We start from the raw sequence: 144,179 nt of genomic DNA on the forward strand, positions 1-144,179 counted from the left end.
AAGGCTCCCTTTTATTAGCATTTGACTTTGTTTTTAATGTAATGTATGATGATGGACTCCTTTACTTTAACTAATTTAATCAAACAACAGTTTACATGTTGGGAAAACTAGAGATTGAGAGCTGAGAGCAAACTTTTTTTAACTAGCTGTAACTAGTATCTCATTTACGGTTTCAGCATGCATTTTATCCTTGCCCAAATTTCTAATTAATGTGCTGAAGAAAATTGTGATTACTTTTGTGATGTATTGTTTTACAGAATGTTTAGTGAAAGATTTGCTGTGATTTGCCCTAGATGTGTGTCAGACATGGATTTTAAAACACTTTTCCAGTTTTGTTTAAACTCCTTGGCAAAATTGAAAGGACTGTATACATAACCACTCTCTGAAAATTTTGAAAAAGTTCACAAGTGAAACTTTATTTTTTTATAAATATTTAATAATGTCAAATAAATTTGTTAAATAAATTTGTGGTCAATAACTTTGCTTAATTTAATTCTTGTTGTCATTAATAATCAAAGATGTATGATGAAGTACTATTTTCAGTGTTCAAGTAACTCTCTATCAGTGTTTTAATATTGACTCTACTTAAGTGTAATTAACTCTAATGGGTGTTTTAAAGGCAGTGTTTGGAGTTAATTCTTTAACACTATCAGAGTAAAATGATCAACACCAAGGTGGAGTAAAATCTTTAACACTAGTTGGAGTGTTATTTTAACTCTGGGCAGTGAGAATTATATAAACACTGGTATAGTGTTGAAATCAACTCTCATAGAGTTAAATTAACACTGGTGGTTTTGCTGTGTATTCAGTATGGCATCCGGGGATTTCTTGCTTATGAATACTGAGGATTCGGACATAGCCTTCTATTCGTTTGAGCTGCTTATTCGCTCCTTCGGTAAGCTGGGACCGAAGTGTTAAGTAAGGTAAGTGAACCTTTATATTAAAAACCTTTATAATAATAGTATACAGAGACACATTTATATAAATGTTAAGAAATATGTTTTTATTTCAATTAGTAAATTAAAAGAGATAAAATATGTATAATACATTTATAAATGAATAATGTTTAAATTAATGTTAAATGTAAAAAAATAAATGTGATTTGGTAGTTGTATATTCTTATGTAAACCATGAATTTTCAACCATTTCATTGTAATGGACAAAACCCACTGCCTGCTATTTAGCAAAATGGTTAGGCTGCATTGTTTGAACTTTTTAGCAATTAAAATCCACCTAAAATATGTACTGTTTTTGAATGGAAAAAAAGCTGTAAATCTTTTTGTTTACATTTGATTCTAAATTTACACAATTGTTAAACTTGTTTTTTTAGCCTGCAGATTTATTTTGCGCTTAATTCGATTTTCCAGAAATCAAGTGCGCAACCAATAGGGTTGGGCACTAGCTAGGCTAACTACACCCGGTCGATTTAAGAATATTTTCTACAAGCGACTTCTTGGGCCCAATTGTAACTTTGTGAGGGGGACCTGTCAACATGTTTATAAAAACCCATTAATTGTTTCTGCTTAAACGTAGCCATCAACAAAGTGTTAACTAAAACAGTGTATTATCTTATAGTTGTATATTTTTGCCATATGGCCATTACTTTGACACTCATCAGAAGAAAACTTCCTAATTGAAGCTTGTTTTGTGAAAAGCCCTTCATACTGTATATTCTGTATTAGTATATTTTTATATTTTTTAGTAAGCAGTAAGTATTTCTAATAGTGTCAACTTTCCTCAAACTCTTTTTTTCCCAGTGTTGAGGACTGGTGAGAAGAGGACACACCAGTGCTTGCAAACTTGAGGTACAACAGAAGAGCAGTAAAATCGATTTTACTACACACTGACTGCCATACTTAACCAATTATGTGTTGTGTTATGCCTTTTGTTTGCATGTTAGCTTTAATCTCAAATGTACAAATTAAGATCGAGGCTTTCACTGAGCATAAAACTTGTGAGTTGTAGTGATAGTGAAAAGTCTCATTGCTTCTTGTCTGCAGGTGTATGTCTATGATTCACTTTGTCTCTGCTAACAGTTTAAGAGCCCTGTTTTAACGATCTAAGCGCATGGTCTAAAGCGCACTGCGCAAAGGCACTTAAGAGGTTTCCGATTCCCAGGGCTCTCAAGTCTCAAGCATTCACCGCAGAGTCGGCGCCAGAATAGCATAACTGGGGGGGGGCACACTATACCCTATTGTGACTGATTTCCTGGTCCTTTACATTTTTTTATTTACATATATTCTATTGCCTGTATTAGGCCTATACACATTCAACTTTCACTATTAAATCGCATAACAATATTCATAAGCCTGATAATCATGAAATAACTCTCTTACCTAATCTCAGGCGAATTATTTTAGTGCGCAAATGAAATACGGCGCAGGGGAATTCAGCGACATAGGTGGCGTATCTTTGATTAATGTTTCAGCCTGCGAGGTTTTAAACATTCATTCCCTAAAGGTGACATAGAATGATTGAACGGAGTATTTATCCTTGTTTTGTGATGTGCATGTACACAAAAATTTTTTTGTTTGGGTCTGTAATGCCTTAGAAGCTTCCTAAAAACATCTCTCAGATAGCTCTATTAGGGTGGGGGGTTTTGCACCTATTTGGCTCCCTCTACTGGCTTAACTTGCAATCTCATTACTGATTGGCTGACTTTGCTGCCACTCAAAAAATGTAGCCAATTATTTTAAAGTGAAGGGGCAGTTAGATGCCTGTGATGTCATATGCATCAGTTTTTCAGATTGGGCTGTTTTTTGGCTGAGATTTCTAAAAGAGGAATTTCTATGAGACGTTTAGCATGTCTAGCACTTTTTGTATGTTTGTGAATGTGGGTAGACTACCATTATTCAACAAAGACAAGGTAAAAATGGTTTTTCATTCTCTGTCCCCTTTAAATTCAAATCTCACGAGCTAATAATTTCGCTGTCATATCATCATCATCATCATCATCATCATAGGAAAAGACGACACAAAAGCGAACTTCAAAGATAGATCCGACTTTATTAATAAAGCTGAACACCATGACTGACATCCGTCTGGCTAAAAACCCCAGTCTTCTGTGAAAACGATGTTTAACTCTTTCACCGCCAGCGTTTTTTAAAAAAGTTGCCAGCCAGCGCCAGCGTTTTTCATGATTTTCACAAAAGTTTAATGCCTTCCAGAAAATGTTTTTCTTCAAATATATAAACATACAATATACCAAATGAAAGAACAGACCCTCTGCTTTCAAACAAAAAAAAACGTTTCATCCTAATTTGAGTAGTTCTTTTGTAATCAGCTTTTGAATATGGGTAGGTTTCTGCAAAAACACCACATTTTGAGCAAAAAGCAGAGATAATTCCATTTTTGCGACGGACTTTTCATAGAGATCCCATTAAGAGCGATCTTTAAAACAGACACAGACATGCAGCAGCTTGCCATAGGGCAATACTTCCGGGTTTAAAAAGTTGCGGATCCACCTAGTGGATAATAGCGGTATTGCGGAAAGACGGAAATACTCGTCATTGGTGGGGAAGCGTTTTCTCTTGATTGATGAGATATCTCGTCAATGGCGGGGAAAGAGTTAAGTTGAAGCACTGAATTAACTGGAAAAAAATCAAAGCTTAAACTTAATTAAAAACTGAAACATAATTAATATAAATAATATTAAATAAACGCAAGTATTTTAGGCCCAGTAAAAAGTAATAAAATGACAAAAACATAACTAAATTGCTACAAAACTATAAATAAATTAAATAAACAAAAGCACAGCGTCTCAACTATTTTAATGATATTAAATGTTTGTGGCCCTGCTTTTTTATTATGGGAGTATGATAAACTATAATTCAGATTATTATAATGCTACGCCGCTATGGAGCGAGATATGCGTCTTTATTACATGCGATAAATTAAATGATCTGAGAGAAATAAAACTATTTGAAAGAAAAAGTTATCACACTGATAGCAAAGAAGCATTTCATGAGAAAAAAAAGAATATTTGAGAGAAAAAGTTTTCATACCAATTGCAAAAAATAATAATATTTGAGACTAAAAAAAAGTTTTGAGAGAAAGTATTTTCTCATGATAGAACATAAAAAGTATACATTTGAAATTTTTAAAATTATTTTTGAGAAAAAAAATCTCTCAAGTATATGTTTTTTGCTATTAGTGTGAAAACATTTTCTCTAAAAAAAAAAAGTGTTTCTATCAAAACGCTTTTCTTTGCTCTCGATGCAATTTCTTGCTCTCGTGTCAGGATTTTGCTTTCTCTGTGAAAATTGTGTCATGGGCGTGGCCACGTTCCTATTGGCCAGTCGGGAAAGCATCGTCTCTCCAGTCTTGGGAATCGAACTCTATCATTACACCGTTGTTCGGTTCACCTAGATAGATGCTGTCTCTGCTTTTAGTTGAGCACGGACTCTAATGTTTGAGTAAGATGATGACACACAACTCGATGGATAGCTGGCTGAGCAAGTTCACAGCACTGAAGATTAAACATTAAAAAAATGAAATGGTACTCTTATTCATGAATGAATGAGTATTATATTATTAGCTTGCTAATCGCTAATTAGCCATCATGCTAGGTAAACTTGCAAATGCCAAATGGATGTTTTGAGTCACTCCTTATTTAGTGAGTAGTGATCTAGTTTCTACATTTGCACTTGCTAGCCTCAAAGCACCTGAAGAGTAACTGCTTGTTCATCATATACAACCTCCTGTATAACTTTTAACCAACGTTAGTGTGCATGGAAGGTGGCAATGCCACCCGTCCCGTGAAACACGAAATCGTCCCGTATTTACAGGCAAAATGACGCGTATCAAATCAATACGGGACGCGATTTGTTTTACATACACTCTTAAAACGAATGTGTTAAATTGAGACATCGGACAACACATCTAGTGTTTTATTTACATGAACTCAAAATCAATACGAAATAACACATAATGTGTTGTTGAATAGTTTAACATAAAACAATGTGTTACAATTAACACACCCAGTGTTGTTACAAACATAACACATTATTGATATTGATATTTGATGATCCGATAGGTGAACACAGCTGTCAAATACCTTGTGCCACTACATGTCAATCACCTTGTACCACTACATATGGATCTGTTAATTTAATAAGTTAATAAAAATATGGTTCAAATCTCACAAGTTCCTCCAAAGCTTTTTTGTGGTGGTGGTTGAGGAGATTCCCCCTTTTATATGTAAAGCGCTTTGAGTGTTGCAGAAAAGCGCTAAATAAGTGTAACAAATTATTATTATTATTATTATTACTTTGTTGCCCTATTTATTATTGTCATAGCTGTGTATTGATATTGAGAGACTGAGTGCATCTGTTCACACTGATTTCAATAGCAGCTATCTTATTATAATGGTATCAATGTTAATATTTTTATGAAAACAAAAAACACATTTAAGTTATGATATACCACCAATGGCACGTACATCGGGACTGTGGTCACCGGCGTAGCCCCGACGCGTGTGGCCCCCCGCGCTGCGGCAGCTAGGCGTCCCTTATTTTTCTGTACTTCCTCCATGCACACTAACGTTGGTTAAAAGTTATACAGGAGGTTCTATATGATGAACAAGCAGCTACTCTTCAGGTGCTTTGAGGCTAGCAAGTGCAAATGTAGAAACTAGATCACTACTCACTAAATAAGGAGTGACTCAAAACATCCATTTGGCATTTGCAAGTTTACCTAGCATGATGCCTAATTAGCGATTAGCAAGCTAATAATATAATACACATTCATTCATGAATAAGAGTACCATTTCATTTTTTAATGTTTAATCTTCAGTGCTGTGAACGTGCTCAGCCAGCTATCCATCGAGTTGTGTGTCATCATCTTACTCAAACATTATAGTGTCCGTGCTCAACTAAAAGCAGAGACGCCATCTATCTAGGTGAACCGAACAACGGTGTAATGATTCAGTTCGATTCCCAAGACAAGACGATGCTTTCCCGACTGGCCAATAGGAACGTGGCCCCGCCCATGACACAATTTTCACAGAGAAAGCAAAATCCTGACACGAGAGCAAGAAATTGCATCGAGAGCAAAGAAAAGCGTTTTGATAGAAACACTTTTTTTTTAGAGAAAATGTTTTCACACTAATGGCAAAAAATATATACTTGAGAGATTTTTTTTCTCAAAAATGATTTTAAAAATTTCAAATTTATACTTTTTATGTTCTATCATGAGAAAATACTTTCTCTCAAAACTTTTTTTTAGTCTCAAATATTATTATTTTTTGCTATTGGTATGAAAACTTTTTCTCTCAAATATTCTTTTTTTTCTCATGAAATGCTTCTTTGCTATCAGTGTGATAACTTTTTCTTTCAAATAGTTTTATTTCTCTCAGATCATTTAATTTATCGCATGTAATAAAGACGCATATCTCGCTCCATACGCCGCAGTCTCACAGTAATGAGCAATACTTTTAAGAACAATGAAACAAATGCTTGCAAAATTTAACTGCGGAGATCAGCCGCTTTCGTTTTATCAATGAAAGGCTAAAAATAGCACTGTACACTAAATTCGCTGCAGAAGTCAGAAAAGACGTAAAACAATAGGTGTGTTCGAGATCATCTGGCGCTGCGAAGACCGATCCGGCAAGATTTGCCGCTTGCTACTTGCCGTAATGACATGTGCGCCGTCATGTTTCCTTGTTTTTAATCGCGAATGAAGTGAATTAGAACAAACAAATAAAAACAAACCTTTTAATAAAAAGTTGCAATCAGAAACATTTGAAAGCCTATCGAATATTTTAATTGCTGCTTATACTGCAGGCTATGCCCGAAAATAACGGGAAACAAGCCTATATTATTAAAATACCAATAGAATTTGTTATTTTAATTTTTATTTTATTACACGACACAATATAATATATGTATGCATATTAACGTGTTTTACCTGTAAGAAAAACATGAATTTATAATGTTTATTAGTGGAACTGAAGGTTGGATTAAACTTGAAACGCACGTAATCGTTGTCATCAGTGAGGCGACCAATCACGAAGACTTGTGTCCTCATCACAACTCCGTGCAGCTGCTCTGGGGTGCGTTTCCCGAAAGCATCATTAGCGAACTACTGTCGTAAGTTTCGACGTTACTGACAAAGTTCAACGATTTGGTGTTTCCCGAAACCATAGTTCAAACAAGCATTCGCAAGCTGCATCGCAAACTTGTGTGGTTTGAACGACAGCTCTTCACCTGTCGTTAGAAGTGCTGTTCCTTGTTATTATAATATGTAGACTTACGTTGATCATGCTTTTGATTAAAATAAGCAAAAAACATGCAGTGTATTCTACAGTCCCGGCGCCATGGGCGGGCTTTAGGGGGCCGGGCCCGCCCTGTGAGTCACTAGTGCCCGCCCTGGACGAACCTGCGGTCTCCCTTCACCTGTTCACCAGCTCCATGTTTTTATCAATAGGCCACTGTTATTAATTAAAAGTTATTGTTTTGTACATATATAACTCATGAATAAAAATAAAAATGTGTTTGGTCTGATTTAAAAATATATATATATTAAACGAATTTGATTGGTTTGTCAGTAGTGAGCGCGGAAATGTTTGGTTGTTTGCTAAGCGCGCCACCGCTAATGTTAAGACATGATTGAGTGCTGCCTGCAGTGAGACTGACACGTTATGGTTCTGCTGTTATCTTTCACTATTTTCGCTGCTGAAACAACAAAAACAGTCAACATTGCGTCTAAAATGTAAGTGGCTTAATATTAATTATTTGTAGTGAACTGTCATTAAATCTGTCACATTTTCAACCGTGATGTGATGCTGCTTAACTGTATCATGTTATTAAAAAATCCACATTTTTTCCGCAGTATGTTTAACCCACTTTGTTAACACACTTTGTGTTTACTGTGCTTATTTGTTTAACTTTGCGTTTTTACATTTTACACTTTCGGTCGCCATTGATTAAAGGATGCAGAATCATTATCCTGTTTTGGTGATTGTTATTGGCGTTTTTAATCAGACTAGGCTACTTCGGTCGAGTAAGTAAAATTCTCTTTCACTTGGCCTTTTAAAAAATCCACTTGTCTCTGATATTAACCGGACAAGCGTTGATGTCGAGCCCTGCGACGCGTTTTATTTGCGTTTAGATTGCTTCAGTAAGCTAGGTCCAATCTTTACGACTTCTCCGTTGTATTGCATTAATGGAGAGGTATGTTAGTTGTTCCTCGCTTTTTTGTCCACTTAATGCATAATTAATGATATTATGCATTGCAGTGACGTTGCTCTCATTTGTGCCCCCCCTGAAAAATGAAATGCCCGTCCGTGAATTTGTGTCTGGCGCCGGGTCTGGTATTCTATATCCATCATTCTAAATATATTACAATTTTATATTACATCTTTAAGTTTGTAAACAGAATGAAACCGCTGCATTTGAAAACTGCGGATGGGCACAATCATATGAGCATTAAGACCCTGGGGAATCCCTGGGAGGAGTGACGTAAAAAGAAAACTTGCACATTAATTAAATATCTTGAAAATAAACAACATATAACTAAATCACGATAACAAAATCAGTCTTCCGATGCAATATATGTTATTTACAGCAATAATCTGACATTAAATCGATTTGCACAGATTAATTAGTACTCCACCCCCCACGTGGACACACCAGTGCTTGCAACAGTCGTGACAAGGTAGTTTGTTTCTCCAACTATGCATCATACTATATTGGTTCAGCAGCGAGTTACATCGTTGTTCGGGAAACGCACCCCTGGGGAAGCCATTAAAAACTGGAATCATGATAAAATCAATGATGTTCTAAACCAGAAGAGTATCAAATGGATATTTAATCCTCCTGCAGGATCTCATCATGGAGGCATCTGGGAGAGAATGATTTGATCAGTGAGCAAGATTATGAATTCTATCCTAAGAGGGCAGAGTATAGATGATGATTTTGGACTTTTTTTGATAGCATAATTCCTAAGTTGTGTCAAAGAAGCAATACAGGGCTGGAAAGTAAGTGCTTTAATTCTTTGTTTTTTCTTATTGGTTATGCACGTGGTCTTATTGGTTAGGCACGTGGTCTTCTTATTGGTTACATAGGCACAGGTAATCTCTTCCGTTTTTCTTTATTATCTCTTTTGTCGAGTTGAGAGGTAAAGTAGCGGGAACCAACTTTCTGTTGACCGTATTATGTGGCTTATTGGATGCCATTTTATGAGCAAATAAAGCAAATTTTGGTAGCGATAACCTAGCTGCCGACCCCCCAAAGTTCTCGACAGTTTTTCAGAGGAAGACGTGATGACAGACAGTGTGTAGGTACGTGACAATCTCGGCTGTCATGGCTGACAAAACTTCGGATTACCTCAAGCGATGTGCGGAGTAAAAACATTCTTGAAATTGTAACTTTGATATAGTTTAATTGCTAACATACAAGTCAATGAAATTTCAATGAATTTAAATGATGTGCAAGGGTTGTTTTATCAGCGCAAAATGGAAAACAATGGGACAAAATAAGGTGATGATTTTCAAATGGCTAGCATTTTGTTATTCTTGAACCCATAGACATGGTCTTGATATCATTGTAAAGTTTAAAGTTTTCTATCTGAACAACTAGTTTGAGCATTTAACCATGTTTAAAAAAAATTCACATACTTGTGTGGATGATAATGATGCCGAAGGTAATTGTTAACAATGGCCTTTACTTTAAATAAGTGATGATATTGACGTTAAATAGCTACCCTGTCAGACTGATCGTCAGCTGACTTGAAGCAGTGCATGCCGGTTAGTAATTTTGTCTGACTTGAGCTGGCGCTGCAGGCATGTGACTGTGTCATATGGTTTTAAAGTACCGCAAGGGTCATAAGAAATGAACTGGAACGCAGGGCCAGTCGGCTACTGTCGAAACGTCTTCCCTCGCTATCTTCCCTCAGTCTCGTTCACTCAGATGTACATCATTGCTTACATTGTAAGAGTGCTCACTACTGCTGGAACACTTGAAGTGGGTTCAAATGAATCGCCCTAAGCTCTTGATCACATGGAAAGTGGAGACCGCCCCCTCCATCATTTGAACTGTGCAAAGTGCGAGCTGCTGAAGTGACATCACAATCGTGTTGCATTGTGGTATATGGAGCTGCCTGAAGTGTACATATGAAGTAGACTCGCTCCCTCTGTCAAAATCGAGGAAGCGAGGGTCTGTCCATATAAACTTCCCTCGTCCACTTGACAAAGTGGAACGCACTTCAAAATGGCGACAGGGATTCCCCCGAGGGGAAGTGTTTAGGGAAGCTCGCAAGTGCGTGGCTAAAACTGGAGTGGAACGCAGCCTGGCTCAGCCCGTGCAGCCTCTCCAGGGGTGCGTTTCCCGTAAGCATCGTAAGCCAATTAGTCGTGACAAGGTAGTTCATTTCTCCAACTATGCATCATTCTATGTTGGTTCAGCAGCGAGTTGCATCATTGTTCGGGAAACGCACCCCAGGGGTGCCTCATCCTTTGCAAAAATCCTCATCCCTTGCGAAAAACGGACAATCTCCATCTCACTTTTGTCTAGCTCTTCTACTTATAAATAGCCTTCACACATACTGGATCGTAGTTTACACATGTTTTCATCGATGTTACCCTTTAGTTGATTAGATTCAGTACAATCAAGAGTTTCCCTCAGTTGTTTTCTCTTTTTACTATGAGCTAGAAGTATTCTCCTCAACCTAAGAATCCAGGCCACACCTTCCTTCAAACATGACCATGATGAATAGTGATTGATTAGCCGTGTAAGAGCATCATCTTTCTCCTCAGTTTGAAACAGTAGTGTGTTAACCATGCCTTCTTATTTGATTTCTGGATCTTGTACCAAACTCCTTTCCAAATCAATTGGGTTGTTTGGCCACTCTTCCTATGATCTAATAAGAAACGGAGGAACGAATGTCCATGTCTGCTCCTTATATTAACCTTTAGCCCCCTTGAGGCAAGGTCAGCTGGATTGTTGATAGAATCTATGTATCTCCACTGAGCTGCACTGGATGCTCTCAAAATCTCTGGCACTCTGTTGTCAACAAAACACTTATATCTGGAAGATTCATTTTGAATATACTTTAACACAGCAGTGCTGTCAGAACAAAACACTGAATCCTGTAGCTTCATCTTTAGATCCCTTTTCCATAGTCTATCCATTCAGCTGGCTAGAGTGGCAGCTGTAAGTTCCATGCGGGCAATGGTGGTAGATTTCACTGGTGCTACTCGAGCCTTACCCATCAGAAAGCAGAATGTACAGTGCTCCAACTATTATGTAGAAGCAGGTAGGACACAACTGTCACGGCCGGGGGCGGACCCGAATAAACTAAAGGTCACGCCCCTCTCAACTCTTCCACCTCGAGGAGTTTCCCCAAGACCACCCCCAATGACCAGACAGACGAGTAAACTTTGTTTAAAATAAACTTTATTTAAATATTTAAAAAAAGGGAAAAAGGGGAAAGGGGAAAAGGCAATTTAAAACTGATGGGACTTCTTCTCGCCTCCAGGGCCACTTATGACCAGGACGGGGGACAGGGGCTTCTTTGGGGCTCCGATCCTAAAACCCGTGGCGCGCTCCGCTTCTTCCTGGAGGCAGAATCAAACAAGAATGGGGGAACAGTACTGGGGGCTTCGTACACCACAGAGCACTCGCTGGCACCAGGTAGGTGATTACCACAACCACGGGTAGATGTCATCACACCAAGGTAAGTTACTCGCGGCACTGGGGGTCTTCGTTCCCACCAAGCGTGCACTGGAATACAGACAGGGGTTGCTGCGAACCCAGGTAAGTGTCACTACACAAAGGTCAGTTACTCACGGCGCTGGGGGTCTTGGTTCTCACAGGGCTTTCCAGTACCAGGGATCTTGGTTTACACGGAGCATCTACTGGAACACAGGTAAGTGATATCTTCAGACACAGGTCAATTTCACTTCACAGGATACGTTACTCACAGCACTGGGGATCTTCGTTCACACCAAGCCTTCGCTGGGACACAGGTAAGTAATTGCTATAAGCACAGATTAATTTCACTTCACAGGATACGTTACTCACAGCACTGGGGATCTTCGTTCACACACAGAGCCTTCGCTGGGACACAGGTAAGTAATTGCTATAAGCACAGATTAATTTCACTTCACAGGATACGTTACTCACAGCACTGGAGATCTTCGTTCACACACAGAGCCTTCGCTGGGACACAGGTAAGTAATTGCTATAAGCACAGATTGATTTCACTTCACAGGATACGTTACTCCCGACACTGGGGATCTTCATTCACACAAAGCCTTCGCTGGGACACAGGTAGTTAATTGCTATAAGCAGAGATTAATTTCACTTCACAGGATACGTTACTCACAGCACTGGGGATCTTCATTCGCACAAAGCCTTCGCTGGGACACAGGTAGTTAATTGCTATATGCACAGATTAATTTCACTTCACAGGATACGTTACTCACAGCACTGGGGATCTTCATCCACACAAAGCCTTCGCTGGGACACAGGTAGTTAATTGCTATAAGCACAGGTTAATTTCACTTCACAGAATAAATTACTCACTGCACTGGGGATCTTTGCGCTCACTCACAGACAGTGGACTTTCGCTACAGCGTTGGTGCACCGTATTCCTTCACCCATCCACTCAAGCTGTCCGGGCGTCGTAGGGACTGGTGGGTCCAGTGGCGCGGAGCCGAACGCTTTCCAAACTCCCCCTCCTACTTCCACGACCGGGGTCTCGAGTTGGGGCGAACTCTCGTCGGGGCTCCGCACACCACGAGCTTCTGTTAGAAAGGTCAATACACACACAGCTATGACCCTCAACCCGCACGGTGCACTTTCTACAATACTCACTGGGTTTCACCACTGTCTGCTTTTTGGAGGAGTGAAGCTCTCGTTGACACACCCGGGGGACAAGGCTTGGTTTTCTCCCTCTCCGTATGACTCAGGCCACAACAGATGTCGTCACCTCGCGACTCGTTCGAGGCTAGGCAGTTTGGTCGCTACAAGCACAGCATACACACAGCAAGCATAGCGTAAACACCATCAATAAGTGAAACTCACCCACAGCATTCTTGTACACACTTCACGTGATTTTTAATCGACCTAGCCACCTGGCTTCGACTTCCTCGAGAAGGTAGTTGGGCGATAGTTAGGCTAACGATGAGAGCAAGATGTATGTTATTCACAGCCCCGGCGTGATGTTTATGACTCCTCTGGCTCACCCGCGCTTCCTTTTCCCGCAGGGCCACTGCTTTATTGGTAAACGGCGCTTCTTACCAACTGTCTCGTCCGTGTTTCCGGTCAACCCGCGGCTCGCCCACGCTTCCCTCTCCAGTGGGGCCAGGGACCTCAAACACAAAAGACACACACCAAGCAACTCCTCTTCCAAGTATTTCACAAGAAAGTACTACAGCTGTTACTCACTCTTCGTTGTCAATAGTCTCCTGTATTTGCAAACTCAATGGCTCTGTATCCGCTCTCTCACGAGTGAAATCACCCAGTATTCCTTTGCCCAGCTGACTTTCCTTTTCTCTCTTCCCCAGGGGAACGATCAGACCAGCGTAGTCCGTCTGCAAAGCAGCAACACAGCGTACACAAAGCACACAACAAGCACCCAGTGTGGTGTCCCTTTAATCTTCACAGCCCCGTCCCTTTCGCCTCTTCTGGCAGCCGCACTCTTTCCTTACACCATAAGTGATTCGTGGATCAACGGCGCCCTTTCGGCTCCTCCAGGGACGGAGCGTGTGGTTACTTTTGCCCAAGGCATAAAGGGACTCACACCCGAAAACAACTTCCCCTCCTTTGTGCTTCTTGGACCTTTTTATGTGCTTGTCTTCACTCCCTCCTCCAATCGTGGACGGCCAGCCTAATTCACCCCACCTGTTGCTCATTTTCTCCTGCTCTGCGTTGCTAGGGAGATCAGGAAGCAAAGTGGTGTAGTTCAAAATCAGGCCCGGGCGGAAACCGTCTTCAGGCGGAACCTTTCTCCGCCACTTTTGGTTCCGCCCTATCATAGTCACCCGGTGACACAACCCCATAGCCTTCTTCACAGGCATCAGAGAAGTGGTGTAACTGACCTAACGTGACTTCTCCAAACTCTACAGGGTTTCAAACATCTTTTGGTCTCAAATTTCTCCAAGCCATGAAGATCCTCAAGCCAGTCTCTCCATCTCTGTACATATTTAAGGGGACTAACACTATTCCATCTAATCTTTTCCCTGCAAAGATCCTGAAAAATTTTCTTTGCAAAAAGAACTACTGGAGACAAAAATCCAAGGGGATCATATACTGCACTGATCACAGAAAGTATTCCTCTTCTAGTAAAAGGACTTTCTTTAATTACTACTTTAAATTTGAAGGTATCAGATTCTGCACACCACTGTGCACCCAGTACTCTTTCCATCGGAAGCACATCATGGTTCAAATCAAGATACTTCACTTCATTCACCCGTTCTTCTTCTGGTATGGCATTCAACACTCCACGACTGTTGCCCATCCATTTGGTCAGATGAAATCCACCTTTAGCACAAATTGCATGAAGTTCCTTATATAATTGGATTGCGTCAGATTCTGTAGGAACTAAAAGTAAGGCAATTATCCATGTGATTACTGATGACTTCTGCTGTTCTGAAATTAAATACATTTCCATGGTCCTCTGTACATCTCTTGAGTGCATAGTTAGAACAACTTGGGGAAGAGGAAGCTCCGAACAGGTGTATAACCATTCTGAATTCCTCCAAGTTCTTACTCAAGTCACCTTTTGACCACCACAGAAACCTTAAAAGGTCAGAATCTTCTGAAGGAACCCTCACCTGATAGAACATGGATTCAACATCAGCCATTAAGGTGACAAGCTCCATTCTGAATGCTGTAAGGACACTTATTAAAGTGCTTGTTAGGTCTGGTCCCTGAAGTAGTTGTCCATTCAATGATACTCTCTCAAAGGAGCCACTAGTTTCAAATGGTAGACCCCATAATGAGGTATATTCCAAACACAGCTGTCATGCCTTTCAAGTTTTCCACAGGTACCTTCTCTGCGTATCCTTTGGAAATTACATCATCCATGAAGGCAGTATAATCTGCCTGAAATATGGGATCCTTCCTGCATTTCCATTGCAGGTTCAAAGCCCGTTGTTCTAACAATTCAGCTATTTGGAAAGACCAGATCTTTATTCTTGAGCGGCAAACCAATGCTGTAATGACCATCTAATAATTTTATAGACTGAGACACAAGATCCATGAACTGTTTATCCTCTTTAGACATACCTACCATTTTATCAAGGGCATCTTCAGGGAAATCAATCTTAAATTGTTTCCAAAGATCATCCAATTTTGAAACTGAGATCCTGTTTACAGTCATTACAGAAAGCTCCATTCTTTTCCATTCCTTTAAGCTGGCTATGAGTAAACCACTTCTACCCTAAATAACCTTGAATTTGATTACCTGCCATTTTTGCCAAAATAACTAGAAAATGTATGATAATCCAACATGTAAGAACATTTCTTTTACATGTTCTAAAAGTATATGCATTGTCTATTTTTGGGCTATGTTAGACGTCTTTTAGACTTTCACTGGCATGTTCACATTTCTACTTTTGTTTGTTTTCTTTGTGCTATGCAGTGCTGTCTTTTCCTTTCCATATGCCAATGACATGGTCTGTCAACGAATTACAGGACAAACAGTTACACCGTAAATGTACATTTTGTCCTGTCTCTTGCAATCAAACTCCCACACAACTTACACTAAGGTGTAACCTACAATTTACTGTAACTGTCATAGTTTACATCAGAACATCACTTTAGAGTAAACTGTTATATTGACAACACGACTAAACAATTTGACTGTCTTATCCGTACACAATGATACAAGTACTTGACAAAGATATTTACTTTTGAGAGATGAACTAAGAATTTGGGTAAGAGAGTGGCTTTTGTAGATTATCCATGGTGTTTTGCTATTTGTATGAGAAATGAGAAATGTACCAAAGCGACTGAAAAAAAACTGTAATAAAGTCTGATTTATCTTTGAAGTTTGCTTTGAGGATGATTGTGACAGCAACATTAATAGCTCGTGTGAGTTGCATTTAAGAAACGAATGTTTAAAACATTGCAGGCTGAAATGGGTTGGAGGATATGTTGGATGCTTCAGAGCAAGTTCTGCAATACTTTATGTGTACAGTATGCCCAAGTGAAAAACTACACTTTTATACTTTATTTAAAGTGATCTACTTTTATGCTCTAACGCTAATTCTACTAAAATTCTTCTTTAGTACTTAAATATGAACTAAAATATGCTAAAATGTATTTAAAAATGTATTTAGGTACCATTTGTAGTAATCTGATTCTGAACCCATCTTTGTATGAAAGATGGGAAACTTTACAAGTTTACTACAAGTGGTATACATTTATGTAATACTACAGAGATAGTATTTTAAAAGCACATTTCATATTCATAGCATCTCAAAATAGCAAATATAAGATTATCTTAAGTAATAAAGAAGAAGTTTTGGTATATTAAGTACAAAACTAGAGGCTGGCTCCAAATAGGAGTTAATTCCCATAGACCTCCATGTTAAAATGCCCAACTTTACATTAAAAAAATATGTTTACAGCCTGATACAAAAAGTGTTCTTGGTCTATATGTCTAATTTTGTCCTTCTGTGAGGGGGTTGAGGGGGGAAAGTCATTGTTTCAACGTCTTTTCGACAAGGTTTTGCTGGGTAACAAAAAATATTGCTATTTAGCTTATTATTCACGTCTAGAAAGACTACAGATATGATTTTTAAATGGCACATGTTATCATTAAAATCCCATTCAACATTAATGGTGATCTGAGGGGGCGGGATAGTGCTGCCCTGCTAAAAGTGTCTGCAATATTCTGCCATGCAGTCAAGGTTTTTATTAGAGATCTTTCAGCACCTGAGCTAAAACTGTAGATAGCACTCATCTGTCTACCTGCTGCCATGGGTTGGGCAAAGATGCATCAAAATATATTTTAAAATAAAATACTATACCTTAGTTTTAAGTGTATCAAAATAAACTACAAAATACAGCAGCCACGTGATGTATTACAGTTTTTTTCAATTGCTAAACGACAGTGGGCACAACTGGAGTCACATGTGCAAAACTCTAACTACAGTCTGCACAACAGAAGTTCATGTGGACCAAACTCTAGTTCGTTTTTCATTGCTTGAACACAGTTTTCAAAACTCTACACACTTATCCCATGACTTTAAACACAACCTGCACAACACTGTGGATTTACAGCACTTTGTTCAAATGCTAACACACTGCTGTCAAAACTGTGAACCACACATTCAAAACAGAATTGATTTCAGTCTTGTGCCTTTCAAACACTGCTGACTGCAATTTCATATAAATATAAATTCCAATTTCATATATATATATATATATGTGTGTGTGTGTGTGTGTGTGTGTGTGTGTGTGTAGAGCTCAGAAAAACTAATTTTGGAAATGGAACAAGGAAGACGGGTTTGTGGAGGGAGAAGGGTGGCATGTAGTGGCCTGATGCTAGAGAGAGGAAGGATTAGCTACTCAATTATAAAAAAAAAATCATATATGAATTACAGTATGTACTTTTAGATTCTACCTTTTTTTTTCATTACTGTAATTCCATAAATGACTACAGACTATTGAAGCAAACTGCTAATTTTCATTTACCTTAAAGAATTGTTCTGTCCTAAAAATTTCAATAAATCATGTGATCAATCAATCAATAATTATTTGAAGAAAACATTACTTTGTATGAAGTCACTGAAATTGTTTAAACTGTAAAGATGAAAAGTTAGTATTTTTGTGTATTGGTGTTTGATGTTAGTGTTTTTCCTCTCAGTGTGTTGTGAGTGACAGTGTGTGTTATCTCAGTGAGGGTTGTGTTTAGTGTTTGTCTGCACTGAGCTGTTTTGAGTCATGTGTTAAGAGTTGTGTTTCTTGAAGTGAGTTTTGCAGGTGATATGTACAGTTTAGCTCAGGTGACTTTTGGTATTGCAGACTGTAGTTAGAGTTTTGCACATGTAGCTCCAGTTGTGCCCACTGTCGTTTAGCAATCGAAAAAAACTTTAAAATAAACTACTGTATTTTTGTATTTTGAAAAAAAAAAACTTTTACAAGGGAGCATGAAATTGCTTTGCAAACCTTCCATCAGTTGTACTATTTAATCATTGCTTCACCATTACATTGACTCTGAGTCATGTAAAAATCTGACATATGCAACCGGTAACTATAAGGGCCTACTTCACATTAGCATGCTGCCCGCTGCCATAGTTACAGACATACAGAGGGTTTTCCTGGATGGGTTTGTGCAGTAGTGGCCAAAAGTGATGTCCGACTTTGTATAATATTTACTCAAATATTTTAATAAATATACATGAAAATATTTGTTTGCATGTTGTATTGGTGTGTTTGGAGTAAAAATTGAAGCTCAGCTGTAATTAAGAATTTATAGCTTGGCAAAAATTACATATAGCACATGCAAAATGTATATTCTTAAAGGCATTTGTCCAGTCTTCGGTAAACAATCTTTGTTTTTCCTAATCTTTCATGATCCTTCAGTTCTGAAAAAGTGACAACATGGGGGGGGGTGTAGCGAGCAAAACCTGCACGATACAGATCACCAACATGAGCAACGTCTACAACCTCATCAAGCCACAGTAAGGAGAAAATGATTACCGTGCATTTAGGAATACATTGTCATTTGTTTTGTCTTTCAGATTACTTGTTCCACTGAGAATAAACCAAGCTATTCTGAAACACTTAAAATGAGAAAATGTGTTATTCCAGAAAAATCCTGTTACTTTGTAAGTGTTTACAGACTAACTCTTAACTTTTCTCAGGGCCTTCATATCCGGTGGGAACTGCTGTGATCCTCCTCAGCCCACAATCGGCTCCAACAGGACCGAGGTCTGCAAATTCACTCCAACTCGAGGCATCGTCTTTACCTATGACCTCTATCACATGCAGAACCAGGTGTGCACTGAACGCATGGCTATTCTGTTCTCTGTTCCCGACCACTACAACCTCATAATGGGAGTGGGGGTGTTGGAGATAACCCGTAAGTGTGATGAATTCCTGTACCACTGCATGTCTAAAGAGAGAGACTCCTCGTGGGAAAGAGACACCCGTGGGAATGCAGAGGTGTTTGGAATCATCTACAGGGCACAGATGGTTGAATTAAGAGCAACTATGGCAAATGCGGGCGAAGCTATTATTAAACTAGAGATCCATGACATAGTTGTTTAGCCTAAAACTTTTCATTTATAGCCCACCTTAATTCATGTGTAAATGGTATAAAATAGCATGACATTGTGACTTCACTAACATTTATGATGTTAATTTATGACTGTAAAACCTAATAAAGAGGCAAAATAGTTGAAGCAGAGGCGTCTGGAATATAGGCACTGAAGGTTGAATTAACTTTGTAAAAGGTGGGCAAAGCTATTATTAAACTAGAGATCTATGACAAAGTGAATCATGAATTCATATCTAAACAAATCTAAATGGTATAATAAAGCATGCAATTGTGACTTCCCCAATATTTTTTGATGCTATGACTATAAAATCTAATAAAGAGACAAAATAGTTGAAATTGACTGAATCTTGTATTGTATCCTGCATCTTTTACGTGATTAGTTTCATAGTGTGAAGTGTTTTAAGCAGGACATATCTATGAGATTAATCCAATGCTTTTGGAAAGCATACATACATACAAGATTGTTTCACAATAAACCCCTTTCTTTTCCCACAAATTAAATCATTAAAACCTCAAGTCCGGTCCAATATCATTAAACCTGATTTCAGTTGAACTGAAAAACTCACAAACACAATCTCACAATTTAACAAATGCATTTATTAAAGTAACTCTGTAAACATGTATACAAGCTACAGTAAGTCATTTGGGACATTTATTCTGAAATAGGTCACACAAAATATAAACAAATGATCTATTAAAAACAGACTGTGTATTATAGGGGAAAGTGTTAAAATCTATATATCTAACAAAGTAAAAACAAAAACACATCACAGGTTTTGGAGTGTTCATGGAGAGCACAGACCAGAAGAAGAGATACAGCATCGACATGACGGTGAGAGTTAAGATTGGCAGAAAATCTGTCCTTGGTACAATAAGGTAGTGTTGTGTTAACTTGATGCACCATCTTAAAAAGAAAGATGCGGCACACAAATAAGTGGTAAACACATTTCTCAAAAGAAGTCACACAAATTTTGTGTCAGTGAAAAACTTGCATTGACATTGTGTTCATTAACTTGTATAGCTTAACAGATGAATCTCAGGCTTATGGATTTAAACACACGCTGAAGTTCCTGCAATGCTTTGTTTGACCTGATGGCATTGGCAAAAACTTGTAACTCCCAGTTGTTGCCTAATGGTTAGTTACCCAAGTCTCACAGCTGGCAGGTTGCAACAAAGGTGCGCCTGAGCAAGGCATCTTTCCCTAAATGTTCCCCAGGTGCAGTGATATCTCTGGGTGCGTGTGTGAACTACTCACTGGTATGCGTTTAATGCAGAGGTCACTTGTCGGGTATAAGCTGCCGTACCTGACAGTCACGTCACTTTCAGTACTATGAGAGTGCTTGAGGATGCATCCTAACTTTAAGATCATGTGAGATTCATGTGAAGCTAACAAGGTTAGGGTTGGTGTAAAAAATACGTGCAATGCATTTAACGTGACAACATTTTTTCACAAACAGTTTAAACAACTGAGTAACGTCACATGTGAATCAGCCCACCGGATCTACGACAGATGCGAACGGCACGTGTCGACTTGAGATTGTCGATACTGGAAGCGTCAAAGCCCCACGTAATCTCTCAATGTTTACTGGCCACAGAAGCTGCACATAACAGCTAAACAAAGATATGTCAAAAAATGTAAATTGTAAAATTTTATTCGTTTTGAAGGAAAAATAACTCGCATAAAAACAATACAGGCAATTAAAAACTAAAAGACCAAATCATCAATGGATGTGATGTCATCGTCAAAAGTTCAAAAATTTTACAAATTAAATGTAAAAAATTAAGACTTTAAGATAGACAGCTAAAATATATATTTTTTTAAATTAGAAATGCAACAATTAAAACTTAAAATGTGGTAACAACTCGATGCTTCCAGCACAGGCAGGCACACTGATTATAATATAATTTCGACACGTCACCTCGCAGCGATCGCATCTGGTGTAGACCAACAGAAGTGGATTTATTCTAGCGGCCAACCTTCTAACTGAAAAACCTGCTCCACTGCTTCCTGAACGTCTTGGACGATGAAGGCCGGCTGGGTCAGGCTGGGATCAAATCGGAAGTCCCGGTGACCGTGAAAAATATGCTGCTCCGTAACAGTTGCGTCAGGGTCAGACGGCACATCCTGCTGTTCGTGGCTGTAGACGCCCGTGCAGACCAGGATAGAGGTGCAGCCCTCTGGCAGACGTTGCTCGAACGAACCTCCGACGGACACCTCTCCAGACTGTTTGACATCGTCAATCACTTCATACTGGAGGCCGGATGGGCTGCTGTGGGCTTGCGCCTGGGCACGGGTGCGACTCATGGCTTTGAGGTAACGGTTGTAGAGGTTTGCACCGTATATGTCTGTCATGGGGTTGTCACTATGGGAGAAGCAATTTATAAGCATATTTTTTAACAACCTGAGGTTGAACAAAGTGCCGAACAATGTGAAAAGACAAAAAAGTTTAAACGTTAAAATAAAAGAAAGGAAAAGTTTCATACAATTAACAGTTTTATAAAATACTTTTATTATACTTTATGGTGCTCGGTTTGTTCTTTTTAACGCTGACTTGACTTAAAATAATCTGTTTGTAATGGTATTGATGGCTCAATCGGATTGAAAAGCTTTCACGTTAACACTTTAAATAAATAATACGATTGAGGTCGATCGGATGCAAATTTTGATTGCAGTGAAAAGGGGTGGTGTATGAATTTTCTCACTCGGATGCAAAATTAACTTGTTAACATGCGCAGGAAAATTGTGCTTATGTCTTATATTTACCTCTTATTTACACATTACATCACTCTCATCACATAAACATGCAATAGCAAGGCAATGGAAACACACATTAATTGGGTCACACGCTGTACAATATGCCGTTTTCACGTGTTTCATAACATTGTATAAAGCAAAAAAAATTGCATTGCGACTTTCATAAACTGTTTTCTTTGCCTATAACTGAAAATTACTTAAGAACAACTTTCTCCAACTCAACTCTGAACATTTATCCTGACCGTGGGTTCACACCAGACGCGTTTGAGGCGTCAAATTCGCGTTTACTGCGTCTAGTTTGCTGCTTGAACATTTTGAGTTTACTCGCTTAATTTCACACATGAAATTCTAGTCATCAACACATTCACGCGGAAATTCGCGTCATGGGAGGGGCTTCTGCAACTCCGCTCGCTTCCTGTTATCATGTCACTACTAGAGCAAGCTCCTGATTGGTTAACGCGGCGCCTTTTTCCGCCAAAGTAAAAAAAATTTAGCCCGCGCGTTTCCAGCGGCAATGCTCTAGACGTGTGAATGTGGCAGAATCCCGTCTACCGCGCCACCAGATCTCCAGACGGGCATCAACGCGTCTTTACATTTACTTATCACTCGTGCTTGATACCTCTATCGCGGCTGGTCTGAACGCAGCAAAAGACAAAGCGTGAACTTAAAGAGAGATGCTATGCGCTGCGTTGCCAAGTCCTCTGCTTTTTGTTCGGATTTGGGCAAGTTGATTTTTTCCTGCAGGTTAAAGATGACAGGATTTCATTTACAAGTTATTCAGTACCTCCAGAAAACGTGATTATGCGATCGTATGATTCAATGCATAATCAGCCAAAGTCCACATATTTAAGCGGGGGGCGCATTTTTTCAAATACGCCGCACTTTCACCGCATAAATTGCAGATTTCCCCCTGCAAAATATGCAGGGCTTGCATGATTTCAATCCTCGCATATATCTAAGCGGGGGAAAAAGTTGAAAATTGTTGCATTTACTTCACACAAGCGCTGCCATGTCCCCTGTTGCCATGGGAATGTTAGGAAGTGACGTAATTACGCAACGTGAACATCTTTGAAAATCTGAAAAAACTGCAAACAATTTTTGCAAATTCAGAAAATTTTATCACATAAAATTGCATAAATATCGTGCATATTCCATTGAATTTTTTTTTAGAAAACTTGCCGCAAGATCAAGGATTTTTGCACGTAACAATTAAATTTTTTTTTTTGATATGCAAATCTGGCAACCCTAGCTGTGCACTTGCACAGACGTTTGGTTGGGATTATATAGAATGTACATGTAAACAAACATTACAATCAGATTTTAAACACTTTTGCTGCGTTCACACCACATGCGGTAGAGGCGGCAAAAAATGCACTGTTCGCGCGTAGTTGGACGATTGAAACATTTGAGTTTACTTGCTTCATTAGCGCGTGAAATTCTAGTCATTTGAGACATTCACGTGGAAACTCGAGTCATGGAAGGGGCTTCTCCGACTCCGCTGAGACTTCCTGTAATCACGTCACTATTATAGCGAGGTCCTGAAGGACCTAATCTGCCGAAGTTCAATTTTTCAACTTGCGCTTTTCCCGCGGCAATGCTCAATTTGCGCGCCACACGTCTTCAGCGCAATGCCTAATCGCGTCTTTGCATTGACTTAACATGTCAACCACCTCTACCACGTCTGGTGTGAACCCTACATTACACACCCGTCAAATGACCCAAAGCAATGAAATACAGTCAACGGTCAATAAGTCGACATACAGTATAAAAACTCACCCAATGGCATAAAGTCTTTCAATAGGTCCGGTCCAGCCCAACTTTTTTGCCTGTTCTCTGATGAGCACCTCTGCGTAGTTGTAAGTCACCAAACTGGGTTTTCCAATAAGAGCTTCATATTTTAGCTCACAGCCGGTTATTTTCTTATAGATATTCTCCAGACAGACGAGAAACATGCCGTGACCAAATCTAATGACAGAAACATCAGTGGTCATCAGTCCTCATCTTCTAAATGCATATATATATAGGATTGAAATAACCGAGCGTTACCACTACTAACCGTGGGTTCTTTGCCTCGGCCATCCACAGCAGATCCATATTACAGGCCAGTACGGGGATGTGAGGGTAATTCAGTGATGTCACAGGGTTTCCTGGCCTCCCATTGGTCAAGAGCACATCAGTAATCAGTTGTAAGTTGGTCTCCCACCTGACAGGCTCACCAAACAGGATTACGGCTGAAATTACAGGCAAATTACAGATCAGACAGACAAAACAAAGCGTTAGTAAAGAAAGTGAAGCAGTTGGTTGACTTACCTTCAATTGGTGGTAAATACTTAGATGGGGGATTCTGTGACAAAATGTGTACATCATAAAGTCAGTGAGGGTCAGAGATTTGGGCAGAAACTTCAAAGTAAAGATAAAAACTACCAGTGATGTATATTATTAGAAATATTTCTCCTCACCAATTCTTTGGGTCTGCGATTGTGATCCACCGTGTCCAAGAGAGGATGAGCCTCCCGTAGCATATCAATGGTCACAACGTTCTTAAAACCTAAACTGGAGTTCATTTTGTCAAGGATTAACTAGATATAAAAGAGAACGTAAAAACACATATTCTATGATATGACATGTTTAGATCATATGATGTGTAAGGTTGCAAAATGAGTCAGATGTCAAGGAAGTGATACTGTCTGTTTGTATAACTTACCCACATTTTTTCAAATAATTTCCTTTAATCCCTTATGTTTCCAACTTGGAATATTTCCTCATCTTAACAACCCTAATGATGTGTGATGGTTATCAACATCTTCAACAACATGCCACTACAAGATTTTTACGTTTTCAGAAGGAATGCATGATGCTAATATGATGCAGGTGGTTACCAAGCTGTTGCTAGGGTGTTTTTTGGGTAGTTCCTTATTTGGGTACTTTTTTTATACGCCTTTCCAGCATCCATGGCTATATTCATGGCGAGAACCGGTCAATCGATACAATCAAGTCAATCCAGTTTTATCCAGACAAGTTAATCCAGACACAGGTTGGGGAGGGACAATTTGGTATCTCCAATTTGCCTAACCTGCATGTTTTTGGCTTGTGGGAGGAAACCGGATTATCCGGAGAAAACCCACGCTGACACAGGGAGAACATGCAAACTCCACACAGAAAAGCCACCTGACCTAGCCGGATATTTTTGTCTCTATGGGGCGGTTTCCCGGACAGGGATTAGCTTAATCCAGGACTAGGCCTTAGTTTAATTAGGAAATATAACTAGCTTTAACAAACATGCCTTCCTAAAAACATTACCTGTGTGCATTTTGAGGTAAAACAAAGGGCCCTGATGTATTTAAAAATATGTCAGTGAAAGTTGTTGTCAGTTTGGACAGCTCTTAAAAAGGTTTTAGTCTAGGACAAGTCTAATCCCTGTCCGGGAAACCGCCCCTATATGTTGTGCAGATCCCTCCTATAATAACTAGGAGGAATATCCAGGTTTTTTAACTGTTTAGGCCCATCCATGCAACAGCATGCATGATGTGTTTTTATGGTTGCAAAATTCTCAAAAATTTTCAAGGCTGGAAATGTTCCATGGGAATTATCAGGAATATATGGGAATAAACGAGAATTAATGTGAATAAACTGGGAATTTGAAAAGAAAATGCAGAGTTACCTATAACAGGAAATTTAAATATAGTTTAGAAAAACTGGATTTAATGCAGATTTAGTTAAATTTCTACCCTACACATTCCTCAGTCACATGCACACTGCTTTTACTGAACGCCCATTAAGGCCACACCCCATGTGTACTTGCATTCTCCCATAAAATGCACAGATCATTTCTTGAATCCTGCACACAAAATAATGTCAAAATGTCCATCTTTGTACTTATTAAATTACATACATTAAAATGTTTATTTAAGTTTGTATATGATATAGTCAGTGTTGGGAAAAGTTACTTTTAAAAGTAATGCATTACAATATTAAGTTACTCCCAAAAAAGGTTTGGTAATGCTTACGTTACTTTTTAGTTACTTTTCATGGAAAGTAATTCTTACGTTACGTTTTAGTTACTTTTCATGGAAAGTAATGCTTACGTTACGTTTTAGTTACTTTTCATGGAAAGTAATGCTTACGTTACTTTTTAGTTACTTTTCATGGAAAGTAATGCTTACGTTACTTTTTAGTTACTTTTCATGGAAAGTAATGCTTACGTTACGTTTTAGTTACTTTTCATGGAAAGTAATGCTTACGTTACGTTTTAGTTACTTTTCATGGAAAGTAATGCTTACGTTACGTTTTAGTTACTTTTCATGGAAAGTAATGCTTACGTTACGTTTTAGTTACTTTTCATGGAAAGTAATGCTTACGTTACGTTTTAGTTACTTTTCATGGAAAGTAATGCTTACGTTACGTTTTAGTTACTTTTCATGGAAAGTAATGCTTACGTTACGTTTTAGTTACTTTTCATGGAAAGTAATGCTTACGTTACTTTTTAGTTACTTTTCATGGAAAGTAATGCTTACGTTACTTTTTAGTTACTTTTCATGGAAAGTAATGCTTACGTTACCTTTTTAGTTACTTTTCATGGAAAGTAATGCTTACGTTACTTTTTAGTTACTTTTCATGGAAAGTAATGCTTACGTTACTTTTCATGGAAAGTAATGCTTACGTTACTTTTTAGTTACTTTTCATGGAAAGTAATGCTTACGTTACTTTTTAGTTACTTTTCATGGAAAGTAATGCTTACGTTACTTTTTAGTTACTTTCATGGAAAGTAATTCTTACGTTACGTTTTAGTTACTTTTCATGGAAAGTAATGCTTACGTTACGTTTTAGTTACTTTTCATGGAAAGTAATGCTTACGTTACTTTTTAGTTACTATTCATGGAAAGTAATGCTTACGTTACGCTTTAGTTACTTTCATGGAAAGTAATGCTTACGTTACTTTTTAGTTACTTTTCATGGAAAGTAATGCTTACGTTACTTTTTAGTTACTATTCATGGAAAGTAATGCTTACGTTACTTTTTAGTTACTATTCATGGAAAGTAATGCTTACGTTACGCTTTAGTTACTTTCATGGAAAGTAATGCTTACGTTACTTTTTTGTTACTTTTCATGGAAAGTAATGATTAAGTTACTTTTAAGTCCCCACACAAGCGCGTACGCATAGAGTGCATAATGTGACTATGTTTAGTTTAATTCAGTACATCATTTTTTTATCAAATTAATTAAACTAAAAAAAGTAACTTGCATTAATTTTTTGAAAAAAAATTACTCAAATATTAATGTGTACATTTATAAAGTAATGCGTTACGTTACTCGATCAACTTGAATGGAAACTGAGGAGATAAGGATACTTGTGTGCGACATCTACAATGGGTCCCTGTCCAGACACCAGGACGCACATGTCGTGAAACTGAGTGAAAATCCGCAGAGGACTGTGAGACAACATGACCTGGTCTGGTGACACCTGTTTAAAGAGATCAAAAACACACATCCTAAATATTGTTATGCATAAAATAGTATGCATAAAATGTTAAAATAAGCAAAGGCAATCTGATAGGTGTAAATACGCGCCATCAGATGAGACTCACATCCACCTCCAGAAGATGAGAAAGATGTTTTGCTTTGGTTTGTCGCATACTGTTCCCCGCATTTGTCACAAACACCACAGGAACCTTGTAGTCTCCGTTCCCATCCACCAGGTTTCTAAAACACTGTTTAGCAGCAGGGATGGGCGTCCGCCCGCGTACCAATACTCCATCGATGTCAAAGAGAAACCCAAATAAACCGTGCTCCTGTTAACACACATGATACGAATAATTTCATTGTCCTCAAAGCAAAAATAACGGCAAGTTTTAGTAGGTAGTGATCATTAAAAACACTTGAATACAAGTCTTTTTGGAGAAACTTGATGTCAACCTTAATCAAAGACACAATGAGGATGATGATGATGGACTGAACCTACAACGTTACCAACCCAGAACTTTAGAAGGGACATTTCACAACAAGACTTTTTTAAAGGGGACAGAGAATGAAAAAACATTTTACCTTGTCTTTGTTGAATAATGGTAGTCAACCCACATTCACAAAAAGTGCTAAACATGCTAAACATCTCAGTCTCGTAGATATTCCTCTTTTAGAAATGTCAGCCAGAAAACAGCCATATCTGAAAAACTGATGCTTATGACATCACAGGCATCTAACTGCACCTCCACTTTAAAATAAATGGCTACATTTTTTGAGTGGCAGCAAAGTCAGCCAATCAGTAATGAGATTGCAAATTAAGCCAGTAGGGGGAGCCAAATAGGTGCAAAACCACTTGTTTAAATTCCTCCTTCTAATAGAGCTTTTTGAGATAGGTTTTTAGGAAGCTTCTAAGGCATTATAGACCCAAACAATTTTTTTTGTCTACATGTCACATCACAGAACAAGGATAAATACTTAGTTCAATCATTCTATGTCACCTTTAAGATGTAAAACAAATATTTGCTATCAATACATAGAGTACATGTGTAGTTTGAGCTAAAAAAAATACCCCACAGATCATTTATTATAGAATGTTAGGTGTAAGCAAAAATGTGCCGTTTTGGGGTGTGTCCTTTTAAAGTTTCAGTAAACCAAACCAAACATGCTCCGAACCAATGATTCGAAATAAAAGATTCATAAATGTTTCAAAGTCGCATGACATCAGAACAAGTCAGACGTAATTCGGACACTTTTTTTAACCGGCTTTCATCATCTCGCACGATCACCAGTGATCGATTCTGTGAAGAATTTGCTCATCTCATACAAGCATATTTTTTCACACGCTTGAAGAGAATGGTTTACCAAAACTAAGTGACTAGGTTGATATGACCCCTTTAACAACACCAGCCCAAAGTGATGTATGATTGTTTTGAAACAACACACCCTTTTACCCTTTGCCCTTTCATTTCGTGCAAAAGAAAGGTGAAACTTTGACTACAACCCCTTGTGTTATTTAGGGGAACATGACATGGCAAATAATTATAGGTTAAAGTTCACGTGTATTCAATGATTTAATGATCCCAAGCTCTTTCTATATTGTTTGCCTGTTTCACTAACTGATAAGCTGCCTAGCTAGATCACAAATGCTCGCATGTTTGTCATTTCATGCGCGTGCAACCAAAAAATGCTATCTAGGCAGCTTAACGTTACTAAATGTTTACACGGAAAATCAGACAAACACATGACCCCCAAACTCATGGAAACATAAGCCCTGTTGTGTCTGCTCTTTCTGCTAGATCGTTTATTACTGGCTTATGTTTCCTTTATGACGGTTTCTTAGTAAATATTAATAAAACGTGTGAACTCACTGTGCTGTAGCGGCGTATCATCTGCGCAGAATTAGCAGCACGATTCGTCATTTTCCTGCTCGCTTTCATGCCGCTCCATGCAAGCTTAAACACGCTCAAACGAGAAAACATCTCGGCCATCCTCGTACAGCACAGAGATAGGGAAACGAAACAGTGATTTCTACACTGACCCAAGCATAACCACTTTAGTACTGCTAACCATTAGCTCGCATGCCGTCAATAACCACCAACCATGTTTTTCTAGTGCTACAAGCCAACGCTGTTGATCCGTGTGCTGCTCTTCCAAATCAATCCTCATATGAGGTGTTTATGTCAGCAGTAGTGTGAAACAACGGCAGAAGTGACGTCATGCCACTTCATGCGGCGCCACAAGAACTGACAGGCGGGTGACGTCAAATACCGCGAGAGCGACTCGATTTAGACTTCTCTGTATGATTTCTCGAATTGCTCTCGCGGTATCTTGACGTCATATCATCCACCTGTCTGCTTTCCGGCCCCGCATGAAGTCGAATACGTCTAATATTTGCGCATATTCTACGCAGCAAGGAGTTGCACAAGACTCCCCCCGGAGTCGGAGCAGCTCAAGATTTCCGGGTTGTGACACCGGTGTGTTTTGAAACCGAAAACACCTGTCGGCTGTCCACTTAGGTTTCAAAACACGCCGATGTCACAACCCGGAAATGTCGAGCTGCTGAGGGGACAGAATTGCTCATGAAAATTGAAATAATGGTTAAAGCATAAATTATTTTAATGTATGAATGAGTAATGTATTGTCATTGAAATAAACAAAAATTAACAACCTTTTTATCAGAGGTGGATAGTAGACACTAAGTCTAAGTTACATTTTCCAAGCATGTGTACTTTATCAGAGTGTTTGTCTTGGGAATTTTTTTAATTTAAGTTAAATACTTAGATTAAATACTAAGTACTGTCCACACCTGCTTTTAATTATACTTTTATTAAACAATGCAATATACATTTTGATTAATAAGTGAATGAAAGCCACTTTAAGGCAAGTCTGATGTATAAACTGCTAAAATAAAAATTATTTTTCTGTAGCTTCCAGATAAAAAAAACAGTTAGGTTACAATACATTTTTGTGTTAATAATATCAATGCTATGTTCAAATCTAATTTTAGATTGTGGCAGTTCAACGTAAAGAAATATGTGTTTGACATTATGTAGCGCTGCGCAGGCCTACATGTCTATGACATCAAGTATCGCGAGATCTAGTCGAGAAACCATACGGTGCAGTCTGCTCTCGAAGCTCTCTCACGGTACTTTGATGTCATAGGCACCTAAAGTCTACACACCCTGACGTTATTGTTATTGTTTTTATTGATTGGTAGAGGTTACTCATGTGATCCAAGTTGACCCTTTAATTTAATGCCAGCAGAGTTTGATATCGTGTACACTGACATTTGTACACTTGACAAATAAAACTTGAAACGCTAAGCTGCTGTCTTTACGAGCAGATAAACCACAACAGACGAGCAGTGACATCTGGTCTTCATCTGAAGAAAAGACTGTGTCACTTCAAAACATCCAAGAGTGTCTTAAATGTGCTTTTATTTATGCATTTTTATTGACAGCAGATAACAGGATAATCATTTCTATAATATTCACATTATGAAAATACAAAGGTCATATGAAGAATAAACAAACACATAACAAAACAACTAGCCTGCTTCCTTTGCCCCTGATGTGCAGAAATATTTTAAATGATAATGTGATGTTTAAAGAACCGTATTGTAGTCCAAACATTTACATTGTTTTACAACAAGACCACAGCGATCATGTAGATAAAGAACTTAAGAAAATAACAGTTTTATTTCTAAAATCATACGGTATGGTTAGTAGACTAGTCGATTGATCTTAGCACCTAAAGTCCCAATGAAACAAAAAATGACTATTCTTTTTTTTATGTAATATTGCATATTATATGTTTATTATAAACAATTCATCCATCTGAGTCTTTTTTTATTCATGTGCTCTAATAAACTTTAATCAAATTTAAAAAATGTTGTGCCAATCATTCTTTAACCCCACCCAATCGTACTGTGAGTCTGTTGCCTGGTCCATTTCTGAATAAAACGCCTACTTTTCTATATTTTCAATCAAAGCATGGTGAAAAACACAAGCCACGCCCACTTTTTTATATTTCTTTTTACTTGGAAATACATCACAGCTTGAAAGTAAAGTCGATCGTGAATTTCGGTTCACAGGGCATGTTCTAATGCTGTGTTCACACCAGCCACGGTAAAGGCATCAAGCGCGAGTGATTTCCATGTTAAGTCTCGCGGCACAAATGAGGCATTTAGTGCGGCACGCTAGACGTGATTGCGCCTCATTTGCACGTCTAGTTTGCGTGAATGGCGCAAATTGAGCGTTGCCGTGGCAAACACGCGAGTTGAAAAATGTTGACTTTGGCAGAAAAAATGCGCCACGTTAACCAATCAGGAGCTTGCTCTAGTAGTGACGTGATTACAGAAAGAAAGCGAAGTCGCAGAAGCCCCTCCCATGAGGCAAATTTCCGCGTGAATGTCTCGATGGTTAGAATTTCATGAGCGAATGAAGTGTCTTAACTCAAACTGTTCAAGTGGCAAACTAGGCGCGGTAGACGCGATTTTGAGTCCTCAAACGCGGCTGGTGTGAACCCACGGTTAGAACGACTTTACAAACATTCAATATTTTCATGTGCGTTTTACAACAACAAAATCTCACGCAGCAGTGCTTTATGGGCTAGCCTTCTTACGAGTCCCTATCTGCTTTTTAAGTGCGGAAATGTGATCTTATAAAACGACTCGTAATTGTAGCACGCACATCCTTGTTTTTTATATTTAGTTTAATAATCTTTACCTGCTTTGCAAATAATAATATTGGTAATGATAATATTGTTTAATGACTTGAATGAATATGTTACGAATGCTCTGCGGCTCGCATCTACAGTCATCGCATCTAACGGTCGCAAAAATATTTTTATTTACTTAGTTTCATGAGTAAATAGTAAAACTAGAACTTTTAAGAGGCCATTCACAAGTTGCATCTGAAAACGTGTGTCAAGCTGCTTCTTACTTTCCAAAGCATAGGAGGTTGCGCTCCTGTTCTGTCGTCCGTTGCTAGGTGACCATGAGCCAAGCTTTTCCTGATGGCGTAGAAAATAACGGAGTTTGAGCTCCCTCCAAAGATTCTCTATTGGGTTTAGGTCTGGAGACTTGCTAGGCCACGCCAGAACCTTGATATGCTTCTTACAGAGCCACTAATTGGTTATCCTGGCTGTGTGCTTCGGGTCATTGTCGTGTTGGAAGACCCAGCCTCAACCCATCTTCAATGCTCTAACTGAGGGAAGGAGGTTGTTCCCCAAAATCTTGCAATACATGGCCCCGGTCATCCTCTCCTTAATACAGTGCAGTCGCCCTGTCCCATGTGCAGTAAAATACCCCCAAAGCATAATGCTACCACCCCCATGCTTCACAGTAGGGATGGTGTTCTTGGGATGGTACTCATCATTCTTCTTCCAAACACGTTTAGTGGAATTATGACCAAAAAGTTCTATTTTGGTCTCATCTGACCACATGACTTTCTCCCATGACTCCTCTAGATGGTCACTGGCAAACTTAAGACGGGCCTGGACATGTGCTGGTTTAAGCAGGGGAACCTTCCGTGCCATGCATAATTTCAAACCATGACGTCTTAGTAACCCTGGAAACGGTGGTCCCAGCTCTTTTCAGGTCATTGACCAGCTCCTCTCGTGTAGTTCTGGGCTGATTTCTCACCTTTCTTAGGATCATTGAGACCCCACGAGGTGAGATTTTGCATGGAGCCCCAGTCCGAGGGAGATTGACAGTCATGTTTAGCTTCTTCCTTTTTCTAATGATTGCTCCAACAGTGGACCTTTTTTCACCAAGCTGCTTGGCAATTTCCCCGTAGCCCTTTCCAGCCTTGTGCAGGTGTACAATTTTGTCTCTAGTGTCTTTGGACAGCTCTTTAGTCTTGGCCATGTTAGTAGTTGGATTTTTACTGATTGTATGGGGTGGACAGGTGTCTTTATGCAACATAGACATCAAACAGGTGCATCTAATTTAGGATAATAAATGGAGACATTTTAAAGGCAGACTAACAGGTCTGTGAGGGTCAGAATTTTAGCTGATAGACAGATGTTTAAATACTTATTTGCAGTTGTATCATACAAATAAATAGTTTAAAAAAAATCATATAATGTAATTTCTGGATTTTTTTTAGATTATGTCTCTCACAGTGGATATGCACCTACAATGACAATTTCAGACACCTCCATGATTTCTAAGTGGGAGAATTAGATATGTTAAGATGTTCATGATAAATGATTTTATCCTCACTGATGTGCTCTTATATTGTCAGTGTTCAGTATGGAGTCAGTAGGAGTGAATGTAATAGAAGTTGCCGCTTTAGGGAGACCCTTTCAGCTGGGGATGCTCTACGACTGCAGGAAAGATGCTCTCGTGCCAGGTACCACACTAAAATGATCTTTAACTTTGCACAGATGAGTAAAATATACATATACTGTTATTTATTTTTTGTATTATTCAAATTTATTTTTGTTACTTTTAACACATTTCTGTTATTTTGTTTTGGCTGAAAAAAACGTTTCTCTCTACAGGAATCACGTTGTGGAATGAAGAAAAGCTCAAGCTGAGTATTCAAACTTATTGAACATTGAAGCCTCTATGAAATTTAGTCTGTTGGGTGGATTGATCAACGTAACCGGTGCAGCCAAATATCTCAATGACACCAAGAAGTCTTAATCAGTTAATCAGTTTGTCCAATAATAGCAGACAGGAAACAAAGAGCTGGCTGAAGTTCAGGAAGTAGTGCAGCTGGGCATAAAGCCTATTCAATATTCTCATTCCACTATATGATCCTGTTTCTTTAAATTTGTTTAATAATTCTCAGTCAAAAATTACATTTCACAATCTAAAGCAAGTAAAACCAAATATATTTCACATATTCATGAAATGCAATAGAAATTGATAATATCCCATACACAAATTCAAGGTCAAACATATCAAGTACAATTTTAAACACAATGAGCAATTACAAAATCACAGAAATCACTGGCAAGGTCATAACTCATCAGTTTGTTCAAAACTAGTTGAATGTCTATTGAACGGGAGTAGTCTGATTTTGTTTATTAAGTCATTATTATTTTAGGAGGACCCGTTTAAAATGAAAGGAAAAAACACAACCCACCAATAAACACAAACAAATGAAATGCATTTAGTACAAACTTTCGAATTTACACGATAAATGAACACAGCAAACAAGTTGCACTTGCTTTTTAACTAGTATAACTGATGTATCCTCCTCAGTCTCCGTTTAACTCAGGCTTAGTGATGTTATGTTCGTGTACGAATCATTCTTTTTGAATGAATCTTTTAGGTGATGAATTGTTCTTTTCGAACAAATCTTTTAGGTTCTCGTTAACTGAAACAAGCTTCACTGACCGAGTCGCTGTTTTGAGTCTGAATGAGAGCGAGATCACGTTCGTAAACAAACTGAATGACTTGTACAACCTAATTAGTGGAGTCACATACAGAAAGCAAATGCAATGCAAACAATCTTTTAAGTAAAGTTATAGTAACCATGTTTAGGCAGACTACTTACCTTAATACAAATGATTTCACTACAGCGATATAACCCAGCAGGCATTTTAACGTTGATTCACCGTTGAATCAACGCCAAGGACAAGGTTGAATCAACGTTGAATTACCTTTTGATTTTGCAAATTTATTCAACATTGAAAAACAACTGACATTATTTCAATCAAATTTCAACGTTGATTTTTAAACATTTTATTAACCTTTTGCAACCATTAACCATTCACCGTTGTTTCAGCGTTGAACAAACAACTGACCTGATTTCAATCAAATTTCAACATTGAAGGTCGGTCAAAGTTTTTCAAATGCCTTTTTCTTGGTGTGGCAGTTAAAGGGTTAAATGCAAGAAAAAATTCCCTAAATGATCATTCCATGTATGTACGAATCTACGTTTGAGGAGATTTAAGAAGGAATGTGTGGATTCTTACAAGAAAAATCATCTGGAAATGATAATTCATCCTTTTTTGAAAGTAATACATTTTGTGTGTACCTTATCATGTTGTGATCATGTTATCCCCACAAAACATGGAAACGTGTGTGTGTGTGTGTGTGTGTGTGTGTGTGTGTGTGTGTGTGTGTGTGTGTGTGTGTGTGTGTGTGTGTGTGTGTGTGTGTGTGTGTGTGTGTGTGTGTGTGTGTGTGTGTGTGTGTGCGTGTGCGTGAAAACTGGGTTTCATGATTAAATAATTTTATTTTTAATTGAAAGACTAACAGTAAATTTGATGAAGTAGGCTAACATGAACACAAATCATCTTTGTGAATGTAGATCACAAGTTTCTTTGACATTTTTAAACCTTATACAGATTTATGAAACATATAATCAAGCTTTACATTGCATGCCTTCAAATATTATTTAGCTTTACATCGTTTTTACAAATAAATAAACTTATAAATATAATATCTGTGTGTTACATTAAAACATTCTTGAGTGTATAAATATACATTTTTGCTATTGATAACAGATGTAGCTTATAGAAGTGCAAACACTTTTCATAACAGAAACATTATGATCAATATTATAGATCAAAAATAAAATCTTAAATGTTGAGTTTTCTCTTGATGACAATTTTGATGGACTTGAGCCTGATATAGAACCAGAACAGCCACCAATGTTCTTACCTAATGAAGGACACATTGGACATGCAATTAGAGATCCAATTCTGAGAAATTAACTAGGCTAACTGAATGACTGAGTATATGTGGTGTTGTCATTGCTGTTAATATACTGTGGAATTATAGAGCTGTGAGCAACAGTGACATGTATTTGACAGCTTTGAGAATTTGTTTACCATATCTCATTAAATGTGACATGCTTCATATGTACTTCAAATATGAAGAAATGTATATATCATCAGTAAACATTTAATTTGTGATCATTAACTTAAAAAACTCTGGTTTTATTTGGTTCAAAAAATCACAACTGAATCCACCCTTCTGATGGGATCAGAACAATCCTGTTTTTTTTGGATCCCAAGTGAGTTCAAAGTTTTGAAAAATTCAAAGGGCAGGTTTTATCCAGGTCACATGTAAGCAGGGGCAATTCTAGGGTTTTCATTTTAGGGGGGCTGAGAGTATAATAGAACAATGTGCAAAAAGCATGAATGAGACTGCTGATTACTTCATATTACCCTACATTAGATAAATATTCCTATAGGCTAGTGCACTGACTGCATGGGTTACTGGCATGTAAACATAATGTAAGGCTAAATTTTAAACTTTTCTATTTCTCCCATCTGATTTACTGTCTGTTAATGAAACAAAATATCTCTTTATATTTAACTGCAGTAACTTTTGTCAAATCTTACTACACTTTTGAGCCTATTTAAGATAAATTTGGATTCATCTTTGTTACAAAGTTATAGTTAGACAGTTTTTCTCTTCTTGTTTTCTCATTTAGTTAACTTTAATGACAGAGACTTCAACAGGCGTACTGTATAAGATCGAATGCATTAAAATGTTTAAGATAATCAGTTGTTTACTATGATACTCACTAAGACATCTACTTTGAGACATGTTTATGTGTACTTGTTCGTTAACCTAAAAGACGTGAACATTAACTCATTTTGCTCTGTGCACGCGCACTATTGTTGGGTAGAAAGCACCATGCTGCACACAAAGGCTGCGTCCGAAACCGCATACTGTATAGTAGTTACTGAATAAGATGAAGTACCTACTTACTTGCCGTTAAAACAGTAGGTACTGTATAGTATGAATTCTGATAGTATGAATGAGATTCGGACGTACTACATCCGCCATGTTGCTACATCACGTGACATACGTCGTCATCACGTCATGTCATTTCAGTGCGAAAACAGCCGCATGCCTCTTCTTCTTCGTTGGATAACTCCTCTCCCGGGGCATCATGGGATAGTGAAGTGTCCATCGTATGCACACTGCAAAATCTAACCGGAAGTAGTAGGTCATCCGGGTACTTTTCGCATACTGTTTTTTGAATACTATGTATTCGGACATACTACTCGCCTCGCCTACTGCTTTTCGTGTACTATATAGTATGAAGTAGACGGTTTCGGACGCAGCAAATGTGTTTTCAAGTTCAAGGCAGCAGTCCAGTCCAAGCACAGTTAATCTCATCATCACAGTAAAAAAAACACAAGAATAAAAACATGGCATTTTCAGCATTTTGGCAGGCATTGTCAGCTGTTGTCCTGGCACAAGTTTCATTGCCTCTGCATATATAACAACACAACAGGCCTGGTTCTCTTTAGAGTACCTTTTGCCATGTACAGTAATTTTTTAATTATGTATATTGTGTTTGAAGAACTGTATTATAGTCCCACCAACATTTAAGAGTGTTTTACAACAAGACTGCAAATATCATGTATATATACTTTACAAAATAACAATATCATGTATATATACTTTACAAAATAACAGTTCAACATATTTATTATCAGATATCATGTTGAATCTGCACACCTCATGAAACTGTCACGGTTAATCCGTGTCATGTCTTGTCTCTGTTCCGATTGTTATCACCTGGACATTCATTGATTAATTACCTGCCTCATCACACCTGTTTGTCATTTAGTCTGTGTGTATATATACCTCTGTCTTCTGTTTGCTCACTGCTGGATCATTGTCATTGCTACCCCGTCTGTTCCCTGTCTTGGATGTTCCTGTGTTCACCGTATTCACCATTTTATCCCTCGTGTTTTATTATTAAATGTTATTTATTTTTGAACTTTGCGTTTGCGTCCTGTCTCTCCTTCCGTGTCATGACAGAAACTACATAAAGTGACATCACAAGGGGAGCCAAATTTCAATAAGTTATTTTTTACATGCTTGCAGAGAATGGTTTACCAAAACTAAGTTACTGGGTTGATCTTTTACACATTTTCTAGGTTGATAGAAGCACTGGAGACCCAATTGTAGCACTTAAACATGGAAAAAGTCACATTTACGAGATATGTCCCCTCTAAATTTGAAAATGAAAGTGACAACTTCATGCTGCACAACACTGACAGGATGTTCTCACTTGTTCAGTTCTTCTGCGACAGTTGATGAAGGTGAGTGAATTGACTAAAATGACTAAATGTAAATGTGTGAAGTGTTAGATGAGTGATTATTTGCTACATTGCGACTGGGAGGAAAGATATCTGTTGTGATGTGGATGAGAATCTGCCTGGGACATCAGGAGGTCATCAGGAGGAAATTTTGAGATGAGATTAGATTTTTTTTACATTAAACCATTCTAGTTTTATTATTTTGTATTCGTACCGTAAAATACGATTTATTCAATACCACAATGTGTGTAACATTTTGTACAGAAAAAAAGTAAAGGTGTAAATGTGAGTTCTGTCCAATCCTTTGCAATCAATATTTCACATACAAGAATGAGTAACTTGTTGAAATTGAAAAGGTGCAGCCATGTTTATTTACAATCATCATTAAAACTGTAGCTATAAAGTTGACATCATCAGAAAATAATTACACCTATAATTGTGTGCTCTTGTTACAACATTGCTAAACATTTCGACTTCATAACCATTAAGACAAGGACTTTCCATTGTGATGGGACTGAAATAAACATATTTTGAGAGATGAACAAAAGGATTTTGAACAAGATAAATGCTTTTGCAGGAAATCTGATGTTGTGCATTTTGTACAAATTGTTCTGATAAATGCACGCATTATTTTGCAAAATTTAGAATGATTTGAGAAATATTAGAAAAACTGTAATGTAGCTACAGTAGGAGAGTGTGAAAAACATGGGTGCAGGTGCTTTGTGACTTACAGCAAAACAGAAAATGAATTAGCTGCCATCTACTGAAGAACTCTCTCTGCAGTCAACACAGGATATGTGGTTAACTAAAGGAAGATTTCACAGAACCCCAGATGTTCAGAAAAAAAATGCAGTGCAGTGAGAGCCCACAGAATGCCACAGAAGATGTTGTATCTCAAACATGCAATGTCCAGTCTGCCCCAGACATTACATGGACTGAACACATCTATAGCAGATGCTTTTATCCACAGTGATTAGGAAACAATAAAACGATTTTTCATAGTGAGGCAATAATACAAGAAGTTCTTCTACCAAGTTACAAGTTTTCACTATTCCGAAACAATACCTGAAAGAGAGAATAGAGAGAGGTAGAGTTATGATTTAAAAAAGATAGAGATAGAGATCTCTCTGTAAAGTATTTTTAAAAAAGTTTTTTTTTAAATGTTGCAAGAGATGTGGCTGACCTGCCTCCTGCAATAGGACTATTACCTTAGGCTGGATTTACACTGCAAATCTTGATGACCAAGTCCGATTTGTGGTCTGTATCCATTTTTTTGAAGACCTACTTACATTATCTTTTGAAAGCAACTCTAAACACTTGGCAAAACATTAACAATTCAAGGTAGACATACTGACCCAAAACAGCTTAAACCTACTGATCTATATAAATGACTGGATTGCGCATGACGTCACACTTGTGAAGCCACCGCGCCGCCATGTTGGTATACCCAAAACATCACTTTTCTAGTCTTCGTTTTTATATCTGAAGTTACCCTGTACATTATTACAACACAAACGTCCTAAGCATATACATAGTTATTTACTAAATTACTTTTTAATCAGTTATTATACATTCATCTTCATTACAGTATCAGATCAGCAGACAGACCGCAGCATATTTAGTATTAATGACAAACGTGCTCATTCTGAAATCCAAATAAATAATAATGTTTTGTACCGTATGTGCATGCAGTAATTTGTTGGTTTTGTAATTATGTTATCTAAACTTACAAGTTACCTAAACTTGTTCAGAGAAATAACGCTGACCGTGTAGCTGAATGTCAAAAAAAAACTTTATTTATACCCATGTCATTAACAGAATGCAGCAGACACACTCACCTTAACGTTTTTTTATAAATCCATTACCCTGCCCGATTAAAACATAAACATTGCAAATAACACCAGAATTAAAAAATAATTTACGTACACATATCATAAAATTAATCTTGTGTGACTGATAGAGGGTTTTCACGACGCGTCATCAGAGCGGAGGTCGCCATATTGGAGGCACTCGGCATCGTATTACAACCTATTATCACAACAGAGCACATGTATATCCTGAAAGTCGTCAAGGAAAATGGTTAATTATTGCCGTGTTTGAGGTTGTACCCAGAGCCGGCGCCAGACCATAACTAACCAAGGGGTCGGCGGCGCCCTTAGCATTTGCCTATTCCGCCTATGCCCAGGGCCGGCCCTGGGGCACGCAATAGCAACAATAACTTGCAAAAACAAGGCATTAAAACAACAAATACAGTGCAAGCACACACTCATACAACTGGTACTGACTGTCAGCTCATTTCTCGTATAAAGTGCAAAAGATCACAAACTATGCGCAAAACTATTTTGAACTCGACCGCGCTTTGCTCGACAAAACAGCAAACCGCCCTTGCGTGGCGCAAGCCATTTAAATGAATGGGTTTCATAGCGCAGCGCACACCGCGTCCTAAAAGCCGCTTTACCATAATCACGTCGCAATGGTGTTAACGGTCTATAGCCACACTTCACATTTAAGCTTACGTAAATTAAACAACGCTAACTTACCTTTAAAATAGCTGAAGGCGGCGTGTAAAATGACGCGAAAAAACACGTTGCTAGTATCAAGTCACAAATATGCTAAAGACGTAAAGACGCATGAGACCCCGCAATACAACCAATCAGAGAAACTGGTCTATTTTAATTAAAGAAAACATGTATCCACTATATTTTCCTCATTTGATTACATTAAAAGTCATAAAACATTCAATGTTTAATTTATTTTAATTATTCTTGATATATATTAAATTAATAAAAAAAAATTGTAGGGGGGCACAAAAACCTGTTTGGGGGGCACGGCCCGCGAATGCCCCCCTCTTCACACCGGCCCTGGTTGTACCAATAGGACAGATTGAGAAAAACATTTGGAATATTATCGTATTTCAAAAGTTATTACAAACCAGGGAAAGGAATGCAAGAAATTATCAGAGGAGGCGCTTGTGGTTGGCAAAGCTCAGGAAAAATAGTACTGTATTAGAAATATGATTGAAGTCCATAAAGTATAAAACAATTATGCTTCTACTTGTTGTGCTTTATTTAAAGTGCACGCACAAAATGTACTTAAACACAACTAAAATTTGCGCTGCCATGGCTTAATACCAGTGTGTTTAATTGCTTATAACAAGTTTCTAATGTAATAATATTTTTAATAGTAAATGGTAAAAACAATTATTGCTTTTATTGTGTGCCTTTTTTATTATAAAGCACTTTGGTAGGACACTGGCTATTTTAAATTTGCTATATAAATAAAGCTGACACTGACATAATGGGCTCGGCTTGATGCAACTGAAGGAAGAATCGCCGGGTCGTCACAAATCTAAGAAGAGGGAGCTAACTTTACTAAACTTTTGCATTTGGAATCCACTTCATGTCACGCTTGTTACACATGCATCAGAAAAATTGGGAATGTTGGACAATAAATATACAGCTGCAGGTCATATTATTAGAATATCATCAAAAAATTGATTTATTTTAATAATTCCATTCAAAAAGTGAAACTTTTGTATTCATGAATGATTCATTACACACAGACTGATATATTTCAAATGTTTATTTCTTTTCATAAAGATTATAACTGACAACTAAGGAAAATCCTAAATTCAGTATCTCAGAAAATTTGAATATTACTTAAGATATATACAAAGAAAGGATTTTTAGAAATCTGAGCCAACTGAAAAGTGTACTTATTTGGGCTCCCTTAGTCTGAATTACTGCAGAAATGGAGTCGATCAGTCTGTGGCACTGCTCAGGTGTTATGAAAGCCCAGGTTGCTCTGATAGTGGCCTTCAGCTCTTCTGCATTGTTGGGTCTGGCATATCGCATCTTCCTTTTCACAATACCATTAAGGTTAAGGTCAGGCGAGTTTGCTGGCCAAGGGATACCATGGTCCTTAAACCAGGTATTGGTAGCTTTGGCACTGTGTGCAGGTGCCAAGTCTTGTTGAAAAATGAAATCTGCATCTCCATAAAGTTGGTGAGCAGCAGGAAGCATGAAATGCTCTAAAACTTACTGGTATACGGCTGCGTTGACCTTGGACCTCAGAAAACACAGTGGACCAACACCAGCAGATGACATGGCACCCCAAACCGTCACTGAATGTGGAAACATTACACTGGACATCAAGCAACGTGGATTGTGTGCCTCTCCTCTCTTCCTCCAGACTCTGTGATCCTGATTTCCAATGGAAATGCAAAATTTATTTTCATCTGAGAACATAACTTTGGACCACTCAGCAGCAGTCCAGTCCTTTTGGTCTTCTGACGCTGTCTGTTGTTCAAGTGTGGCTTGACACAAGGACCAACTTTATGGAGATGCAGATTGCGCTTGGTTAGTTTGGTCATAAATTTGCTGTTATAGGTGAATCCGCTACTTTTTCTTCATCATAAATTTGCGTATGTTCTGTAAATGATGCAAATCAGTGCTACACTAATGGTCCGGTAGAAAGTTATTGTTCTGTGTATATGGGTCCTTACACGTAATTGTGCCCCGCATTCCTTCAGTGGGTCTAATCTCACATTGCACTTTATGAGTTATAGACTTTTTTAAAATAATATCAGAGGTTCATGATTTTCCATGATTTTATCCTCACTGATGTGTCTTATATTCTCAGTGTTCAATATGGAGTCCGAAGGAGTGATAGAAGTTGCCGCTTTAGGGAGACCCTTTCAGCTGGGGATGCTCTACGACTGCAGGAAAGATGCTCTTGTGCCAGGTACCACACTAAAATTATCTTTGACTTTACCCAGATGAGTAAACAAGGTAACAGATGATTCAGAGAATGATTTGTAGGACAATCATGTGCATCCGTTGTATAACTTTTTTTAAAGTACAAAATCAAACAATCTTCTTCAGAGAAAAACACTAAGGTGTGATACTCTATAGATATAAAATTATAATTTTTGTGTCTGATAGCAGCACAATCATAATGCATTGATTACATGTCTTACTGTGCCTGCAATGATAATATCTACAATATCCAGGTCACATTCTTGAGTATTGTGCTTTAGACACACAATGGGAAACGTCTCGGTTACGGATGTAACCCTCGTTCCCTGAAGGAGGGAACGGAGACGTCACGTCGTGACCGACGAATTGGGAGCTCGCTTAGAGAGACCAATCTGCTTCGAATACTACTAAAACGCCAATGAACTTGGCATTGAGATATTTGCATAATGCTGGCGCCGCCCCGCCAGGTGCGTATATAAGGCGCACGTGCAAATAGGGAAATCAGCTTCTGTTCGCTGAGAAAGCCGGAAGGTGACCGGCCTAAACAGCAGGTGGCAGCACCTGTGGCGACGGGACGTGACGTCTCCGTTCCCTCCTTCAGGGAACGAGGGTTACATCCGTAACCGAGACGTTCCCTTTCAGTCGGTCACTACGACGTCACGTCGTGACCGACGAATTGGGAAACCCTACTAAAACGCCACTAGGGGCTGACCTCTTCCAGTGTCTGCTTAAAGCCCTCCGGTTCCACTTAAGGATAGGAGAATTAGGTTTCAAGGCAGAAGGCCGGGCACTAGATGTTCCTTTAACCCCACAGTAGTGCCAGCGACTGGGAAGCGCCCTAACTGAGCGGTATAGGGACGCTGCGGAAGCTACCGCCCCGTTAAGGGCTAATGGTGGACGAAAGTCAACCGTAGTTGAGGTATAAATGACAGCCGTGGCTGTGTAAGCAAAGCAGTGCTCTGCTAAGGGAAACGTGGGCTGGTAGGATTAACCCCACGGAATAATACTCACAAAGGAACCCGTTGGGACACAATGTGGGGCCCTGGCCAAACACGTAGGTTCGTAAGAATACAACTAGTGAAAGGCTGACAGCCAATGCTCCGCAACAAAGGCTGTCAAGGCAGTGGAGAGAGCAAATCAAACCATTACGCATTTTTGCTCTGTTAGCCTTCCATACTGAAAACTCAATTTGGAGCCTCAGTCGGAGGCTGCAAGCCGACTTGCGAGTCTGCTCTCCGTGTCCTCCCTGGTGAGGACAGAACACGAGAGGATACAGGCTCGATACGAACATTGTAGAATCTAATGAACGTATTAGGTGTCGCCCAACCAGCAGCTCTACAGATGTCTGTTAGCGAGGAACCACGAGCTAATGCCCAAGATGAGGCAACACTCCGAGTGGAGTGCGCTCTCAAATTAAAGGGGCAAGGAATGCCCTGCAAATTGTAAGCCAGGGCGATAGTATCAACTATCCAATGAGACATCCTCTGCTTAGTGACAGCTTTCCCTTTCTGCTGGCCACCATAACAAACAAAGAGCTGGTCTGAGGTCCTGAAGCTTTGCGTGCGGTCCACGTAGAATCGCAGTGCGCGTACGGGGCACAAAAAAGCCTCGGTTGGGTTTGCCTGCTCCAAAGGCAATGCTTGCAAGCTCACCACTTGATCTCTGAAGGGAGTAGTGGGAACTTTGGGCACGTAGCCTGGTCTGGGTCTCAAGGTCACGCTCGAGACAGAAGGACCAAACTGAAGGCACGAATCGTCAACAGAGAATGCATGTAAATCCCCTATTCTCTTCACTGAGGCCAATGCTAGTAGGGTCAGAGCCTTCATGGATAGAAGCTTCAGACTCGCAGACTGCAAAGGCTCGAACGGAGGACTCTGTAGCGCTTTCAGCACCATGGACAGGTCCCAGGGAGGAATAGAAGGAGGGCGCGAGGGGTTTAGCCTGCGAGCGCCTCTCAGGAATCTAACAACCAAATCATGCTGGCCCACTGATCTGCCGTTAATAAGTGAGTGATGCGCAGATATAGCGGCGATATCAACTTTAATAGTGGACGGTGACAGCCTACCATCTAACCTATGTTGAAGATATAAAAGCACAATGTTAATAGGGCATTCTCTGGGGTCCTCGCGTTGCGAAGAGCACCAGGTGACGAAAAGGTTCCATTTTAACGCGTAAGCCCGTCTCGTAGACGGAGCTCGTGCCGCGTCAATAGTGTTAGATACCGCTTGGGGTAAATCACTTAAACCTTGCGCGCGCTCAACGACCAAACGTGGAGATTCCACAGGTCGGGGCGCGGGTGCCATAATGTGCCCCCTCCCTGAGAAAGAAGGTCCTTCCTCAGGGGAATCCGCCAGGGAGGGGCTGTCGCGAGGAGCATTAGTTCCGGAAACCAATTCCTGGTCGTCCAATATGGGGCGATCATTAAAAGGCTCTCCTCGTCCTGCCTGACTTTGCACAGTATCTGTGCTATTAAACTCACTGGGGGGAACGCATATTTGCGCAGGCCCCGCGGCCAGCTGTGTGCCAACGCATCCACGCCGAGGCTGCCCTCGGTTAGTGAATAAAACAGGCGACAATGGGTATTGTTCGGTGACGCAAATAGGTCTATTTGCGCTCGACCGAATTTCCTCCAAATCAGCTGGACCGTCTGGGGGTGGAGTCGCCATTCGCCGGGGCGCGCCGCTCGGGAAAGCGCGTCTGCCGCTGTATTGAGCGAGCCCGGTATGTAAATGGCACGAAGGGACCTCAGATGCTTCTGACTCCAAAGGAGGAGATGACGAGCGAGATGCGACAGGTGACGAGAGCGCAAACCACCTTGACGGTTGATATACGCTACGGTCGCAGTGTTGTCTGAGCGTACTAGTACATCCTTCCCTCGCAGCTCCTGAGCGAAGCGTACGAGTCCCAGATATACTGCCCATAACTCGCGGCAATTGATATGCCAATGCAACTGGGGTGCTGTCCACACCCCCGAAGCCGTGAGCTCGTCGTACGTGGCTCCCCAGCCCGTGTCGGAGGCATCTGTATGCACAACAGCATGCCGGGAGACCTGTCTCATGGACACGCCGGCCCTGAGAAACGCGGGGTCTGACCACGGGGGGAATGTTAGGCGACACGCAGGTGTAATGGTTACACGATGGATGCCAGCGCGCCACGCTCTCCTCGGGACTCGATCGTGAAGCCAACGCTGAAGCGGTCTCATATGGAGCAGCCCGAGCGGTGTCACGGCCGCTGCTGCTGCCATACGCCCCAGGAGTCTCTGAAATTGTTTCAGAGGGACCGCATTCTTCCCTCGGAATGAACCGAGGCAAGTCAGAATTGATTGGACGCGCTCTTCTGTTAAACGCGCCGATAAATCGATCGAGTCCAGTTCCATACCGAGAAAAGAGATCCTCTGCGTGGGGCAGAGTTTGCTCTTTTCCCAGTTGACCCGAAGACCCAAACGGGCGAGATGTTGAAGTGTTAGATCTCTGTGTTCGCACAGCGTCCGCCGAGAATGCGCTATTATAAGCCAATCGTCGAGGTAAGCCAGAATGCGAACACCGCTCTCTCTGAGGGGCTTTAACGCCGCCTCTACCACTTTCGTGAACACACGGGGAGAGAGAGACAGCCCGAACGGTAGTACTTTGTATTGATATGCCCGCCCCTCGAACGCAAACCGGAGAAACGGTCGGTGACGAGGGAGAATGGACACATGAAAGTACGCGTCTTTCAGGTCTATCGCTGCAAACCAATCTTGGGGGCGTATTGCACTGAAAATTTGTTTCGGTGTAATCATCCTGAAAGACCTCTTCTGAAGAGATTTGTTCAGGACACGCAAATCCAAATCGGTCGTAACCCGCCGCCTTTCTTGGGTACTATGAAATACGGGCTGTAAAAACCCGATCTCATCTCGGTAAGAGGGATCGGCTCGATCGCGTCCTTCGCCAGCAGGACTTCGACCTCTGCACGCAGTACATGTGCAACGGACGCTTTCACCGTGGTGAAACGTATGCCCGCAAATTTGGGAGTGTGCCGATTGAATTGAATTTCGTAACCGAGGCGGATCGTGCGTAAAACCCAACGAGACGGACTGGGAAGCTGAAGCCAAGCCCCCAGGGACCGTACGAGAGGAATTAGCGGCACTACCGGTGTACCCGCAGCGGGGCAGCGAGGCGGGACAGGCGGGACTGCCGGTGCGTCTGCCGTGACAGCATAAGCATCTACAGTATGTGTGTGTGACACTGACCTGAGCCCGCTGAGGTAAACGGTCGTCCGGTCTCCTCAGCTGAGGACGCAGACTCCGAAGGGGTTGCTGGTGGTCCGGTCTCCGAAGGGGAGAGCTCGAACTCCTCAGAACACCCACTGGCGACAGAGGAGAGGGAGGAAGAGCATCTGACTGCCCGCTCACATCTCTCTCGATCCTCTGGAGACCTGGAGAAGGAATAGGAATGCACTCTTTTTGTGGTTTTGTGGGTGCCGGCTGAGAAGCCGGCGGAACAGAAACAAAACGAAACAAAAGATTTTCCACCCGGCCCTCTACCGGTGGAAGGAGCGGTGCCGTCACCGTCTCCCGTAGAGTGATCCCATCCAACTCCAGGTCGCCCGTCTCAGGGCCGCTTCGATTTCCGTTTGCCACGGGAAGCGGGTGGTGCGGGCGGGGCGGGCTGCCGACGGCTGTTCCCTCTCCGTGGTCTAGAAGACGTTCTAGCGGGGGGGGGCGGAGGCAGCCGCCGGAGGGCGCCCTCGGCGAGGAGCAGACGGGGCCGCCGGCGCTGGGGGGCGAGATGCAGGTCGCTTGCGCCGGGGCATGATCTGAGCGATCGCTTCCGTCTGCTTCTGGGCGGCGGAGAACTGCTGGGCAAACGACTCCACCGACTCGCCGAACAGGCCTGCCTGGGACACGGGCGCATCCAAGAACTTGTTCTTCTCTGCATCCGTCATGTCGGCCAGACAGAGCCACAGATGGCGTTCCTGGACCACCATCGTGGACATCGCACGACCGATCGCCTGTGCCGTGACCTTCGTAGCACGGAGGGCCAGATCCGTAGCGGCCCGGAGCTCCGAAAGCACAGGCGAGTCGTGTCCTCCCTCGTGCAGATCTCTCAAGGCCTTGGCCTGGTGGACCTGCAGCAACGCCATAGCGTGCAGGGCTGAAGCCGCCTCTCCACATGCATGATAGGCAGCCCCCGTTAAACCGGAAGACTGTCTGCAAGCACGGGAGGGGAGGGCTGGGCGATCCTTCCAGGTGGAAGCGGTGGCCGGACACAATTGCATCACAACCGCACGCTCCACGGGGGGGATTCCCGTATAGCCCTTAGCGGCTCCATCGGTGAGGGAGGTGAGGGGGGAGGGCTGAAACGGCCGTAAACGGGTAGAATACGGCGACCTCCAGGTCCTGGTCAGCTCCTCGTGCACCTCGGGGAAGAAAGGTACCGGCGGAGAGGGTTGTGAAACCCGGGCAGCTCCAAAGAACCAATCATCCAGGCGGGACGGTTCGGGCTGTGGGGGGTGAACCCACTCCAACCCGACGGTCTCCGCCGCTCGAGAGAGCACGGCCACCATCTCTGGATCGAAATCCGGCGTCACGACCCGTCCGGAAGGGGGGAGGACATCCAGATCCTCAGAGGTAGAGGGCCCACCCTCGGATGCTGCGGTCTCCGTGGACCCGGAGGGAGGCACGACAGATCCAACAGACATCGTAGAACACGACTCTGAAGTTTCCATCGGCGCATCAACCGGCTGTGGATGAGGAGGCTGAGAGGCAGAGGACGAATCCCCTGCCCGGTTCAGCACAGTGATGCGGAGATCATCCTTCGAGAGCTTCACAGCCGCACCGTGGCGGCGATCAGAGCTCGTCGGACGTGGGTTGCGTTTTTCCCGGAGGAAAGACAACCGTCTCCGCAAATCCACAAGGGACATGTTCTCGCAGTGAGAACACTTACCCCCAGCGAACGCTGCCTCAGCGTGCTCGATGCCCAAGCACGAAAGACAACACTCGTGACCGTCCTTCGGACCCATATACTTCCCGCATCCAAGATCGCACGGACGAAAAGCCATCCTGAAAAGGACGCTAATGTCCGGATATACGAGAGAGTGGCTGCCTTTAACAAGGCACAAAGCTCTCTCGTATCACTCTTTTAGGGAAATTCACTCAGATGCTCAGTTGATGATGCGCACAGGGAAGGCAACGCACACACTAAACTCAAACAAACAAAAAAGATGCAGAGCCTGTGGAATACTGCGAGGCGTCCGCTGTGGTACTGCCAGTCCAACCAACTTCCGCAATCGATCCCAACAGAGTGAAGTAGCTTCTCAGTAGCAGATACTGCCGGCTTTCGAAGCGATAAAAAGCTGATTTCCCTATTTGCACGTGCGCCTTATATACGCACCTGGCGGGGCGGCGCCAGCATTATGCAAATATCTCAATGCCAAGTTCATTGGCGTTTTAGTAGTATTCGAAGCAGATTGGTCTCTCTAAGCGAGCTCCCAATTCGTCGGTCACGACGTGACGTCGTAGTGACCGACTGAAAGGGAACTTAGTATTATTTTAATTTCTCTCCAATTTAAAAAAAAATAAGTGTGATTTTTTTAAGTGTTTTGTAGTGTAACTCAGATTCATTAAATTATATAATGTGGGGCAGTAGCCTAGTGGTTAAAGAGTCAGGCTTGTAACCCAAGAATTGCTGGTTTGAGTCTCGGCCGGCATGTTGTGCAAAAAAACATGTATTGCTCTTACAGGAATCACATTGTGGAATGAAGAAAAGCTCAAGCTGAGTATTCGATCTCATGATCAAATTAATACAGATTTCAAAGTTACAGCTTCAGACTCTATTGAAGAAAAATCTAACTTATTGAACATTGAAGCCTCTATGAAATTGAGTCTGTTGGGTGGATTGATCAGCGTAACCGGTGCAGCAAAATATCTCAATGACACCAAGAAGTCTTTCATTCAGCAGAGACTGACTCTACATTATCATTCAACTACCAGGTTTGATGCACTGAGCATGAACCATTTAGCATCTGAAAATATAGCTCACCATGAGGTGTTTGATCACGATACAGCAACACATGTGGTGACGGCAGTGCTGTACGGAGCTGACGCCTGCTTTGTGTTCGACAGAGAGGTTTCTTCAGATGAGGACAAAACTACAGTGGAAGGAGAAGTAAAGGCAGCGTATGAAAAACTCAAAATCATTACAGTAGATGTAGACGCAAACCTAAACATGAATGACGTTCAGAAGAATGCGGTGCAAAAATTCAGTGTCACTTTCTATGGTGATTTTCAGTTGCCGTCTAATCCGACTTCATTTGAAGATGCTTTGAAGGTTTACGCTGAACTTCCCAAACTGCTGGGAGGAAACAGAGATCTTGTGGTTCCACAGAGAGTGTGGCTGTATCCTCTGAGCAAACTTAACTCGAGAGCTTCAAAACTTCTGAAGGAAATCAGCATTGATTTAATCAATGACATAGAATCAGCATTAGAGAGTTTAAATACAACTGAGATGAAATGCTGTGATCTTCTGAAAGACTCTCCTGCTTCAGCTTTAACTTCATTTCATGATAAAATACTGCAGATGAAGCAGAACTGTAACAAATACAAGTTGAGTCTCATGAAGAAACTCGGCTCTCTGTTGCCTCAGATCCGTGGAGATAAGATTGAAGACTCAGCACTGATAGATCTACTGAAAGATCATCATGAATCTCCATTCAGAGAAAGTGAGCTTGCAGAATGGCTGAAGGCGAGAGAGGAAGAGTCTGAGATCATCAAAACACTGCTCAGACAACTAATTGATTCTGGTGCAAAAGTAGAAAACAACCTACGTGCAATCTTGATGGATCTAGATGTTAAAAATGTTGTCAGCTACACATTCACATCATTGGACTGGTCAGATGTGCTCCTTCCTAAACAATTGACGTATCTAAGATCTTCAACAATGAGAAATAAAAATGACACTGACTCCAAGAAGGAAACATCATGGCTCACCCCTGCCATCCACAAGACTATGAGGAGCAACTTGGAGATGTTTAAGAGCTTGATTGATTCAAAAGACCGCAAACCAGCCAAGTTTATTGTGTCATCATTACAAATGAAGGATCATCCAGGTTCCTGCATTCTCCTGTATGAAGGTGGATGTGTTGAAGCTGTTTGCTTTAGTCCTCCATCACGGCCAGCTCGTCCAATCACAGCAGAGGTTAAAGGTGACAGTGTGGTTATAAATGTGAAGCCCTCAACATGTCCTGCTACAGAGGAACTCAAGTTACTCTACAAAATAAAGCAAGAGAAGATCTGGACATCTCAACTTGTTCTGAAGGACCAAAATACTGTAACTCTGACTGATCTGAGACCAGGTACTGAATATGAAATTAAATGTGCAGCGGTGGGGAAACTAAACTACACCACTGAATCTGATGTGATCAGAGTTAAAACCGAGGTATGATCACACATTTAATATCAGTACATGTCAACAGATATTTATTTTAGTTGTTAATGAATATTACATGTTTTTTAGGGGAGGATCCGTCCCTCTATGGGTGAGTCTGGTGTTTATCATTTATTTACCACAGTAAAGTCAGTCAGAGTACTCTTTATTACATGTATGTTATTTTATGGCACATATGGGACTCTGGGTGTCAGGATCCGTCTGAAATCATGTGTTTTATTACATCTAGTCTTTGTGTTCGGGGTCCTGGCAGTACCATGTTTTATGTGGGAAATGTGTGGTTTTAGTATTGGTTTATTCTGACCACGCATTTCCCGGGTCTCGTCACTTTTTCCCCGATCCCTTACTTGTAATGATTTCCATGTGTATGTAATTAACTTTCTCCCTATTTAAGAGTCCTTGTGTTTGTTGTCCAGTGCGCGTTCGTCTTGTTACATTCCCTGTTGTGTTCCTGAGTCTTGCTTTTGTGAGTATTAAGTGTATTTAGTCTAGTTTGTTATTTGTAGTTTATTGTTGGTTTATGTTTAGTTTAGTTTAGTCTTAGTTTAGTGTTGCTTTATCCTGTCTTGTTTTACCCCCTCGTGGGTTTTTGTTTTCCCCTGTTTGTCAATAAATTATTCATTTTAGTTATGTCTGCATTTGGGTTCGTTCTTTGTCTAAAATCCTTACATTACGAACACGCCAATCTAAGAACCCAGCAGACATGTACAGCCGTCTTGCACGGAGAGGTCGGTGCTTTCCCCTGGAGCGTGAACCAGGTCCTTTCTGGACCGATCCAATCGTGTTTGGATCCGGGACTAACTCCAGGCGACCCAGAACTCTCTTCTCCGGTTCCAGAGAGCCACTCCCCGCTGGTGTCCCTTCGAGGGAAGCGTGAGAGGAGGATCTCCTGGGAGTCTTCGTCTGGGGGGGTCCTCCTCCGACTTAAGAGCACCTCCTGATCCTTTATCTGCACCACGGCCACGAAGGAAGAACAGAAGGAAGGGAGCTCTTGCTCAGCCACCAGAGCGCGCAGCTGTACCGTGTGCGCAGCCGCCAGCGCAACCCCAGCCGTGTGCGCAGCCGCCAGCGCAACCCCAGCCGTGTGCGCAGCCGCCAGCGCAACCCCAGCCGTGTGCGCAGCCGCCAGCGCAACCCCAGCCGTGTGCGCAGCCGCCAGCGCAACCCCAGCCGTGTGCGCAGCCGCCAGCGCAACCCCAGCCGTGTGCGCAGCCGCCAGCGCAACCCCAGCCGTGTGCGCAGCCGCCAGCGCAACCCCAGCCGTGTGCGCAGCCGCCAGCGCAACCCCAGCCGTGTGCGCAGCCGCCAGCGCAACCCCAGCCGTGTGCGCAGCCGCCAGCGCAACCCCAGCCGTGTGCGCAGCCAGCGCAACCCTGGCCTGGTTTTACATTGTCTTGCCATGAACCTTCTGGAACTCTCCCCAAATTTACCCAGACTCCTTATGGACTACCCCCTTTGAACTCTTGTGTTCCCTCACCCCCCTCCCTTGTTTGTTATTTTTATTGTCCCACCCTAATCCTGTTATAGTTATTTCTTGTTTGCCACTGTTACTCTTTGTTATGTTTTCTTGGATCATGTCTTGTATGCAGTCTGTTTTGTCCCGTGTTTAGTGTTCCCCTTGAGGAGCGTCTGGTAGCCGCTCTTTAAGGGGGGGCTACTGTCAGGATCCGTCTGAAATCATGTGTTTTATTACATCTAGTCTTCGGGGTCCTGGCAGTACCATGTTTTATGTGGGAAATGTGTGGTTTTAGTATTGGTTTATTCTGACCACGCATTTCCCGGGTCTCGTCACTTTTCCCCCGATCCCTTACTTGTAATGATTTCCAGGTGTATGTAATTTACTTTCTCCCTATTTAAGAGTCCTTGTGTTTGTTGTCCAGTGCGCGTTCGTCTTGTTACATTCCCTGTTGTGTTCCTGAGTCTTGCTTTTGTGAGTAAGTATATTTAGTCTAGTTTGTTATTTGTAGTTTATTGTTGGTTTATGTTTAGTGTTGCTTTATCCTGTCTTGTTTTACCCCCTCGTGGGTTTTTGTTTTCCCCTGTTTGTCAATAAATTATTCATTTTAGTTACGTCTGCATTTGGGTTCGTTCTTTGTCTAAAATCCTTACACTGGGTCGCTTTAAATTGATGGATTTAAATGATCGGAGCAAACACAGGATCAGAATATTTTTAGTTTTTGTTTTATTAATATTTTAGTATCATTTTTAATACTTTTGCTATGAGTTGTTTCTCTTATTTTTTTTACTTATTTCATTAGTTACAGTAGCAGAATACACATCTACTGACTTTAATAAATTAATAATTAAATTAATTGACTTAAAAGGGGTTTTATAGCTTTGATACATTGTTATCAACATCAAACATCTATTTCTTATTTAAGGATATTGCGTTTTGAACCGTGATGAAGAGAGCAGCTTTTTGAATGCACTTCTGCAAACCCTCTATATGACTAAAGAATACAGAGATCATGTTATGAGGTAAATTAATAACTTCATTCCTTTCATTTTGTTGTGATTCATCAGAGTTTATTACAGTAAATATATCATGTGTTGTTTAGACTGAACACAGGTGGTGGGTCTACTGAGGATAAGTTCATTAAAGAGTTAAAGGTGTTGTTCGAAACGTTGGGCAAAGGGCAGGGGCCGGTCTCAACACAATCAACTCAAGACACAGTTCACAAGACCTTTGCATATGGTAAAAAAAATTAATCCATATAAATAATATACATGAACGTAACATTCTTCATGTTTCATTTCTGTGTATTTGTTAAAAGTCTGGTTTCAGATACTTAGAGATGAAGATGATTACCCAGCAGAATGCCTCTGGAAGATACTTCAGGTGACTCGCTCATCTGAGGTGACTCAAGATTCTTTCTGTTAGTTTTCACTGTCATTTAACTTACTGTCTGTGTCTAAAATCAATTTTGATTGGTAGTTGGTAGGATGTTCAAACTGAGTTTTGACTTTGACAAACCTCTTTCTTTTTATTGTACACTATTATTTCAGATATAATACTGACTATTATTTCATTGTTGTTATTCGTTAGCATGCAAAATAGTTAAATACAAATGAACAGCTATTGTGAGTAACAGTAACATATAAAGAAAAAACATCTTTTTAGTTGTGGTTATATGACTTTGTAAATAAAGCATCAATATTCATAGATTATTCATGAATTTGCTTTCCGACTTTAGATTTTTATGTGCGATGGGAACCTTGATACATCATGTTATTCATGCAGAACTCTTTCAATAACTGGAATCATCTCAGTCACTTTTGAAGAATTTCAAGATGTGGTATGCCGTTCTGAATTTATCTATTAAAATGATTAAATACTCATTCAGTCTAACTTGATGTTGATAAACTTTATAAAATGTTGAGACTAAATTTATTCCTTTACAACTGCAGCCGTAAATCTGATAGAAAGAGCTGTGCCATAATTAAATACACCTCATCATCATTACAAGGGAGTGCAGAATTATTAGGCAAATGAGTATTTTGACCACATCATCCTCTTTATGCATGTTGTCTTACTCCAAGCTGTATAGGCTGGAAAGCCTACTACCAATTAAGCATATTAGGTGATGTGCATCTCTGTAATGTGGTCTAATGACATAAACACCCTATATCAGGTGTGCATAATTATTAGGCAACTTCCTTTCATTTGGCAAAATGGGTCAAAAGAAGTACTTGATAGGCTCAGAAAAGTCAAAAATAGTGAGATATCTTGCAGAGGGATGCAGCAGTCTTAAAATTGCAAAGCTTCTCAAGTGTGATCATCGAACAATCAAGCGTTTCATTCAAAGTAGTCAACAGGGTCGCAAGAAGCGCGTGGAGAAACCAAGGCGCAAAATAACTGCCTGTGAACTGAGAAAGTCAAGCATGCAGCTGCCAAGATGCCACTGCCACCAGTTTGACCATATTTCAGAGCTGCAACATCACTGGAGTGCCCAAAAGCACAAGGTGTGCAATACACAAAGACATGGCCAAGGTAAGAAAAGCAGAAAGTGGACCACCACTGAACAAGACACACAAGCTAAAACGTCAAGACTGGGCCAAGAAATATCTCAAGACTGATTTTTCTAAGGTTTTATGGACTGATGAAATGAGAGTGGGCCAGATGGATGGGCCCGTGGCTGGATTGGTAAAGGGCAGAGAGCTCCAGTCCGACTCAGACGCCAGCAAGGTGGAGGTGGAGTACTGGTTTGGGCTGGTATCATCAAAGATGAGCTTGTGGGGCCTTTTCGGGTTGAGGATGGAGTCAAGCTCAACTCCCAGTCCTACTGCCAGTTTCTGGAAGACACCTTCTTCAAGCAGTGGTACAGGAAGAAGTCTGCATCCTTCAAGAAGAACATGCTTTTCATGCAGGACAATGCTCCATCACACGCGTCCAAGTACTCCACAGCGTGGCTGGCAAGAAAGGGTATAAAAGAAGATAATCTAATGATATGGCCTCCTTGTTCACCTGATCTGAACCCCATTAAGAACCTGTGGTCCATCATCAAATGTGAGATTTACAAGGAGGGAAAACGGTACACCTCTCTGAACAGTGTCTGGGAGGCTGTGGTTGCTGCTGCACGCAATGTTGATGGTGAACAGATCAAAACACTGACAGAATCCATGGATGGCAGGCTTTTGAGTGTCCTTGCAAAGAAAGGTGGCTATATTGGTCACTGATTTGTTTTTGTTTGGTTTTTGAATGTCAGAAATGTATATTTGTGAATGTTGAGATGTTATATTGGTTTCACTGCTAAAAATAAATAATTTAAATGGGTATATTTGTTTTTTAAGTTGCCTAATAATTACACACAGTAATAGTCACCTGCACACACAGATATCCCCCTAAAATAGCTAAAACTAAAAACTACTTCCAAAAATATTCAGCTTTGATATTAATGAGTTTTTTGGGTTCATTGAGAACATGGTTGTTGTTCAATAATAAAATTAATCCTCAAAAATACAACTTGCCTAATAATTCTGCACTCCCTGTATGAAACTTTATTTCTCAGATGTTATATTTGATATTATTTAATGTGTTTGTTATGTAGGAAGATGCTCTACAGATAAGAAAAGGATTCATCCAGCAGTTCTGTTCTGACTGTAATAAACCTCTGAGAACGGCAAGTAACTTTTCAATCATGTAGTAAATATTTACACCTGTTCTGATGGTTTGAAGTTCTGAAATGTTAAATTATGAAACATAAGCCTTAGATATCTGCAGAGAGGTTTATGTCAAACTGTGGCCTCATTCACAATGCAAAGTTTAAGGAATGACAACCACATTTAAATGCAAGAGTAAATCCCTAAATGATCTCATCCTTGATTTTACGGATCAAGACTCACTCCTGAAATGCGATGATTGACACATACTGTATGTAACCATAGTAACGTTCTGACGTGTTGCGTGGTTATCATTCACTGCTTTGACCAAAAATAAAGCGTTAATGTTTTGTGATAAACTCTTGGCATTGTGTTGGGCATTTGTGAGACTGCTTGAGTTTTGCAGTGTTACCAGGTCCACATCTATTATTGGGGGTCTTACATACCGCTGTGGCACTTACTGTAACTGTTTATCTTTGCTCATAAAGCGATCACGTTTTTGGTGTCTGAGCTTTGAAATTTATTTCAGTTTATCAAGGAATTTTTCTTGTTTGCTGTTTTCTGTGCAATACCTGACAACAGCACTAGTAAGCTGTAATGTTTTCATCTGAGATACAGCGGAGCACCACAATTTAATGAATATGATTTAGTCTTCATTATGTGTCCTAAAACTGAGTTATTATCTCATCAGAAACATAAGATCCACTCACAAAAAATACTGATTGTACGTTTGAGGAGATTCAAAGAAGGAACAGTGGAGAAAAATGAACTGGAAGTGATAATTCGTCCTCATTTGAAGGTAATAAAATATTGTTTGTGTGTATTTGTGTGTTTTCCAGTTTATGTCATAAAACAGAGAATAATCAACTATCATAAAGTTTGTCTTTAATTTCAGATTTCCTCTCATGAGTTTGAGCTCTATGCCATAATAAACTACTATGGCTCAAAACAAAGTGGACACTATAATGTAGACATCAAATGTGAAAATGAACAATGGTATCGCTTTGATGAAATCCAAGTGTGTGAGGTATTTACAAATATTTATATTTATATTAAAGTGTGTTCGTGAACAAGAATTTAACATTTTTGCTGACAATATTTCATCATATTTTTGGATAATTTTTCTTTAGAGTTTTTTGAACAATCTTTCACAAAGAAACGAGAACTTCGTGTACAGGTACAGTATCTGCTATCTTTCATTAACTGTGATATTATTGTTATGAAGATTATTAAATGAATGTCTTTACAGGTCTTCAAGTGCTTATATGCTCTTCTACAGACCCAATAACAGTGAGTACACATTATATACTGATGTTATGTGTTGTTAATCTTTGATTTATAATGCAGCGTATGAAAGTCCTGTGATGTGACGCGCTGTACTTCATATAAAACGATTATAAACATAATTTTAAGTTTTTTACTATCCATTAATCTTTAACTGTAAAGCAGAAATACTGAGTAAAGTTTGATTTCTCTTACTCATTTATCTACTGGAGGTTACATCTCTCTCATAATGTCTCTGGTTAAGTGTGTTAGTAAAGTTACTGAGACTTTCACAGAAGAATCTGTAGTTTGTTGTTGAATATAAACCAGTAAGGGTTAATAATAATAATCAGTGTGACTCTGTTTTAAATGTTTATCATTTCATCTTTAACACGAGAGTAAAATATCATTCACGCTTTTATGTTTATATTAAAGATTAATGAATGCCATCGTGTGAATCGCTCATGAAAGAAGATGAAGGTACTGTATGAGAATCTGTTGTTTTCTAACATCTGTTATTAGGTCTGAAATTGAGTTTCATGATTAGGGGTTCAAGCCCGAAGGGCTGAAACCCTATTGTATTTGTATGGATTTTTATTTTTTTTCCTCTGCCGTAAAACGGAACGTGCAGACCAAACCGTAAGGCCTAGAGACTTGAAACTTGGCCAAATGGTAGGACCCAATGTATCCACCCGATTGGTCAATAGGTGGCGCTATAGCGATAACAAACGCGTTGATGCTCATAACTCCCACAAATCTTGTCCAAATCTCAAGTGTCTTATATCTCTGGAATCCTTGCGTCAGGACGAACAAAACGTATATCTCCGATTTCATTTCCGCCATTAATTTTTTTTCGCTATTTTCGATTTTGTCGAAAAAAATAAAAACGAACTCATCCTAGGATTTTCGTCCGATCGGAACCGTTCCAGTGCTGTAATATTCCTAACGGTCGAAATGCTACGCCCAAACGTCTGAAGTGTGCGCAGTCACTTGGACTTTATTGGCTATAACTGGGGATAGAAATGAAGTATCAACACAAAACTTGATATTTGTGATGAGAGTCATGGCCTAAGGTTGCGTGCCTCGTTTCGTTACAGCGCCACCTAGTGGTCAGACGAATCATTAAAATGCGTATAACTTAAGCTGAGTTTGACGTATTTTCATGGGACTTTTTTCCTTGGAGTCCTGAATTGTTGCCAAGTCCAACGATACCAAACATGCCAGTTTTCGCCTTACGGTTAGCCCTGCGCAGCAAAATGGCGCTTTAAAAACATGCGCGAATAACTCCGCGAGGGTTATTCCGATCAACTCGAAACGACCATAGGAAGAAATTTACTTTACCTTCTGAACAAAAAACTCTATTGGTGTTATGTTAAAATTTCCATCAGAAGTGGCCGAAAATGGCAAAAATTTTGTGTTTTTTACACATAAATGGTTATAACTCTGCAACGAAATTAAATTTTTCCACCAGATTTGATACACTGATGTCTGAGCATAGTCTGAGGCAATACAAAAAAAAAATTGTATGCCTGCACCACTAGTTGGCCTCATAATTGAACAAAACCTTTGACATTGAGCTAGCCCAATGGTCATACAACTGTTTTTTCACTAAACTAAAGTATATAGCCATGATACTAGCTAGATGTAAAACTGTCATGACTTATGGTTGCATGCACAAGTTTGTCATAGCGCCACCTAGTGGTTTTTTCATTTTCACATAAAAATACTGCAACATTACATCTAAAATCATGAGTCATCATGGATTATGCCTTTCATGGCTTTGAGTGCAATCCTTGGTGGATTGCAATTTACTCCCTAGCAACCAATGAGAATACCCTAGCAACCATTTAGCAAGAGCTGTATCAGAACATCGTAGAGACGTGGGGTTCGGCTCTTTTGACTCATTAACACTATTTTAACATTTTGTGACCCGAGTTTTGCCACTGCAAGCATCACAAACATTTCCTTCAGTGTTCTATTTGTCAATGTTCCGTGAGAAGAGAGGGAGACATTTCACTGAATGATAGCACCTTTTTTGCTGATAACTTTGAACACGTGTGTCAGGTCGCTTATATTTCATTATTTACTTTGTACAATTCAGCGAATCTACACAAGCATGCCCTTAAAGGTCTTAATGTCCCAAATCGCTTGAACCCCGTTAATCGCCGCTTGCAGCTATATTTAATATTTTTATTTTTAATTAAATGACTAACAGTAAATTTAAAATTTGATAAAGTAACATAAACATAAATCATCTTTGTGATTGTAGGTCTGGACTGCATGGACATCAGATGAAATCTAGAAGATTTAAAACATTCACAAAATGCATCTCAACATATAATCACAGATGCTTTACATTGCATGCCTTTAAATATTATTGAGTTGACATTATTTTTACAAATTACCTTAAAAACATAATATCTGTGTGTTAAATCAAAACATTCATACATTGTGTTTAATGTTTAACAAATGTAGGTTATAGCAGTGCATTATAGACTAATCACTTTTTATAAAATACACATTATAATCAACATTATAGATCAAATATACTGAATATCATTGAGTTTTCAAATGATTAGTTGGTTGTTTAGTAATAATAATAAAATAAATAGTAATAATTTAGTAAATGAACACATACATGTTATCAGCTGGTGGTATTTCTCTTTAAATTGAGACTTTAAAACTTTGTGTCTGATGAACAAAATTTAAAATTAAATAAAAATGTGCTCTTGAGATACTTTGATATCTTAAGCCGCTCATTCTGCTGCAGTGAAGTCAAACAAATATGTTTTTATACCAGCAAAAGCAGAAACTGAGTATAACCTGAACATGACACCATTGACAAGCAACCCGAGGTGAAGATCCTCAAGTAAATAATGTTTTTATTATTGTGTTTTTGTTTATTCCTAATCATTTATTTACATTATCCTTTTATAATCATTAATTATCCAAATAATTGTTAATTTGATTATTCAATATTATTTTTATTATTATCAATTTTATCATTATCTTTTTTATCATTATATTATTGTTTTTTCAATCATTATTATATTTCTATATTCTATTCATTTATATTGCGTTTACATTCATTCATTAATTTTATTTCTAAATTGTATTCATTTATATTGTCTTTTCATTTATTCATTATATTTCTATATTTTATATGTCTTATTGATTTCATTGTTGTTCAGTCTTTTAGTTGTCTCACATTTGTGAAGTTTCATGAGCTGTCCTGTCTGTGTAAACAGAGATAAAGAGAATGTTTATGGAAGCTCAAGGTTTGTGGGATGTTCCTGTGAAGCAATTTTGCTATAACAGTGTTGAATTCATGCGGGGTTAGACGAGGTTTGTACATTAGCCGCTTTTGCACTATCGGGCCTGTGCGAGCCAGGGCTTCAAACGGGCCTCACGGAGCCAATAGCCTCAGACCTCCAGCTGTGTAGCCAAAATCACGACGCGTTTGCATTGTCAAGCCAATAGCGCCGCAGCGCTTCAGAAAACCCCGCCCTTAATACGCCTACCTGGATGTAACGTCACACAACTCCGCCTGTTTTACCGTGAGGATGTCACTTCAATCTGACAGGAGACGGGAGTGAGATCGCATCATCATACAACAAACAAAGAACATAACTGAGGCGGCTGTTTGCACGGTGAAAGCCAAGATAAGAAGATAGATGTTTGCTCCATCCGCGGTGTTACTCTTGAAGTTTATGTTGGCTGCACACGAGCGATCTCAGGACGGGACAATATCAGATCAATAAGCTTTATGAAGTAGGATAATTACAAATAAAGCATTCATCTACCTAATGTGCCATTATACTATATACACAATATTTTAAAGAATATAACGAGTCCTAGTTTTACATTTATGTAAAATAATCTTATTTTAAAATATGCACGTGTGTCTAAATATGTAACGTTAAGTTTGTAATTATAGTTCTATGGCGATGTAAACATACTTACACATTATAAGATATCTTTGATATCTTTAATCATGAAAACGTTAGTTGAGCATCACATGAAACACAAGGTAACTGTCTAATAGCTATTTAAATAATGTGTCAATCAATAACTACTTTTGTCTATAAAGAACTGCCTCGAATAGCTGAATAGGACTGAAAATCACTTTACTTGCATCTCAAAAATCAAAACGTTTGAGAAATCATTAGAAAATGTACTCGTTAAGAATCAACTCTGGATATACACAAGTATTTAAAAAGATGTTACAGTGGTTAAGTTAATGATGGTTATATTTACCATTTTGTGGCATCTTAACATTTCTGTGTTTCAGATGTGATCCTTATTAAGCAATCATTTTCAATAAACTGACAAGCAGTCGTAGTAATAATAACGCGGTACTTTATTTACATATGAAGTTTATATCAGTGCACAGACAGGTGTATTTAAAGACATCTTCTCCGGACGAATTTCAACATCCATGGCTCCTGTCGTCTCATCATCATCATCATCATCTTCGTTTCATCTCCTGCTCTTTCATCTGTTGCTGTATCATCTCTCATTACAAAATAAAAACTCCTGGATGACAAACTGAAAGCTTTACGTTGGCATTTTTCTGTAAAACGGACACAAAAGAAAGCAGCACATGTGACGTTTTGTATAAAGGGTTTGTAAATACACATACAGTATACCGACATATAAAGTTTGATACATTCATATAAGAGTTTAATTAATCTCCAAAATACCAGAAAGCATGGCTATGACTATAATAAAACCATGGTTACTTTTTCTAAGGGCTGACTAAAAAATTCAACAGAGATGACACTATAACACAAAAAACACAAAAAACACCCATGTAAGACACTTCTGCAATCGTTATTTGTATTTTAAGTGTTTTGTATGCAAACGTAATGTAGCCTTTGTATTTGTATTTTAAGTGTTTTGTATGCAAACGTTATGTAGCATGTTAACTCACCGACTGTAGATACCATCGTGACTCGATCGCTTTAATACATGGAGTGATGGACGATGAAATGATGATTCAACACACATCTTTAATTTCTCAGCACTGTTGCACTTTAAACACTTTGTTCTGTGCCCGAAACTTTATAAACTTTTCCCGAACCGGTAGCGGTGTGCGCCGGATCCTTAGCATGGCGAGTTCGGCGTTGTAACGCGTGTTTTTTTTTTACATATGCAGATCATTTTCTACAGTCCGAAGTACAAACATAGCAGGCATCTTCCGTGAAACAGTCAATTACTGGTGATCCCGGTTATTTTTAAAGTTTTAAATCTGCAGACAGATGGATGCGCATCTTGCCAGAGACTCAGATAAACTCCGCCTTTGACCTTTACCACTCCCCTAGCCCCGAGAAGCCCGCTCTGGCCCAACGATTTCGGCGGGCCAGAAAAGCCGGGCCTTAAGCACCAACGAAGCACCAGTGAAGCACGATCATGCCCCGGAAGTGACAATGCAAACGCCACAAGCCTCGGCAGGCACTGGCACGCCCGCTTGAAGCCCGATAGTGCAAACACGGCTATTGAGACCTATGCAACTGAAACTATCCATCATTCAAACTCTGTACTATTTTATCATTAAAACCTTTGTCTCATGTCCTGCTTGTGTTCTTCTCTAGCAATGATCGATCAAACTCTTAACTGACAGAAGCCTGTTAAACAAGTACATTTATATTTTCTGATGTGATCTGGCGTCTGGGGCTGGATCATTTTTTAATTTTGTTTGGTGTGGAGACCTGGGGCCTATTGCACAAAACTATGATACGTGACAAAGCGGGGATATCTTGGTGATCCTGGCTCAATTGATTTGTAATCCAGTTGCACTTAAGATGGATAGGGGGCAGGAGGATATGTTATGGTATGAATTAGCTCCAGACCAGGCTAAATTCCAGGATGTATTTAATTTCATCCCTTGTCAGGCAGCAGTCACCACAAACAGAAACCTATAGCTAGCTAAACCTCCCTGCAAGCTTGTATTACACATAGTATACAGCACACACATCAAGAGAGGCCAAATCAATAAAAAAATGAACCCAAAAAAATTTCCTCTGCCCCCGCAGGACATATTTAACCAAAATTGAAAGCACACATACTAACTAAAATAATTCAACAGATATTGATCCCTCAGCAGCCAACCACTGACGTCATCAGGGAAGATTGCTGGATTGTCCCAATCCATGGCTGGCGGCACTCTGGAGGCCCTTTCCTTCCTCAGGCAGGCCACATTGTGGAGGACAGCACAAACCACAGTAATGTCACATCATGCCCTCACAGGGCTGACCCTTAATTTGTGAAGGCAGTGAAAGCGTGCCTTCAGGAGGTCAAAGGTCTTTCAACTCTGGCCCTGGTCCTGGCATGGGCATAGTTGTAGGCTTGTTGTGCTTCCTGGGGGTCTGTGAAAGGTGTCAGGAGACTGGTGTCTTCCATCAACACACCAGAGAATTCACCTGTCAACACAAAATCTCATCATTACTACCTCATAAACACAGCCATGATGTAAAAAGTGGTTATTAATAAGGGTTGTGTGGCTCACCTCTGATAGATTTCAGAAGTCTGAAAGATTCTGGAGTCATGGACCGAGCCAGGCCATTTTGCCACAACATTGCTGATCACAGAGTCAGCATTGCAGACCATCTGAAATCATAAGATGAGGGATATTAAATCAATCAATGCACATCACTGCCAATGCACAGTGTTTAATGGACAAGATCAAAAAGTTATGTTCACCTGAACATTAATGCTGTGAAAGGATTTCCTATTGTACCAGCTCAGGTTAGCTGATAAAGTAGCATAAGTATATAAAACATTTGTGCTCACCTTTGAGTTGCAGGATGACCCTCCTGCTATCGCGCTTCACGTTTGTTTTGATTGTAGCATCACAAGTTTAACAAAGGGTCCCTTGACAGAATCAAATGTGATATGCATCCATATATCTGCTCTTTATCGCTTCTCTCAGAACAGACGCTAATTTGTCTGTACAGTTTATGACATACGCAGCAAGCTCCATGCATAGCGCCACATGAAGTCCCTCAGTTGTGTATGTGTGTAGCAAATGGCTCGGAGTCAGATTGAGGCCATTTGGCGTCTGGATCGTAAACAGCCCTAAAATTGTGACTTTAGATAACCCTGTGTCCTGATAACACAATCACCCAGATATCTACCCCCTATCAGGGGTGTAAAATGGGCAACAATTAAAACAAATGCAGTCTTCAAAGGAGGTTCAAAGGAATTCCACCATTCTGACCATTGCCAGAGACACTGCAGGGGGCACAGACGATATGTCTGTGATGAAACCACATTTAAAGATCACAATGAGCTGTTTAAATGTATATATATGTTATATCCCTTTACTGCATGATCATATATGTGTGATGTAACTGTGTGTTAACACTTTAGTTAGATTTTGTTCACTGTAGCATGGTTCATATCTTAGGTATGAAATTATTATTCAACGTGATCTTAAACCCATGTCTTGTCTAGTATCAAATTAATCTACTCTTTATTTCCCAATCATTTCTATGTATCATATTACCATAAGCCGCATCAATGTCATTTAATATCGATTTGAAGAGTTATGGAAACAAACTTTTATCATTATGCAATTATGCAAATGTGATGTCTGAAAGAACAAAGGCTTGTTTCCCCGCGTGATCGAACACTTCGCACATTGGTCATTCACCTAAAATGGGCTGGGCGCGTGAAAGGTCAAAACGGCCTATCGCCCAAGCCATCATAGCTCAATAGCTCAGTTCGCTCAATAGTTCAATTCGTCTCAGTATCTCAGTCAGTGGCTTAGTTCACTCATGAGCGCCCAGTCGCCCGGTTACTCAGGTAACCCGCCAGCGCAGTTTGGAAACTCGCTGAGAGTCACCCAGAGTCCCTCGGATTCATCATCTTTTCTCTGAGCCCTGTCTCTTCAGGACAGTCTTTCCTGGCTTTGCGCTAGAGTTCGGAAAACCCCGCGGACCAATCCGCCCTACGAAACAACTTAACGGACTTCCATCTTAAACGAACACACCTGGATTCTCTCTCTCTCTCCTTGCTCGCATCGCGAGCATAAGAAACTTCGCACCGCATCACAAAGAGCCAAACGCAAGTATAAACTCGTTTTACTCGCTGATGTTCAAGCTTTACCCCTTATGAAAATTAAGGCGATCCTTAGAGATTATCCGATGGTTTGTGCAGATGTTAAGCAATAGTGCTTTGCCAATCTTTTACTCTCTCTCTCTAGCTTTTTCAATCTTTTCTTTCTCATCTATGTTTTATGTTATTGTATGTGTGTATGTTTAGTTAGTCGTTATGTGTACTTCATTTTATAGTTAATAAACCGGTTTGCATTTTCACAATTGAATTGTTTCTGTGTTCAATGCTCATGAAAGTAAAGTCACTATTTCTGCCTTTTGATCCAGCTACACGCTGCGAGTAGCACTGTATATCAGTGAGAAGGTTAATTTTAAAGTCCATGAAATTAACATTTCTTAGACGTTAATATACGATTATGGATGTCTTCGGTGGACGAACATATTAATTAATTGTTATTATTAATTCTGCTACGTCAGGTAAAACCTGATAAACTTGTATAATTAATTACAGTTAATTATACATAATATTCCCTTTTGAGCTAAAATCTAAGATTCCCTTGGGAATCCCCGTAGTGTTTCGGTCGGAGGTTCATAGTGTTTCAAATAACGTTATTTCCCTCCTCCCGCTGAAATTCGCTACATGTGCGTCTAACCTCGCCCCTTGCGAAAATTAACTATGGTTTTACTACAGTTAAAACCAAAAAGATAAGATAAGATAAGATAAGATAAGATAAGATAAGATAAGATAAGATAAGATAAGATAAGATAAACCATGGTTACTGTAGTAAAACCATGGTAACCATAAAATATTTATGGTTTTGACATCAATGGTTTTCAAAAACCATAGTTAAACCATGGTTAGTGTAGTAAAATGATGGTTTTGCTGATAGTAATCAATGCACCAAAAAACATGGTTACTACACTATTACCACAATAAAACCATGGTTAATTTTCACAAGGGCACGACCACACAAAGGGTTGCGTTCCACTCCACTTTTAGACACGCACTGGCGAACTTCCCTAAACACTTCTCCTCAGGGTAATCCCTGTCGGCATTTTGAAGTGCGTTCCACTTCGTAAAGTGGACGAGGGAAGTTTATATGCACAGACTAGTGATCGACCGATATATCGGCCGGCCGATACATCGGGCCGATTTTACTAGGTTTTAGGTGTATCGGCATCGGCCGATTCGCGGCTTGCGTTCGCCGATAGTTTTTCCCCGGCATTAATTACAGACAGGCGCCCACAGGCAGCTCTGTGTTGCTGGAGGCTGCCTGCAGCACGTGCAGTCCCCCTCCCCCCACTAGCAGAGCGGAGCGCTCCAAGCCTGCGCTGGTAAGTTTTAAACTTCAAAGCATCTTTTAACTGTTTGACTGAAATATTGCCATATACCTTGAAAGTGTAAACACGTTGCTCTATATGTGCGTGCAACCATAGCTAAGAAAGTTTGGTGGTCATAATGGAAAACGCGAATGCTTATAAAACTGCTTGCCATTGTATTTAGGGAGCTTCAAATAGCTTTTAGGCTAACCGTATACATACGGCAGCTGTTGCGAAAACTGGTCATAGGATTAAATAATGCTGACGTTGTTCCGTGATTCCGTGGTTTTTGTAGGAGTTTTATTCAGCGACCACCAGTCTGACATTTGGACGCGACGCGTGCCCATAATGCCGCAAGCAAACGCAGGTCATGTGATCAACTGAACAGCTGATCATAGCTGGACATGCTGGGTTTTTAATTCTCATCTCCATAAATATATGTAGTAGTAAAAGGCTAAAAATCAATATCCATTGCTGATAGTTTCTCGTCATTGTGGATAGCGCAGTTCATGGTTGCATACGTTTATGGTTGTTAACGCGGAGTTTCGCGGAATGTTCGTCAGCGAAAAAAAAATAAGGAATTCGACCCAAAGCACTTAGTTCCGAGCAGTTCCCACATGACTTTTATGTGACCTGAGAAGTGTTATTTTGTAAGTTTTGTCAACATTTCCGTTCACTGGGAGCGCAAAGATACATGCACTCTCTCATCCATGTCTCTCTCACTGCACCTCTCCCACGTGCACGCGCTCTACTATCTGACCGAAGTCCGTACACAAATCCTCATGTGTTTGTTCAGTTTTATGCATTTCAAGCGAGCTGAGGCAAACTAACTATCCCTCGCATTTATTATAGGGCACTAGGGTGTGTGAGATACAGAAGTGGGGCAATCCGCGTGTTATTCAGAATTCTTTTTAAGTTGTTTTTTGATCAGTATTGCTGTTTACATTTTCCTTGTCTTCTTATGAAAGACATTTGCTCTACAAAAGATTAAGTTAAGTGCACTAAAACTTAAGACCTAAGCATTAAATAGGTTGTAAATAGTTGGTTACTTTCATGGATAAATTAAAGTGTTCCCCTTGTTATGCTGCTTGGTTGCTGCTACTGTGTGCAATGGTGTAATTATTTTATTTATATATTTTAAGCAGCCCTGAATTTTCTTACTTGTTCTACCTCACCTGTTTTTACTATTTGTTAAATATAGTTCAATAAATGTTCCTTTTTTAAATGTAAAATCATTGTGTCATTTTTATGATAAAAACTGAATGAGCAAAAGCAGTATCGGCTCCAAATATCGGCTAAAGAAAATCGGCAGACTGTATCGGTCATCGGCTAAGGCTGATGGGAAAAAAATCGGTATCGGCATCGGCACAAAAAAATCCATATCGGTCGATCCCTAGCACAGACCCCCGCTCCCTTGATTTTGACCAACGGAGCAAGTCTACTTCATATGTACACTTCAGGTAGCTCCATATACCACAATGCAACACGACTGTGGCGTCACTTCAGCAGTTCGCGCTTTGCACAGTTCATATGATGGTATGGAGAGGGCGGTCTCCATTTTCCATGTGATCAAGGGCTTATGGTGTTTCATTTGAACGCACTTTGTGGCTGTTTCTTAATGTCAAGGAAGGCAGAATTCTAACATGTGAACACACTTCTAACATGTGCGCAAATTTTCATGAGTTTCCGAGCATGTTTAGGCCCTCAAAAATGCGATTCATTTTGGAGAAAAAGAAGTGGAAGAAACTGAGCGAAAACAATAGGGCTTTCTGTCAGTCTCAGAAATGTCCCCATGCCAATTTGAGAACCTTGACCTATATAAAAAGTGCCAGTTGGTTTTATCTTATCACGTTATAGTGTTCCATATTCCTTCAGTAATCTCACATTGCACTTTACGCATGTTAGACTTTGACTTTATTAAGTGATGTAAGATGTTCATGATAAATGATTTTATCCCCATTGATCTGCTCTTATATGTCAGTGTTCAGTATGGAGTCAGTAGGAGTGAATGTGATAGAAGTTGCTGCTTTAGGGAGACCCTTTCAGCTGGGGATGCTCTACGACTGCAGGAAAGATGCTCTCGTGCCAGGTACCACACTAAAATTATCTTTAACTTTGCCCAGATAAGTAAAAATATTCTTGTATTTATTTTTTTGTATTATTTCAATTTCTCTCCAATTTATTTGTGTTACTTTTAACGTGTTTCTGTTATGTTCTGTTTTGACTGATTTTTTTCCGTCTACAGGAATCACGTTGTGGAATGAAGAAAAGCTCAAGCAGAGTATTCGATCTCGTCCCCAAATTAATACAGATTTCAAAGTTACAGCTTCAGACTCTATTGAAGAAAAATCTAACTTATTGAACATTGAAGCCTCTATGAAATTGAGTCTGTTGGGTGGATTGATCAGCGTAACCGGTGCAGCCAAATATCTCAATGATACCAAGAAGTCTTTTATTCAGCAGAGACTGACTTTACATTATCATTCAACTACCAGGTTTGAAGAACTGAGCATGAACCATTTAGCATCTGAAAATATAGCTCACCATGAGGTGATTGATCACGATACAGCGACACACGTGGTGACGGCAGTGCTGTATGGAGCTGACGCATGCTTTCTGTTCGACAGAGAGGTTTCTTCAGATGAGGACAAAACTACAGTGGAAGGAGAAGTGAAGGCAGCGTTTGAAAAACTAAAAGTCATTACAGTAGACGTAAATGCAAATCTAAATATGAATGAGGTTCAGAAGAATGCGGTGCAAAAATTCAGTGTCACTTTCTATGGTGATTTTCAGTTGCCGTCTAATCCGACTTCATTTGAAGATGCTTTGAAGGTTTACGCTAAACTTCCGAAACTGCTGGGGGAAAACAGAGATCTTGTGGTTCCACTGAGAGTGTGGCTGTATCCTCTGAGCAAACTTAACTCGAGAGCTTCAAAACTTCTGAAGGAAATCAGAATTGATTTAATCAGTGACATAGAATCAGCATTAGAGAGTTTAAATACAACTGAGATGAAATGCACTGATCTTCTGAAAGACTCTTCTGCTTCAGCTTTACCTCCATTTCAAAATAAAGTACTGCAGATGAAGCAGAACTGTAACAAATACAAGTTGAGTCTCATGAAGAAACTCGGCTCTCTGTTGCCTCAGATCCGTGGAGAAAAGATTACAGACTCAGCACTGATAGATCTACTGAAAGATCATCATGAATCTCCATTCAGAGAAAGTGAGCTTGAAGAATGGTTGAAAGTGAAAGAGAAAGAGTCTGAGATCATTAAAACACTGCTCAGACAGTTGATTGATTCTGGTGCAAAGGTAGAAGACAACCTAGAGGCAATCTTGATGGATCTAGATGTTAAAAATCTGGTCAGCTACACATTCACATCATTGGACTGGTCAGATGTGCTCCTTCCTAAACAAATTACCTATCTAAGATCTTCAACAATGAGAAATGACACTGACTCCAAGAAGGAAACATCATGGCTCACCCCTGCTATCCACAAGACTATGAGGAGCAACTTGGAGATGTTTAAGAGCTTGATTGATTCAAAAGATCGTAAACCAGCCAAGTTTATTGTGTCATCAAAACAAATGGTGGATCATCCAGGTTCCTGCATTCTCCTGTATGAAGGTGGATGTGTTGAAGCTGTTTGCTTCACTCCTCCATCACAGCCGGCTCGTCCAATCACAGCAAAGGTTAAAGGTGACAGTGTGGTGATAAATGTGAAGCCCTCAACATGTCCTGCTACAGAGGAACTCAAGTTACTCTACAAAATAAAGCAAGAGAAGATCTGGACATCTCAACCTGTGCTGAAAGACCAAAATACTGTAACTCTGACTGATCTGAGACCAGGCACTGAATATGAGATTAAATGTGCGGCGGTGGGGAAACTCAACTACACCACTGAATCTGATGTGATCAGAGATAAAACTGAGGTATGGTCACACATTTAATATTATTACATGTCAGCAGATATTTATTTTAGTTGTTAATGAATATTAAATGTTTTTTTCAGGGGAGGAACCATCCTGTGGGTGAGTTTGTGTAAGAAGGACGCAGACAAGGCGGGATCCATTTGTGGATGTTTATTAAACACAAGCCAATCTAGCAGAAAAATCTAAATCTTGAGGCAAAAGGGGTAAACAAAGGCAGTCAGGCAGTTCAGTATTAAGAAGCAGTCCAATCCATTCAAACAAGTTACAGGGGTAATCCAAAGACAATAAACAGGTAAACAGGCAATGGTCATAAACAGGCAATGTACTTATCAAGTAAACGCTCGGTAAACAGGGTAAGCTGGCAATACTTCGCTTTTAAGCTATGGCAGGGTAAGATTAAATAAAGAGCAAACAGGAAATGATGAGAGAAGCAGAGGGCATCGCCATGTCAGAACTCCGGTGAGGGCTCCCTCTGGTGGTGTGGCAGTATGGACGTTACAGATCCCCCCCAGGAGCACCCCCTGGCACTCGGTGGGGTCATCCTCGTGGTCGTGGTGCAGTTTGTTCAGGTCTGGCTCAATGGAAATCTTCAATGAGATTGGGATCCAAAATGTCGTCCAAGGCTACCCAGGACCTTTTTTTCTGGGCCATAGCCCTCCCAATCTACCATGTATCGGAGTTGACCCCAGCCTCTAGCAACTCCCTTTGACAAGGTTGATAGGGAGGATGGGGACGTCGGCGACGGTTGGCTTGGAGTTCTTGATTTCCAATGGCTCTCTGAAGCCCAACATGGGTGCTTTCCCAAACTTCTTCACTTTTCCTCATCCACTCGTTGACAGAAGGGACACCAGAGGGATCTCCTGACCATGGAAACATTGGTGGTTGGAAGCCGAGTACACACTGGAAGGGGGTGAGATTAGAGGAATGTCTAAGTAAGTTTTGAGCATATTCTGCCCAGGGGATAAATTCTGACCATCTGTGTTGTTCTCAGCTGCAATATGATCTCAGATAATGGCCGATTTCTTGATTCAGATGCTCCACCTGTCCATTAGACTGAGGGTAATAACCAGAAGTTAGACTGACATTAATTTCAAGTTGTTTGCAAAAAGCTTTCCAAACCTGGGAGGTGAATTGAGTTCCACGATCAGAGACAATATCTTCCAGGATACTAAAGTTCCTGAATACGTGATGAAACATGGCCTCAGCGGTTTCCATTGCTGTATGTAGTCATTTGAGGGGAATAAGATGACAAGCCTTCGAGAAACGTCAATGATGGCACGGATGGTAGTGTAATTGTTGGAGGGTTGAAGAGCTGTAATGAAATCTATACTCAGGTGTGACCAGGGGCGTTGAGGTATGGGCAGAGGTTTCAGTAGTCTGCAGGGCAGTTCCTTGGTGGTCTTGGACTGGGCACAGATATGACAAGACTTAACAAAGTAAGTGACCTCATTATTCATTGTGGGCCACCAAAATGACGTAGTTACGGACGAATTATCTGTAGAAGTTGGCGAACCCTAGGAATCTTTCAAGATCTTTGATAGTACGAGGTGATGGCCATTCTGTGCCTGCCATGACTTTGCTGTTGTCCATTTCGACACCCTGTGAACTTATATTGTATCCCAGAAAGTTAGTTTTGGTTATATGGAACTCACATTTCCCCTGGTTTTGGAGGAGAAGAGACAGAAATTCTTTGACATGATTGACATGGTCCTCCACACTGTTGGAATAAATCAAGATATCATCAATGTAAGCAATGACACATTTATGAAGAAGGTCCCTGAACACCTCATTAATGAAAGATTGGAATATGGCCGGTGAGTTGGGTAGGCCATATGGCATGACAAGGTATTCATAGTGCCCCCGAGTGGTGTGAAATGCAGTTTTCCATTCTTCACCCTCTCGAATGCGAACCAGATTGTATGCACTGCGTAAATCGAGCTTGGTGTAGATTTTGGCCTCTCGTAGTTGTTCCAAGGCTGCAGTTGGCAGTTTTCAAGACTGTAGTTGTTACAGTTTGGTGTTTTTCATTTATTTACCAGAGTAAAGTGAGTCAGATTACACCTTAAAGCAGTTGGACATGTTATTTTATGGCACATATGGGATTCTGGATCACTTTAATTTGCTGGATTTAAATGAGCAGAGCAAACACACGATCAGAATCATTTTATTTTTTGTTTTATTTTTGTCTATTTCATTAGTTTTGTATTTAAGTTTCATTAATTTTTATTTTTGTTTTAATTAAAAAATAATAACCCTGATCAGAATACACATGTACTGACTTATTAGATCATACTTAATAACTAAAAACAATAAATACATGTGTCAAATATGACTTAAAAAACAGTGGTTTAATGGTTTTGATGGATAGTTTGATGTTGATAACAATGTGTGTCTCATTTAAGGATATTGTGGTTTGATAAATCCTGGATGGGGTAGCTGGTTCAATGCACTTCTCCAAACTCTCTACATGACTAAAGAATACAGAGATCATGTTATGAGGTAAATTAATAACTTCATTCATTTAATTCTGTAGTGATTCATCAGAGTTTATTACAGTAAATATATCATGCGTTGTTTAGACTGAACACAGGTGATGGGTCTTCTATGGACGAGTTCATTAAAGAGTTAAAGGTGTTGTTCGAAAAGTTGGACACCGAGCAGGGGCCGGTCTCAACAAAATCAACTCAAGACACAGTTCACAAGATCTTTGCATATGGTAAATTAAAGTAAAAAAAATGAATCCATATAAATAAATAATATACATTATCGTTAAATTGTTCACATGTTTCATTTTTGTGTTTTTGTTAAAAGGCTTTTTTTGGACAATGCTTAGACAAGAAGATAAATACCTAAAATGCCTCTGGAAGATACTTATGGCGACTCACTCATCTAAGGTGACTCAAGTTTCTTCCTGTTAGTTTTCACTCTTATCTTATAACTTACTGTCTGTGTCTAAAATCATTTTGATTGGTAGTTGGTAGGATGTTCAAATTTAGTTTTGACTTTGATTGTAGAAACCTCTTGCTTTTTACTGTAAACAATTATTTCATCATATAATACTGACTACTCTTTCATTGTAACAATTTGATAGCATGCGTAACATATACAGTAACATATAAAGAAAAAACATATTTTTAGTTGTGGTAATATGACTTCGTGATTAAAGCATCAATATTCATAGATTATTAATAAATCTGCTTTCTGACTTTAGATTTTCATGTTTGATGAGGACTATTGTGAAAGATGTAAATCACGGAATTCTCTTTCAATAACCGGAATCATCTCAGTCTCTGTTGAAGAATTCCAAGATGTGGTATGCAGTTCTGAATTTATCTATTTAAATGATTAAATACTCGTTCAGTCTAACTTGATGTTGATAAACTTTATAAAATGTTGACACTAAATTTAAAGGAATAGTCTACTCATTTTCAATATTAAAATGTGTTATTACCTTAACTAAGAACTGTTGAATCATCCCTCTATCATCTGTGTGTGTGCACGTAAGCGCTGGAGTGTGCTGCGACGCTTCGATAGCATTTAGCTTTGCCCCATTCATTCAATGGTACCATTTAGAGATAAAGTTAGAAGTGACCAAACACATCAACGTTTTTCCTATTTAAGACGAGTAGTTATACGAGCAAGTTTGGTGGTACAAAATAAAACATAGCGTTTTTCTAAGCGGATTTAAAAGAGTAACTATATTTTATGGCGTAATAGCACTTTTGGGAGTACTTCGACTCGCCTAAAAAGTCCGCTCCCCTACTCACTCTCATAATGGGAGAGGGAGGGTGTTACTGCGCCGAGTCGAAGTACTCCCAAAAGTGCTATTACGCCATAAAATATAGTAACTCTTTTAAATCCGCTTAGAAAAGCACTATGTTTTATTTTGTACCACCAAACTTGCTCGTATAACTACTCGTCTTAAATAGAAAAAACGTTGATGTGTTTGGTCACTTCTAACTTTATCTCTAAATGGCAGCATTGAATGAATGGGGCTAAGCTAAATGCTATCGTAGCGTCGCAGCGCGCTCCAGCGCTTACGTGCACACACACAGATGATAGAGGGATGTATGAACAATTCTTAGTTAAGGTACTAACATAGTTTAATATTGTAAATGAGTAGACTATTCCTTTAATCCTTTACAACTGCAGCAGTAAATCTGATAGAAAGAGCTGTGTCATAATTAAATACACTTCATCATCATTATATATGAAACTTTACTTCTTAGATGTTATATTTGATATTATTTGATGTGTTTGTTATGTAGGAAGATGCTCTACAGATAAGAAAAGGAATCATAAAGCAGTTCTGTCATCACTGCAATAAACCTCTGGAGACTGCAAGTAACTTTTCTATCATGTAGAGTGAGGAAAACATCTATTTGAACACCCGGCTATTTTGCAAGTTTTCCAACTTAGAAATCATGGAGGGGTCTGAAATTGTCATCGTAGGTGCATGTCCACTGTGAGAGACATAATCTAAAAAAAAATCCAGAAATTACAATATATGATTTTTTAAAACTATTTATTTGTATGATACAGCGCAAATAAGTATTTAAACACCTGTCTATCAGCTAGAATTCTGACCCTCACAGACCTGTTAGTCTGCCTTTAAAATGTCCACCTCCACTCCATTTATTATCCTAAATTAGATGCACCTGTTTGAGGTCATTAGCTGCATAAAGACACCTGTCCACTCCATACAATCAGTAAGAATCTAACTACTAACACGGCCAAGACCAAAGAGCTGTCCAAAGACACTAGATACAAAATTATACATCTCCACAAGGCTGGAAAGGGCTACAGGGAAATTGCCAAGCAGCTTGGTGAAAAAAGGTCCACTGTTGGAGCAATCATTAGAAAATGGAAGAAGCTAAACATGACTGTCAATCTCCCTCGGACTGGGGCTCCATGCCAGATCTCATCTCGTGGGGTCTCAATGATCCTAAGAAAGGTGAGAAATCAGCCCAGACTACACGGGAGGAGCTGGTCAATGACCTGAAAAGAGCTGGGACCACCGTTTCCAAGGTTAATGTTGGTAATACACTAAGATGTCATGGTTTGAAATGGCACAGAAGGTTCCCCTGCTTAAACCAGCACATCTCCAGGCCCGTCTTAAGTTTGCCAATGACCATTTGGATGATCCAGAGGAGTCATGGGAGAAAGTCATGTGGTCAGATGAGACCAAAATAGAAGTTTTTGGTCATAATTTCAATAAGCGTGTTTGGAGGAAGAAGAATGATGAGTACCATCCCAAGAACACCATCCCTACTGTGAAGCATGGGGGTGGTAGCATTATGCTTTAGGGGTGTTTTTCTGCACATGGGACAGGGTGACTTCACTGTATTAAGGAGAGGATGACCGGGGCCATGTATTGCGAGATTTTGGGGAACAACCTCCTTCCCTCAGTTAGAGCATTGAAGATGGGTCGAGGGTGGGTCTTCCAAAATGACAATGACCCGAAGCACACAGCCAGGATAACCAAAGAGTGGCTCTGTAAGAAGCATATCAAGGTTCTGCCATCTCCAGACCTAAACCCAATAGAGAATCTTTGGAGGGAGCTCAAACTCTGTGTTTCTCAGCTACTGGCCGGAAACCTGACTGATCTAGAGAAGATCTGTGTGGAGGAGTGTGTACAAACCTGGTGAAAAACTACAGGAAAAACTACAGGAAATGTTTGACCTCAAACAAAGGCTACTGTACCAAATATTAACATTGATTTTCTCAGGTGTTCAAATACTTATTTGCAGCTGTATCATACAAATAAATTGTTAAAACAAATCATACATTGTGATTTCTGGATTTTTTTTAGATTATGTCACTCACAGTGGACATGCACCTACGATGACAATTTCACCCCCTCCATGATTTCTAAGTGGGAGAACTTGCAAAATAGCAGGGTGTTCAAATACTTATTTTCCTCACTGTAGTTAGTAAATATTTACACCTGTTCTGATGGTGTGAAGTTGTGAAATGTTACATTATGAAAAATAAGCCTTAGATATCGGCAGAGAGGTTTATGTCAGACTGTGGCCTTATTCACAATGCAAACTTTAGGGAATGACAACCACATTTCAATGTGAGAGTAAATCCCTAAATGATCGTTCCATGTCTGTACGGATCGAGACTCACTCCTAAAAATGCGATGATTGACACATACTGTATGTAACCATAGTAACATTCTGACGTCTCGTGGTTATCATTTACTGACCAAAAATAATATTAAAGCGTTAATGTTTTGCGATAAACTCTGTCTTGGCATTGACATTGAAGTTTCGGTCATTTGTGAGACTGCTTCTCTCAGCGCTGTCTTGCAGTGTTACCAGCTCCACTTAATTTTTTGGGCTAACAAATCGCTGTGGCACTTAAACATTTATATCTTTGCTCATGAAGCGATCAGGTTTTTCATGTTTGAGTGTTTGGTATTTATTTCAGTTTATCATGAGATTTTTCTTGTTTGCTGTTTTTTCCTGACAACACTAGTAAGCAAATGCTTTCTTCACAAGATTTTATCCCCTTCTATGCATTTATTTTTTTAGAAGAGAGACATGTGTCGTGTCCATGATGCGCAAACGTTCATCAATAACTAGTTATTCAGTTTAGTTCTGTATGACCTACACAGTCAATGCATTTTGTGAGAGTTAATTAAGTAGTAAAATGTGGTTGTCAGTCACTCCCATTAATGACTTAAGTTTGTGTGTACAGAACAGGATTAAACATTAAAAGGTGAAGTGACAACTGAATTTATATGCAGTGTGTAATGTTTTAATCTCAGTTACAGCAGAGCACCACAATTTACTGAATATAATTTAAGCTTCATTCGGAGTTATTATCTCTTCAGAAACAAAAGATCCAGTCACAAAAAATACAGATTTTACATTTGAGGAGATTCAAAGGAAAAAGAATAGAGAAAAGTGAACTGGAAGTGATCATTCATCCTCATTTAAAGGTAATAAAATATTGTTTGTGTGTTTTCCAGTTTTTTTTATGAAATATAGAATAATCAGCTATCATAAAGTTTGTCTTTAATTTCAGGTTTCCTCTCATGAGTTTGAGCTCTATGCCATAATAAACCACTACGGCTTATATGATAATGGACACTTTAATGTAGACATCAAATGTGAAAATCAACAATGGAATCGCTTTGATGGAACCCACGTGTGTGAGGTATTTACATATATTTATATTAATGTGTTACCGTATTTTCCAGGGTATAAGTCACACTTTTTTCATAGTTTGGCTTGTCCTGTAACTTATTGTCAGGTGCGATTGATATGAAATTAATTCATAATGACGAACATGAACCAAGAGACAAACATTATGTCTACGGCCACGAGAGTCCGCTATATGCTGCTCTTGTATTTATGTAATTCAATGGATTCAGTGATGTGGAATGAGTTCGGGAGCTCGGTGAACTTGATTCTTGTTGGCTTTTTATGTTAATTTTGCCTATTCAGCCTCCCAGGTATGTTCTGTATGCTATTGTGTTAGCTGAGTAACTGTTAATGTTACATTAACATGTACGGACACCTATTTAGTCTGCTGTTCTGTGCTATTGTTTGGTTGAATAACTTGCCTTTCCAGAAATGTCTGATCTTGGGCTTCTGTTCTTGGGTGAAATAATTTTCTAAATAAATGAAACTTGTAGTCCAGTGCAAGTTATATATGTTTTTCCTCTTCATGACACTTTTTTGATTGAGGCGACTTATAGTCCAGAGCGACTTATAGTCCAGAAAATACAGTAACATTTTTTCCTGACAATATTAAATCATAATCTGATCTTGTTTCTGGGTGATTTTTCTTTAGAGTAATTTGAACAATCTTTCACAAAGAGACGAGAACTTCGTGTACAGGTACAGTATCTGCTATCTTTCATTAACTGTGATATTATTGTTATGAAGATGATTAAATGAATGTCTTTACAGGTCTTCAAGTGCTTATATGCTCTTCTACAGACCCAAAAAACACAGTGAGTAACACATTATATACTGATGTTATGTGTTGTTGATCTTTGATTTATAATGCAGCGTATAAAAGTCCTGTGATGTGACACGCTGTTCTTCATCTAAAGCGACAAACTGTAAAGCAGAAATACAGAGTAGAGTTTGATATCTATTATTAATTTATCTACTGGAGGTTACGTCTCTCTGATTAAGTGTTTTAGTAAAGTTACTGAGACTTTCAAAGAGGAATCTGGAGTTTGTTGTTGAATATAAACCAGTAAGAGTTAAAATAATAATCAGTGTGACTCTGTTTTAAATGTTTATCATTTCATCTTTAACATGAGAGTAAAGTGTCACTCACACTTTTATGTTTATATTAAAGATTCATGAATGCAGTCGTGTGAATCGTTCATAAAAGAAGATGAAGGTACTGTATGAGAATCTATTGTTTTCTAACATCTGTCATTAGGTCTGAAATTGAGTTTCATGATTAATATTTTTATTTTTAATTGAATGACTAACAGCACATTTTAAATTTGATAAAGTAACATGAACACAAATCATCTTTGTGATTGTAGGTCTGGACTGCATGGACATCAGATGAAATCTAGAAGAGTTTCTTTGACTTTTTTAAACCTTTTACAGATTCACAAAATGCATCTCAACATATAATCGCAAATGCTTTACATTGCATGCCTTTACATATTATTTAGTTGACATTATTTTACAAATTACCTTAAAAACATAATATCTGTGTGTTAAAACAAAACATTTATGTGTTTAATGTTTAATATTGATAATGTAGCTTATAGCAGTGCATAGACTAATCACTTTTCATAAAATACACATTATAATCAACATTATAGATCAAATATCTGAGTTTTCAAATGATTAGTTGGTTGTTAGGGATACTTTAGTAAATGAACACATACATGCTATCAGCTGGTGGTATTTTTCTGCACATTGAGACTGTAAAACTTTGTCTCTGATGAACAAAATTTAAATTAAAATAAAAATTTGCTCTTGATCATAAGCCGATCAGTTTTTTGTGCAATAAAATCAAGCATCTATGTTTTTATACCAGCAAAAGCCGACACTGAGTATAAACTGAACATGACACCATTGACAAGTGACACTATGAAGATGGGTGAAGCATTTTTATAAACTAAATTCAAAGGATGCAACCATTTTTTAATATATTTGAGTTAATTTAGGCTACATACCCAAGTACGTGAACAAGTATATAACACTGTGCTACAGGTTTCGCAAAAATCTCAAATATTGGGCCTTAAACATTTCAGTTATATTTTATTAATTTAATTCAATTCAGTTTTATTTATACAGCGCTTTTCACAATTGTTTAATTGTTTCAAAGTAGCTTAAATAGATGCAGGAGAAAACACAGAACAATCATAAAACATAAACAGCAGAATACAGCGGTGAAAAAAACCCTAGGAGAAAAACCCTGAGGGAAAAGTCCAGGGAAAAAAACCCTTGGGAGAGAACCAGACATAGCTGACTCTATAGATGATATATTATATAATAGGTACGATTTTATAAAATTTTATGGGGATTAAAACATTATATTGGTCTGACGTGATGACCTCCACGGCAGCTGGAACTATAGGTTTGTCAGTCCCATTGTCCTCGGAAAGGAGACAGGGACACAGTATTGGAGTTTATAATATGCTTGGTTCCAGATAGGCTAGCTATTGCGGCATGAGTATTTTACCCAGACGAGTTATGTAAATGCTTTGTTCCCGACACGCTAACTACTGCGGGATAAGAATATTTACTAGACAAATTATGTGAATGCTTTGTTATTACTCAAATTACACAGCCTACAACAGGGGTAGGCAGCGTGGGTCCTGGGGTGCCAATGTCCTGCAAATATTAGCTCCAACCCTAAATCTTCACAATATAGGGTTAAACATGGGTTGAACCCCAAACGATAACATGAAGGCATATTTATGAAAATGTAAAGAGGGTATAAACAACCATCGTAGGATAGAGTGCACTCTAAAAATGGCTGGGTTATTTTTTACGCATAATGGTTAAATATTGGACAGAACACACCGCTGGGTTAAAAGTGACCCAATGCTGGGATTGCAATTAAACACACATAGATGATTCTCATAAAATCCAGACTTTTTTTAAAAGCCCTTGAAGCCAATTTTTTGCAAATATAAGATTAAGGTCTGAACTTACTATAACAATTATTTTTAGAGGATTTAAAAATATTTCCTATCCACACTATTCCTGAGGTAAATGCGGGCGACGCCATCTTGAGCTCAGATGGGTAAAACTTCCGGTGAGCCACTACAGCTAATAGTAGTCCTATTGCGAGGGATACGAGTCTGCCGTTTTGACTGGCATTTTAATGCTTATTATGAAATCCAGGAAGATCGGCATAATTTGTGCAGTTAGGGGTTAACATAATAGATGATACAAACGCAGGAAATCTTTACAAAACGGTTGTTTTTACTATAATACACGCACAAGAACTGAATGTTTATGTGGCGCACGTGCATCTATTAACTGTATCCACACATCCATCCAGTAAAACCTTTCATAGAAATTGACAGTGAACAATAAATACAATAATTATTCAAAAACAACATATTATGCTGATAAAAATATGCTGATTTATTTATTCTGCTACTATATATTATTACAAAAATGAGATTACAGTACATAATATATAGTCTACGACATTAACTGCTTATTAGTTAATGTTTATAATAGTTTGTGATGGGATGTGTTTACGCATACCGTTACTTTTGTTGTGTTTTAAATGAATTTTTTAAGCAAATAATTTCATAAGCTCATGTCTTATTTACTGTATAATATTTTCATAAAACGAAAACTGAAAACATGTAATAGGAGTTTAATATGTTTATTATGGTTTGTTTAAATAACTTACATTGTATTGAATGAGAAGCATAAGTTACTGCTGCTGTCGGATCGCGTGAAGCTTGATGTGTAGCCATAAAAACTCGATAAGTCGATTAAAAATTGCCGTTTAAAAAAACCTCACACCAGGGACAGTTGTGAAATTTTAAACCATCACCTGAAACGTTTAAAAACAAGAAGTCTCTGTATATTCCATGTATTAAACACTCGACTGACTGTCCCACTGTAGAGATACGACATGTCTCTGTGCTTTTATTTGCACATTGAAGATCCGTCACCCCCGAGGAACAACATGAAACGATTGAATATATCTTGATGTATCAGGACACTTCTTAATTTCATCCTCACACTGATGAAATTATGACCGTAATCATCATGGAAATCACCGGCTCTGGTCCAGTGACAGTACGCGCCGGAAGTCACACCCACAATTCGCGCAAAGCGTCATGGGGCGTAGGAGTAGTGTGGATAGAATTATTTAAATTTTTTAGATTATCATTATCAAAAATTCTCATTACTGCAACATGATATTACATTAAATATATGCATTTACAAACTCATGTTTCGGTAATGAGAACTAAAAAGTTGTCTAGGTACTATGACAAACAAAATTTCTTCTCAAAACTTTTATCTGGAAAGAAAAAATAAGAACTGCTTACGTGGTAGCATCTTGAGTGTCACAGTCAATTATGTCCCTTCCAACCATTTTATTTAATGTTAGTTCCTTGAGGACTTAAACAATGATTAAAAATTGTTGCGGAGGATGAGAAAATTTTTCTTGGACACATTTATATTCCTTATTATTATCTCTACATTTACCAATGATCACCAAATACCACATTTTTTTACTGTAAATGTTTATAGTATAACATGCATTGAAGCTTTTTCTTTTTTAGATTTTTTCATTATAAATATTCCATGTTAAAGAACCCAAATCCAGTCATGGACACGTTACGGTAATGAAAATTTTTTCCCATAAATGTTGAAAAAAATGTTTCATGAAACGTCATAAGTCTAATTTCGCGAGAATCACCCAGATTTAATTCTTACAATGACAATAAAAAATATACTTTCTTCTAAATTAAATTTTTTTTGTATTTCTAAATGTTTTTTCTACATACTTCTATAAAAAATATTTTGGTGGGTCCTGAGATTATACCGGTCGGGGTTACGTAATGAAAATATTTTTGAACCACTAAGTGCATGTTATGCAGTTGTGACTATAAAATATATTTATTTTAGAATATAGTCCATATTTTAAGTTTTGGTGTTTGGGATTAGATCATTGGACTTGTTTCTACGCAGTTCTGCCGACCGTGGTGCAGCCGACCCTGGTGCAGTTTATTTAACTGAAATAAACCAGGCTTGATGACGTGTGCAGCCTGCATATGTGACCTCAGGAGGGCGCAGCCTTCGTTTGAGAAACAGTTATAGTACAACCCAATGACAGGGTGATTACAGTAATGTAGTTCAGCTCCTCTGGGACAGAAGGGTTTTGATGAAGGTGAGTGAATTAACCTTTATAAAATAATCAGCACATAGACACATTTATATAAATCTTTATAGAAACAAGTTTTGATGTAATTTAATAGATTGAAACAATATATATATTTATTTATTTATAAATTGTAATGTTAATTAAAATATTTTTAAATTAATGTAAAATGTGAATAAATGTATAGACTAATTTCCTTTATTTCTTTCTTATGTAAACTATGACTTGACAATTTCATTGTAATGGACAAAATCCACTGCTTACTGTTTAATTGAGCAACACTAAATATACTGTGCACAGGACCGTGGACAGAACATTTCGTTTTTATGGGGGGCACACTTTTTAATAAAGTGAGAAACAGGCTGAACAACTTCTTCAAACTTGAACAAAATTTTCAGTTTCACAAACAACACAATATTCAGTGGCGGCTGGTGCCACAACAGTTTAGGAGGGGCACACTTTCAGAGGAGTTTTATGTTCAGATAAGAGAATATGTTTTTTGAAAATTTGAATATGGGAGATAAAAACAATGCTCTCTCTCTCTCTCTCTCTCTCTCTCTCTCTCTCTCTCTCTCTCTCTATCTGTATATATATATATATATATATATATATATATATATATATATATATATATATATATATATATATATATATATATATATATATATATATATATATATATATATATATATATAGCCTACCATTAATTACACAATATCACTACAGCATTGTCACCAAATATTTTGTGCTATGACTCATTTGATATTTGACCCGATGATCTTCATCTGCCATGCATTATATAAACTTGTTAATGATAATCTTGTTTAATGAATTGTAGCCTAATTATGTCTTAATAACTTATGGAACGTAAATAATCTTTTCCATATTTAGTGAGGACACTGTTCTATGCAGGTACATACAGGGTCTCAAACTTCCCAGCCCGCCCTCCTCATGTATGCAGGCCACGTCTACTGTCAAAATATAACATAATCCGAACACAAAAAAGATTAAGAGGCCGTTGCGTCTTAAAAATCTTGTTAAACGTGGGTCAAGCCACTTCCTTTTTTCCAAAGCACCCTGGGAGTTGCTATGGAATAACAGAGATGTAACTAACTACTGTATGCAAGTGTCATGGATCTGTCTTGTGTTTTGGAGTTCGTGGTTTTTACTTTGGAAACTCGTATTTTAAAATTTGTCATGTCATTTTCATGTTGTAGTCCTTCTTGTGTCTTGGGCTGCATCCGAAACCGCATACTGTATAGTAGGTACTGAATTAGATGAAGTACCTACTTACTTAGCGTTAAAACAGTAGGTACTGTATAGTATGAATCCTGGTAGTATGAATGAGATTCGGACATACTACATCCGCCATGTTGCTACATCACGTGACATACGTCGTCATCACGTCATGTCATTTCAGCGCGAAAACAACAGCATGCCTCGTCTTCTTCGTTGGATAACTCCTCTCCCGGGGCATCATGGGATAGTGAAGCGTCCATCGTATGCACACTGCAAAATCTAACCGGAAGTAGTAGGTCATCTGGGTACTTTTCGCACACTGTTTTTCGAATACTATGTATTCGGACATACTACTCGCCTCGCCTACTGCTTTTCGCGTACTATATAGTAAGTAGTAGGCTGTTTCGGACGCAGCATTGGTCATTGTAGTCTTCAGGTGTCCCTTGTTACCCTTGATTAGTCTGTATATTTAAAGAGCACATATGGTCCGATTCATGGGTTTACATTTCCTTTTGTGTTTGTGTATTAGTACATGTAAACGATATGCAAAAGGTACAAATCCCAAAGTAAACAATGACACTAAAGTCATCGTCTCCAATGTAAATCTCTTTTTTTGGACTACAACCAGTGCTTTAAGTGGCCCAAAAGAGGTGCCGTTTTTTTTTTTTTTGATGACTCCACTCCTCCTATATTGAAGGGGTTTTATATTCAGCAGTCAACAGACGACCTTGTAAAAATAATAAATCCTTTTATAAGTTTGTGGATTTGCTTGAGCTAGAAATAGCTACGGAACATAAATGAAATGTGTAAAAGGATTTTGAAAAAATCCCCCTAGAAAGAGTTACCGTAGAAAAAGCTATTGAACATAAATAAAATGTGCATTTTCAACATGCTAAAACTAGTTGTTCAAATAGAAAGAGCTTGAAAATTAACTTTAAAATGACACCAAGACCATGTCTATGGGTTTAAGAATAACAAAATACTGGCCATTTGAAACTTGAAAGTCATCACTTTATTTCGTCCCATTGTTTTCCATTTTGCAGGTGGTAAAACTACTGTGCACATCGTTCAAATTCATTGAAATTTTGTTCACTTGTAGTTTAGCAATTAAACTAAATGTATATTACAATTTCAATAATGTTTTTACTCTGCACATTGTCTGAGGAAATCCAAAGTTGCGTTGAACAGAACCAAACTGACAGCTGCGATAGCAGAGATTGTTACAAACCTACAAAAGGGTATTGGATAAAGCTTGCGTCTGACCTGCAGATGTCAGCCAGCGGGTCCTCTGATTCTGACCTTGTTCTTTTACTACTCAGAGTCTTAATAAGTGTTAAGGCATATTAAGTGTTCATTGTATTTTCATTTTAACCGAGCAGCTATGGTTGCGCGTTTCACACACAAACACACACCTCTCCAGACCACGTTGACCATGACTGACAGCAGCAAAAACGAAGCATGCACTTTTAACTTGTAAAACTCAAGGTTGTATGGGTAATGTAGTCTCTGCTCTCGGTGGGACGAATTAGGAAGCGTACATTGTGAAGGGCGCTCTGAATACGGCAGCGCAGCCAAAGGATTAACTTAAAATTTAAATAGATATGCAAATGAATGTTCCTGTACACTAAAAGCACATTCTGGGCACACAGAGAGGTGGTGGTACTCTCAAGAGCTATTTTTGGAAGTGACAGTACTGAGTACTGGTGCGTACCAGCCCACTTAAAGCACTGACTACAACAAACACACAGATAGGCAACGGTTTACTTTCTGGGCCTGTTGACGTGGACAAGACCGACATTATCATCATTCCCCCCGCTTTGTCTCTCAGTCTGTAAGTTAACTGCTGTTAGCATTGCATTGTGAGCGAATCTTTCAAACATTGTAAGGAGCGTCACATTTCCTGCTAAAATCAGAGGTATTCAGGCCAATCACAACGTACAGATTAGCTGGCCAATCAGGGACACAGCGTTTTTTTAGGTCGATGAGTTTTATATTAAATCAATGCGTTTGAGGAAAGCAGTATATCTGGAGCTACAAACATAGGCTATAGGGTATGTGGAAAATAATGTGTTTTTTTAACCATAAACCATGCAAACACGTTCACCAAATTCACAAAATAACGATTTTTAGCAATGGAATAGGTTCACTTTAAATCCCTTATGTTGCCATGTTGTCTTTTGTCTTGTTTGTTGTTTCATGGTCATGTTTATGTTGTTGTTCCTACTATTTGTATCATGCCCAGGATTATGTCTTTACGAATGTAAGACTTTGACTTTTATTAGGCAATGTAAGATGTTCATGATGAATGATTTTATCCTCACTGATGTGCTCTTATATTGTCAGTGTTCAGTATGGAGTCAGTAGGAGTGAATGTGATAGAAGTTGCCACTTTAGGGAGACCCTTTCAGCTGGGGATGCTCTACGACTGCAGGAAAGATGCTCTCGTGCCAGGTACCACATTACAATTATCTTTATTTTACACAGATCAAGGTAACAAATGATTTAGAGAATGTGTTCCAGGAAGCACTAATATAAGACCTTTTCTATCAGATGTTTTAACACAGACTTCTTACAGATGTAGCTATGCTACCTGGGAAATGCAGGGCAACCAGGGCATCAATTTTATTTAGTTTTATAAGTACAATTTTGGTGTGTTTTTTTCTTTTTTGGCTAAAAAAATCTCTCTACAGGAATCACGTTGTGGGATGAAGAAAAGCTCAAGCAGAGTATTCGATCTCGTCCCCAAAATAATACAGATTTCAAAGTTACAGCTTCCGACTCTATTGAAGAAAAATCTAACTTATTGAACATTGAAGCCTCTATGAAATTGAGTCTGTTGGGTGGATTGATCAACGTAACCGGTGCCGCCAAATATCTCAATGACACCAAGAAGTCTTTCATTCAGCAGAGACTGACTCTACATTATCATTCAACTACCAGGTTTGAAGAATTGAGCATGAACCATTTAGCATCTGAAAATATAGCTCACCATGAGGTGTTTGATCACGATACAGCGACACACGTGGTGACGGCAGTGCTGTACGGAGCTGACGCCTGCTTTGTGTTCGACAGAGAAGTTTCTTCAGATGAGGACAAAACTACAGTGGAAGTTGAAGTGAAGGCAGTGTTTGAAAAACTCAGAATCATTACAGTAGACGTAAATGCGAATCTAAACATGAATGAGGTTCAGAAGAATGCGGTGCAAAAATTCAGTGTCACTTTCTATGGTGATTTTCAGTTGCCGTCTAATCCGACTTCATTTGAAGATGCTTTGAAGGTTTACGCTGAACTTCCCAAACTGCTGGGAGAAAACAGAGATCTTGTGGTTCCACAGAGAGTGTGGCTGTATCCTCTGAGCAAACTTAACTCGAGAGCTTCAAAACTTCTGAAGGAAATCAGCATTGATTTAATCAATGACATAGAATCAGCATTAGAGAGTTTAAATACAACTGAGATGAAATGCAGTGATCTTCTGAAAGACTCTCCTGCTTCAGCTTTAACTTCATTTCATGATAAAATATTGCAGATGAAGCAGAACTGTAACAAATACAAGTTGAGTCTCATGAAGAAACTCGGCTATCTGTTGCCTCAGATCCGTGGAGATAAGATTGAAGACTCATCACTGACAGATCTACTGAATGATCATCATGAATCTCCATTCAGAGAAAGTGAGCTTGCAGAATGGTTGAAGATGAGAGAGAAAGAGTCAGCGATCATTAAAACGTTGCTCAGACAACTAATTGAATTTGGTGCAAAGGTAGAAGACAACCTAGAGGCAATCTTGATGGATCTAGATGTTGGAAATCTGGTCAGCTACACATTCACATCATTGGACTGGTCAGATGTGCTCCTTCCTAAACAATTGACCTATCTAAGATCTTCAACAATGAGAAATAAAAATGACACTGACTTCCAGAAGGAAACGTCATGGCTCACCCCTGCCATCCACAAGACTATGAGGAGCAACTTGGAGATGTTTAAGAGCTTGATTCGTTCAAAAGATCGTAAACCAGCCAAGTTTATTGTGTCATCAAAACAAATGGAGGATCATCCAGGTTCCTGCATTCTCCTGTATGAAGGTGAATGTGTTAAAGCTGTTTGCTTCACTCCTCCATCAAGTCCGGCTCGTCCAATCACAGCAGAGGTTAAAGGTGACAGTGTGGTTATAAATGTGAAGCCCTCAACATGTCCGGCTACAGAGGAACTCAAGTTACTCTACAAAATAAAGCAAGAGAAGATCTGGACATCTCAACCTGTGCTGAAGGACCAAAATACTGTAACTCTGACTGATCTGAGACCAGGCACTGAATATGAGATAAAATGTACAGCGGTGGGGAAACTCAACTACACCACTGAATCTGATGTGATCACAGTTAAAATTGAGGTATGATCACACATTTAATATCAGTACATGTCAGCAGATATTTATTTTAGTTGTTAATGAATGTTAAATGTTTTTTTTTTCAGGGGAGGAACCAACCCTTTATGGGTGAGTCTGGTTTATTATATAGTAAAGTGAGTCAAAGTACTCTTTAAAGCAGCTGTACATGTTTTTAAATGTCACAGATGTGACTCTAATTGCTGGATTTAAGCTTTTTGTAAGGCCCTAATAAGCAGAGCTGTTACAGACACTGCCATGACATAAAAGAGGGATAACACAAAACTCGGCCTATTAGGGGTATTTATTAAAATAAGGGAACGGAGACGTCACGTTGTGACCGACGAATTGAGAACACGCCTCGCAGGACCAATCTACTTCGAGAAACTACAAACACGGCAATGAACTTGGCAGGCAGATATTTGCCTCTGCCGGTGCCGCCCCACCGCTCAGGTATTTAACAAGAGGCAGGTGCTGAAATCAAATCAGTTGTTTGCACTGAGAAAGCTGAGCAAAGTGCACAGCCTAATTTAGCAATGGAACAGAACTGTGGTGACGGGACGTGACGTGACGTCTCCGTTCCCTTCCTTCAGGGGACGAGGGTTACATACGTAACCAAGACGTTCCCTTTCAATTGGTCACTACGACGTCACGTCGTGATTGACGAATTGTGAAACCCTACCAAAGCGCCACAGGAGCTGAACCATTCCAGTGCCGCCAAAAGCCCTCCGCCTTCCACGTAGGGGGCGGATGCTAAGGCTTACTGCCAATGGCCAGTCACTACTTGTTCCTTAACCCACGATAGTGAACTAGTGAACTGGGAAGCGAACTCTGGTTCTGACCACTGGGTCTGACCACGGGGGGTGAAAGTGAGACTGTCACGGTTAATCCGTGTCATGTCTTGTCTCTGTTCCGATTGTTATCACCTGGACATTCATTGATTAATTACCTGCCTCATCACACCTGTTTGTCATTTAGTCTGTGTGTGTATATATACCTCTGTCTTCTGTTTGCTCACTGCTGGATCATTGTCATTGATACCCTGTCTGTTCCTGTGTTAATGTTCCTGTGTTCCTGCCTTCACCATGTCTGCCCTCGTGTTTTTATGATTAAATGTTATTTATTTTGAACCTTGCGTTTGCGTCCTGTCCTTACAACCCTTCAGTGTCGTGACAGAGACAGCATCTCGGTGTAATTATAATACGTGAAAGCCGGTCAGCTACACTCTCCTTGGGACTCGGTCATGAAGCCAACGCTGAAGCGATCTCATATAGAGCAGCCCGAGCAGTCTCATAGACGCAGCTGGTGCCATATGCCCCAGAAGCCTCTGAAATTGTTTCAATGGGACCGTAACCCTGCCTTTGAATGTTTCGAGGCAACCCAGAATTGACTGGACACGGGCTTCTGTGAGACGTGCTGTTAGATCGACCGAATCCAGTTCCATCCCAAGAAAAGAGATCCTCTGCGTAAGGAAAAGTTTGCTCTTCTCCCAGTTGACCTGAAGACAGAGACGGGCGAGGTGTTTGAGTACACAATCTATGTGTGTGCACAGCCTCTGACGAGACTGAGCTATTATGAGCCAATCATCTAGATACAAAATGCGGACACCGCTCTCTCTCAGGGGCTGGAGTGCGCCCTCCGCAACTTTTGTGAAAACACGGGGAGAGAGGGAAAGCCGAACGGTAAGACTTGTGCTGATATGCCCTCCCCTCGATCTGGTTTCCGACCACACCACAGTACAAAGACAGGGCTCATAAAGATAATAAATGATATTCGCGTCAATACAGACAAAGGCAAACTATCAGTGCTGGTGCTCTTCAACCTCAGTGCTGCTTTTGACACTGTCGATCACAACATACTTCTTGACAGGCTGGAAAACTGGGTCAGGCTTTCTGGGATGGTCCTAAAATGATTTAGGTCATACTTAGAAGGGAGAGGTTATTATGTGAGTATAGGTGGCCATAAATCTGAGTAGACATCCATGACATGCGGAGTCCCGTAAGGCTCAATTCTTGCACCACTTCTGTTCAACCTGTATATGCTCCCACTAAGCCAAATAATGAGATAGAACCAAATTGCCTATCACAGTTATGCAGACGACACTCAGATCTACTTAGCTCAATCCCCTAACGACTACAGCCCCCATTGACTCCCTGTGCAAATGCATTGATGAAGTTAACAGTTGGATGTGCCAAAACTTTCTTCAGTTAAACAAAGATAAAACTAAAGTCATTGCGTTTGGAAACAAAGATGAAGTTCTCAAGGTGAATGCAAACCTTGACCCTAGGGGTCAAACAACTAAAAATCAAGTCAGGAAACTTGGTGTGATTCTGGAGTCTGACCTTAGTTTGAGTAGTCATGTCAAAGCAATAACTAAATCAGCATATTGTCACTCAAAAATATCGCAAGAATTGCTTTGTTTTCAGACAAGACATAGAGAAACTTGTGCATGCTTTCATTACCAGCAGGGTGGATTATTGTAATGACCTCCTCACAGGCCTTCCCAAAAAGACTATTAGACAGCTCCAGCTCATTCAGAATGCTGCTGCCAGGATTCTGAGCAGAACCAGAAAATATGAACATATCACACCAGTCCTCAGGTCTCTACACTAGCTACCAGTTACATCTAGGATTAATTTTAAAGTATTATTAAGGGTATATAAATCACTCAGTGGACTAGGACCTCAATACATTGCAGATATGCTGATTGAATATAAACCCAACAGATCACTCAGATCATTAGGATCACATCAGCTAGAAATACCAAGGGTTCACTTAAAGCAAGGAGAGTCAGCTTTTCACTATTATGCCTGTCGCAGCTGGAACCAGCTTCCAGAGGAGACCAGATGTGCTCCAACAGTAGTCACATTCAAATCCAGACTCAAAACATATCTGTTTAGCTATGCATTTTCTGAAAGAGCACTATGCTGTGTCCGGGGACAATGAAGTAAGGGCTGTAAAACCCCGACTTCATCTCGGCTGAAGGATCCGGCTCGATCACGTCCTTCGATAGCAGGACAGCGATCTCTGCACGCAGTACGTGCGCATCGGCAGCCTTCACCGTGGTAAAGCGAACGCCTGAGTATTTGGGAGGATGCAAGGGCAAATTGAATTGTATAGCCGAGACAGATCGTGCGTAAAAGCCAATGCGACGGCTTGGGAAGCTCTTCAAGGCAAGTGGACACGGGCTGCTTGTCCGACCGTGCGCAATGGCCACGTCATGTGATGTAACACTCACCCGGCTCCGCTGATGGATGGTTAAGCATGGGCTCGTTTGTAGATGTCCCGGGACGCTCAACACATCCCCTGGCGAAGGAGGAAGAGGAGATCATAGGGTTTTGAACCCGTCCGAAACTCCTACATGCCTCTGGAGACCTGGAGGAGAAAGAGGAATTCGCTCTTTTTGTGGTTTTGTGGGTGCCGACTGAAAAGTCTGCGGAACGGAAACAAAATGAAAGATTCCTCAACCGATCCTCCACCGGTAGAGGGAATGGTGCTTTCACCATCTCCTGAAGAGCGATACTCTCCACTTCCAGGTCGCCCGTCTCAGGGCCGCTTGGACTTCTTCTTTCCACCAGGCTTAGCGGGCGGGGCGGGCTGCTGATGACTGGTTCCTTGCTTCTTAGAAGAGCCCCGGGGAAGAACAGAGGCGGCCATCGCTGCAGGACGCCCTCGGCGAGGAGCAGGCTGAGGTGTCGACGTCGACGGGGCAGGTGTAGGTTTCTTCCGATGTGGCATGATCTTAGAGAGGGCCTCAGTCTGCTTCTGGGTTGCAGAGAACTGTTAGGCAAAGTTCTCGACGGCCTCGCCGAACAGGCCGGCCTGGGAAACCGGAGCATTCAGGAGCCGGGTTTTATCGGCATCCCTCATGTCCGCCAGACACAGCCAGAGGTGGCGCTCCTGGACCACCAAGGTGGACATAGCACGACCGCACGGAGTTCTTCAAAAAACCACCTGGTCGTAACCTCCTTCGTGCAGGTCCTTCAGTGCTTTAAGGTCGGAGTATACCTTTTTTCCGCGTCCGGCTCGCGCGCGCACGCGTCCATGCAGCTTTTCAAGTATACTCCCTGTGGCTACACACGGATGGCCACGTTCGACACAATACGCAATACAAATGATTTCTTATTCAAATTATTACTCTACTAGGCCGTCAGGGCAGCACTGATTTGGATCAGGAATCAAACATTATGGTAACATCCACAGCTTTCTGTTCTTGGAAGAAGTAAAAATTAAAGAAGAAAAATGATAGTGTGTGGGCAAATGCTGTCTTTTTCCTTTGTATAATTGTTTGTAGTGGAGTGTCCTGTCTAAATATTCTCTGTGCGGTTTGATGGATGGTTTTGATGGATGGTTTGATGTTAATAACAATGTGTTTCTGATTTAAGGATATTGTGCTTTGATAAGTGATGGATGGGGCAACTGTTTGAATGCACTTCTGCAAACTCTCTACATGACTAAAGAATACAGAGATCATGTTATGAGGTAAACAAATAACTTCATTCATTTCATTCTGTTGTGATTCATCAGAGTTTATTACAGTAATTATATCATGTTATTTAGACTAAAAACAGATAACAGGTCTTTTGAGGATAAGCTCAATAAAGAGTTAAAGGTGTTGTTTGAAAAGTTGGACATCGAGCAGGGGCCGGTCTCAACACAATCAACTCAAGACACAGCTGACGAAATCTTTAAACTTGACGGAAGATCATTAGGTAAATAAATTTAACTTTAAAAAAGTTTTGAATCCATAGATATAAATAATATACATGACCTTACATGTTTAATTTTTGTGTATTTGAAGACGATCTTGTAAGTAGATTTGGTCATGAACGTGAATACGCAGCAGAATTCTTGTGGAATACACTTGTGCAGACTCGCTCATCTGAGGTGACTCAAGTTTCTTTCTGTTAGTTTTCAGTCTTATTTTATAACTTACTGTCTGTGTCTAAAATCAATTTGATTGGTAGTTTTTCAAATTTTCAAATTTAGTTTTGACTTTAATTGTAGAAACCTCTTGTATTCTATTGTACGCTATTATTTCAGATATAACACTGACTATTATTTCATTGTTATTATTTGTTTGCATGTAAAACAGTTTTATACAAATGAACAGCTATTGTGAGTAACAGTAATATACAAAGAAAAAAAACATCTTTTTAGTTGTGGTTATATGACTTTGTGATTAAAGCATCAATATTCATAGATTATTAATAAATCTGCTTTCTGACTTTAGATTTTTATGTTTGCTGAGAACTATGATACAAGATGTCAATCATGCAGAACTAATTTAATAACTGGATTCATCTCAGTCTCTGTTGAAGAATTTCAAGATGTGGTATGCAGTTCTGAATTGATCTATTCAAATAATTAAATACTCATTCAGTCTAACTGTGTTGAGACTAAATTTAATCCTTTACAACTGTAAATCAGTAAATCCGATGAGTAATAGGAGCTTTAATAAATACATAATCATTTATGTATGAAACTTGATTTCGTAGATGTTATATTTGATACTATTTGATGTGTTTGTTATGTAGGAAGATGCTCTACAGATAAGAAAAGGAATCATGAAGCAGTTCTGTCCTGTCTGTAATAAACCTCTGAGAACGGCAAGTAACTTTTCAATCATGTAGTAAATATTTACACCTGTTCTGATGGTGTGAAGTTCTGAAATGTTAAATTATGAAAAATAAGCCTTAGATATCTGCAGAGAGGTTTATGTCAAAATGTGGCGTCTTTCACAATGCAAACTTTAGGGAATGACAACCACATTTAAATGCAAGAGTAAATCCCTAAATGTTCTCATCCTTGTCTTTACGTATCAAGACTTACTCCTGAAAATGTGATGATTGACACATACTGTATGTAACCATAGTAACGTTCTGACGTGTTGCATGGTTGCACTGTTTTTTCTGTGCAAGACCTGACAACACTAGTAGCAAATGCTCGTGCATCTGTCATTTACTGCACCGTGCAATCACAAGATTTTCCCACATCTAGGCATGAGAGAGACACGTGTCATGTCCATGATGCACACACGTTTAAATACTTTCATCAACAACTAGTTGTTCAGTTTAGTTCTGTATGCACTACGCACTCACTACTAATGACTGAACTGTGTGTGGATTAAGCATTAAAAGATGAAGTGTCAACCAAATTTATAAGCAGTGTGTACGAGACCTCTGTGTAATGTTTTTATCTCAGATACAGCGGAGTACCACAATTTACTGAATATGATTTAGTCTTCATTATGTGTCCTAAAACTGAGTTATTATCTCATCAGAAACATGAGATCCACTCGCAAAAAATACAGATTGTACGTTTGAGGAGATTCAAAGGAGGAAGAGTGGAGAAAAATGAACTGGAAGTGATAATTCGTCCTCATTTAAAGGTAATAAAACATGGTTTGTGTGTATTTGTGTGTTTTCCAGTTTATTTCATAAAACAGAGAATAATCAACTATCATAAAGTCTGTCTTTAATTTCAGGTTTCATCTCATGAGTTTGAGCTCTATGCCATCATAAACCACTACGGCTCATATTGGAGTGGACACTTTAATGTAGACATCAAATGTGAAAATCAACAATGGTATCGCTTTGATGAAACCCACGTGTGTGAGGTATTTACAAATATTTATATTAATATTAAACTGTATTTGACAAGAATTTAACATCTTTGTTGACAATATTACATCATAATCTGCTCATGTTTCTGGATGATTTTTCTTTAGAGTTATCTTTCACAAAGAGACGAGAACTTCGTGTACAGGTACAGTATCTGCTATCTTTCATGCACTGTGATATTATTGTTATGAAGATGATTAAATGAATGTCTTTACAGGTCTTCAAGTGCTTATATGCTCTTCTACAGACCCAAAAAACACAGTGAGTTACACATTATGATGTTATGTGTTGTTGATCTTTGATTTATAATGCAGCGTATGAAAGTCCTGTGATGTGACACGCTGTACTTCATATAAAACTTTTTTAAACATCATTTTAAGTTCCCTTTCAGTTGGTCACTACGACGTCACGTCGTGACCGACGAATTGGGAACTCGTTTAGAGAGACCGGAGATGGCGGCCGTGCCCGCTCGTGCGGCGGAACCGGTAGGGTTGGAGGGGTTAACCTTCCCTCCTCCCGAACCAGCCTGTCTTTATGATTGGTACTTCGGAGCTGCTCGGGCCTTCACCCCTCACCTCCCTCGCTGCCATGGCTCCGTTGAAGGTCCAAGTGAAGGCTTTAGAGATCTGCACAAGGGAGGCCGCGACCCTCGGTCATTCGATGTCCACCACAGTGGTCCAAGAACCCCACCTTTGGCTGTGTCTGGCTGACACGACGGACGCAGACAAGAACAACTTCCTGAGGCGATCTCCTAGGTCGTGCCCCGGCAGAAGAGAGCTGCCCTGGTCCACCAACGCCGGCTCCTCAGTCTGCCTCTCGCCGTCGGGGTCCTGCGGCGGCCACCTCCGTTCCCCTCCTCGGACCCCATCTCTCGGCAGGGCAGAGGAACCGGTCTTCAGGAGCTCGCCCTGCCTGCTCAGCCGCTTCCCATGGCAATCGGGAGTTTAAGTGGCCCCGAGATGGGTCGAGTGAGCAACTGAAAGGGAACGTCTCGGTTACGTATGTAACCCATGTTCCCTGAAGAAAGGGAACGGAGACAGCACGTCCCGTCGCCACAGGGCTCTCCCTGCTGTCACGGCCGGTCACATTCTCCCGGCTTTCTCAGCGAAAAGAAGCTAATTTTGTATTCTGCAGATGCGGCTTATATACGCACCTGACGGGGCGGTGCCAGCGTTATGCAAATACCTCAATGCCAAGTTCATTGGTGTTTTAGTAGTATATCGAAGCAGATTGGTCTCTCTAAGCGAGTTCCCAATTCGTCGGTCACGACGTGACGTCTCCGTTCCCTTCCTTCAGGGAACGTGGGTTACATACGTAACCGAGACGTTTTCTATCACCCATTAATGTTTAACTGTAAAGCAGAATTTCTCTTCTCTTATTCATTTATCTACTGGAGGTTACCATCTCTTTTATAATGTCTCTGGTGTGGTTTAGGAAAGTTACTGAGACTGAGTTAAACTTAACCTGCTGTGTTTATGGTACTCATGGTAAAGATTGTATGTAATCTGATGTACTCAGATTACCAGAGATGAATCTGGAGTTTGTTGTTAAATATAAACCAGTAAGGGTTAATGATAATAATCAGTGTGACTCTGTTTTAAATGTTTCATTTTCATATTTAACACGAGAGTAAAATGTCATTCACACGTTTATGTTTATATTAAGATTCATGAATGCAGTCGTGTGAATTGCTCATGAAAGAAGATAAAGGTACTGTATGAGATTCCAAACATCTGTCATTAGGTCTAAAATTGAGTTTCATGATTAATATTTTTATTTTTAATTGGATGACTAACAGTAAATTTGATAAAGTAACATAAACATAAATCATCTTTGTGATTGTAGGTCTGGACTGCCTGGACATCAGATGATATCTAGAAGATTTAAAACATTCACAAAATGCATCTCAACATATAATCACAGATGCTTTACATTGCATGACTTTAAGTATTATTGAGTTGACATTATTTTTTACAAATTACCTTAAAAACATAATATCTGTGTGTTAAATCAAAACATTCATACATTGTGTTTAATGTTTAATATTGATAACAAATGTAGCTTATAACAGTGCATAGACTAATCACTTTTGATAAAATACACATTATAATCAACATTATAGATCAAATATTTTCAATGTCATTGAGTTTTCAAATGATTAGTTGGTTGTTAGGGATAATTTAGTAAATGAACACATACATGTTATCAGCTGGTGGTATTTCTCTGCACATTGAGGCTGTAAAACTTTGTCTCTGATGAAAACATTTTTTAATAAAATAAAAATGTGCTCTTAAGATACTTTGATATAATAAGTCTGCTGCAGTGAAGTCAAACATCTATGTTTTTATACCAGCAAAAGCAGACACTGAGTATAACCTGAACATGACACCAGCGACCCTATGAAGACGGTTAAGCATATAAACTAAATTCTTATAATGCAACCATTTTCAAATATATTTGGGTTAATGTAGTAGCCTACACGTGAACACAAGTATATAACAATGTGCTACAGGTTTCTGGATATTTTAATCTAACATATTCTAACATTTCTGTTATTTTATCTTTTTTGTAACAAAACATGATTTTTTTTTGCTAAAACCAAAAGCTCTTGAAAACAATACGTGTTAATATTTTGTGTAAAATATTACTAGAAGAGAATTTGTAAAGCTGAGAAAGAATTAAATTAAGGCTCATATTAAATTCTTATTAATTGAAACCAAAATACGGATAGATTTACCAAAATTTAAGGTTTGCTGCCGGTAGAGACTACGGTAATTTTTGTAAATAATCTGAACAAACATAACATTTTAATTACTACATTACTGATGTCCAGGTGAATTTGCAAAATCATAGAGATTATGTCTGTGATGAATTAAGGCGGACTTAAACGTTTCATTCGTCTTTTGAGTAAACAGTCATATGTGAAGTGCATTTGACTTACACAAAAACTGTTTTGTCCTTTTAATGCAATGGTTCTGATATCAGGTATTTTGTGATTGCAATTAAACGCACATTTCATTCTTACAATGACAATAAAAATATACTTTCTTCTAAATGAGAACATTTTTTGTTTTTTTTTTCTACATACTTCTATAAAAAAATTGGTGGGTCCTGAGATTATACCTGTCGGGGGTCACGTAATGAAAATGTTTGTGAACCACTAAGTGCATGTAATGTGAAAATATTTATTTTAGAATATAGTCCATATTTTAAGTTTTGGTGTTTAGGATTAGATTTTTGTACTTGTTTCTACGCAATTCTGCCGACCCTGATACAGCACACGAGGCCATTACGTCTGTCATAAACACGCGCTAATGAACTGAAAGTGAAAATGAAAGTTTGCTTCATATCGAACATTGGCCGTTTCTCAAACGGAAGGCTGCATCCTTCGGAGGTCTTATTGCAGAATATTAACTATTATAAAGTTTACTAGTATACTTAGTTAGTCGTAACTGTTGTAGGCTAATATTCTTATGACTTGCGAATGTTATGCTCTGTTAACTGAAATAAACCAGGCTTGATGACGTATGTAGCCTGCATTATGTGACCTCAGGAGGGCGCAGTCTTCGTTTGAGAAACAGTTATAGTACAACCCAATGACAGTGTGATTACAGTAATGTAGTTCAGCTCCTCTGGGACAGAAGGGTTTTGATGAAGGTGAGTGAATTAACCTTTATAAAATAATCAGCACATAGACACATTTATATAAATCTTTATAGAAACAAGTTTTGAAGTAATTTAATAAATTGAAACAATAAAAAATATATATTTAATAATACATTTATAAATTGACATGTATAAAGTTAATTTAAATATATATAAATTAATGTAAAAATGTATTTGGTTAGGCTAGGCTAATTTCTTTCTTATGTAAACTATGACTTGACAATTTCGTTGTAATGGACAAAATCCACTGCTTACTGTTTATTTGAGCAATACTAAATATACTGTGCACAGGACCATGGACAGAACAATTCGTTTTTATGGGGGGCACGTTTTTTAATAAAGTGAGAAACAGGCTGAACAACTTCTTCAAACTTGAACAAAGTCTTCAGTTTCACAAACAACACAATATTCAGTGGCGGCTGGTGCCACAACAGTTTAGGAGGGGCGCACTTTCAGAGGAGTTTTTTGTTCAGATAAGAGAACATACAGAACCGTTTTGGCAGAGGTTTAGTGTCTATTCGTCCTGTAGGTGTTGCTCTAATATGTTAAATGTCAAGCTCTACAATCACATATGGGCAGTTTCCATGACAGTTTATTATTCTAGACTAGGCCTTAATTAATATATTTTATTACTTTTATTATATATTCTAACTGAGGGAACGAGGTTGTTCCTTAAAATCTCGCAATACATGTCATCCTCTCCTTAATACAGTGCAGTCGCCCTGTCCCATGTGCAGAAAAACACCCCTAAAGCATGATGCTACCAACCCCATGCTTCACAGTAGAGATGGTGTTCTTGGGATGGTACTCATCATTCTTCTTCCTCCAAACACGTTTAGTGGAATTATGACCAAATAGTTCTATTTTGGTCTCATCTGACCACATGACTTTCTCCCATGACTCCTCTGGATCATCCAAATAGTCATTGGCAAACTTAAGACGGGTCTGGACATGTGCTGGTTTAAGCAGGGGAACCTTCCGTGCCATGCATGATTTCAAACCATGACGTCTTAGTGTATTACCAACAGTAACCTTGGAAACGGTGGTCCCAGCTCTTTTCAGGTCATTGACCAGCTCCTCTCGTGTAGTTCTGGGTTGATTTCTCACCTTTCTTAGGATCATTGAGACCCCAGGAGGTGAGATCTGGCATGGAGCCCCAGTACGAGGGAGATTGACAGTCATGTTTAGCTTCTTCCTTTCTAGCCTTGTGGAGGTGTACAATTTTGTCTCTAGTGTCTTTGGACAGCTCTTTGGTCTTGGCCATGTTAGTAGTTGGATTCTTACTAATTGTATGGGGTGGACAGGTGTCTTTATGCAGCTAACGACCTCAAACAGGTCCATCTAATTTAGAATAATAAAGGAGTGGAGGTGCCTGCCTCAGCCTGCCCCTCACCGAGGGCGTCCTGCAGCGGCCGCCCCATTCCTCCCCGGGCTCTTCTGAGAAGCGAGGAACCGGTCCCCAGCAGCCCGCTAAACAAGATGGAAAAAGAAAATCCAAGCGGCCCTTTTGTTGCTTAGCAAACCATAAGACATAAAACAGAATGTGTTTTTTAAAGCATAAACCACGGAAACACATTGTATTATACCAAATACACAAAATAACATTGTTTTTAGCAATGAAATAGTGAATTGTGCTTTACGAATGTAAGACTTCGACTTTTATTAGGTAATGTAAGATGTTCATGATGAATGATTTAATCCTCACTGATGTGCTCTTATATTGTCAGTGTTCAGAATGGAGTCAGTAGGAGTGAATGTGATAGAAGTTGCTGCTTTAGGGAGACCCTTTCAGCTGGGGATGCTCTACGACTGCAGGAAAGATGCTCTTGTGCCAGGTACCACTCTACAATTATCTTTACACAGATAAAGGTAACAAATGATTTAGAGAATGTGCTCCAGGAAGCACTAATATAAGACCTTTTGTATCAGATGTTTTAACACAGACATCTTACAGATGTAGCTATGATACCTGGGAAACGCAGGGAAACCAGGGCATCAATTTTATAAAGTTTTATAAGTACAATTTTGGTGTGTTATTTTTGTCTTTTTTGGCTAAAAAAATCTCTCTACAGGAATCACGTTGTGGGGTGAAGAAAAGCTCAAGCAGAGTATTCGATCTCATCCCCAAATTAATACAGATTTCAAAGTTACAGCTTCAGACTCTATTGAAGAAAAATCAAACTTATTGAACATTGAAGCCTCTATGAAATTGAGTCTGTTGGGTGGATTGATCAACGTAACCGGTGCAGCCAAATATCTCAATGACACCAAGAAGTCTTTCATTCAGCAGAGACTGACTCTACATTATCATTCAACTACCAGGTTTGAAGAACTGAGCATGAACCATTTAGCTTCTGAAAATATAGCTCACCATGAGGTGTTTGATCACGATACAGCGACACATGTGGTGACGGCAGTGCTGTACGGAGCTGACGCCTGCTTTGTGTTCGACAGAGAGGTTTCTTCAGATGAGGACAAATCTGTGGTACAAAAAGAGGTGAAGGCAGCATTCGAGAAACTCAGAATCATTACAGTAGACGTAAATGCGAATCTAAACCTGAATGAGGTTCAGAAGAATGCGGTGCAAAAATTCAGTGTCACTTTCTATGGTGATTTTCAGTTGCCGTCTAATCCGACTTCATTTGAAGATGCTTTGAAGGTTTACGCTGAACTTCCAAAACTGCTGGGAGGAAACAGAGATCTTGTGGTTCCACTGAGAGTGTGGCTGTATCCTCTGAGCAAACTTAACTCGAGAGCTTTAAAACTTCTGAAGGAAATCAGCATTGATTTAGTCAGTGACATAGAATCAGCATTAGAGAGTTTAAATACAACTGAGATGAAATGCAGTGATCTTCTGAAAGACTCTTCTGCTTCAGCTTTACCTCCATTTCATGATAAAATACAGCAGATGAAGCAGAACTGTAACAAATACAAGTTGAGTCTCATGAAGAAACTCGGCTCTCTGTTGCCTCAGATCCGTGGAGAAAACATTGAAGACTCAGCACTGATTGATCTACTGAAAGATCATCATGAATCTCCATTCAGAGAAAGTGAGCTTGCAGAATGGATGAAGATGAGAGAGAAAGAGTCTGAGATCATTAAAACACTGCTCAGACAGCTGATTGATTCTGGTGCAAAGGTAGAAGACAACCGAAAGGCAATCTTGATGGATCTAGATGTGGAAAATCTGGTTAGCTACACATTCACATCATTGAACTGGTCAGATGTGCTCCTTCCTAAACAATTGACGTATCTAAGATCTTCCACAATGAAAAATAAAAATGACCTGGACTCCAAGAAGGAAATGTCATGGCTCACCCCTGCCATCCACAAGACTATGAGGAGCAACTTGGAGATGTTTAAGAGCTTGATTCGTTCAAAAGATCGTAAACCAGCCAAGTTTATTGTGTCATCAAAACAAATGGAGGATCATCCAGGTTCCTGCATTCTCCTGTATGAAGGTGGATGTGTTGAACCTGTTTGCTTCACTCCTCCATCACAGCCGGCTCGTCCAATCACAGCAGGGGTTAAAGGTGACAGTGTGGTTATAAATGTGAAGCCCTCAACATGTCCTGCTACAGAGGAACTCAGGTTACTCTACAAAATAAAGCAAGAGAAGATCTGGACATCTCAACCTGTGCTGAAGGAGCAAAATACTGTAACTCTGACTGATCTGAGACCAGGCACTGAATATGAGATTAAATGTGCAGCAGTGGGGAAACTCAACTATACAACTGAATCTGATGTGATCACAGTTACAACTGAGGTATGATCTAGGGCTGCATAACGATTAATCGCAACTAATCGTTTAATAGTTTTTGTTTACATCATACAGTGGTGTGAAAAAGTGTTGGCCCACTTCCTGATTTATTTATTTTTTTGCAAGTTTGTTACACTTTAACATTTCATAGTATGAAGAGAAAACAAAATCCAAATCCACATGGCCCCGTGTGATAAAGTGCTTGCCCCCTAAATCTAAAAACTATTTGGGCCACCCTTAGCAGCAACAACTGCAATCAAGTGTTTGTGATAACTTGCAGTGAGTCTGTTACAGCACTGTGGAGGAATTTTGACCCACCCATCTTAGCAGATTTCTTGTAATTCAGCCACATTGAAGGGTTTTTGAGCATGAACCTTATTTAAAAGGTCATGCCACAACATCTCAATATGATTGAGGTCAGGACTTTGATTAGGCCACTCCAAAGTCTTCATTTTTTTTCTTCAGCCATTCAGAGGTGGACTTTCTGGTGTGTTTAGGATGATTGTCCTGCTGCAGAACCCAAGTTTGCTTCAGCTTGAGGTCACAAACAGATGGCCAGACATTCTCCTTCAGGATTTGTTGGTAGAGAGCAGAATTCATCATTTCATTTATCACAGCAAGTCTTCCAGGTCCTGAAGCAGAAAAACAGCCCCAGATCATCACACTACCACCACCATATTTTACTGTTGGCATGATGTTCTTTTTCTGAAATGCGGTGTTACTTTTGCACTAGATGTAATGGGACATCCACCTTCCATAACCTTCAACTTTTGTCTCGTCAGTCCACAGCAGGGATGGGCAACTTCAGTCCTGGAGGGCCGGTGTCCTGCAGAGTTTAGATCCAAGCATAATTAAACACACCTAAAGCAGCCAATTAAGGTCTTACTAGGCGTACTAGAAACTTTTAGGCAGGTGTGCTGAGGCAAGTTGGAGCTAAACTCTGGCAGGACACCGGCCCTCCAGGACCGAAGTTGCCCATCCCTGCTCCATAGAGTATTTTGCCAAAAGTCTTGGGGATCATCACAATGTTTTTTGGCAAAACTGAGATAAGCCTTTATCTTCTTTTTGCTCAGCATCAGTTATCATCTTGGAACTTTGCCATACAGGCCATTGTTGCCCAGTCTCTTTCTTATGGTGGAGTCATGAACACTGACCTTAACTGAGACAAGTGAGGCCTGCAGTTCTTTGGATGTTGTTGTGGGGTCTTTTGTGACCTCTTGGATGAGTCGTCGCTGTGCTCTTGGGGTTATTTTGGTCGGCCAGCCACTCCTGGGAAGGTTCACCACTCTTCCATATTTTCGCCATTTGTGGATAATGGCTCTCACTGAGGTTCGCTGGAGTCCCAAAGCTTTAAAATGGCTTTATAACCTTTTCCAGACTGATAGATCTCAATTACTTTCTTTCACATTTGTTCTGAATATCTTTGGATCCCAACTTTCTTTTAACGTCACATTATCAGGCAGGTCCTATTTAAGTGATTTCTTGATTGGGAACAGCTGTGGCAGTAATCAGGCCTGGGTGTGGCTAAAAAAACTGACCTCAGGTGTGATAAACTACAGATAAGTTATGTTTTGGGGGTAGGGGGGAAAACACTTTTTCACACGGCACCATATTGGTTTGGATTTTGTTTTCCCTTCATAATGAAAACCTTCATTTAAAAACTGCATGTTGTGTTAACTTGTCTTATCTTTGATTAATATTTAAATTTGTTTCATGATCTGAAACATTAAAGGGACTGTAAGTAGGATTTTAAGTGTTTTATTAATCAAAATCAATGACTTTATTCATAAATATGTCCTCGTTGGTGTCAAATGACCTCTGCCAGTGATCTGACTTTTCTCTGTAAGCTTAGAATTTCTCCTCTTTACTTACATTGAACGGGTAAGTCCAAGGAGGATTCCATATCGTTTCGCCGTATTGATAAACTATAATAGCAGAGAGGGACAAAAAGCACTTTTCATTCAGAACACGTGAACCAGCTGCAACGGACAAAGGAGATTAGTGATTACATAGCGGCTACCGTAGTTGCAACACGCATTTGGAAAGGGGAGGCGCTAGAGAGCAATGTTCGTTTGAATGCAAAATACAATTCCACCACTAGATGGGGGTAAATCCTACTTGTTGCCCCTTTAAAGTGTGACAAACATGCAAACAATAAAAACCAGGAAGAGAGCCAACACTTTTTCACATCACTGTATATATGTGTGTACTACTATGTATAATAATTATGTATACATAAATACACACACAAACATGTATAATTTTAAGAAAATATATGTATATATTAAAGGTACAATGTATACATTTTTAGAAGGATCTTTTGACAGCAATGCATTCTAATATAGACAACTATGTTTTCATTGCTGTTTAAAGACCTTACAAAATAAACTGTATTGTTTTTATTACCTTAGAATCAGCCATTTTTATCTACCTACACCGAGGGTCCCCTTATATGGATGCCACCATTTTTGCCTTCATGTTTCTAAAGTAGCCCTAAATGAATAAACTGCTCTACAGAGTGTGTTTGTCACTACGTTGTCTCAGGCGATGATATGTTTGTGCTGTGGCGGCTTCCGTAACTTCTCTATGTGTTTGGAAAGGGAGGGGTGCACTTCACAACACTAAAATCTACACACTGCACCTTTAAGTATTCATATATAATATAATTTATATATAACTATAAAAATGTATATACACATGTAAATATCTCTTAAATGTATACATGCATGTGTGTGTAAATTTATATATACATATTTCTTACATACAGACAGTACACACACACAGATATATTATGTAAACAAAAACTTTTATTCTGCAAATAATTAGTTGCGATTAATTGTTATACGACAGTAGTATGATTACACTTTTGTTATCATTACATGTCGGAAGATATTTATGTCAGTTGTTAATGAATGTTAAATGTTTCTTTCAGGGGAGGATCCGTCCCTTTATGGGTAAGTCTGGTATTTATCATTTATTTACCAGAGTAAAGTAAGTCAGAGTACTCTTTAAAGCAGCCGTACATGTTTTTTTAATGGCACATGTGTCAGGGATATCAGAGGCAAAACCAAGACACAGACAGCAGGTAAACACAAAGGCCTTTATCCTAAACAAGGGCATACAAATGACGAGGGGGCAAAACAACAAAACTTTGCAAAAAGGTCAGGAGAGCACATGGCACACCAACACAATCTATGGTCATGTGCTTCCACACAAAACACGTGAAACATGACACATATGTGACAACTTTTTGTGGGGCCATGCAATGAGTGGAGGAAAAGCAAGTGTCCAAGACATTTTAGATTTTGTTTTATTCTTCATTTTTATAGTTTTGTTTTTATGTTAATAATTTAAGTAAAAAAAATCATTTTGGTATGAGATTTTGTCATTTCAATTTAATTTATTTTTCTTTCAGTTTAGTTTTAACAAAAATGTTAACCTTGATCAGAATACACATCTACTGACTTTAATAGCTCATTCTTAATAAATAAAATATAACAATAAATATACTTGTGTCATAAAAATTTGACTTAAAAGGGGTTTTATGGCTTTGATAGATGAAATGATGTTGATAACAATGTGTTTCTGATTTAAGGATATTGTGGTTTGAAAAATCCTGGATGGGGCAGCTGTTTCAATGCACTTCTGCAAACTCTCTACATGACTAAAGAATACAGAGATCATGTTATGAGGTAAATTAATAACTTCATTCATTTCATTCTGTTGTGATTCATCAGAGTTTATTACAGTTAATATATCATGTGTTGTTTAGACTGAACACAGGCGATGGGTCTACTGAGGATAAGTTCATTAAAGAGTTAAAGGTGTTGTTCGAAACGTTGGACACCGAGCAGGGGGCGGTCTCAACACAATCAACTCAAGAAACAGCTGACGAGATCTTTATGTTACATTACAGAACAGAATTAAGTAAATAAATTTAAGTTAAAAAAAAGATTTTGAATCAATATAAATAAATAATATACATAACTGTAACATTCTTATTGATTAATTTTTGTGTATTTCTTAGAAGTCATTTTTCGGATGATAAATGAAATTCAATACTTAGCGCAAGGCTTGTGGGAGGTACTTATGGCAACTCGCTCATCTGAGGTTACTCAAGTTTCTTTCTTTAAATGTTTTTACGGTCTGTGTCTAAAATCAATTTTATTGGTAGTTGGTAGGATGTTCATATTTAGTTTTGACTCTGATTGTAGAGACCTCTCTGAAAAAAATATTCATTCAATTTACTCAATTGTTTTAAGGTAATTGGTTGCAATCAATTTATTTAAGCTACCTTTAAACAAAAAAGGTTAGTAAAGTAAAATAAAATAAAAAACTTTTGTTGAAATGTAGCTTAAATAAATTGATTGCTTCCTACACTGCATCTTAGTGTTTGTCTTGTTTTCAGTAAAAATATCTAACAATTCTTAAATTAAGATGCATTTTCTTGATGAGCAAAATGACCCAAGAAAATAAGTCTAGATTTTAGACCAATAATATCAAATTTAAGTGATTTTGTGCATAAAACAAGCAAAAAATCTGCCAAAAATCTTACATACTTTTTATTTGTAGTTTTATAACTTTGTGATTAAAGTATCAATATTCATAGATTATTAATGAATCTGCTTTTTGACTTTAGATTTTTACGTTTGCTGACCAGTTTTATGAAAAATGTCATTTATGCTGGACTGTTTCAATAATTGGAATCATCTCAGTCACTTTTCAAGAATTTCAAGATGTGGTATGTAGATTATGATGTTTAGTACTGAATAAAAGTCTAACTTATATCAAATGTTGAGAATAAATTACAAGTGCATCATTAAAAGAGTAAAAGCAGCTGTAATAAATACATTATCATCATGAAATTTTATTTCTTAGATGTTATATTTGATATCATTTGATTTGTTTATTATGTAGGAAGATGCTCTACAGATAAGAGAAGGAATCATGCAGCAGTTCTGTCATCACTGCAAAGAACCTCTGAGAACGGCAAGTAACTTTTTATCATGTAGTAAATATTTACACATGTTTTGATGGTGTGAAGTTCTGAAATATTACATTTACCACAATTTACTAAATATGTTTAAGGCTTCATTCTTTGTCTTAAAACTGAGTTATTATATCATTAGAAACACGAGATCCACTCACAAAAAATACTGATTGTACGTTTGAGGAGATATATAAGAGAAAGTGTGGATTCCTACAAGAAAAATGAACTGGAATTGACCATTCGTCCTCATTTGAAGGTAATTACATGTGATACTATTGATTCACATGACTTAAACATTATTAGATTACTTCTGTTTTTTAGTTTACTTCATGTAAAGAGTTTCATGTTTTTCCTTTCCCTGGCGCATAACACAACATTTTCGGTTGCACTTTATTTTACAGTACATACTTACCCTGTACATATATGGTAAACAAGTTGTACTTACCGACAAATGTGTGGTACTTACTTGAAGGTATCTACATGGTAATTAATTGGTATCATTACTCTACTTACCAGTACATACTTGGTAGTTATTATGTAACTCTAGGTAAGTACTGGGTGATAACAGATACATACTTATAGTGTATGTATACTGTAACGAGAAACATTACTGTAATTACAAATAAATGTACAATACCAGACTCCCTTTTAATCTACCTGGAAATAACAATATTTGAAGAATTTTCAATGATAACAATTTATTATGTCAGGCAGGTTCAACGTTGAGTTAAACAATACAAAGCAGAATATGATTCAGTTAAATTATTTAAAATGATCAAAAGTTAAAAAGTCGTACCTATAGACGAAATACATACCAAGTGGTATGGAAAGTTACTACAAAGTGCTTATGATTTAATAAGCCCTTTTCACACCGAGAAATACACAGAAAATGCATCCAGAATTTTTCCGGGATACTTTGATTTTTGGTTCATTCACACTACCAATGATTTTCTGTGTGTATGCATTCACACATATATCGTGAAAAATGTAACATATTTAGGCCGCGTCTAAATAACCACACTTGCGGTCTTTGCACTTGATCACTTGAATACTTACATGACGTATTTCCTGTATTTTGCCCAAGTGTTCTAGTTGGCGTGAAGATCCCAAGCGTGCATGTAAAAATTATTTATCTGATGGGACACACTTAGCAAGTGTTAAAATGTCAATCCAGGTAGCAATTTGCACCAAAACATATTCATTTTTTATTTAGACTACTTAAAATATATATTTTTAAGGTAAATAAAATGAACACATAAACAAATTAATAAATAAATAAATAACTGAAGGGTCACAAAATGGGATTGTTAAATTGTAAACTTTGGCACACCTTTTCTTAGAATTATAGAAATGAAACCTTTTTACCCATCGCACCATGACCTTTAAAATGACACCAAACATGAAGATAAACCCTTAGCATCACAACATACAATGTATGGTATTACATAGATTCAGTAGACCTTCAGTGATCTGGAAGATAGAGAGGTTGAATCCTGGTTATCAGCACCACCTGGAGATTTGATTGCTTTATGAGTATCTCCACAAGAAACACAATGCTGATCTCTTAAACAGCTGTCTTACATTCATGAAACCAAGACAAATAAATATCGTTTGTCTTTAATTTCAGATTTCCTCTCATGACTTTGAGCTTTGTGCCATAATAAACTACTATGGCTCAGATCAAAGTGGACACTTTAATGCAGACATCAAATGTGAAAATCAACAATGGTATCGCTTTGATGAAACCCACATGTGTGAGGTATTTACATATATTTATATTAATGTGTGTTTGTGAACAAGAATTTAACATTTTTCTTATAATATTTTATCATAATCTACTCATTTTTCTTTAGAGTTATTTGAACAATCTTTCACAAAGAGACGAGAACTTCGTGTACAGGTACAGTATCTGCTATCTTTCATTAACTGTGATATTATAGTTATGAAGATTATTAAATGAATGTCTTTACAGGTCTTCAAGTGCTTATATGCTCTTCTACAGACCCAGTTAACACAGTGAGTAACACATTATATACTGATGTTATGTGTTGTTGATCTTTGATTTATAATGCAGCGTATGAAAGTCCTGTGATGTGACACGCTGTTCTTCATATAAAGCGATTTTAAACATCATTTTAAGTTTTCTACCATACATAAGTGTAAAGTGTTTAACTGTAAAGCAGAAATACTGAGTAAAGTTCAATTTCTATTATTAATTTATCTACTGGAGGTTACGTCTCTATTATAATGTCTCTGGTTAAGTGTTTTAGTAAAGTTACAAAGACAGTTTCAGAGAGGAATCTGGAGTTTGTTGTTGAATATAAACCAGTAACAGTTCAAATAATAATCAGTGTGACTCTGTTTAAAATGTTTATCACTCCATCTTTAGAGTAAATTGTCATTCGCATTTTTTTATTATTTTATTTTTTATTTTAAAGATTCATGAATGCAGTCGTGTGAATCAATAATGGAAGAAGATGAAGGTACTGTATGAGTTTATTGTCTGTTGTTTTCTGTCATTAGGGGCCCTATTTTAACGATCTGAAACGCAAGTCCGAAGCGCAAAGCGCAAGTGACTTTGTGGGCGGATCTTGGGCGCTGTTGCTATTTTCCCGGCGGGAAAAATAAGTCTTGCGCCGGGCGCAAATCAATAAGGGGTTGGTCTGAAGTAGGTTCATTATTCATAGGTGTGGTTTGGGCGTAACGTCAAATAAACCAATCAGAACGCTATCCAACATTCCCTTTAAACGCAAGGGCGCAAGTTCCATGGCGGGTTGCTATTATTATGACGGATTTGACAGGCGCACGCCAGGAGCGGTTCACAGCCGAGGAGACCGACGTTCTTGTAAGGGCAGTCAAAGACAGGGAAGTTGTTTTGTATGGGGGTGGGAGAAACCCGCCCAAATCAGCGTCGGTTAAACAGGCGTGAGAGGAAATAGACGCAATTGTCTCATCAGCTGCGCCAAGCACTACAATGATGTCAGGAGACGGGGGGATCCCAAGCTTGCCAGCATAAATCGGGCACGCCGGGCACACAGGAGGACATCGCTGCGTCCACCCTCACCACTGAAAGGGTTTGGGGGCTTTGAAATCGGACACAAGATACGCAAGCAAGGTCCAACCCCAAAGTACACTTACAAATCAAGTTCACATACATGAAGGTTTCTTATGATAACATTTTAATTATTATTTAGATAAAATAAATGTAATACAGCCACACAACAAACTTATGAAAATATTTTAATCGTTATTTGCATGATAATTGTTTAACGCTGCCACACAATATAAATAAAAACTATCACCACAATGCTCACCACAATGATTTCCCTTATCTCATGTATTAATATTTTTATTGTAACAATTTATGATTTAATGATTTCCCTTATCTTATATTTTTTATTGTAACAATTTATGATTTGCAAAAATAACTGTTGCATCTTAGATAAGCAATGCGCGTTGTGCACGCTATACATTATGGTCAAGCATGCGCCCTTAAAATAGCATAATGAACCACGCGCAACGCGCCACTGACTTTAGCGCAATTGTTTTTTGAAACTGCAAAATAGCATAAGAGATGGTTTGCGCCGGAGCACGCCTCCTTTTGCGCTGAACCGCCCAGGGAGCGCAAGTTCATTCCCTAGTTTGCCGATGTGCGTCTGTGGAGGGAAAAACCCGCTGTGCGCCGGTGCAAAATACGAAATGATACATGCGTCACTGACAAAGTCAATTGCGCTGGGTGCAAGATAGGGCCCTAGGTCTGAAATTGAGTTTCATGGTTAATATTTTTATTTTTAATTGGATGACTAACAGTAAATCTGAAATTTGATGAAGTAACACGAAAACAAATCTTTTTAATTGTAGGTCTGGACTGCTTGGACATCAGATAAAAATCTAGAAGAGTTTCTTTGACATTTTTAAACCTTTTATAGATTTATGATTTACATTGTATGCCTTTCAAATATTATTTAGTTTTACATCGTTTTTACAAATTACCTTATAAATATAATATATGTGTGTTAAATCAAAACATTGATGGGTGTTATGTTTTTTTATTCTGATATTGATAACAGATGTAGCTTTTAGAAGTGCTAACACTTTTCATAACAGAAACATTATGATCAGTATTATAGATCAAAAATAAAATCTTAAATGTTGAGTTTTTAAATGATTAGTTGGTTGTTGATTTATCTAGACATTGGTAATAGGTGTCTGTTGAACTGGATTTTAAAAACTAATCACATATGAGCTTTATAACTTCATCCACTGTGTGTTACTGTTGTAAATGTGCTTCCATAAATCAGTTATGCTGAGATTGATTAAGTTCACTTGTTTACTGTTTTTTTATTATTTTGAGTCAGTGACTTTATTGAGGTTTTTTTTGTGTGTGTGTGGTTTCAGATGTATTGAGGGAATTCACTTTCTTAAAAAGCACTGGTTATGTTTGCTGTCTATAGAGATAACTGTAATATTGTATAAAATAATCTAAACAAACCACCAACGAAAACTTTTCACAAACGTTTTTAATGGCATTATAAAGACAAAAATGTTGCCTTGAAACAATGTGTCAAAAGGTCTGTACAAAAATGACAATTTAAGAATAAAGCTTTTCTTTGCAATGTTAATATCAACATTTTTAGTGGGATTTATTAATCATCACTTTTTTAAAATTTAATTGTAAATATATGAATAAATAAGAGCTCAGGAATCATCTGCATATCTAACTAAACACAGAAATCAGATTTATATCGGTCTCCTGTTTATAGATGATCCGGTTCTGCTGTAATTTACAAAAAGCAACATCTGGATCTCCTGTACAACTGTCAGACACGTCATTTGTATGATTGTTATATACTGTCTGGATGTGTGACAAATTTGAGATATTTGTGTGACAAATTTGTGTATTTATAAATTACAACAATAATCTTTAAGTAGGTGCATTTATTATAAGCGACTTACAAATGAGGTAAACAATATAAGTAATTAAGTCAACACAAGAACAGCAATATAAGTGCAACAAATCTAGTCTCATAAGTTAAAGGAAAACACCACCGTTTTTCAATATTTTACTATGTTCTTACCTCAACTTAGACAAATTAATACATGGCTATCTTTTTTCAATGCGTGCACTGTACAGCGCGTCGTGAATGTGTTAGCATTTAGCTTAGCCCCATTCATACCCATGGCCCCAAACAAAAGTTTTATTTTGTTCCATCATATTTACTCGTGTAACTACTTTAAATAGGAAAACATGCAAGTGTTTGGTGGATTTCGGGAAACGCACCCATGGTAAACTCTAATGTTTCATATTTCATTAATAGTGATGCATTGACAGTAATTTATTAATTTGTGACTTGTGAGTATGCAGCAAACCATTAACACCTACTGGCCTTAGTTGGTAAAACATAGTTGTGATTTTAACTTGAAATTTGGAACAGAACTTATTGAGACTCATGGCCTTATTTTAAATACACTTATATTTTTAGTTAAAAAATAAACTTAAACTGCTATAGGTATTTTTTTATTTCATATTTACAACTCTAGACACTTCATTTTAGAACCTTTAAAGTGTTGTCTTAAAAAAAAGATTTTGCTTCTAGACTTAAGAATGACAGAGTTAAATTAATTTAAATTAATTTGAAGGTGCACATCACCTCCCCTTCCACTCAAAATAGGGGGTTAAACTTAAAGGGTTAAACATTTTCATTTATTAATCTGTTGTTTAGTTTTGATTTAATGTTAATACTTAACTCTTTTCCGCCATTGACAAGTTATCTCTTTAATTAAGAAAAAAACGTTTCCCTGCCAATGACATTTACCTGCCGAGTTTTTACGTAATCTATAATTCTGCTATTATCCACTAGGTGGCGCTCTTACCCAACTTATAAAATCTGAACCATCAACTAATGAAAAACATATAACTCTGTGTATCTACTTTACTTTACTTTACTTTACTTTACTTTACTTTACTTTACTTTACTTTACTTTACTTTACTTTACTTTACTTTACTTTACTTTACTTTACTTTACTTTACTTTACTTTACTTTACTTTACACATAACACATAAGAAACAATGTTACAAGTTTTGCCACCAGGAACTTCAGTGTGTTTTAATGAGCTTAAATACTCAAAGCAAAATATATATGTATTTTTTTATTGAACAAAATTGAGTAATTACAATCAACAAATCAACAATAAGGAATAACATTATAAGAAAAGAACAAAAATACCAACAAAAATAAAATAATTATAATGGCTCATATCAGACAAAAGAAAAAGTATACATTTATAAGAAGGTGAGGACATTATAAAATTTAAGAGACATCACAAAATAAAAACATTGAAAAGATTAAAAGTCGTGCAAATTGTGCATGTTTTGATTGCTTTCTTGTTGAGAGAAAACAAAATTGTTTTTAAATACTGTTTAAACTCTTGCAAGAATACAACATAAATTGGTCTACAGTTAGAAAATTTGCATTTATGTATATAAAACCTACACAAATACAAAATCAGATTTATTATAAAACACACATTTGGGTCTCCTTCAAAAAATCCAAAAATAACAAATTTAGGAAAAAACCTTTAACAATATTATTTGAAATAAATAAACCAACATATTTCCAAAACTGCTGAGTATAATTGCACAACCAAAACATATGAAGAAGTGTTTCAGTGTCATTCTGACAAAAAGTACATTTGGTGTCGAAATTAGAGTTGAATCTTTTTCTTAAAAAATCTTTGGTAGGGTATATATTATGAAGTAATTTAAAAGAAACTTCTTTTACTTTGTTTGTAAGTAAAAATCTTTGTTGCAAGGACCATATGTTATTCCAATTTAAATTATCAAAAAGTCTATTCCAATATGAAACTGCAGAGGGAGCACAAGCAACATTTTCAATGAGTATAGCTCTTATTTTTTGGATTCTTCCTTTCTTTTCAACAAAACATATCTTCCCGATAAGAGTGTTCACAGGCTCCGGTAATGAAATTGAACTCATAGTTAATGTGTAATTTTTGAAAAGCATGTATAAACCAGATGGTATGGCATCCATAACAATGGCAAACTCTTTAGGAGTTACTGGTATATTGTATTTCAAAAGAAATTCAGCATATCTGAACAATATGCCTTTTTTATCAAAGAGCTGCCCCACAAGATATATTCCATTATCAAACCAGTGCTTATAGAACAAAGACTTATTTTTAAATAAAATATTCCTATTGTTCCAAATATAACACCTGTGGGGGGAAAAATTATGCTTGTACATAAGATTCCAAGCCAAAAGAGCCTGTTTGTGAAAGTTAGAAAGTTTAACAGGAAGTTTTTGAATACCATAATTGCACATTAAAACAAAATGTACTCCACCCAATTGTGAAAAGACAAACTGAGGGAATATATTCCACACAGAGGTTGGGTTATTAAGGAATCGACTTAGCCAATTGATTTTAATTGAGCTGTTTAATGTATTGAAATCAATAAAATTTAGTCCTCCATTTTTGTGAGAGTTTATTATGACTGCCTTCTTTAAATAGTGGGGTTTGTTTTTCCATAAAAACTTAAACAAAATACTATCTATTAATTTGCAAGTGGACTTGTCAATATGCAAAGATTGAGCAGCATAAGTGAGGCGAGATAAGCCCTCAGCTTTGACAAGTAAACTTCTGCCTTTTAAAGAAAGGTCCCTTTGCAACCAGCAGTTAAACCTTTTTTTTTTTTTTTGTTATAATTGGATCAAAGTTAGCAGAGCACCTTAACTTGTCTTCAATTATCTGTATACCTAAATAAGTAACACTATTTTTAACAGTAATACCATTAATTGAAGAAGTCAAGCAATTTTTAACTGAAAGCAGTTCACACTTATTAAGATTAAGGTGTAGACCTGAAGCTCTATAGAGAAAAGCTGGAGAGTATGGAATGCAATCGGAATTTGAAGAGAATCTTCCAAAAATAAAACTGTGTCGTCTGCCAATTGACTAATAATTATCTCTGAATTATCAATACTTATACCTTTTAGATTACTTGTTTTGATATACAAACTTAAAAATTGGGTTGCAATTATGAAAAGATAGGGAGATACTGGACATCCTTGTCGTACACCACGTTTTAAAAAAAATCTAGGAGAAGTGCTATTACCTAACTTAATGGAACTATTACTATTTCTATACAGCATTTGGACCATTTTACAAAAAGTTTCACCAAATCCAATTCTATGCATCGCCTGAAACAGGAAATCATGTTCTAGCGTATCAAATGCTTTATAATAATCTAAAAATAACAAAAAGCTTTCTTTTGGAAGTAAATGTGAGTAATCCAAAATATCTAATATTAAACGTATGTTGTTTGAAATATGTCTATTAGGCATAAAACCTGATTGTGTTTCATCTATAATAGAATTTAGTACTGATTTAATTCTTTTAGCCATTACTAAGGTTACTATTTTGTAATCATTATTTAGTAAGGTGATTGGGCGCCAATTGTCTATGAGAAGGGGGTCTTTGTTTGGTTTTGGGATTAAAGTTATTATTCCTTGACATAAAGTAGGTGGTAGAAAAGATTTTTCTATGCTTTCTTTGAAAACCTCTAATAAAAATGGTGCTATGTTTTCATTAAATAATTTATAGAATTCTGAAGTGAGTCCATCGGTTCCTGGAGATTTTCCATTTTTTAATAAATTAATCGCATCAACAATCTCTTTCGAGGAGGCTGTTTACACTTGGCATTAACATGTGTTTTCGTCGATCGGATCACAAGTGGACGACATTAATGCCAGGTGTAAACGGTGTTCAAAACGTTTTGAGCTCGTCCACTTTCGACCACTTTCAACCACATCCAGAGGTGTTCGAAACCACTTTCGATCGGATCGCTTTGGAGCTGCGGAACGCACATGTGGTTGAATGCGTTCGAACAGCCACACGCGACCGCCTTCTCTCCGCCCATTTATCTAATCTGAGGTATTAAACACAAGTTTTACGTCTTTTTTGACTTCTGGCGTGAACATTCGGTGAACAGCGCTATTTTTAGCCTTTCATTGATAAAACTAAGCGGCTGATCTCCGTAGTTTCGTTTTGAAAGCGTGTGAAAGTTGCGCGATCCTATTTCATCAATTGCGCTGAAAATTCAAAGAAAGCTCTTACATACTCATGTACAAAACACTGTGCAGCATGTTTACTTGCTAAACAAGCAGTGCACTCCGACATTATATTAGTTTGCGTCCATATAAACTCATAATTACACCCGCTCGGGTTTGAATGACAGCAGGGAGACTCGCCCACCGTCTCATAGACCACCCCCTCATAGTATTCAGCACAGAAGCGGTCGAAAGTGGACAAAAGAGACGAATTTAAATACCAAGTGTAAACGTCATGTGTCTCTCTCGTCCACTTGTGATCCGATCGATGAAAACACATCTTAATACCAAGTGTAAACAGCCCCAGATTGATAGGGGCATCACAAAAGGCTTTATCTACCATATTCAGTTGTTCTCAGGCCCGGAGTGGGTAATCGGGAGAACCGGGAGGATTCCCGGTGGGCCGCTTCACTTTTGGGCCGGTCGAGTTTTTTTTTTTTTTTTACATTTGTCACGTTAGTGAGTCTGTCTTCTCTTAAATGACACTTCACACGTTTAGCATTGACACTGCAGCGCGCAGCCTCTGCATGGGTTGTACCATGTGAAGGAGTTTTCCCCTCCCCTCCCATAGAGTTGGTTCGGTCCATAGCACGTCTATTCCAAAACTTTTCTCCGGTAGGCTGGGCCGGCGCTACCGTAACAAAACGCGTCTGAGAGGAGGAGGGCGTAAAAAAAAACAGGTTGAAGAAAAAAGCCATTGTAGGAGGATGCTGCCAAATGTGCCAAACTTACAGATTTATTTTCAAGAGGACAAACAAAAGTGACAACAGGTAACTTAAAGAGAAATAAGCCTAGTAATGGTTAGCATTAGCAACGTAATTATTCGGCTAATACCGTTTTCAAACTATTTACAAGCCAACATTTTTTTGTTAAAATATTAGCCTTTTGTGTATACATGGCGATTCATAGACTTTGCAAATATTATGCAAGCAGTTTCTGAGCAGCAGATAAGCCAGTTCCCCGCTAAAAACGAGGAGGCAATGAGTAAACAATAAGTTATTTAACCCTCAGGTTGTGTTCAGAACCATATAACACCTTTTGTGTTCCCAGTCAAAAATGAGCAGCCTAAAAAAAGCTTATAAATCACTTTTTATGCTATATATTTACCCAAGATTGGATTTAATATTTTTGTCAAATTGTTTTCTTTTTAAATTAGGACTGGGTTTTATATTTCTATTTGCACCTGATTAATCATAGGCGTCATAGCATTAGCAATGCTAATAATTTATCAACCTTTCCTTGTGGAATAGACTCTAAACAGGGCTGGGTTATTTTTGACCCATAATGGGTAAATATTGGACAGAACACGCTGCTGGGTTAAAATTGACCCAATGCTGGGTTGTTTTAACCCAACTGTTGGGTTATTATAATCCATGGTTGCATAACAACAACCCAACATTGGGTTATTTTTAACCCAGCATTTGTTCTGTCCAATATTTACCCATTATGGGTCAAAAATAACCCAGAGTGTAGAGGAATAGTTTTGTTAACTTCTTATCTTAAGTGAAATATTATTTAACTTTTACCTTATTTGTTGAACCATGATATTAATAAAAACTATAGTAAGAGCTGAACTGTTGCTTTATTTATCCAATTTGAAAAAAGTGCTAATTTGGAATAACACTATGGAAAAAGTGGGCCGGTCTTGGGCCTGAAACTCCCGGGCTGAAAAGTGGCCCCACTCCGGCCCTGGTTGTTCTACATTCTGAATAGAATCAAAGAAGTTATTCACATCTTGGTGGCAGACTTGTGATGAATATAGCTCGCTATAAAATTTTGCACAGAATTGTCCAATAAGTTTCGGGTCCTCATTTATTGTGCCATCAATTATAAGTTTTTTAATATTGTTTTCAAAGCAAAATATTCATCTGTGAAGCCATAGTTAATAAAGAATCAACACAATGTCAAAGTTCATATGAATTGTCTAAATGTGTTCACCACTTATATTTGTATCGTGTCTTGTCTTGCTTTTCAAGATGGTGCATGAAGTTAAAACAACACTTTACCTTATTGTAGCAAGAACAGATTTTCTGTATCACTTCTTTAGGCATGCGCTCTCCATGAACACTCCAAAATCTGTGTTAGGTTTTTGTTTGTTTATTTTCTTAGATATAGATTTCAACACTTTCCCCTGATACACAGTTTATGTGTTATAAAACAGAATTCATTATTTTATTGCATTAACTGTTTATACAAGTTTAGAAATTTAGCATGTGTGACCTATTGCAAAATAAATGTCCCAAATGATTTTACTGTACCTGTAACAGTATTGTATACATGTTTACTGTGTTAATTTAATAAATGCAGTTCTTAAATTGACAGATTTTTGTCAGTGTTTGTGACAGATTTTCCACCGAAATCCAGTTCAGTGATTTTGGACCGGACTTTAAGTTTTAATTTAACAATTTATTTTGTAGGAAAATAAAGAGTGAGTTTGGTATGAATGTTTTGCTAAATGCATTGAATTAATATCATAATCATGTAATGTATTTCGATACAAGATTATATATGTATCTTGTAAAAAATTAATCTGAGATATTCACTTTAAACCACTTCCCACTATGTAATTAATAATGTAAATGATCCAATATACAATACACGATTCCGTCAATTTTAAGCCTTTTTTTCGATTTTACAGTCACAATTGCATACTTTTACATATGAATTCATGAAAATAAATTCTTTTTTAAGGCTAAACTTTTTCCATTTTTCATTTTTAGCCTCACTGATCATAAATCTCTAATGTAATAATAGCTTTGGCCATATTTGACATCGTTGCTCTTAATTCAACTCCCGATGACTTGTATGTGAGGCCACCCTCCTTTGCCTTTGCACGGGTAAAAGCGCCAGTTTCGTAATACATTCTTTTGTACAGGGCTTCATTGCAATCACGGGATGTTGAGATCACCCCAATTGCGTAGATGTTATCGTAGAAGTTGAAGTTGTAGGGAACAGAGAACAGAAGAGCCACGCGATCAGTGGTATTCCGGGTCTTTATGTCGCAGAGGTCATAGGTCAAGACGCCTATGGAACCGCAGGAAGTGTTTGGAGTCTTCGTGAATGCACAGATTGAGATGCTTCGGGGTCCGATTGTGGGCTGAGGAGCAGTGTGGTTGAATCCATGGTACATGTAGACTCTAAGAAAAGTTTAGGGTTAGTTATGTTTTTACAAAGTAACAGTACAATGACAGCTTTCATTTTGTTTAATTTTGTAAGTTTTTCACAGTATTTTTCTTGAATAACACATTTGCTTATTTTAAGTGTACTTGGAAAAATCAGTTTATTCTCAGGGGAAGTTCAAATAATCTGTAAAACAAAACAAATGAAGATTTATCCCTAAATGCACAATCATCATTTTCTCCTTACTTTGGGTCGATGAGACTGTATTTGTTGCTCTTGTTGTCGATCTTTATTGTGCAGTTCCTGTTGGTGTCTAAACTTGCTGATAAACGCTCTGCAGACATGTTGTCACTTTTTTCAGAACTAAAGGATCATAAAAACTTAGAAAAAAACAAAGATTGTTTATCAAAGACTGGACAAATGCCTTTGTGAGTATGAATTTTGCATTTGTGTGCTGTAGGTAATTTTTGCCAAGCCATAAATTCTTCTCAAAGCTGATATTCAGTTTATTCTCCAAACACACCAATGTAACATTCATAAGCATTTTTTATGTATATTTAATCAAATATTTAAGTAAAGATTATTCAAAGTTAGACATCACTTTTGGCCACTACTGCGCACACCAATCGAGGCAAACCCTGAAACTATGGCAGCAGCAGGTACAGATGAGTACAGATGAGATCCGTTTTTGCCGCGATTATCTTTGAAAAGGAATATACTACTTAACTGGTAAAATTTAAACATGAGATTTACACGATTTATACTGCCCCAGTAAAAGGGGTCTAGCAGAGTCATGAATTAAGGAAAATATAGCTATCAAAAGGCATTTATTTTTAAATTAAGAATATGCTTGACCTTTTCTGTGATCGTTTGGGTAATCTGTTGCTCCACAGTGCGTTTATAATCAATTCAACAGATAAAGTAAGCACAGAAAAGAGTCATTCTTATAAATGTAAAAAAATATTTAAATGCTGTTAGTTTAAATTTTTTCCAAATATCTTAAATTAGAATTGTTATGTCCCAAATCATAGTATGTTGATATTATAGTATAGCATTAAATTAAGTCCTGTCTAAATGTATTAAATAAAAACATTTTACAAAGTTTGTAATTTAAGAACTCAAGGTCTTAAGAAGAATAAGAAGATTAGTTTATATATTTACCAAATCACATTTATTTCCACTGCTGTTATATGTATTATATAAATCGATTAATCATTAATATTCATTTAAATAGTAACATATTTGTATAAATATTCATGCGTTAACGTGGCTTCGTTATCTATGAATGTCTCTGTAAAAGGCATAAAGTCTTAATTTACTCACCTTCAGCAAAATTCTTCTCATCTGTCAAAGACTAACTGAACACTGCTTATATATATACACCCTGACACATATTTGTGCAATGATCATCTGTGATTTGTCAATTGTCACTCCTCCCACATAAAAAATACTAGTAGCCAAAACTTTAGTTTATTACAGTAAATTACTACACTTTTGTAATATGACTTTACTGTAGTATTTACTATGGTAAATTAATAAACTGTAGTAAATAATATAATATACTTTAATATTTTCCATGGTAAGTCTAAAAAAGTATACTTTATCTGTAGTGAAAGATGTGTGGCAAAACCAAATAAATCACTTATATTTTATGTATTAAGCTTCATCTGTGTCTGGTGTGAATGCACCATAAGGGGCCAAAAAAAAAGCGCTTTAAACGCTTGCAAACGCAAGGCGCGACGCACTGCCTTTTTTAAAAAAAGAGCAGTGCGACGCGGCTTTTCATATTGCTAAGCAACCACCGAGTCAGCTGTCTTGTCAATCAAATATTGAAGCGTGAGCGCTCTTTTGCTGTTAACTGTCATATTAGCAGAAACTTTAAAAAGAGGACGCTTGCTCTGACCTTGTTTGAGGATAAGAGGAGCACAAACACACAGGAGAGAGTGAGCGAATGGAGTCCGGTTCTTCAAAGCAACTGTAAACTTATCTTACCACAACGTAAGGCCCGCCTCTCCCCTCATTCGATTGGACAATGGAAAGACTCGAATGACGTCGGGCGCTTCTCCGCTCTCAGCGCTCCTTCAAAAACGCGTGCGCGGCAGGCGGCAAAAAAACGCAAGGCGCTCGGCATGCATAAACAGCGCGCAAACGCGCCCTGCCCATAGAATATCATTCAAAAAAGGCGCCTGCAACTGCCATAAACGCTTTTGGTGTGACTGGCCCCTAAGGCTGCTGTTGATAATAGCCCTGTGGGAGCTAAAGCATGATATTTGTCTAAAAAGGGAATGAACTATTGTGAATGTAGTGTAAAAACTGTACTTAAAAGTCTTTGTTCAGCCATTGTTGCGTAAAATTTACAGATTACACTGCAAAAAATGATTGAATTTTTGTCTTGTTTTCCAGTAAAAATATCTAAGAATTCTTAAATTGAGACACATTAACTTTAAGCAAAGTGGCTTAAATCTTGTTCACTGAAAATAAAAGATTCATTCAATAGACTAATTTTTTTAAGGTAAGTGGTTGCAATCAATTTATTTAAGCTACATTTAAACAAAAGTTTTTTATTTTATTTTATTTTTCTATTTTTTTAATCTATCTTAAATAAATTGATTGCAACCACTTACCTTTAAAAAATTTGTCAATTGAATGAATAATTTTTTTCAGTGTTTACTGAATAAATGATAAAAAATAAGAGTAAGAAAAACACACTTAATTCGAGTTTCAACTTAATTCAATAAACTCAATTTATTTTTCTTACTGCACTGGCAGATGTTGTGACTAGTTTTAACTAAAAAAAAAAACCTGATTTTCACAATTTAGTTCAGTAAACAAGACTTAAATCGTAAGCCACTTTGCTTATCAAGTTAATGTATCTGAATTTAAGAAATATTAGATATTTTACTGGAAAACAAGACAAAAATACCAATTAAGACAATCTTTTTTTTTTGCAGTGTATGAGTCAATGAACGTATTTTAATATATTTTTAGAACAAAAACAAACAAACAAAAGGAATGATTTGAATTCATTTAAAATATTTTTGTGATGTGTTTAATAAACTGTAATAAAAGGTTTATATGATTAGTTATATTGAGCAGCTGCACTATGGTTGATTGATTGATTGATTCAGTTATTCAGTGTCATGAAGTTATTAAACAGATGATACTAATTAAAGGTGGTGGAGTTTATATAATGGCATTATTCAAATTTTTGACGTCATTAATTACATTTTTCATGTACAATTAACTCAATTGTTGTTTGTTGAGACTGCTAAGGTTGTTAAGTTTACTTTTTTTGTAAACTAAACTAAATTATTGTTTGTTAAGAGTACATTTTTAGTCTACTACTTATTGCGTGGAACCTGTTGACACAATTTTTTAAGTAAATCCAACATTTCTTTTTTTTTGAGAACCAATCCATTTCAATAATATTTGCATGTTCTGTCACATTTCTAAATGAAAAGATTAGCATTTGTGTTAAAATTTTTATCTTTCTGTTATTTATGGAGAGATTTCGATGGAATGTGATGAATGCAGGTCATTCAAGAAATGGCAAATATCTGATCTGCTGGAGTTCAGTCTAGTATCGATCTTAAGTTTAAGAAACGAGTCAGACCTGTTTCATTTAGTGAACAGGTCTGACTCGTTAGATTCAGTGTAGAGGGCTGCATTGGGACGGTACTCCCACGGGACCCAACGCAAATCTCGCGGGAGCAGGTGGGTTCACCTTTGCTGCGGGCGGGAGTGGGCGGTCAGAATTTTTTGCAGGAGATTTTGCATGTAATAGAAATGTGGTCAACACATGAAGTTGAAAAGAAATTTAAGCTAAACATTATGTGGGACAAACCGTGGCAACTTCGGGGAGCACATGCCCAATGCTGTTATACACTATGTGACTCGCGTCTGGAAGAACTCACTAGTGACAATTCAGGTCGTTAACAGTTAAACTGTTTGTTTGTTTAATTAATCATTTGGTGCGTGTGTATCATGCAGTATACATTTGAAAACGGAGATTTTGGTTTAACGGTTAATGTTACAAAACACTGCTTAAAAAATTATGTCATTTTATTATGTCATCCCCTTTAAAAGCCAGTTGCGCTGGCGCTATGTCTAATCCCTTATCCTTATTTAGATGACGGACTGTAAACTGAAAATCTAAGCAGAGGAAGAAGATCCCCGGTTTAAGATTAATGTTAAATAATTGTGATATTTTTTTATTAAAACCTTTAAAATCCGTTTTCTTTTAGTCATGGAAGTAAAAAGGCAAGCTTTTAATTGCGTTAAATGTATGGCTATCAAATATCATCAAAAAATAATTTACATGTATGTAAGAAAAGGTTTGTACTCTAAAAATACTTTATTTGTAACAAACAGGAGATAAAGAATTTACAAACTGCTCTCCGCACGTTTCAGCACTTGACAGCGTTTTTTAAGCAAAGAGTTTTTTAAGCATTACTTAAAAATGTTTCTCATCTCACCATATCCACAAGTTATTATATACAATAAATGCGTGAGGTAGCATTTAAAAAAAACATTTAAAAACAGATGCATTTGTTTAAAGCAAAGCATTTATTTACTTACCAGGCTACAGGTGAAGCAGCTCTTTGCGCCTTCTAACGTCTCATAATTAGTCCTCATTTATGTCCAAGAGACTCAATAATAATCTTTTACATTTCAATCCTTTAATCTTTTTATATTTGAAAAGCGTTTTTGTGCCGCTGAGCATTCATATGTGATAAGCAAACCTGCGTTTTCGTCCCCGTTTATATAGCACATTTTTTAACGCGCTCTTTAAATAACAAAAAACATATTGCGCCATTGACTCTAGACTTTAGAGCAGGTTTTTGTTGGTCAATGGCAGTCTATTTTAGTTGCCTCAAAATAGCAACGCGCCAACAATGTGCATGAACACACCTCGTTTTCAGACCATAACCATGGGCGCAAACTTGGGTGCAAATGCATTTGCTATTTAAACAATGTGGCGCTAAACGTGAAAATTATAATTGCGCCGGGTCGAAACTAGCAAAATACACTTGCTTCGTGCTTTGCGCTGCATTGCGCCAGGTGTAAGATAAGATGTATGTCTATAGTTTGCTCAATGATCAACCATTGGTCCATTCCATCCACATCGCTGAGCTCAGATTTGGTAAGTTCAATAGAAAAGAGTCTGAATCAGTGTCAACTAGTTCCAGAAAGGAAAAAAATCATCAATGGGTTGCAGATTGTGTTATATACTGTCAATGTGAATATCAGGGATATTCTTTCTCATCTTCTTTATCGCACAAAATGTTGGCGCTTAACTTGTCCTGCACAGTTTGTCATAGACCCATAAATGAGGGCTCAAATCGGACAGTTTATTAAGGAGAGGTGTGCTCTGACTTTTATAAGTGATCAGGTGCCGGGGGTGCGAAAAACAACCGAAACATCCCATAGACTTAACATGCAAAGAACTTTGACGGATCATAGCTCTGAGCGAGGATTTTCGCAACTTTCACACACTCGCAAAATGAAACTAATGAAAGATCAACCGTGTAAAGAGCCACCCACCGGCCCAACAACTGATACCAATGGCATTGGTGAAGGGATCTCGTGTTTTTTCCTTCCTTCTTGCTAAAGATTGCCTCCCAGAGTCCAAAATCAGGATTTGGTTGGTCAGGTTCTCGGATCTGGGTCACCAAATGGAATTACTAACCATCTATAAACTAGATCTCCTTAGGAGGACACAGGAGAAGGAGAAGTTCTGAACTTCGGTACACTTTATCTTAGAATTATAGAAATTAGCCCTTTTAACCAATTGCACCATGACCTTTACATTGATACCACACATGAATATAAAATTGCAATCTCAAAACAAAATATATACATAAGATCATATATTTTGAACAGATACCCAAATTAAATAAGCTTGAAGGTTTGCAGGAAGGTTTAGGCTGAGAGAATTTGTGTTGAAGAGATCAAAGGGGTTGACACCAACGGAGGTTTTTGTTTTATAATGTCTCTCCATAAACAAAGTTAAAGTTGCTTGTTTAACATCCGGTCTTACATTACCTATTGTTAACAATTTGAGACTTATTGTAATGTTACCCAATTTTTTGTTATGCTATGCAGTTCATCTTTTGGTAGTCATACATTTTTTAAGATATTCCAGGAATAGGAGAAACATTCAGTGTCAGACACACTGCGTTTAAAATGATGTTACCTATCAGCATAGACTAAGTAGTAAGTATAACTATAAAGGACACATTTACATGATGGCAAATACTATACATGTCTTATATGTAATATACTGAACTGTAGTGTAAAATTTGTCCTCAAAATCTTTTTGTTTCAGCAAACGTGTATTAATGATTACTTCAGGAAAACAATGTTAAGTGTCGACGATCAACTGTATTGTGAACGGTGTTAACGCATAGCCAACATGAAAACGATAAATTTAAATACATTTAGTTTTCAGTTTTGGATTTGAAAAATATTAACAGTAGGAACAGAATAGTAACTTTATGTGATAGGGGATTTACAGCAAAAGAACGACTCCTTATCTAAATTTGGTCTTTTTGTTGCACAATATTAATCATTTGCTACATGGCTTCAAAAGACTCAGAACATAAAGTATGGAAAACAGCATTCATTGTGCTAAATATGTTCTTTTATCTTGCATTGAACACAAAACAGGTTTGAGTAATGGGATACTATACAATGATTTAATTGTATTAAATAAAACATTTTTGTGAGCTGTTCAAATTCAATACACGTTTATTTTTAAAGTGTAGTGTGGGCAATTCAACCCCCAAAAATGCAAAACAAGAGCCTTTAGACATAGTACAAATATAATTTATGCATTATTTTTGAGAGCCAGTTATCTGCCATACTGGGCAAACATATTTTGCATTAATGGACTTTAAAATTCATTTTTTATGTTTCTTACAGTACGAATCACTACAGGTTCTTGTCCTCCATATGCAAATGTGTTATCTTGATTACTTGAACACAACGAAATGCTTGAAAAAACAGCTGTAATCTGGAAATACCTTACAAGCTTTGGGTAAAGGTATGCTTTCCTACTTCCCTGTTGGGGGAACTACACAGTGTCATAAAAATGAAACTTTGACACTTTCAATTGACACTTTTGACACTTCAAGGAAATAACACTTTCCTTATATAAAACACCGGATTCCATGGTGCTCATTCCAGAATGTTTGAAATGTTTCCTTAATTAACAAGCTGGTGAACTGAATCAGTTCATTTTATATATGGAGACATCTAAAATGTTGTGGGGGTGGGGGGGTCGAGGACTGGAGTTGAGAGCCACCGCCTTAAGCAGTTTTTGGGGTTTTCTTGCCATTACCTCTCTGAGGAGGGTTGATAATTTACTGGTGCTTTTTGTCTCCCCATCTTGTTTGGAGTTTGCTCCGGGTAATATTTAAGCCATTCTTTACTCAAGACTGGGTTATGTTCCTAAAGTTCTGTCCATCTAGAACCTAGGGTGGAAGGCAACATCAATAGTCTAAAATACCAAGAAATCTTAGCTACCTCTTATATTCCCAACCATAAAAGAATGCAAATTCTGCAGCAGGATGGTGCTCCATCGCATACAATAATAAATCTTTTTTAGTTAAATTAATTTATCTTAGTGCATTAAACATCATTTGGGAGGGTTTTAGCTTTTATAGCTATACATATTTCTAACACCAATTGATTAATTAAAAGTCAGGTGTGTTTCTACAAAATAGATAAGCGACAAGACTTTTGACAGGGACTGTATGTGTATTTTGTAATAATACTCTTAATCTCCTTTTTATAATAACTTGTAATTGCTCTGTATTTACTATAAAGATACTTTGATACAATGTAAAATTGTTAAAATGCAATAGAAATAAAACAAAATTTTAATTCATAGTATTTTAACATGGCCAAACATTCAGTCATATGAGCCATTGAAGGAGGTGAAGAAAGTAGGGTACGGTTCCTGAGTGTCACCAAATTGTGTTTTTTATGAACATATGTTTTATGTTTTATTTTTCCCCAAAGATTCCACCTGTGTTGGGAAAGTTCACTTTCTACATGAACTAGTTCAGTTCACAGTTCACACATTTTTAAATGAACTAGTTCAGTTCATAGTTCATATTTCAAAATTTTGAACTAGTTCACAGTTCCAAAATGAACTAATTTATAGTTCTTTTTTCCCATATTATTTAAAAAAAATTATTGCCATTATAGCCCATATAGAACCACAGACAGCAATTATTTGATCAGTTTTAACACTGAAGCTTAATGTGTCAGTTTTCATCTTCATATCCAACTTTAAATCCTCATCCAACCAGGGTTTACATTAGCACTGACTGTCTTTTAATTTTTGTATTTGCTTACTTCCTGCTGTAGTCTACATTACAACGTGATCCCATTTACAATAGTAATCCAGATTTCCTCATCTGAAAAAGTGTCTATATGGATCAGGGTGATCCAATCCAAAATTGTTTTAAAAGCAAGGACAAAAGTGAGATGGTTTACCTGATCCTGGAAATCAAAACATGGGATTTCCAAATCTGGATTATTTTGATCAACTGGCCCCAGGAGTGTTAACGTAAGGTACATATTTTAACATGTTAGTTTAACATGTTTAATTTTATTATTTTTCTAACAAAATAAAGTTTTTGTTCTAGAGAGAATCTTCATATTTGTGCTTCCAAAAATTCCTGTAAACTCATCAGACCGTTATGCTAAAAGCTATGCGGATATTTAATTAATGAGAGAAATTGTTTTTAAGAGAAACAAAGTATTACATTCATTGTTGGACTTGTTCTGCCAGCTTAATTTGTCAAGACGTTTCCTTGGGTAATTCCCTACTTGAAACTGAACTTAACTTTTACTTTTGTTCTAGATAAAATCTTCATATTTGTGCTTCCAAAAATTCCTGAAAACTCGTCAGACCGTTATGTTAAAAGGTATGTGGATATTTGTTGAGTTAAACTGAGTTATGAAACCATTTGGATTTAAGCACAGATTAGATTGTGTGTCCTATCTCGACAATAGAAGTATTTCAATAGAAGGTAAAGAATCCATGTCATCCCTATAGTGCCCATTACCTGTGGAGTCCCTCTGGGCTCCGTTTTGGGTCCAATAAAATAAAGATAATTTTTCTTCTTGTTTAGTAATTTCTAAATGGACAGATGTCATTACATTAATAACAAAGGGTAGGTAACTACTAAATGTGCTCTGTGTAAAGATCAATTCCAGTTGAAATCATTAAAAATAATGTAAAAGTCTGTGACAACATGTTTTAAGGTCGGTCACAAATGTGATCAGTGGTATAATGTGATACTGGGTTAATTAATTAGTAAGTGCATTAGATAACACTAACAATCTTGTTTTTCAGCATGTTAATGTTTGGTAATGTTAGTTAATTCCAATACAATTGAGAACTTTTATTTAATGCAATATTCACTGTAACTTTGTCATTGTGAAACTGTAATGCTTAACCTTCACTAATAACTGCAAATGTAAATTACTCTAAATTGTATGTCATGTGTTGTTGTTGTTGTTGTTGTTGTTGTTGTTGTTGACATCAATATGATTACTTAATGACCACACTCAACAAAACTAAATAATTGTGAATTCATATAGTAATACTAGAAACCTCAAAGATATGTGTACAAAAAATCTTTGTCAAATCTTTATGGTTATTTACTTTTATATTATTATGTTTTTTTTTTTTTTTTTTTTTTGCTTTGATGCGCAGCCATCATCTTCTCTGTGAATTTGTAGTAAATCAAAAACAAAATTCAGTAAAATTTTTAGAGCTTTATAAATGTAAACCACCTTCCGGTCACTGTAATGGGTTAAGTGTCATATTCGGACATGATTCGTTTTACTGGGGTAGATGATGGAGTAGGGAATAGGAATCGCAGAAAAATGAAACTCGATTACAGCGCGTCACCTGAAGTGAGAAACGAAGCTTTTCGAAGCTTCGGATCAATTGAACCAATTGCTTCGCAAATTGATTCATTTTTACGAAGCGTTCAAAACACCACACACTGGCGACACCAGCTGGTCAAATAAGTGAAAAAGCAACAAGATCTGTCCAAACATTTTACAATTTTACTAAATAATGGCAAGACTTTTCTTAAAAAAGATGTAAGAAAAAGAAATTATCTAATTTATTTAAGCCATAATTAAAAGTGTATTTTGTGTTTAACTTAAGGCAAACAAATCATTAAAAACGAACTACCCTTATAATTATGCACATGTTTGTCATTAAATCTGTTTGTAACCAAAAAGTAGACAAAACTGTAGCGTTATTAGTCAAAAGGATGAATATTTAATAAACTTGCATAATAAAACTGACCCAAGTTCACCTAACAATATTTGACACTGGTCATTTGTGATCAACTCCCCTTGTGGAGAACCATTGGATTTTTTTATTATTAAATCAATTCAAATAACAAACAGGCATTATATCAAATAAACATTAACAAAAAGACCAATCAGCATATTGTAAACAAGATAATAATAACATAAAAAAACAAATTATAACAGAGTAAATTAGATTTCAGATATATATTTTGCCAATAATTTAGAGATCTTTAAGAAGCATCATTTTTTCGAAACGTTTCGAAACAGTTATGACAACACGCTCCAAACCACTGATTCAAAACAAAAGATTCATAAATGTTTCGAAGCCTCATGAAGCAGTGTTTTGAAACGAATATTTTACAATAACGTGCTAATTATTACCATAATAATAGGTGCTCTTTAAAATAAAGTGTCTGTGGCGGCCTGGCGAAGTTTGATGTTTCACCATGAGAAAGCTGTTGTAACTCAGGCAAACAATTTCCGACTTGTCACAGACTTCATATTTTTGAGTTACAATGTTACAATCATGGCGCCACCTGCTGCACACAGGAGGTGTGGCACATTATAGTTTCTTTGAATATCCACCTATATTTATCCACTTAAATTCATATCCCCCAGGTTTATTGTTTTACTAAGGCCATAGGGGGGGGGGGGGGGTACCCATGCATGTGAGGGTCCTACCATCGCTGCTTGCAGCTTTAATGGCATTTTATATTTTAAAGTAATACCTTTAATTTCAGACTGCGTTTATTGATGCGATATTCCTAATAAAACATCAAGACTGATATTTGGCAAATGGCAGATTCCCATTTTAAATGCGTATTTAGAGTGCAGTAAATGAAGTTCAAGTCATTTTTTTTTACAAAAACTCCCACCCACAAGAGAACATCAAAGAGAAAATATTTACATTGTGCCAATCGCTTTGTTTATTTATAACTAACTTTATTGTAACAAATAATAATACATGATATGGCAATTTTATTTATATAGCTTCACAAAAAAGAACAAAAACAAATACACAATACTACTAAAAATATAAAACACGTTAAAAACGCATACTAAAAGAACATACAGTATACTTATCTAAAAATAGCAACTAATAAAAAAATAAAGTAGGTGGTATCACTTACTAAAAGCTAAAGAAAAGAAATGTGTTTTCAATTTTGTTTTAAAAACCTGTACAGTCTGTGCATCTCTTGTGCAATATTGTAAGGCAACCGTTCCATAATTTTGGAGCTGCAACGGCAAAAGCACAATCTCCTTTTTGGAGTAAATGTGTCCTTGGTATTTTATATAATAGTAAACTGTATCATTTGTACAACAATATCATACATTACATTAACAATACTTTGTTGGAAATATTTATAGGATTTTAATTTGAAATGAAAATCTGAAGAAAAAATATAACACTGTGCTAGACGTTTTAGAAACATTTTTTCATTACTATCTTCAAAAACATTGTCTTCGTATCATTTCATAACGTTGTTTTGAAACACTGTGTCAAAAGGTCTGTACAAAAAAAGAAAACTTAATGTAGTTTCCTTTAACAATGTTAGTGTCAATATTCAGCATCCATGATCCAGAGCAGTTCCTATACAGAAATCTCTTTGTCTTGTTAATAGTTTTCTGACATTATTGCTTTCCCAAAGATACATTTCTAAATGTAAAATGTGTTAAAAAGTTTCCAGTGGGAATTAATAATCTCTTTAGAAATAAAATGTAAAAAATGAATGAGACCTCAAGAATCAGATCTCAGATCAGTTTCCTGTTTGTACTGTAGATGATCCGACTCTGTTGGATTTGTATGATTGTTCTATATTGTCTGGCTGTGGGAGAGATTTATATGACACTAAGTTAAATACAATTATTTGTAATAACTCGTTAAGGTGCTGTGTGTTCCTCCTGTTTTATGATGTGGGAATAAAGCATCAGAAAGAACTGGTAATCTCCAGTAATATGTCAAACTCATCAAACTTTAAAGTCTTCGTTCTTCACCTCCTGGCTGTCCTGCGCTGCAGTCTCATGTACGTCCCTGCAAGACATTTGATGATCTTATTATCTATCTATTACAGGTTAAATCCATCATTCTTTCCATATCATATTATTTCTTCTCACTCTATCATAATAAACTAATATAATTCTTTCTTAAACATGCAATATATAACTTGTGTATATATGTTATGATAGAAGTTTGTCATGCATCTATATTTTTGACTCAGTTTTTCTTTCTCTGTTGTATGACACATATCTTTATATCTGTGTAACTCATCAAAACAGTAATAACAAAAGACAAGAATAACACTCTTGTTTTAGTAAGCAGATAGATTTGTTTAAATTGTGTAAAGCTGTTTCAAACATTACATGCTTATCCGTGGTGTATCCATAGAATTCCTCCTGGGCACAATATAGTATGTTCCACTTCGGATACAGTCTTTCAAGATAAAAAAAATCGCTAAATAAAACAGACACAAACATCATATTTATGTCCATGTAACATAAGTCATTAGCCATAAGTGGCATCCATTGCATTTGTTTTTTTTTTCTCAAACTAAACAATGAAAAACACAAAACACATCATACATTCAGGTGGTCCGCTTGAGAAAATGAAAAGAGTTGATAAATCTGTAACGTTATAGAATCAAAGTGGTTTGTCCTCCTCATTCAGTCGGTCTTCAAATGAAAATGTACCGGGTGGGTCTGACTTCCGAAAGATCATGAACCACGTCGGGTCTGACAACAGAAAACACACAAATATGATCACAGGTCAAATTTGATTTCTGCTATAACTTAAATCTTACAACATTTCCATTAAAGTGTGTACCGTATAAGAAACTATTTCTTCATTTATAACTCTCAAGAGTGAATAAACACGCATGTTGCCTACCATAATAGCCTGTTCCAGGAAATGAAGAGCTAATTTTTTCTTTTAACTCTCTTATGGTGGTGTTCTCAAATTTTTCTCTTGAAGTTGCCACATCTAATGTTAATGTTTGTCCATCACAAGTTTTAATGTAAACCTTGAACATCCTTCTGAGTCTAGTGCAACTTAACAAAACGAAAGTATTGCTTCAGCTATCGTTTGCTGCTTCTTTTATGGATTTATTGTCAGGTTGCATACCAACTTTTTGGTGCATACGGCCACCATCTGTGCTGGAGTGTGAAGTGACTTCATTATAGGCGTCTGTTAAAAGATGTCTTCTATTTTGTAACATGAAGTTTGAAACAACTTTACACAATTCAAACAAACCCTTCTTTCCCACATCTAGACAGCAAATAAACAGTTCATATTATAGGAAAATTGATTATGTGAATTTGCAAATATGAAGGAAACAGTTGAACATGTGTTGTTATTTGGTTTTGGATATGAACAGAAAAGTAATGAGTTACTAAGAGAGCTACTTGAAATAAGATGTAAATAAAATGTTCAATCACCAACATAGGAAAAACAAAACAAGGATACGGGAACATTGTAAGGATAGTTTTAAAGGGGACATTCCATGAAAATCAGACTTTTTCCACGTTTAAGTGCTATAATCGGGTCCCCACCCAGCAAGCAATTTTGCGGCTAATAGACGTCTAGTAGCCGTCTAAACACCCCCCCTGACGTCTAGGCTAAAACATGGCTAATTTTGGGCTGTCAGTGAAAATCTAGTAGACGTCTATCATAGCCCAAGAATAGACTAGTCATCAAATAGACGGCTACTAAACGTCTACATATATACGTCTAATAGACGGTGAATGTGGGTCTAGGCTAATAAAAGGCTAATTTTGGGCTGTCAGTGAAAATCTAGTAGACGTCTATCATAGCCCAAGAATAGACTAGCCGTTAAATAGACGGCTATTAAATGACTACACGTGTGTGTCTAATAAACAACAAAAGAATGGCTAAAGAATTCTTTTTAATCCATTAAAAAAGGTTATCATAAACATGTAATCATGCAATTTATTACAAGAAATATTGTTAATACAATAGAAATTCAGATAAGACAAAATGAAAAACTACTTTTAACAAAAAGAATAAAAACAGTAACAAAATAAAAGCATAAATAACAAAATACAATTTTAAAAATGAAATAACATCTAAACATTAACAAACTATCTTCAGTTCACTTCAACTTATTAATTGTACTAATTTCTATACACCACGTCCTCCCTGGTGCCTGTTTGAAATGCCCCCATTCCATCCCTCCCTTCCAGTTCTGTTGCTGCTGGAAAGTTGTTCAACACAGCATCTGCCAAATATGAAAAGAATGCATGAGACAAGTATTTTTGCTTTATATTAAATGTGATAGTCATTCTCTTTGGAAAAAGTCATATATAAATATTGACAGGTCAACAACAGTAATCATATCGTTCTCATTACTACAAACACAAGTGCATGTTTCTCTGCGTGTGTTTAATGACATTCTGGAACTAGCAAAAGAGGCTTAAAGGCAGGGTATCTGATTTTGATCCAGAAACATTTTAGTTATGCTGGTTGAAAGTCTCCTCAAGTCTTGATAGCAATCACTATGTTAAGTTGTCTGAATGTGTATTTTTATATATTTGTGTCATCTGTAAAAGGCGTAGGACCAAAAAACGTTCAACAAATCATTGAACCCCGACCGAATGCAATATTTGGACATGGGCCAGTTACCGGTTTAAAGGTATACCGAGATTTTCAGAGTCAAGGTTTTAAAAACCACATACCGTTTTCAATGTATGAACTGTGTTTACACAAAGTGAATTAAATCATGTAATTGAATTCATGTTTACATTTACAACTGAAAGAATATTATCATTTAAAGGCTTTATTTTAAACTGGCATAAATGTTGTTTGTTGTTTAAAAATAAAATGTATTGTGTCCAGTTGAAAAGTTGATGTTTTAATACGCAGACATTTGAAAATAACACATTTTAGTGTCACAATGGCAATACCGTAACACCGTGGTATTTTTGCTTATGGTTATCATCCAGAATCTCATTCCGGCCCATGCCTAATTGGAAGCATTACATTTTTGCCCCTCTTCTGTGAACGTGTTTTGCATGCCACTTCACACCCTGTTCACGCTCTGTAAAAATAGGGAGAATCAAATAAACTTTCCTGCTGAATTGACACAGGAGCTACAAAACGAAAAACATTTTGAAACAACAAAAAAAAAAACATCTGGATGAGCAAAGAGCAAAAACCCAAATTAACATTGGTAACTTCACTGCTTTTCCGCAAGATGGAAACAGCTACAGGTCTGAAAGGGTCGTTGCAGTGTTTCTTTTGGAAAGGTAGGTATACAGTGTGATTCTATTTTGATGGATTCAGATTGTATTTTAATGAAACGTGTTGCTTATGTAGTTTGTGTTCCTTTACGAATTAGTGCAATGATATTTATCTTTTCAAATTTCTAAACGTGCTGCATTTAATTCGGATTAAAAACAGTTTATGTTGGTTATTTTGGTAATGTTATTCACTTTGTCAGTCTTACTGGATAATGAGATAGGAGTGTGCTTCTGGTTGGTGCGTGTAGGCTAAAGTTAGTATTTTTCAAAATCAAATACCCTGCCCTTTAAAGGAATAGTCTACCCTTTTGCCATATTAAACTATGTTATTACCTCAACTTAGACAAATTGATACATATCTATCTTTTTTCAATGTGTGCACTGTATAGCGCGTCGTGAATGTGTTAGCATTTAGCCTAGACCCATTCATTCCTATGGTACCAAACAGGGAAGCCACCAAACACTTCCGTGTTTTCCCTATTTAAAGAATGTTACATGAGGAGTTATACCAGTAAGTATGGTGCCACAAAATAAAACTTTTTTTTGGTACCATAGGAATGAATGGGGCTAGGCTAAATGCGAACACATTAACAACACACTGTGCAGTGCACGCATTGAAAAAAGATAGATATGTATTAATTCGTCTAGGTCGAGGTAATAACATAGTTTAATATGGCAAAAGGGTAGACTATTCCTTTAAGATGCCAAGCATAAAATATTCACAATACAATCTTATGGACATAAAACATCTAAACAATATTGTATGGGTGAGTTAACTGTTGTATCGGCAAAGAGTAATTTAATCTGGGGCTTTTAATATTTAGAAAATATTAAGGCAGTACCGGACTGTCGTCAATTACACCTCACATAGCCTAATGTCATATTAAATGTATTATTTTGTGAAACACCATTCAGCCTAAAACTACAAACACACTTACCTTTAATAACTGAGCTGATGTTTTTTCAAATGCTTGCTTCTGCGGTGGACCACCACCACCATTCATGTTGAACTTTGAAATTAATGAATTTTAGGGAACTCTAAAATACAAAAGATAATGTTGTTAACATTTGCAGACTTACATATATTTTTGATTTTTTGTGACCACATGAAAGACTGCGTTGACACCACAATGTCTTATTAATATTGCATGTTTATAGAATTTACCTGTCCAGCATTCTTCCGGCACGGTCTCTCAAGTTTCTCCCTCCAGTTTCACACAGCTTTGACACCTGAATAGCACATGCATATGTCAGTAATTGTACAGTATTGTATGCTTCAGTGTACAAGTGTTTACCAACCTTTAAGGCTAATGCCCACTGACCTGCAAGTTTTCCCTCACTAACACAATAAAAATCTTTTTTTCCAACAAACTGAAGGCCTGTGAGTTAAATCCATATGGAAAAATAGCTTTCCCCCACAATCTATCTCTGTATGCATAATTGTAAAGCATAACTGCCTACATTACTTTAAGCAACACAGTGATAACTTAGCTAAGTTACTGCTGTTACTAAAAAGCAGCCTACAAATCACTTATGTAAATCTTCAGTGTAACGTTACATAGACTCATTTACCTCCACTATTTTATTACATTGCAGGTTGTACTGTTTAGGTTTTATAAAACATGGGTTACTTACTTTAACGTAAAGTTACCCGCAAGAATGTCGCGATTCCAACAACAAATAAAGTAAATACATTTTAAACACATGTAAAATAAAATAATAAAAAACACTTACAAGACCAAACGAGTGTGGAAGATTGCTTTCCCCTTGGCTGCTCGCTGGTTGGTGTTGTTGATTTTCAAACAGCGGAAATCTTTCTCGCGAGATTTGGCCTCGTGTTTGTGTACTGCAGCTGCCATCTAGCGGTTCGGAGTTGTAACTGGATTTTGTATATCAATAATGAATGTTATGTGTGACAGCAGATATTCAGATAAGATAAATAAAACCAAACATCTTGAATTCACTGGTGTCTTTGCATGCCTGATGAAATATCATACATCTTGCAAGTTATTTTGGCAAAAACAACATTTTATTAAATTCAAGGTTATTCTGGGCTAAACATGGTTTGTTCGTAGTCGGTCTATTTATGAGCTAAATAGTGGCTATGTACGACGGTGCATAAAACACTTTAAAGAAATTAAACAAACCTTGTAATCGCTGTTAACTTTGCTTACACAATGAAATACCATACATCTCACAAGTTATTTGGCAAAAACCACATGTAATTAAATTAATGGTTATTTCTGGGCTAAACGTGGGTTATTCGTAGTCGGTCTATTTGTAAGCTAAATAGTGGCTAAGTACAGACGGTGCATATAACACCTTAAAGAAATGAAACAAAATACCTTAATCGCTTTGAACTTTGTTTACATGATTAAATATCATACATCTCACAAATCATTTTGGAAAAACAACATGTAATTAAATTCATGGTTATTTCTGGGCTAAACGTGGTTTATTCGTAGTCGGTCTATTTATGAGCTAAATTGTGACTACGTACAGACGATGCATAAAACACTTTATAGAAATGAAACGAAATACCTTGTAATCGCTGTTAACTTTGCTTACATGATGAAATAGCATACATCTCACAAATTATTTTGTCAAAAACCACATGTAACCAAATTAAAGTTTATTTGGGCTAGATATGGGCTAGGCACAGCCCGGCTATATCGGGTCTATACTGAAACGAGACGTTGAAATGACGGCTATTGCTTGCTGGGCAGTGCTTCTATCAACCCCGAAAACATGAAAAATAGCAACCCTGTAACTTTGTTTTGGTAATGCTCTCTCTGCAAGCATGTGAATAAATAGGTCATGCGGATTTCGCTCCCCCCATGAGGTAGTAAGGGGATCTTATTATAATGATACCGCCCCTTCAACTGCGCAACCATGATGCTATCTCAAGTGCGAGTGACCGAGAGAAAGTATTTTTATTCCATCAAACACAAACAGGAGCCTACAATCTTATAACTTGTAGTTTTAATAATCTTTCTAAAGATTGAATCAACGTTCTAAAGGATTAACGTTACCTTAGTGCAAGAGAGAGAGAGAGAGAGAGAGAGCGAGTGAGCGAACGAACGAGAGAGAGAGAGCAACGCGACGGTTCGCTTTCAAGTAAGTTATGTTGTTTAATATGTTTCTCTGAAGTTTATATGAATGAACACGAATTTATGCACTGCACGAGACAGACTGAGTGAACAACGCGTATTCACTATCATACACAATAAGCATAAATATGTTGTTTAATGTTTCTCTGAAGTTTCAAATGAATACGAGGTGTTACAATACAGAGAGTGAGAGACTGACAGAAACGCGAATGTGTTACACAATACACAATAAACTTAAACATGCCATTTGATCTGTTTCTCTAAAGTTTAAGCATTAAACGTGTTGTTTTATTACAGATCATTTAAATGTGGTTTGGTCAAAAAGTAAACTTCCGAGTGTTTGTAAATGTGTATTTTATTTGTAACATGCTGAAAATCATTGTGCCTGTTTAAAACACAGGCAGCATGAGACCTAAAAGTCTTTATTTTTATTCCACAATGTTCCCCATCTGCTGATAAACATGTATTTAGTATGCATAAAACAGATGATTGACTTTTTAAACTTGTTCAAATATATAATGCTGAACATCTCACTAACTAATGTGGGATTTTAATGTCATATGTTTTATTAATATTGTATTTAGAAGTGTTTTCAATAATCATTATAGTATGCTGAAGTAAAAGATTGTTTGTGTTTGTCTGAGAGAGTGGAAAGCTACTGAGAGGAAGCAGCCTCTGTGTTTGCAAAAGTTACAAGGTCGTGGTTGGATTAGTGAGGAATTTGCAGGTGGCAACATTCAAGATAAAGAGCGAGGCTTAAAGAAGAAAAGCAGACAGATAACCATGTATTAACTAATGCTTTAATATTCACAGGATAAAATATGCAATATATTCCTTACTTAATCAGTATTAATCATTGAATAATTGATGTAATAAAGATATGATGTTGTCTTAGATAAATGTGTATTAACCAATGAAATGAAGGTTGTATACAGAATAACCTAATGGAGACATGACAGCTTAACCTTGAAGAACAGAACCTCCTGTGTTTGTTCTTTGTGTGTGTGTGTTCTTCCCTAACAGATGTTTTTTTAATAATGATTAAAGTGTTTGCTTAGAAGTAGTATTGCAGTAAAAGATTTAATATGTGTTTATCTATCTAAAGAAGTTAATGTGTGCCTTATTCATATAACCAATTTTACGAATAATGAAATGATGTCATGATATTGAAATGTGTTTTACATAATAATCACTTTCATTTTACAGCTTATGTTTTTTATGAATAAATGAATGTTTTATTAATGATTTGGTTTTAAGAAAGCATTATTATATTCTATGTGAAGTCAATCATATGTGAAGTGGAGGAGTACTAGGGAGGAAGTTACGGGCTGTATGGCCCTCAGGGATGAGCGGAGAAAAGTTTGTTTTTTCTTTGCTGTGTGTGTCTATCTTCTGCAGGCTAAAACTGGGTGTGGTGATGGAGTCAGATGTACGAGGGGAACGGCCTTTGTGGGTGGAGATTCTAAGAAGAAAGATCGACGTCATATATTTTATAAATATGCATGTTATTTTTTGAGCTGGTTGTTCATTGCTTGAGATGACCCAGCGCTGTAAAACTTTTTCATATCTGATCAATAAATAACTTAATTTTAATACCATGTCTTTCCTCTAATTATGAACATGCAATGGACGCCTTAAAGTCCAACACTAACTTCTTTCGTGAGAGAATGCAGTGCCTTGTCTACATGATATTGATCTTAAGAATAATCGCTCCATGGATTCACTCCTGTGAAAAACATCATCTTTATCTTTAGGTAGGCCTGTCAAGATAAGAACAAGTGCACTAATGAAAAAAAAATCATGCAAAAGTGTGTCCATGCAGAATAATTGTTGTAAAAGTGACATTTTTGTCCATTGCTAAACAATGAAAAACATAAAACACATCATACCTCCACCGAGCAGTCTTTTTCTAAAGATAAAGAGTTTTTTATTTTATTTATATAGCGCTTTTAACAATTGTTTAATGTTTCAAAGCAGCTTTATATTAATAAATGCAGAAGAAAACACAACCGGTGGATAACATAAGAAGCAGAGTAAAGTGGCTAAGATTTGTAAGGTACCACCCACTAGCCCAACGACGGATAGAAGTGGAGTGGTTGAAGGGGACTCGTGTTCGTTCCTTCCTCAGCGCTTCTAGAAGAATAATTCCATATCATGATTAAATTAATTTCTTTGATCTCTGTGTTTAAATTAAAATCTGACTCCAATTTATAAAATATCAATATTATTCTGATGCTGATCATAATTTATATTTATCATTATTATGTTTTCATTCTCTTAATTATTTAAATATACATAGAGAATAAGTTATAATCCTGAAGGTGCTAAGGCAGTTCCATACAGCTGGGCGTAGAGGCATTCTCCTTCTTACTTAAATTAAAAGTAGAGGTTTCTCCAAAACACATTGAAAATAAGAGGATCCATCTATAGTTTAGGTTGAGGCATTTCTCCATCCAACCTATAAAGTGAGGCAATTATACACATCATATTTTCAATAGAGGCAATTTTCCTAATCTAGGCCCCCTTCGGTATCTTTCTCTTAAATACTTAGAATACAAGAAAAGACTTGACAAGTTTCAAACTGAGTAAAGATTAACAATTTATTTTGCCAGGCAGGTTACACTTAAATCAATAATTTGGTTATTCAAATCAATCAATTACAAATATATCAAAACATTCACTAAAAGATCAGCATAGAAAAATGAACGTTTCACAAAATTCAAATCATACCTGGCAATTAAAGACACACAAAGTGGTCTAGGAAGATTCTTGTTAAAGATGTCTTCCATAATGTTGAATACACACACCCAAAGTGTGGGGAAGATTCTTGCTAAAGAATACTTCCCAGAGTCTCTTGCCAAGCCACCTTATATACACAGAATGAGACAAAGAATAATAAAATCTCAAAACAGGATTTGGTTGGTCGGTTCTCGTGACCTGAAGGAGCACCAAATGGGACTGTTAACCATCTGTAATCTAGATCTCCTCATGAGTTGACACCCATCACAGGAGTACAGATTATGTCTTAAGTTTTAAACTTTGATATACTTTCTCTTAGCATTATAGAAATTAGACCTTTTTAACCATCGCACCATGACCTTTAAAACAACACCAAACATGAAGATGAAACCTTTGTAGCATCACAACATATGATATATCCAATGTTACATGTGTTTAGTATATTTCCAGTAACCAAAACCTTAAAGGAGAAGAGAGAGGGGGTGAAATACAGATCAGTTCCTGTGTATCCGTGACCCCTGTGGAGAGAGACAACACGTCTCTCAAAAATAGACACAGAATGTGTTTTTTATTGTTTTATGGTCCAGCTCCAAAACCAAAACTTGTCCACCTGTCCTACAGATTAAACCGTACTAGTGAGCATTGTAATAGAAGAGAGTTCTAAGTTAAAGGATAATTCCGGTATTTAACACTTTGAGTCTCATTTCTGGTTTGTTTTGGATGAACTACAGTGATGGACACAGAAACTTTGACAATGGGTCGTGTCTTGACTTTTCGACTCATTTAGAAGCGTCTCTTGACTGCTTCAGAATGGAAGTCAATGGCCATGCACAAACATGTCATTAAAACAACACTTAACGTTCATTTTTAAAACTGTACTACTCACCGAGTGGTTTGTGGTATTCGTTGATGATTAAAAACAAATATATTGGCGCAATCTATGATTTTAATCCGTGTTATTTGCTATAGTGGAACTATTTCTTCAGATACCTCACAACCACGTATATACTTCCGCTCTATATTTGAGTCTGAAGCATGAACGAACGAACGTAACGTAGTCCAACAAACTGTAATAAAACGGTAGCATACTTTCAAAATCAAGTTTATTTATAACACTTACACCATCCAATATGTTTTTTCATCAGCAGAACAATACAGAAGATATTTTGCAGAAACCCCAGTGCTCCGCCATGCAAGTCAACAGATCCGCACACTTTAAGAGCTAAAGCATATATATCCAATACAACAGTAATCCCCCATAACTCCGTGTGACATATTGACGTCTTGTGAAGCAAATCAATCAGTTTTTTGCAAGAAACTGAACGTTATTTACAACACTATTAGCGTAAATGCCAAAGCAGGAAGCGCGCTTTACGTTCAAGGCGATCTCTTCCACTGGTGTGCGTTTGGTGGCTGTTGGCTATGGATGTTGGTCTGTCTGCGCCACCTATAGAGCGGGAGCGTGAAGCGCACTTCCTGCTTGGCAAAAGCTCTGCATTAACGCTGTAAAATATTTATATATATATTCGAATCTCAAAACTGAAAATCGAATGTCTACCCACGGAACGAATATTCAAATATTCTGGTCCAGCCCTACAAATATGGGAAAAATTTATTCTGAGAGAAACCGAGCGAAAAAACTACAACCACATGGAAACAGCCCCTTTTCTGTTTCCCGGCGGCGGAGTGATATATCAGCGAGCAATGAGTCTTCCAAGAGATGTCAATGGAATTTTACAAAATGCCAAATAAAACGCGACAGAAACTGTATTTCGCTACACAACTTGTTTTAAATCATCAACGAACACCACGAACCACTCGGTGAGTAGCACAGTTTTGAAAATGAACGTTAAGTGTTGTTTTAATGACATGTTTGTGCATGGCCATTGACTTCCATTCTGAAGCAGTCAAGAGACGCTTCTGAATGAGTCGAAAGGCAAGACACGACCCATTGTCAAAATTTCTGTGTCCATCACTGTAGTTCATCCAAAACAAACCAGAAATGAGACTCAAAGTGTTAAATACCGGAATTATCTTTTAAGCCAATGTCAGCTGACTCCCTAGATCAGGGGTCTCCAACCTTTTTATGAGCAAGGGCTACCACAATGGATAAAACAATCTGGAGGGCTACTTTTTGATATAGTCTACTT

The 144,179-nt window shown here is 38.0% G+C and overlaps 6 protein-coding genes and 3 long non-coding RNA genes across 16 annotated transcripts in view; 5 read left to right on the forward strand and 4 right to left on the reverse strand.

Annotated features, from left to right (window-relative positions):
- The window catches only part of LOC129432778 (uncharacterized), a 4,262-nt gene extending 3,784 nt beyond the window's left edge, over positions 1 to 478 (forward strand). For both annotated transcript variants that reach the window (XR_012368251.1, XR_012368250.1), the window contains exon 6: positions 1 to 478. This exon is cut by the window's left edge and continues 135 nt beyond it. This is a non-coding gene — a long non-coding RNA (uncharacterized lncRNA).
- Positions 479 to 20,871: 20,393 nt separating this feature from the next.
- LOC129434038 (haloacid dehalogenase-like hydrolase domain-containing 5) lies at positions 20,872 to 29,669 on the reverse strand. Of its 2 annotated transcripts, none has more exons than XM_055192836.2 (8): positions 29,549 to 29,669; positions 27,575 to 27,778; positions 27,338 to 27,450; positions 24,448 to 24,541; positions 24,299 to 24,332; positions 24,045 to 24,219; positions 23,765 to 23,953; positions 20,872 to 21,596 (listed from the first exon to the last, which is right to left on the reverse strand). In XM_055192836.2, the coding sequence occupies exons 1-8, from the start codon at positions 29,549 to 29,551 to the stop codon at positions 21,194 to 21,196; spliced, it is 1,215 nt and encodes a 404-aa protein (XP_055048811.2). In that variant the 5' UTR covers positions 29,552 to 29,669; the 3' UTR covers positions 20,872 to 21,193. The 2 variants fall into 2 exon arrangements, with proteins under 2 accessions (XP_055048811.2, XP_055048810.2); XM_055192835.2 differs by having other exon boundaries at positions 29,318 to 29,638.
- Positions 29,670 to 38,207: 8,538 nt separating this feature from the next.
- On the forward strand, positions 38,208 to 98,943 carry LOC129433427 (verrucotoxin subunit beta-like). 6 transcript variants are annotated; one of them, XM_073864688.1, is made up of 15 exons: positions 38,209 to 38,480; positions 43,119 to 43,220; positions 49,955 to 51,648; positions 51,727 to 51,748; positions 54,039 to 54,135; positions 54,216 to 54,352; positions 54,432 to 54,514; positions 54,852 to 54,953; positions 56,706 to 56,777; positions 57,449 to 57,556; positions 78,366 to 78,497; positions 79,137 to 79,183; positions 79,256 to 79,299; positions 79,656 to 79,700; positions 97,767 to 98,943. In XM_073864688.1, the coding sequence occupies exons 1-14, from the start codon at positions 38,381 to 38,383 to the stop codon at positions 79,661 to 79,663; spliced, it is 2,748 nt and encodes a 915-aa protein (XP_073720789.1). In that variant the 5' UTR covers positions 38,209 to 38,380; the 3' UTR covers positions 79,664 to 79,700; positions 97,767 to 98,943. The 6 variants fall into 6 exon arrangements, 5 of the variants coding, with proteins under 5 accessions (XP_073720790.1, XP_073720789.1, XP_073720788.1 ...); XM_073864687.1 differs by lacking the exon at positions 97,767 to 98,943 and adding an exon at positions 79,852 to 80,288; XM_073864686.1 differs by lacking the exons at positions 78,366 to 78,497; positions 79,137 to 79,183; positions 97,767 to 98,943 and adding exons at positions 57,653 to 57,784; positions 57,888 to 57,934; positions 79,852 to 80,286 and having other exon boundaries at positions 38,211 to 38,480.
- LOC141362503 (uncharacterized) lies at positions 62,363 to 63,745 on the reverse strand. Its single transcript, XR_012368282.1, has 2 exons — positions 62,954 to 63,745; positions 62,363 to 62,593 (listed from the first exon to the last, which is right to left on the reverse strand). It is a non-coding gene; the product is annotated as an uncharacterized lncRNA (long non-coding RNA).
- LOC129433426 (cytolytic toxin-alpha) lies at positions 69,297 to 75,716 on the forward strand. The gene is made up of 8 exons (XM_073864577.1): positions 69,297 to 69,486; positions 69,643 to 71,330; positions 71,411 to 71,429; positions 73,733 to 73,829; positions 73,910 to 74,046; positions 74,142 to 74,224; positions 74,542 to 74,643; positions 75,599 to 75,716. The coding sequence occupies exons 1-8, from the start codon at positions 69,342 to 69,344 to the stop codon at positions 75,692 to 75,694; spliced, it is 2,367 nt and encodes a 788-aa protein (XP_073720678.1). The 5' UTR covers positions 69,297 to 69,341; the 3' UTR covers positions 75,695 to 75,716.
- On the forward strand, positions 83,603 to 97,551 carry LOC129433425 (verrucotoxin subunit beta). The gene is made up of 14 exons (XM_073864690.1): positions 83,603 to 83,690; positions 87,264 to 87,371; positions 87,611 to 89,304; positions 89,388 to 89,409; positions 93,684 to 93,780; positions 93,859 to 94,010; positions 94,100 to 94,185; positions 94,532 to 94,633; positions 94,836 to 94,907; positions 95,582 to 95,689; positions 95,786 to 95,917; positions 96,029 to 96,066; positions 96,139 to 96,182; positions 97,356 to 97,551. Exons 2-14 carry the CDS (start codon positions 87,272 to 87,274, stop codon positions 97,376 to 97,378), a joined length of 2,670 nt encoding a protein of 889 aa, XP_073720791.1. The 5' UTR covers positions 83,603 to 83,690; positions 87,264 to 87,271; the 3' UTR covers positions 97,379 to 97,551.
- Positions 98,944 to 99,280: 337 nt separating the features above from the next.
- On the forward strand, positions 99,281 to 115,384 carry LOC141362502 (verrucotoxin subunit beta-like). The gene is made up of 15 exons (XM_073864691.1): positions 99,281 to 99,578; positions 101,315 to 101,422; positions 101,660 to 103,353; positions 106,280 to 106,301; positions 106,943 to 107,039; positions 107,120 to 107,274; positions 107,375 to 107,457; positions 107,987 to 108,088; positions 108,265 to 108,336; positions 108,477 to 108,593; positions 109,965 to 110,096; positions 110,191 to 110,237; positions 110,310 to 110,353; positions 110,776 to 110,820; positions 112,199 to 115,384. Exons 2-13 carry the CDS (start codon positions 101,323 to 101,325, stop codon positions 110,347 to 110,349), a joined length of 2,661 nt encoding a protein of 886 aa, XP_073720792.1. The 5' UTR covers positions 99,281 to 99,578; positions 101,315 to 101,322; the 3' UTR covers positions 110,350 to 110,353; positions 110,776 to 110,820; positions 112,199 to 115,384.
- A 4,798-nt stretch (positions 115,385 to 120,182) lies between these two features.
- Positions 120,183 to 120,924, reverse strand: LOC129434150 (DELTA-sagatoxin-Srs1a-like). The gene is made up of 2 exons (XM_055193024.2): positions 120,827 to 120,924; positions 120,183 to 120,597 (listed from the first exon to the last, which is right to left on the reverse strand). The coding sequence occupies exons 1-2, from the start codon at positions 120,922 to 120,924 to the stop codon at positions 120,183 to 120,185; spliced, it is 513 nt and encodes a 170-aa protein (XP_055048999.2).
- Positions 120,925 to 137,118: 16,194 nt separating this feature from the next.
- On the reverse strand, positions 137,119 to 138,909 carry LOC129436010 (uncharacterized). The gene is made up of 4 exons (XR_012368271.1): positions 138,722 to 138,909; positions 137,915 to 138,059; positions 137,346 to 137,410; positions 137,119 to 137,218 (listed from the first exon to the last, which is right to left on the reverse strand). It is a non-coding gene; the product is annotated as an uncharacterized lncRNA (long non-coding RNA).
- Between the last annotated feature and the right edge of the window lie 5,270 nt (positions 138,910 to 144,179).

This window comes from Misgurnus anguillicaudatus, unplaced genomic scaffold (assembly GCF_027580225.2).
Source record: "Misgurnus anguillicaudatus unplaced genomic scaffold, ASM2758022v2 HiC_scaffold_27, whole genome shotgun sequence".
In the NCBI taxonomy this organism is placed as follows: domain Eukaryota; kingdom Metazoa; phylum Chordata; class Actinopteri; order Cypriniformes; family Cobitidae; genus Misgurnus; species Misgurnus anguillicaudatus.

Coding starts and splice junctions, on each gene's coding strand:
- LOC141362502 (XM_073864691.1), top strand. CDS start 101,323: ATGGAGTCAGTAGGAGTGAATGTGATAGAAGTTGCTGCTTTAGGGAGA. Junction 103,354..106,279: donor TGATCACAGTTACAACTGAG/GTATGATCTAGG, acceptor TGTTTCTTTCAG/GGGAGGATCCGTCCCTTTAT. Junction 107,458..107,986: donor TGGCAACTCGCTCATCTGAG/GTTACTCAAGTT, acceptor TTTTGACTTTAG/ATTTTTACGTTTGCTGACCA.
- LOC129433426 (XM_073864577.1), top strand. CDS start 69,342: ATGATTTTATCCCCATTGATCTGCTCTTATATGTCAGTGTTCAGTATG. Junction 69,487..69,642: donor GAAAGATGCTCTCGTGCCAG/GTACCACACTAA, acceptor TTCCGTCTACAG/GAATCACGTTGTGGAATGAA. Junction 73,830..73,909: donor TACAGAGATCATGTTATGAG/GTAAATTAATAA, acceptor TGCGTTGTTTAG/ACTGAACACAGGTGATGGGT.
- LOC129434150 (XM_055193024.2), bottom strand. CDS start 120,924: ATGTCTGCAGAGCGTTTATCAGCAAGTTTAGACACCAACAGGAACTGC. Junction 120,598..120,826: donor TACAGTCTCATCGACCCAAA/GTAAGGAGAAAA, acceptor AACTTTTCTTAG/AGTCTACATGTACCATGGAT.
- LOC129433425 (XM_073864690.1), top strand. CDS start 87,272: ATGGAGTCAGTAGGAGTGAATGTGATAGAAGTTGCCACTTTAGGGAGA. Junction 94,908..95,581: donor GTAATAAACCTCTGAGAACG/GCAAGTAACTTT, acceptor TTATCTCATCAG/AAACATGAGATCCACTCGCA. Junction 95,918..96,028: donor ATGAAACCCACGTGTGTGAG/GTATTTACAAAT, acceptor ATTTTTCTTTAG/AGTTATCTTTCACAAAGAGA.
- LOC129434038 (XM_055192835.2), bottom strand. CDS start 29,437: ATGGCCGAGATGTTTTCTCGTTTGAGCGTGTTTAAGCTTGCATGGAGC. Junction 27,779..29,317: donor TGATACGCCGCTACAGCACA/GTGAGTTCACAC, acceptor GTGTGTTAACAG/GAGCACGGTTTATTTGGGTT. Junction 21,597..23,764: donor GAAAGACTTTATGCCATTGG/GTGAGTTTTTAT, acceptor CTTCTCCCATAG/TGACAACCCCATGACAGACA.
- LOC129433427 (XM_073864688.1), top strand. CDS start 38,381: ATGTCCCCTCTAAATTTGAAAATGAAAGTGACAACTTCATGCTGCACA. Junction 54,136..54,215: donor TACAGAGATCATGTTATGAG/GTAAATTAATAA, acceptor TGTGTTGTTTAG/ACTGAACACAGGTGGTGGGT. Junction 79,184..79,255: donor GACGAGAACTTCGTGTACAG/GTACAGTATCTG, acceptor ATGTCTTTACAG/GTCTTCAAGTGCTTATATGC.